Genomic DNA, 144,179 nt, shown 5'->3' with positions numbered 1-144,179 from the left:
TAATTCAATTTTTAAAAACATAACTACAGAGGCACCTGGGTGACTCAGCCAGTTGAGAGTCAACTCTTCGTTTCAGATTCAGCTCTAGTCATGATCTCACGGTTGTGGGATCGAGCCCTGCGTCGGGGCTCTGTGCTCAGCCCAGAGTCTTCTTCAGATTCTCTCTCCCCCTCCCTCTCCCTCCTGCCCACTCCCCCTCCCTCTTTCTCTCGCGCTCTCTAAAATAAATAAATAAAATGTGTAAAAAATAAAAAGTAAAAATATAACACAGAAACATAAATATGGTCACGTTTGTGTATCTTAAAACTTTTCAATGGAATACGACTATCCACGGCATGAAGTTCAGATTTTTAAACATGGCGTGCAACACCCTTTCTTGTTGGCTTCCACATGCTTCTCTAAAATTACCTCCTGTCATTCACTGACATCTATGCACATCTCCAAGCATTTCTACCCTCCTGTGCTATGACATCCATGGTTTCCATGCGCAACACCTAGTCTCTGTCTTCAGTTCCTCCTTAAATGCATATGAAGAGTCCCAAGTATCCATCTTATATCTAACTGGGTCTCACCTTTACTTCTAGACAGAGCTGAATTCTTTCCTGTCTCCCTTCTCATACCACCCTGTGGTCTGTGGAAGCATGTACCATTCCTTTGAATCTGTTAATCATTAGCTTTGGCAACTTAAGGGCAGAGATTTTATCATCTATTATTATTGTATGACCCCAGGGATAGGATAGAGAGGGTGCTAAATATATGTTTAATGAAGATTAGTCATTGAAGGTCTCACAGGCCCAAATTTCTTTAATCCTTGTTTGATCCAAATCAACTGAAATTATAAATGGTTTGGAAATATGGATAATCTGAGTGGGTGACTCTGGATACCTGTCATTCAACAAAGATATTATTCTACACACTCAAGGCTAGAAGTCATTTTCAGTTGGGGAATGCTAAGGTCATATAGGTATTTGGTGGTCAAGTTCAGAAGAATTATTGACAATAACAGAGAAAAGCAAAGTCCCATGTAACTATCATATAATATGGCCTATATATAATGCTGTGTAACTGTAGATACAAATTGAAAATGTTTATTACCATGTTTGGAAACTATCCTGTTTGTTTTTCTTTGTTGTCTTAGGTTCCTCAGATAGCAAAGTTGGCCTGTTGGATTTGATTGACTTGGATTGTTTCTGAAGAATGAGTTAGAAATGGCCAGGTGGGTGAAGGGGAAGTGCCCGTGTATGCAGCACAGGATGTTTGTAGAAGTAGAAGAGAGAAGACTGGAAGGGGAAACAGGAGCAGATCATAGGGGGGGGGTCTTAGAAACCCCATACATTTCAAAGACCACAGAAAGTCTCAGAAGCATTTTTTTTTTTCCAGGAGAGGGAAGTTATCAGATGTGCAAAAAGAAGACCTGAAAATAATTCTAGGGGCAGCCTAAATGCTGAAAGAGTGATAAGAACTAGGGGCACTCGGGGAGTCTTTATTCCTGCCAGCGTCTGTTCTAGACCCTTTACACTTGTTACCACATTTCACATTTTCACATCAACCCAGGAGCGGAGTACTAGGGCTTCCTCTTTTCCTAAGTCACATAAAGAATAAGTAGCAAAGCTGAGGTTGGAACCAAGGTCAGCAGGCAGGGAAGTCCATGTGTTTAATAATCACGTGGCCCTAGTGCTTCCCTTGGAAGCATGAGGGATGGGAAAGCAGAGGTCAAGAGCTTGGTGAAAAAGCAAAAGCAATAATCCTGGGACAGAAATAATAATCTACGCCAGCAATAAGGCAAATACAGAGGTAAATGCAAGAGACATTTAGGAGATAGAATTAGCTCGGAGAGCGCACAGATCGGGGGAGGGTGCTGTTGCATATCTGCTCTGGGCAGGTGGAGATGCTCTCGCACAGATGGGAATAGAGGATCCTGGGTTTGGGGCAGAGGGGGAAGTTTGAGCAAGGAGTGGGATTCAGCAGGTAAAGCTAGTGGTAGCGAACAGTTTTGCAAAGTGATGGACCCAGAGTTATGATCACGCAGAGGAGTGATCCTTCCTGCTTGAAACTGACTTGGAGAAATGGGCTGAGCTTTGAAGCTTTAAAGTCAGTTTTCCCCAGTTGCAAAAGGAAAGAAAAGTCACTGGAGGCATAGGGAACACAGCGTGTGAGAGTGGTGTCCGGAGAGCAGGGTGAGTTCCAGTACGCGGTGAGCCTTTGGTGGCTGTTGTCATCAGGATAGCATTTTACACACTGGAGTGATCCCGACCAAGAAGACGCACCTGTGGGGGATGGGTGGACAATGGTGGGCACTATTCCCCCCCAGGTACTGTGTCTCTCACAGAGCTGTGCACCCATGGGGCCTGCTACAGAGGACAGATCTCATTTACTGAGCAGCCTGTCCCTTGCAAGCCACCTTGTCCATTCAATGGCGTGTTCCCCCCTAGTCCTGCCCTTGGCCTTAGTCCCTCGAGTCTCATGTAGGAAATTTCCCTTTTGCTTTCATAGCAAGTGCCTTGTGTCAGCACCCCAGCATGTATCACACAAATTTAATCATCTGTTTGATGATTTGTCTCCTCCCCTGGAGTGTGGTCGCCTTGTCCTGCTCGCAGCCCCTTATCTCTGTATCAGCTGAGCCCAGAGCAGGGCTGAGCAGATAATAGACACTCATGGTAGTTCCTTATGGAGAGCAGTAGTATATACGAAAAAGGGAAGCTTATTTACTTACATAACATGTAACTTTCTCTCCCTGAAATTATTAACCAAACTCTTCTTCTTTCTCCCTTTTCCCCCTCAGAGTCACAACACCTCCCTGTAGGCTTTGGAAATGCAATCCTTACTGGGCGGGATGCTCTATTACCTTCAGAGAGGATCAAGACTCTAATCCTGTTCCCATATTTCCAATGATAATTTTTCTTGATTATGTGTGAAATGCGCTTATCTCTGGAAGCCTGGAGCCGCAACGAATGTTCTCCTGGTTCACATCTGCAGGAGGAAACCCTTTCCTAAGTAAGACACAGTGAAGTTCATAGGCTGTGAAATCATTTCAGCCCAAGTGAGCTTATGGTGTCTTTTGTTCAGGGAGACTGTGTGAAACAGGGCACAGATGTTTCAATAGTAACTGTAACCCCACCGAGAAAATGAGTTTTTGAGTTGTCTCCTTAAAAATCATTCTTGTATATGTGAGACAAGAAAAAGGGTAGAACAGAGTGCATTCATTCAAGAGATAAAAAAGGAGCACCTGAGTGGCTCAGTCAGTTAAGTGTCTGCCTTCAGCTCAGGTCATGATCCCAGGGTCCTGAGATCAAGCCCCAAATCAGGCCCCTTGCTCAGTGGAGAGTCTGCTTCTCCCTCTGTGCCTCGCCCCAGCTCATGCTCACTCTCTCTCTCTTTCCTCTTCCCTTTCTCTCTCTCTCTCTCAAATAAATAAATAAAATCTTTAAAAACAAACAAACGAAAAAGAAAGTAAAACTTCATTCTCTCGAAAAAGTGGAGGGCGTTTGCCCCTCTTTAATTTGGCCAAAAATACACGGTTTGCTTCCAATCCCAGTGTTCTTGATGAAAAAGGAACATTGGCCCCGGGGTCTATTCCAGAACATTCATGCCTGATCTGCTGCCTGTTATGGGCAGACAATGTAGGTTCTTTACCTAATGTATGGACACGAGGGAAGGAGATGCTGACCAGTCACCTTGGCGGTTCGTTATTAGAAGATGCACGTTTCGTCTTGAATGCCTTAATCATCTCAGAAGGAGAGAAACAGTGGGCCTCCCACAGGCATTACAGCCAAGTTGAATTTTGAAGCATGGGAAGGAATTAGCAAGCCAAGATTGTGTGTGTGTGTGTCGGGGAATGGTATTCTAAACACAGGGCACAGCCCAAGTAAATGCAGAGAAATGAGAGACCAGAGTGTCATGTTCTGGAAAGCAGGGGAAATGCTGCAACACTGAATGTAGTCCAGTAGAACTAAAATATATGGCAAAGGGGTGGGAGATGAGCTTGGAGAGGAGGGCGAAAGCCGGCTGAGATAAGGCAGGGCTCTGCGGAAGGCGCAAGACTATGCCCTTTATTTTGCAGTGAAGGAGGAGCCAGTTGAAGATTCTAAGCAGGAAAGTCACAAATTAGGTTTTTATTACAGAAAGATAACTTTGGAAATGGAGTGGGGCATATATATAATTGAAGCAAGAACCTGAGAAGATCCCTCCCATGTGGTCAAGAGACAGTGACAAAGAGCGTCTGCACAGCCTTCTTTGCAATAGCAAAGAATCAGAAACAATCTACATGTTCATTATTGGAGGACTGATATATCAAATGCTGCAGAGTCACAGTAATAAATGTATTAACACAATTAAATAGTATGAATTTGGTTTTTATATAGCAACATAGACTGGCCTTAAAAAACATTCTAAGAGGGGTGCCTGGATGGCTCAGTGGGTAAAAGCCTCTGCCTTCAGCTCGGGTCATGATCCAGGGTCCTGGGATCGAGCCCCGCATTGGGCTCTCTGCTCAGCAGGGAGCCTGCTTCCTCCTCTCTCTCTGCCTGCCTCTCTGCCTACTTGTGATCTCTCTCTCTCTATGTCAAATAAATAAATAAAATCTTAAAAAAAAACTCTAAGAAACACATACGGAACTGAATAACACATGACTACATGTATATGTGAGTAAAAATTTGAAAATGAACTGGAGAATTCATTTTATGATAATGTCATGATAATGGTTGCCTGAGGAGAAGGGGCAGGGAAGGAGACAGTGTTAAGAGTGGTGAATAAAGAAAGCTTTAGCTTTTTAAAAGAAATGCAGTATTTCCTTTTTTTTTTTTTTTTTTGGAAAGGAGAATATAGAGTATATTATTTATTTAATTTTTGTAAGGATAAAATTAGGGGGAAAAAGAGTCCAACAGCAAATATCACACCATGTTATAGATATTAATTCTGAGCTTTAATGGGTATGAATTCTGGGTATTTGCTAAATTGCATTATATTGTTCTGTACTTGAAAAATGAATTCTCTCCTTACACGTTAAAAAGTGTGTTTGTGTGTAAGAGCAGTGGCCAGAGGTGTGTGAGTGCCAGTGGAGTGCGATGGCTGCAAAACCAAGAGATATGAAGGTTCCAGAAGAATTGTTCATAGGGTCAAGTTGGGAACTAACAGAGTTGAATCATCTCGTGATTCAGCAGGTCACCAGGGGCCTCCACAGGGATGATTTCAGCACAATGCTATGAGCAGTAGTCATACGGGAGTTGGTTGAGAAAATGAGTGGAAGATGAAGAAGAGGTGACAGCGAATTCCATCTGCTTCCAGAAGCTTGACCATAAAAGGGAAGAAGTAGATGGCTAGAACCTAGAGGATGATAGAGGTTTAAGGAAGGTGGTTGTTTTCTTTAAGAGGAGGGGAACTTGATAGTGCTTATCTGAAAGGGGAAAAATATATCAAAGAGGAGAGGTTGAAGAGACATGGGTGAGAGGAGAAGACACCAAGGGGCCTGGAGTCAGGAGAGGGAAGGAGGGAACAAATCTTTGGTGTGACGGTGAGAGCCTTTCCTGAAGAGTGGAAGTTGAGGGGAGTAAGTAGAAACTCAGGATTGTGGGGAGGGAGAGAGGAATGGAATGATTTTGAGGAAGTTCAGATCAATAGCTTCAGATTTTTTTCAATCAAAATGCCCTTTCTGAGTATCATCACTTGCATATAAAAGTATTTTATTTATTTATTTATTTATTTTTAAAAGATTTTATTTATTTATTTGACAGACAGAGATCACAAGTAGGCAGAGAGCAGGCAGAGAGCAGGCAGAGAGAGAGGGGGAAGCAGGATCCCTGCTGAGCAGAGAGCCCGACGTGAGGCTCAATCCCAGGACCCTGGGATCATGACCTGAGCCGAAGGCAGCCGCTTAACCAGCTGAGCCACCCAGGCGCCCTATAAAAAGTATTTTTAAATATATACTTTATGTACATAGATAACTGTGCAACCATTTATCTTCTTAGCATTGTAAGAAATGATCAAAGGTAGTAAAAATATTCTTCTTCTGGCACTGAGATCAATTTTGGTTTCTGTAAGTATAGTGAATATTAGAAAGAAAAATAAACTACCAGGAAATAGATAGAAATGCACTTTTAAATGAAGCTCTTGCCCTTAGAGTGTGGAGGTTCGGTCTTCTCTACACTGATACATTATGTAGGAAGCAAACATACTTGCGAATCCTTGCCTACCAACTTCATTCGTTCGAGAACACTAATGGATTTGCTAATAGCAGAACCTCTTATAACTTGATTATACCTTAAAACTCATGGGATCATAGAATCCCAGCATCAGAAGAAGAATTAAATGGCTTTTAAATGGCTTTTACTGATCAACTTCAGCTTCCAATCCATAAAATGAGTCCTCACTGTCCAAAGAAAAGCTGGAGGGATATTTGGGACCACAGTGAGGCAGTAAGGAACCAGCAACATTTTCTTCTTTCTCTAGCTGAGCCAGTCATGGATGACTTCTTTTTAAATTTGAAATATCTTATTTATTTATTTGACAGAGATCACAGGTAGGCAGAGAGGCAGGCAGAGAGAGAGGAGGAAGCAGGCTCCCCGTGGAGCAGAGAGCCTGATGTGGGGCTCCATCAGAGGACCCCAGGATCATGACCTGCGCCGAAGGCAGAGGCTTCAACCCACTGAGCCACCCAGGCGCCCCTCATGGATGACTTCTCGCCCGCTGATGACTATACTAAGAACAGCAGGAAGCATTTATCTCTTTTCATTCAACCGATAGTGACTGAGCATGTTTGTTGAATAAAATAAAGTTATTAGAAAATGGTCCCCTTTTTTGCCAACCAAGAGCTTCCAGTAGAATAAGACAGGAAAACCCCCAGAAATCCAGTGAGACTCACGAATACTCAGTCCCTAATGTAGAGTGCAGCTAGTTTTATACACAGCCAGCCACAGTTATCCGTCCGCGGACACATACATTGCTCTAGAGATATATGCTTGACAGAGATCATCCCATTGGGGAAATCGGGGAATCTTTAATGAGCAAGTGGAATTTGAGTTGGATTTTGGAGGACGGATATGTTTGGACATGGAAACTGTGGGAAATGAGCATCCCAGGGAGATTGAAGAGAGGAACCAAGTCACCAGTCCACCCAGGCACAGGGCAGGTCTGGGAGCAGAGAGGGCTTTAGCTGCTTCTCGGTGAATCGAGAAAATGCAGGAGACCCGTCGGGGTCAGACTGCAGAAGGCATTATTCAGGAACCTGAAGCAATACCTATACCCTTTATTTTGTCTAGATACTTTCTGTTTCATATGCTTTATTCTTTCTCAACAAAAAAAGGAGGTGAATTTCCTTACTCAAATTTTCTTACTTCCTCCTTATTTGTTAGATCACCATTAAGGAAGTGAGCACCGAATTCACTACACTTTTTGTTGAGGGAGGAGAGGGTGTAAATCACAGTTGTCTAGGAGCAAGGTTAAATGATAAAACTGCTCCTAGTGACCGTATGACTGCAAATAAGAGTGTTCATACCTTACCCACCTTCTTCACACTCGGACCCAACAGCGATACTTGCACAATAAAACTCTTTAAATAATTAAGAATTCATTCATCGAGCAGCTTATTTGTGCTAAATCTGACTATCCTATTACTGATTATTGCTCTGGATTTTCATTCACCAACTCTTCCTTTCTTAAAGAGAAAATTTCTTCTGATTGGTGTTACACATGTTTTCTGTTTCTTAAGTCTCAGAGGAAAGAACCACCTTGAATTAACAGATGTATTGACAATGTGCTATGACAGTACATTCAGATTGGAAATTTTAACAATTTGAGGATAACCTTAACAGAGATAGAAAATTTTTCTTTTAGCACAAGTAAAGGACAAAAGTCAAGATATTTTTTGGACACTAGCCTTCTCTCTATGAATGTCCTGTGGAGTTTTGTTGTTTGAGGGACTATTTCAGTTATCTTTCTACTGAAGAGGTGTCTTATTAATTAGCTCGTGAATGACTGAAAACTTTACAGAGACTCAGGGTGTTTGGAGTATCATTTTTGTCACTCAGATCATCTAATTTATATATTCTCAGAAAGCTTCCATGTGAAGAAAGCCACATGAATGGTGATGATAATGTGTTACAGTTGAGTATCAACCCCATTAGGGAATGGACTGTGCTTCAATTCTCCCTGACAACCTAACAGCTGTGTCCGTTTCCAATTAAAAAACTGTGTTGGTGATATTGCAAAGGTGGCAAGAGGAGGGTCAGGCGAGGTAGAACTTGTGAGAGCAGCAAAATCTTCTTTTAAGGGATGTTTAATCCTAGCCCAAAATTTCTTAAAATAGTTGGACCAAAAAAACAGTGCAAAAAGGAAGAGCAAATCAGTTAAATTTTCTGTTAAAAAGTTATATTGTAAGGTTAAGAACTGCATTTTTTGATACATTGGTTAACTTCAGCCAAGATCCTTACTAAATTGTTCTCCCCAACAAATTGCACTGTTTTTAGCAGATCTATTGGTTTAGAGAAGCAGAAGTTGATGGCAAATTACTCTTTTACTTGGGAAAATTTTCATGTTATATTATTATAGAGACAATTTGGGTAGATTGCATATTTGATAATGTATCTGATTTGACATATTTGATAAAAAGAATTTTATCATTTTTTCATTAGAGGTTATTAAAGTTAAAGGCTAATTAGTTAAGAAGGTGGAGGCGTATCTTGAATTTCCAATCACTTCTTGGGGAGGAAAGGAGCAAAGGTTGCAAAGCCAGGAGTTCTTGTGCACAAAAGCACCATCTAGTGACCAGAGTGAGTAACTGCATGGACACAATAATAAAGGCAGAACCCATTACAGCGCTGGGCACAGTAATTGGCTCCCTTATGTTTGCTCTTCTACCAGTGTCAGTGTTACTATCAAATGAAAATAAATTAGCAGCTAATCTGTAATTAGTTTCAAGCCTTATATTTATCTCCTTTCAGTAAATTCTTATGGTTTAATGTTTTCGTGCATTTTTCAGCCTTTCAGTATTGGCTGTTTCAAACATGACCTGATAATCATATTAAGTTGCAAATGACTAATAACTTATATCTCAAGTCTTCTCATCCCAAGATGTATTTAAATTTTGAAAGAAAACTCTCTATGAACAATAGAGGGATCTTGGGTATTAACTAGACTTACAGTAGTGGTCATATCCCAATATGGACATATATAAAATCATTATGTTGTACACCTGCAACTAACTTATATAATTATATCTCAGTAAAAAGAGAGATCTTATGGGTTAGTAGGTCTTTAGGTATTTTTAATAAAGGAAAACTCCTCAACCTTTTAAAATAATTGACCAATTTTTTTTTTAAGATTTTATTTATTTGTCAGAGAGAGAGAGAGAGAGCAAGAGTGAGCACAGGCAGATGCAGAGGGAGAAGCAGGCTCCCTGCTGAGCAAGGAGCCCGATGTGAGACTCGATCCCAGGACTCTGGGATCATGACCTGAGCCGAAAGCAGCCACTTAACCAACTGAGACACCCAGGCGTCCCTGACCAACTATTAACAGCATAAATTTTTTCCCAATTGGATGGCATGGCCATTAGAAAACCACTTGGAAACATCACCAAGGCATTAAAATTGCTAGCTAGTCATGCCTTCCTATTGTTTAGGAGGGCAGTATGTGTAAATAAAACACTACAGAGTTAAGCTGATACACAGAGATGTCATGTGTTATTTTTTTTCTTATGAGATGTCATGATTTTTCGTTGTCACTTTATAGCCAAAATATAGCTTACTAAAAGCAAAGAGAGGGGCGCCTGGGTGGCTCAGTGGGTTAAGGCCTCTGCCTTCAGCTCAGGTCATGATCCCAGAGTCCTGGGATCGAGCCCCGAGTCGGGCTCTCTGCTCAGCAGGGAGCCTGCTTCCTCCTCTCTCTCTGCCTGCCTCTCTGTCTACTTGTGATCTCTGTCTGTCAAATAAATAAATAAAATCTTAAAAAAAAAAAAAAAGCAAAGAGATGGCTGCTGACTTTTACAAAGAAACAGATTTCCTGAAAGTACAACCACATAAAAGTTTTACAATTTTTTTTTCAGGCCTGGATTTTCACTCTCTACCCACCGTGCAACCTGCCTTTTCAGAATGTCCCTATGTGCTTCTATGGCACAAAGTGTCATTTTTATCATCAGGGGGCAAACCTACTACTTGTTAAGAAAATAGTGTCCACAAACTAAATGCCCAACAAGAGTAAAATGATTAAAAATATATAGCATATCTCTGTGCTCGACTAATATGTAGACAGCAAAAACAAATTGTCTAAGAATATTTAATGACATCAAAAGATGCTTTGGACATACTTTGATCAGATTTTTTTAAGCCTCCATAACTATATTTAAGTTTGCTCTCAAGTTTGAAAAAAGTCAAAGAATTTTTTTACATCCCTAGAAAAAATAATGGAACACTAATGTCATTATTAGTCATGGTCCTCTGGGGATGTTGGGATGAGGGGATAAGTTTTCACTTCCTATTTACTCGTTTGTCTTTTTAAAAAAATTTCAACTCCTGTTTTTGCCAGATTGTATTAATGTCCTCAATTATTTGTCCATCCATTAGTCTCACACTTCATGTAATTTTGTAGCTCCCCCAATAAAAAGGGATATTCTCACCACCCCTTGTATTTGAGTTCACACTTGTGACTTGCTTTGGTCAACAGAATGTTAGCAAGTGTGCCATGAGCAAAGGCCTGAAAAGTGATTTTGTGGTTGGGGCTTGCCCTCTGGCACCTCTGCCAGCTCCATGAGAAAACTGGCCTAAGCTAGCCTGCTGGTCCCAGGAGGAGGATAAAGCAGTCACCCAGCAGAGTCAAGCAAAGCTGAGCCCAGCTGAGCCCTGCCTTCATGCTCATCTTCCTCTGAGATGTTTGTGGTTGATGGTAATGCAACATTGTTGTAGCAATAGCTCTGTAATTCACTAGTATTCCAAGGAAAAATCTACACATGAGGTTCAAACAAGTAGTGTCTAGGATAACTGCGGAGTAGAAAAGAGAGACCCAAGGATGGGACAGATGTCTCCTCACTGTGAAACAGGTGCAATAATGCTCATTCTCATGCCTTCCTTCTTTATGTTGTCTTCTTAGATAATGAGATCTTAAATGGAATCTGTAGTCCAGGTAAAGAGATTGCCAAGAATCTGGGTCAGCTCTACTCATTTATGTGCTTTTCCTGGGATTTTCCCTTTGCTTTTCCTTTTAGTCATGAGTAAGGAAATTTGTCAATAATATAATCCTTGTCAGAGAAGTCGCCGTGTTATTTTTCAGGTTTTCATGCTCCAATTTATCTCCCTTCTTTCTCTCTCTGTTCTTCCCTTCTTTTCCTCATCTATAGTTTTCTTGATCACAATAGTGAAACAACACAAAGGAGCAGCAATTCTAGTGGTTTTTGTTTTGTTTTGTTTTGTTTTGTTTTGTTTTCCCTAGGGACCACTGCCCTGGATCAGCTTGATTTGATACAGGACTGTCTCATTACATGTTTACCCCTGCAGGTATTCCTCTTGTGTGCCATCCAGCCTCTGGTTTTCAGAGACTCCAGTGCTTTTGTAGACAGTACTTGACTACATTGACCAGCCAGACTGAGACCAGCAAATTCAGTCACTGTTCCCCTGTCTCAAGCCAAAGCAAGTAGGGTTTTAGTGGAGGTGGAGGACTCAGGACTAAGTTCCTCCAGAGTGGGCTCCGAGCCACTTCTCTCTAAGACCTGAGGTGTTGGGACAGGTCCGAGATCATCAGCAAGGCTGAGGAACCAGCAGTGTGCCTTCACGCCCTGAACTAATCAGCAGGGGACACCCGATACCCAGAAGGAACGATGAGCCACTCAGGGCTGCGGAGAAGGCATGAATAAGATGGCAACTCATCATGGGTCTTCAAGCAGGGTGACACCATCTGGTCTCCTTTGTCCTCCTCGCCATTCAGCAGCAAAGGAGTAGATGTAAGGAAGAAGGAGCCCCATCCCACCTCCACTCCAGGCCCCTCCCGCCTATGCTGGCTTGGGGAAGAGAAAAGCTTGAATACATATGAGGTTCAAGTTTAAAAGAAAAAATGGAAAAAAAAACTGGAGTACATTTGAAGAACTAAAATAAAACATTTGATAAATTGAAGTGACTTAAAAAGATGGGCGCTCAGTCTGGTATCATTAAGGAAACGTGAAAGCCAGCTGGAATGCACAGTTAGTACACAGTTGAGAGCAGATACTGGAAAACTAAAACTACTTAATGCCTAAGCTCCCAGCCAGCTGAAACTGCTTACTCAACCAGCTTCCTCTACTTAACCAAACAAGAGATTTGGGATGAGGAGGAAGAAGAGAAAAACAGATGACTCTTTCATTGACTGATCATGAGAGAATGGGCTTCCCCTACACTCCCTGCCACCTATGCCTTTCTCACCCCTCTCCACCCACCCCACCGCATCCCACCTCCCAAGGACTTTGCTCCTTTTGTGGACCAGTGACTTCCAGGTAAGAGATGATCTCACCAGGCATCCTTCAATCTTGTAGGAAGAGAAGCCAGGTGTCTGCGTCCATTTAGGAAGAGATAATTAATGCTATACACACTTTGTTCCTCATAAGGCTTCTTTCCCTAGACTGAGTCCTCCATGTGCGTGTGTGCACGCACACATGCCCGCGCTCACAGACAAGCTGGTGCGTGTGGTGGGGGAAAGGGGTTGCTTGTTTCAATTCTCCTAAAAGGTGCCTCGGAAATCTTTACACCTGGAATGGGAGGGCCTAAGTGTCTCAGGTCCTCATCACTAGGCTGTAGTAGCTCATTCCAGGCAAACAGGAAGCACTTGCCTCTCACACTGGCCTGTTGGAAACATGGGACTCATGTGAGTGTAGCTCACGCCCACCGCTCATGGGCCCAGCCAGCCGCTCGGCTTGACCCCCACAGCTGGACTCACCTTGTATTCCTACTGCTGCAGCCACTCCTGAGAATGGCTGTTGACAAATGACCGCTAGGATGGCCACTCCGTGTGGCACGTGCTTTACCCGCTCTCGGTCATGGCCAGCTCCCCGCAGCGCAGTCTCCTCAGCCCCACTGATGGACATGGAGGCCCTGGCTTTGACCACCTCTCTTCCATCCAGTGTCCGAGCTCTATTATATCCTTTCCTAACTTGGGATCCTTGGGGCCCAGCGAGGGGGCCTCCCAGCCACACCCTGCCTGGGAAGCCAGGGCCATCTTTCCCAGCAGCAGGGTCAGAGAGGAAGGTAGTTCTCCAGAACCAGGTACGGTGGTTCACAAAGACAAGCTGTTCTGATGACAACAGCAAGCAGATGATTTCTTCAAAGTCAGGCAAGACTGATTCCCTACTGCGTGGGCAACAGGTCTCCCATTTTGGTGGCTTTTTGCTCCCTGCCTCTACAAATCTAGGACCCCTTTGATGAGGTCCCTTCTTCACGCCTTTCACTGTGCACTGCCTCACTTCTCCCCAGTGGCTTGCCTTCCTGGTTGGTCCCCACTTCAGGTGACACAGATGCTATATTATATCATCTGAACTATCCATATTTCTAAGTCTTAGAGTCAAATACCCACGCTATGTGTGTATGCTTTAAACTCGCCCCTCATGCTTAATCAAACACAATCCAGGTGTAGCAGAGACTTTCTGTTGCATGAAGTCAACTCCTGTATGTTTTATCAGAACTTGCGTTAGATTTAATATTCTGGGATGCCTGAGTGGCTCAGTCGGTTAAGTGTCTGCCTTAGGCTTAGGTCATGATCCCAGGGTCCTTGGATCAAGTCCTGCATCAGGCTCCGTGCTCAGCAAGGAGCCTGGTTCTCCCTCTGCCTGCTGCTCCCCCTGCTTATGTGCTCTGTCTCTATCTCAGACAAATATGTAAAATCTTTTTTAAAAATTGGAAGATTTAATATTTTAATTACACAGTGAAAATCTTTTTATGACTTCACATTTCCTTTTATCACACAAGTACCGTGGCCCAGCTCGGTCCTGCCACACAGGTGTTTATTGTCTTGTTTTGGCTAAATCAAGCACGGCGGTGACCGTTTAGCGGAGTTGATGGTCCTATAACATTCATGTGTCCTATAGGTAAACGTTCCTATAGCACATTCAGTTTGATTGCTTGTCAAGTTGAAACATCAATAAAAAGAACACTATTAAGCTGTCTTAAGTAAATGCTAAACCCAGAGAAGCTAAGTCAAAAAAGTATTTCCTGGACTTGTTTATTTGAAACAGACTTATCACCACTATCTGAAAAGAGTGACTTTTTTGTCACCTCAGGTGTTCTCAATTCAGAGAAATTAGTGTTCTAAGTGAGAGAGAATAGAGTGTAGCCTTTCAGAGAAAACGAGGTCTCCGGAGCCGGCTGGTTCGCTTTAAATGTGCGGCAGCGTCAGATTCCGAGGGCGCCAGAGCGCGCTCCAAAGCTGCTCAGCCCTCTTGGATTCTAACTGGGAGCATTTAGAAAGGCCTTCTTTCTGGTTGTTCAAGTCACACATCCTAAAATCCTGCAGCTGTTCCCACAAGATTGCCAGCAAGATAACAGCTATAAAACTCAAACCGTAAGATGCAAATTTTTGCACATTTTCTCCGTTCTGCCCTAGCAAAAATATGCTGCCTCCTTCCCTGCTTCCGAAGAGCTCTTGCTCTGGGGCGGGGGAGGGGGGCTCTTTATGACTGTCCACAGGGAAAGGAAGAAGATCCTGTGACCAGTCGAGCTTACTACGTGTCTTGGGTTTTTTTTTTTTTATTTGACAGACAGAAATCACAAGTAGGCAGAGAGTCAGGCGGGGCGGGGGGAGCAGGCTCCCCGCTGAGCAGAGATCCCGACTCGGGACTCGATCCCAGGACCCTGAGATCATGACCCGAGCTGAAGGCAGAGGCTTTAACCCACTGAGCCACCCAGGCGCCCCCATGTCTTGGTTTCTTGAAGGCCTATAATTTACCCACGAATGACTTAGTTTAGAAATGCTGCGTTTGTTTCCAAGGACACCTAGCAAAAGGAAGGGCCACCTTTGAAGGGAGTGGGCACGGACCGCCCTTCTGTTTTTTGCCAGTGAACAAAAGCCCAGCCTTTCTAGTTCTAACGGTTTGGACTAATACAGTGTGAAAAACTAAATATAGAATACTTTCTTTAAAATCAGATTAGGCTAATTCTATATGAAGTGCTTTAATGAAAAATGTTTAATGGTTGAAAGACTAGAAGGCTGGAGGTAAAGCGCAGGTGCAGGAATGATACTCTACCCTCCCCGGAGAGCCCGCTGCTACATACTGTGAAATGTCAATTAAAGTTTAGAGTTGCCTGGCTTGGCTAAATGTCTTTTTCATGGGAAATTTTCATTCTCTTATGAAATAATCATTTGGGGTTAAAATATGTGCTGAATTATGCGGGCATTCCAAGTTACGAAGAAATGGCTTTCTTTTACAAGCGAGCTGTAAGCATTCTTTGCTGTTTTTATGAGGTCACCGACATGACTTTTAAATGGGGCTCTAGGCCAACTCCGATTCTCACATCAGTTCATTAATTCACACAGCTGTCTCTGAAAACTACAAGAATAATATATACCGCAGACAGAGGGCCGGAGAGGGGTGGGGTGAGATTTCAAGGCTGTATTTCAGTCGGGAGATCCTGCTGACATCATAAACTATGAGAAGACAGCCTAAGCTGTTTGGGGAACAGCAGTAGCCCCCCTGATGGAAATACGGCTGGTTTAATTGATTCTTTTTCGTTTCAGAACATACAGAGAGGGGGACGCCCAGCCATTTTTATTCTGATCGAAGTCAGAACATGAAAGGCAGGCACTGCAGGAATGCATTCACAGGGAAACCCAAGCAGCACCCTGGGGTGGGAGGCATGGGCCATGGTGGTGTGGATGATACCGCGGGCAGCTGCACTGACATGGGAAGGGCAGGGGAAGAGTTGACCGCACGCTGAGTCTGTGGTGTGGGCCATTGCAAACTCACCGTCTCCATCAAGAGTCTTCCCACATGAGATGTGACACAGATGATGTGATGGCAGCAGGGCTGAGGCGTTGGGAGAACCAAATCCTCTGACAAAGTTTCCTTTCCCTCTGCTCCAAGGTGTGTGGCAAACACAGAGCATGGCGGATCACATGTGCTGTGATGGGACTTTTGACCACTTTGCCCACTTGGTCCCCGAGAGGAGAGGCGTTGCTAACATCTGCGCCACCAATTCAGTCTGCTAGGAGCCCAGACCAGAAGGGTTTCACACCCAACTGAATTTAGAGGCAGTAAAAGAAATGTTTGTGAGGCTGTGCTGGTTTCCAATGCCGCCTTCAGCATTACAATGGTATTTTTAAAAAGAATATCTGTGGTTTCATAGCCTTTCCATTTCCAGATTTGTTTTGGTTGCCATGGGAAGGTGAGGTAAGCCTCTTGGAGAGCAATTTTAGTTTCACAAATACATCCAGCCAAATTTCTATGTCTTTGGATGGGAGAAAGTTCTACGAAATGTGACATTTTAAGTGTGCTCTTCAGTGCACACATGGATATTAGAGGTTTGGGTGTTCTTACCTCTGTACACACAAATGACCTTTTGTACATGCAAATTAAAGCTTTGCATGAGAAACATAGGTGTCCTTGAAGAGTATAAGATGGCTAATGCATAAAAAAAAGGTGGAAAAAATTAAGTTCACTGAAGAGATCAGAAATGAATCTCTCGTAAGATTTCCGGAAACTACACACTTTTTTTTTTTTTTAAAGATTTTATTTATTTATTTGACAGAGAGAGATCACAAGTAGATGGAGAGGCAGGCAGAGAGAGAGAGAGAGGGAAGCAGGCTTCTTGCTGAGCAGAGAGCCCGATGTGGGACTCGATCCCAGGACCCTGAGATCATGACCTGAGCCGAAGGCAGCAGCCCAACCCACTGAGCCACCCAGGCGCCCCCGGAAACTACACACTTTTCATTCTCCTTCTATACTTAATTCTGGGCACAAAAGCTGTGGCTCTTTCACCTAGAATCTTGAAAATATGTAAAAACCTAGCAAATTGAGCAGGATTGTCTTAGTGTGCTCAGGTTGCTACAAAAAATTACTATAGACAGTGACTTATAAACAGCAAACATTTATTTCTAACAGTTCTGGAAGCTAGATAGTCCAAAATCGTGGTGCCCACAGATTCTGTGTCAAGTGAGAGTCTAAGCCTGCTTCTTGTAGTAACCTCACAAAGTGGAAGGGGTAAAAGGGAGCTCTCTGGGGTCCCTTTCATAATGGTACTAATCACATTCATAAAGTCTCCACTCCCATAACCTAATCGCTTCCCAAAGGCCCCACCTCCAAATACCATCACATTGGAGATTAGGATTTCAACATGAATTTGGGAGGAACACAGATATTTATATCATAGTTGGATTCCCAAGGCATAGGCAGCAATCCCCAAGCTTTACCTGAGAGGCCTTCAATTTGGCAACCACGGCTCTGCTCCTAACACCCCAGGCCCTGTCCTACTTCATAGCCTCTCCTGCAATTCTGTGGGCTCTGACCAGATGTTAGACCAGATGGAAGTGCCTCTTCATCAAGGAAAGTTTGAGCAGTCCTCATGGAGATCATGTGCAATCTTAGCAAGGCAGGTTCACCTTTTGGTTTTTTGTTTTTTGTTTTGTTTTGTTTTTTAAAGATTTTATTTATTTTATGACAGAGAGAGATCACAAGTAGGCAGAGAGGCAGGCAGAGAGAGAGCGAGAGGGAAGCAGGCTCACCGCTGAGCAGAGAGCCCGATGTGGGACTCGATCCCAGGACCCCAAGATCATGACCTGAGCTGAAGGCAGAGGCTTAACCCACTGAGCCACACAGGTGCCCCACGTTCACCTTTTGATAGACTTGTGGTGAGAAATCCAAGTTTAGTTAAATATGTTGTGATTTGTTTAAAAAAAAAAAAAAGATGTTTCATGTACATTTCTGTAAAGAAAGCATGACTATAGCCTGCTCATGGGTTTTCATTTGTTAAGAGAGAATGACTCAATTTTGCATGCTAACAGTAGTAAATGGGTGAAAAATAAATGACAGCTCTCGTTAGGCAAAATTGCATAATTTTAATTAAGAAATAGTAAGTTTATAAATTAGGGAAGCAGGAACAGAGGGAGAAAACTTAGTGTAAGAATTTTAAATGTTAGCAGCCAACATTCAGAGAGATGTTTGAAATCGGAAACTAATCTTGCTAGCTTTTTAAGGGGTAAGAGCTCCAGAGTGAAGAGTTAGGAGATATTATGGACTGATATTTGTGTTCCCACAGAATTCATAGGTTGAAGCCCTGACCACTAATATGATGGTATTGGGAGGTAGGACCTTTGGAAGGTTAATTAGGTTTAGATAAGGTCATGGGGGTAAAGCATCATAATGGGATTAGTGACCCTATAAGAAGAGGAAGGGACATCAGAGCTTTCTCTCTCTCTCTCTCTCTGCCTTGTGAGCACACATGAAGTTTCTCACGAGGAACGGTATCAGCCAGCATCATCGGTATCAGCCAGCATCATCGTCTTAGACTTCCCAGCCTCCATAACTATGAGAAATAAATATGTGTCATTTAAACCAGCTGGTCTATTATGTTTTGTTATAGCAGCCCAAGCCAAGACAGCAGCAGAATTCTGAATTTTATTATTTTAGTCCAGTGAATGAGTCCTTTTTTAAATAGTTACTGAATTTTCTCTTTTGTTATTAAGATTTGTTTTATTTATTGATTATAGACTTATCAACTGTTTCACTGTAGTTGAATCTTCTCAGTTATACGCTTCAGGTCCTCGTACTGTATAGCTGACAGCTTACCAGCCATGGGTAGCCTCAAAACTGGAATGTCCAGGTGACAAGGAAGACATCAAAAGAATTTCTGTAAAATGTGGAATTTTTAGAACTTGTGGGTCTTTTATGTTTACCTAATAAATCTAGTCTTTTCCTTGGTGAATAAAAATTTAAGGTATTAAAAAGTGCTCTGGTGATCTCGATAGGATACAGATTCAATGACTCAAGTCCTGTCTTTGCTCCTTGGTTATTCTTTCTTGTTTTCAAATAGAAAACTGACCTGGGAGAGAGACTCTAAGTATTAAACAGATTCATATTGTGAATGATTTCTGTTTATCTCTTTCAAATATAGCCAAGTGCTTCAAGTCTGATTTCAAATAATTGTCATATAAGCAATAACATTCTTTTGGGACTAGTAATATTGTCTAATGGCCACCCATTCCTTCTGAAAGTAGTTTTCATTTTTATCTATTTATTGATTTATTAGTGACCTATCCCTCTGATTCCTTTTAGAAAGAAAGGAGGCCACTTTAGATAATCCCATTGTTTTTTTAAAAGGATTTTTATTACTGATTATATTTATCCTCAGGAGCACTAGGAAACTCTTCAGCCCTTAAAGATGGGATCTGCAGATAGCTGTCTGGAACTTTGGTCCTTTGTGGGACTAGCGGTTGGGTCAATGATCCAACCATCAGGATCAGCTGGATTTCTGCCTCCCTTCCCCTACACAGGTCTCCATGCCCTTAGTGGCCTAGTGTTCCCGTGACTTCCCCTCATTGCTTCCTAAGCCTTCAGGAACAGTGTTAGGTAATGGTTAAAAGCATGGCCTCTGGTTTCAGACCTCAGTTTAAATCTTCGTCCTATTTAAATATTATATGACATAGGAAACAACTCTATTTCTTCATCTGTAAAATGGGCATCATAATGATCATACTATCTTACGAAATGATTTGGGGGTTAAAATGAAACAATGTGTTTGAATTACCTAGAAATACTTGCATGACCTAGGAACTCAGTAAACATCCGTTCCTCTGTGTTCACCGTATCTGGACCCATTTCTTCTGTTTGATTTTCCCTGGTTCAACTCAAAGCTGAACTCTGGTGGTTATCCCATTGGAAGAAATATAACAAAGATCTACACATAGATATCAGCAACTAATGAAACGGAGTTTCAGGAAAGTTAGGCAACTTTCCTAAGATGAAAGAATTAATGGCAGAGTCCAGTGTCAAGCTCAGGGTGGTCTAACATCAAAGTCCATGCCCTTGACCACTATACTGACAGACTCGCAGGAGTTGCTGTGAGGACTCCATACAATGGGGAATTCTCCTCTAAGACCGTTCTAGGTGTAGATGGTAAAAAGAGCAAAGTGGACACTAAACAGCTAAAAATAAGCAAATGTTCTTTATCAAAGATTTACCGTGGAAGTAATTCTCTCAACAGTGGAAGCACACCTCTTTCTCGACATATTAGCTAATTCTGAATATTAATGACCTTTGTTATTTTTAACTCTAATGAATGAGAACTGTCACTTTGGAGGGGGTCAGTGACCAGTAAGGAAGCATTGCATTAATCCGGGAATAGATGATAAGAAGCTGAACTGGGAGATGGTGCTAGGAATTGAAAAGATAGAAACATATTCCAGAAACTTCCCACCTGCTGAGTCAACCTCTCTGCCTTCTGCCCTCTGTGGCTGATAATCTCGTACCAGTCCACTACCTCTGCCCCACCAAGGACAACCTCATTCTCAATTGCTTTACTCTCCTCTCAGTCTCTCCAGACTCCAGGCCATTATGGACAAGCTAGCCTTTGAAACCACTGCCTAATTCACAGCCTTCTTGGCCTCTCTTGAGTTCGACCTCTGTGTCCAAAAACTATCATCTTGCTCTTCTGGAAAATAACTACTGAATTTTCTCATATGCATACCAAGGAAGCAAAGTTGGCCCTTTGATTTACTGTGTCTTTGCTTGTTTGAACACTCTGTGCTCTAGCTTCAGAATTCCAACGCTTCCATAAAGTAAGCACAATCACAATGATTATAGTCATCACTTTTCTAAGAGTTAATAACCTGTGACCAAGCAAACACACTTTGGGATATAAAATGACTTTGCAAGTGTCTTTTTTCAGTATTTTGGAAGAATTTGAAAAATATTGGTACTAATTGTTGTTTAAATGTTTAGCACGCCTTATTTTTAAAAATAGTACCTCCATTTACCAGCTATGATGTTGAGAGAGTAACAGCTATCTCCTAATTTAAAGGTTAGATGACAAAATAGATACAAAGTCCTATCACAGAGTCTGGAATGTAAAAGAAGCTCAATTAAAAGTAGTTAAAAGTAATTTTTCATCCCCTCTATCTCAGTGGACAGGGCAGGAAACCTCAACGTTCACAGAGTTTTTAAAGTTTATTTACACATACACACACATACGTAATTTATACATTACTGTAAGAATGAAACCTCATGGGGCGTCTGGGTGGCTCAGTGGGTTAAGCCGCTGCCTTTGGCTCAGGTCATGATCCCAGGTCCTGGGTTCGAGCCCCACATCGGGCTTTCTGCTCAGCGGGGAGCCTGCTTCCTCCTCTCTCTCTGCCTGCCTCTCTGCTTACTTGTGATTTCTCTCTGTCAAATAAATAAATAAAATCTTTAAAAAAAAAAAAAAGAATGAAACCTCATTACACATTGATACCTAACAGTGAATGGCACCTGATATTAGCTTCTAACTTTTTATACAATAAGCAGCACAATTAAGTCTTATTATATAAAAAGTGACACTTTAAATATATTTGATGAGTGATTTGCTAAGACATTTACAAAATTAGGGTAGTAGGTTTTTATCCTTTATTAATACATTAACACATTTTCAAGATTAACCTTAAAATCTTTAATATCACTTTTATAAAAGTATATTATTGTAAGTTGTTCAGTAAATCCTGAAAACATGTTAAAGTATTAGTCTAAACTGTTACAAACAAATAAAAATGAAAGCTCTTTCTCTAAAAGCCTTTAAATCCTTCCCAAATATATTTTTCTCCAATGATTTGCTTTTATTCTGTCTACTTTTTGCACAAATTTTATGAGTGAAATTTCAAGATTTCTAAGGGGTATATGAAAAGCTTTCATTTTATTTGCATTCTACACTTAACTATTGTTCCTTGTCATTTACAAGGTGAACTCAGGAATGCTTGTAGTAATGAAATTGAATGTTTATTTAGATGTATTGACGTCCTAAAAATTGAAGCTTAGTTTCCAACCATCCTTGTTGTGTTAGCTTGGAATTTTGCTAGTTACTCTTTTCCTTTCACTATGTTATTTGTAGGTAAAAATAGTACATAACTGGAAATTGGGGACAAAATTTCAAATCCATTTACAAATGTCCACATATTCTGACTTTAACTTAGCAGTTTATAATTAAATGTTGATATTTAGGAAACAACTTAACATTTAATTTATTAATGACTACAAACAGTATGATTTAACGTTTTAAATTTACCATTTCTTTCACAATAGGAAAGATTTAGCACATTATTTTAAGGAATTTGCTAACTTTTATATTATTCAGGTTGATTTTTTTTTTTTTTTTTTTTTTTTTTTTTTTTAAGCAGAGAGCCCAATGTGGGGCTTGATCCCAGGACCCTGAGATCATGACCTGAGCCGAAGGCAGAGGCTTTAACCCACTGAGCCACCCAGGTGCCCTCAGGTTGATTTTTTAAAGTCAAAGAATGCAAATGCTCTTATTTGGTTATTTTCACTACTAGAATTTTCCCCAATATTATTTTACCCTCGAATGGGATTATTTGTAGCATAGCTCACACAAGTAAATGCATTTAAATTAGTTTACATCAACAAGTAAATGCATTTAAATTAGTTTACATCAACATCAACCTTTTGGTTCATTTATGGTTTTATGTAATACTACTAACCCCTCTTCTCCCCACTTTTAAAATGAGATGCTTACAATAGAAAGGTTATTAAGATATAACAAAAAAGGATATTAAGATATAAAATAATTACATGTAATTTGCCTCCTGCCTTATAATATTAACAACTTGTAGGTTTATGATGCTGGTGATGTATCAGGTGTTGGCTGTGAAAGTGACTGGGGGTTTTCACAGGTAGACCCATGCGCACAATAAGCGTAACTTGATCTGGATGGAATTTCATATTGAAATAAGTAACTTATTGCATATTTGACCCTTTCAATCTCATGAAAGTATTTCAGGAAAAATTGTAGCACCTTGTATAAAGAATTTCTTAGATGGATGTTTTGTACTATTTTGACTTTGACTAGGCTGTTTTTCTTAGGTCCTTATCAAATAAAATAATTCTCCATCAGACTGAAATGAAATTGCATATTTTAAAGTGTAATTGAAGATGAACTTACATTGTGTCAAAGATTGAAGCTTATATTGGGATTGAAATGCAATTATATAACTGAATGTGGAGAATAGTGTGTGACTATTATTAAAATTCTCTTTAAGATTAACTCAGCATGTGGAATTTGACACAAATTCTCCTTTTCCATATTGATGGACTGGCTTCTTGAATTGGTGCAGTCATTAATTTGAAAGGAAACTTTGAAAAGGTCTCAAGAGAGACTTTCTGCCCCCAATCTGCCTCGGATTCAAGTTGCCACTGCATTTGGTATCTCCCTTTCCAGATCTTTCCCATTACTTTAAGCAGACTTTGTTCAACAGGGTGACTCACTATGTGGCCTGTCTAGCTAGTAACATGGGTCTCCTTACCCCTCTTTCTCACTAACAGCCCCCGCACTCAATTGATCAGAAATACCTCCTGGATTCTGTCCTTCTCTGCTCTTCTAGCCATTTCCTGGAGCCTCTGAGCATCCTGTCTTCACTCCCTGACCATTAGAAGCCTGTTCCTAGGCTCACTTTCTCCCAGAGCTCCTTGGCTACTGATCACACGTCTTTGCTCAGGCACACTGAAGTCTTGACTTTCCTGGAACATTTCTGGCCCTTTCACAATTCCGTGACTTTCTCTTCCCCACTGTGCTTTTCTTCTGCTTGGCCAAGGAAAAAACTACTTACCAGTCCATAGTCCTCAAAATATGTTTGGTGAGTAACTGGCTGAACGAAACTCCAACACTGGAGAGTAAAACATCAACCTACCACCTCCAGGTAGGCTCATTAAGTGCATTTCTCTGGGTTTGGAGATGCTGAGTAGTAAGAGGACACAGGGCCTTGGGGACAGTGATGGAGCAGATGAGAGATCAGCAGGGACCCAGGAGGCCACCTGCCATACTTCACCTACCTCACTGTGGGCCAGGGACAGGTCTGGTCAATGTGGCCAGACTTGGAGGCTTAGAATACAACCCAAAGAAAGAGGAGGGGAGAACGGAAGGTGGAGTCCAATATTGTTAAACCCTTAGATCATTTAGGGGATTGCTTTGTGGATAATTTTGAAAAAATAATGTATTGAGGTGAAATTAACATAACATGAAAGTAACCACTTTAAAGTGAAAAACTGTGGCATTTAGTAACTTCCCGATAGTCTGCCGCCAGCAGTGATGGAAATGGTTTGGAACCAGATAAATACACATTTTCCATCCTTCCCTCCTACTACCATTGCACACAATATTCCTTCAGCACATGAATACACTCTGTAGTTCTCCTTCCTCTCAACCTTGAAGGTAATGTCCAGCTTAAGTACGAGAAATGTGTCTGAACGCCTGGGAGATGTGAATCCCACTTCTTACAATTCTGGTGTAACTGCGTGATACTGAGCGAGGAGCTGGAAATGCAGATCGGGTGGATGATGCTGGACCCAGACTCAAGCCCACATTTCTGCTTTGGAGTTTGGGACAAGAAATATGCTTCTTGTGGCTTTTCTATGTCCGATTGCAGATCAGAGGTAACAAGGAAATTCCCCAATTAAGAGAAGAGCAGTGAGCGCACAAACATGAGAGTAGTAGAAGATGGTACGAGATGGAGCTTCTCCTGGGCTCCTGGGGAGGGTGTGTGTGTGTGCACGTGTGTGTAGACCTATATCACTTACTCTCTTCATAAGGGTGGTAGATGTTGGTAAATCTTGAGATTTGTAAATATGTAGTTGTGAGTCTTTCTTATTTTCATTTTCTCACCATTAAAAGACCCCATGCAGTGCTATGTAGAGGCCAGTTTTGGCCAGAGTGAATACAAGCATTTAACTTCATTCTTGAAGGGCACCTGGGTGGCTCAGTGAGTTAAAGGCTCTGCCTTCAGCTGAGGTCATGATCTCAGGGTCTTGGGATCGAGCCTTGAACTGGGGGGTCTCTGCTCCACAGGGAGCCTGCTTCCTCTTCTCTATCTCTGCCTGCCTCTCTGCCTACTTGTGATCTCTGTCTATCAAATAAATAAATAAATCTTTAAACTTCATTCTTGAAATATGTCTAAGTATCTGAAATGTGATTGGCATTGAGATCATGTGTCTGTGGATCTGTTAGCTGACAAATTTATATGTATATATATTTATATGATGAATGTATATGTCTACAGTGAATCGTATGAGAGCATTACCTACATTTCTTCTAAATTATTTTATTTTATTTTTAGAATTAACCACACACATTCTTTCTAAATCATGGAAATACCTCTCAAGCTACTATGACCATCCCATCACCAAGGTAAGCCTGTCCTCACATTATCCACAAATGCTTGGTCCAGAATAATTTCAAGTGACGAAATTTTGAGAACAGGCTGCCACCGCCTGCATAAGACAACGTCCCACTGTAACAGAATGGACAGACTGTTAGGAGATTCGCCCTGATCCACTGTATGTGGTTTCCTTCCTGTAACGTTGGCTGCTGCATGCTGGTTTTAAGGCATGGGCTTAATCGATGCTATGAACCCAAACCACATTCTGTAGCTCCTGTAAGAAGTCCGTGCTTCTGAGTATGAGCTTTGTTTTCTTAGTGACATCAGTTTGTTTTAATATTCTCATCAGGGACTCTATTGTGAGAGGAGAGGTAAATTAGGCTTTACTCTGTTCATTCTGAGTTTCTCACAAGCAGAAATTTTGGTGAATAATCTTTGGAAATCCAAAAACCTTATGCAGTATGATAGCATAATTCAGTTTCTCCCTCACATCTCATCTGACATCCTTCTGGGGGAATAAATGAGTATTTGAGGCAGGAGACAAACACAAGTGAAAGAAGAAGGGGCTGTGGGGGTGAAATGGGGGACAGCTGAGAACAGCAGAGTTTGGTGAAATATATCTGCTCACTCGGGGTGCGGATTCTCAATCGTCCAGCTCCCTCCACGCTTCCACCCGTCCGACTTCCCCACCTGCAAGGGCAGCAGCTCCAAGGAGCAATTTATAAAGTTGCAGTTCATATTGTGGTTGCAGTTCTAGGACTGACATGAAATTAAATCAAGCTTGAGTGCTGTAGGATACAAAGTTACCTTCCAGGTTGCAGAGCCATCTACGACTCCTAATAAATCTTAGAAAGGTAGCATTCCACCAGTATTTCCTCCTCAGGAGAGGACACTGAAATGGAAGCAATGAGTTTTCTTTGCTGCTGGATTTCATACTATGGAGATGTACATTGGAACCACATTCCTAAGCACCCCTTTCCAACTATGGGGTACATGCTTTCTGAGACTGTTAATGAGCCCTTAACTTACTCTTCTGTGTTCTAAATTGCTGGGGCCACATGGTAGGAAATCATCCATGAGAAGATGACTGTATCCACAAAGTTTCTCTGTTTTTCAAGTCCAGAAGGTAAGTCTTTAAAAAAAAGTCTAGGAGCCTATAAACATGCCTTTGCTCAGGTGTCATCCTCCAGCTTCCAAGGACAGCAACCGAAGCTGACCGCCAAGGAGTCCTCTGTGCGGCTGAAGCAGGTACCATCAGAGGGTAATGCTGAATTACATCTAGTGCTAACTCAGGTTTTCTACTGTTTTAAAATTTAACCTTCAATTATTAGTCAATCTGCCTTAAATCTTGGGACACAAATGGTCAGTTGAGGCCCACACCAAGTGTTTGTCGGCATTGGCACTCAATTTTCCTCAAACCTACCTGAGTGAAGCATTACCGTGGTGCCCTGTGATGGTGGTTGATTTTATGTGTCAACATGGCTAGGTCATGGTACCCAAGGTTCCCAGTTTTTGGTCCAACACCAATTTAGATGTAGCTGTGTAAGGTAAGTTTCAGATGAAATTAACATTTAAATCAGTAGCCTTTGGGATGCCTGGGTGGGGCAGTTGCTTAAGCATCTGCATTCAGCTCAAGTCATGATCCTGGGGTCCTGGCAATGGAGTCCCCTGTCAGTTCCTTGCTCAGCAGGGAGTTTGCTTCTTCTTCTCCCTCTGCCCCTTCCCCTGCTCATGTACTTGCTTGCTCTCAAAAATAAATAAATAAAATCTTTAAAAATAAATCGGGAGCCTTTGAGTAAAGCATATTATCATCTGTAACAGGTATGTACCATCTATAACCCAGTCTGTTGAAGGCCGTAAGAACAAAGGTTGGATTCCCTGCCCCTCCCCCCCCCCCCCAGGAGTAGGGAAGTCTGCCTCAAGAATGCTTGTGGACCCAAGCCACATGGGCTCTTGCCTGGGTATCCGCTGCAGATTTTCCTTGTCTGCGCTCACAATCCTATGTCCCAATTCCTTAAAATACAGCTCTGTCTTTCTCATTGTGTGTGTGTGTGTGTGTGTGTGTGTGTGTGTGTATTTTAACTCTGGAGAACCCTAACGCATCTCTTTTGCAAATGATGAAACAAGAGTTAGAAATTAATTGACCATAGGCCATGCAGGTGGTTAGCGGCAGGGTAGAGGGTGGGCTGCCCTTTCCTGCAAGGCCATCCTCCTTCTAGTCAACCTAGAGAGCCTGTGCCCTCCCTGCCTGTGGCCCACAGCCACATGAGGGGCACATGAGGAGCTGCTTGTCTTGAGTCCTGTCAGCAGTTTATTGGAAAGCTTTTCGCTGCAGCTTGCGTGAGGGAAAACGATTTGCTTGGGATGAATGTGGCCACCGATGTGCTTATTTCCCTTAATCTAAACAGGGCCTCAGGCACACTTCATTGATCATGGCTCTTAGCTGAGAGGTGGCCTTAAAGCTGGCCAGCAAATATTATGTTTCTCAGGCAGCCCTACACTGTCAGCCACATTTCCTGATCTACTCTGATTAGATATATAAACAGCTTCAGTAAAACAGAGTCCAAGCTTTGCTATTAAAAATATAAGATAAGACTTCCATAAAGATTCATCAACAGCAGAGATACTGTCAAAGTCAGGCCTGAGCCCTCAGAACTCACAGCTTTTTTTTTTTTTTTTTTTTGGGTGGTGTAAGTAAGGTCAGTGGGCGAATAACCATGATTTATAATCCTGTTTTAATAGTGGCTAGTGCTTTGGTTAAGGGACACCTTGGGGAGAAGAAAGGGTTAAAATAATTGAGCAGGGTCCCAGAGTGTTCTCATATTAAGAACCCAGCAAGGGACTGACATTACCAAAAGTTACTTAGTCATTTTTGTACCTGCTAAGAAGTATCGCGCAGCCCCAGCGAAGGACGGGCAAGAAGTAGGCTGCTGCCAGCAAGGGGCAGAAAGCTTATGAAGAAGACCAAGAACTCCCCCGAAACTCAGCTGGGGAAATGCAGCAACTAAAACGGAACATGTGTTTTTAATTTTATTTTTATTTATTTGTCAGAGAGAGAGAGGAGCGAGAGTGAGCACAAGCAGACAGAGTGGCAGGCAGAGGCAGAGGGAGAAGCAGCCTCCCTGCTGAGCAAGGAGCCCGATGTGGGACTCGATCCCAGGACGCTGGGATCATGACCTGAGCCGAAGGCAGCCGCTTAACCAGCTGAGCCACCCAGGCGTCCCTAAAACCGAACATTTTATACCTTCAAACCATCATGGCTGTTTCAGATACATTTTGTATGATAATAAAGTACAAGGTAGGAGAAGTTTGTGGAATTTTCTCATAAATGTGGGTTTAATTAGTGTGTGTTACAATATACCCTTTGAGTGTTGGTCCCAAGGATCAATGAGAGGACTTAAAGGGCGTATCCACCTCCAATTTCTTGGAAGGAGAACATATCCCTTTTCTATGTAAATTTTAGTATTTGTTTTTCAGAAAGAAGGGGATTGATATCAGTTGTAAAGAGGAAGAAGTAAGGCAAGAGTAAGAAGAGGTCTCTCCAATATTGCTTGGTGGGAAAATCTAAGAAGTTAACATGTCCGTGGTTTTAATGTGTTTTGGTATTTATATATAATTTCTAAAAGGCATTTTGCTCACATAAAGAGCTGATCATTCTCCGCTTTAATGATCACTTACAGTTTTCCTAGGCGAACCAACACAGTTTCTATGCAATACTAAAAATAATTGTTAACATTTATTGAGCATTTACCATATACCCAGTACTGGTTATGCCCTTTACACAGATTAGCTGAGGAAATCCTGCCAGCAATCAATGGCTTCCTGCTTTTTTTCCCTCTTAATCTCTGCCTATAAAATTACACATGCTAAATTTAAGCCTTTCTTTTTTTTTTTTTTTTTTTTTAAAGATTTTATTTATTTATTTGACAGAGAGAGATCACAAGCAGGCAGAGAGGCAGGCAGAGAGACAGGAGGAAGCAGGCTCCCTGCTGAGCAGAGAGCCCGATGCGGGACTCGATCCCAGGACTCCGAGATCATGACCTGAGCCGAAGGCAGCGGCTTAACCCACTGAGCCACCCAGGTGCCCAATTTAAGCCTTTCTTGATATAGGATACCTATCCTCCCAGATTCATGCCTGGTTTGGGTGAACATGAAAGGTCAATATGCCTTTTGTTTTTCCCAAAATAATAGTTTTATTGTCTTGGAATTATTGTAATCAAAGTTTCCTGTGTCTGGCTATACAGCAGAATGGCAGGAGGACCTTCCCAAAAATGATGGTTCCTGGGCCCCCCAATTGCCGAATCTTTAAGAGCGGAACTCAGGAATCTGCATTTCCAGCAAGGAAGGTGATATCTTTCTCCCTTTCACTGAAGAGTTAGCAGAGTCTCATAACACTTAACAGCCAGAAATTTACACTGGTAGCAAGTAGGTAGATAGTGAAATTGAAATGCAGGTAGTTTTAGGACTGTTTGTGTTTCTATAAGAAACAATGTATTTTCTTTCTACAAAGTACTCCACTGCTTAAAGCTAAAGTGATATTGGGCTGCCCTGAAGGGTACATTTGAGGCACTTGGGCCACTTCTCTGACGTTTCTAGAAAACTGAGTACATACAGACTTTCTTTTTTGTTTTGTTTTTAAGATTTTATTTATCTATTTGAGAGAGAAAGTGAGCGGAGTATGAGAGGGTCAGAGGGAGAAGCAGATTCCCAGCCGAGTGGGGAGCCTGGCATGGGACTCGATCCCTGGACTCCGGGATCATGACCTGAGCTGCAGGCAGTTGCTTAATGAACTGAGCCACCCAGGCACCCCTGGACTTTCATTCTTTAGATCAAATATCCTTAGGTTTGGTTTATACATGCAAATGGATTTCGATTATTAGATTGCCTGGAGAGAACCTTTCAGGCTGGTGTGGGTCTGTGCATGGATGTAAGGATGTCTGGGGCCATCAGCATTTCGGGAGCAGACCTAACCCTGCACCCAGAATCAGAAGCCCAGGCTGTCCCAGTCAATTCCTATCTGCTCAGCTCCAAGCAAACCTTCCGATGTCTTTGGGAGCTCTTCTAGCTCACTCTTGTCTCTGGCATTTCAGTGAAGGACCGTGAAGGACCATACCCAAGCATTCTGTCCTGTGGAGGGCTACTGCTTCCCTGAACAAAGATTCAGAACAGAGGTGCAGGCAGTCATTTGATGCGGTAAATCCTTCGTGAGAGATAAAAAAACGAATCTCTGATAAAATCCAGGCATGGAGAGCCTGACTGAGAGAAGGGTCTCATCTTCGGTTCGTACCAATTTGCTTGACATTGGTGTTGGGGAAGGACAGGGTGCGCTTAGCTTTTCATCAGCAAAATGAGCATTCTGTTCTGTATGTTATTTTAAAAAGTTTCTGCAACAGAGTTTCCCGCATTTTTTAAGGGAGGGGATTTTGTGTCCTAAATATTGCACTCAGGGCTTTTAACAGTAACAGTAAATTATTTCCTTAATTTTTTCTTAATCCCCAAGTATACAGTGCGGACACAAACAGATCTAGCCTTTTACTATTTCAAGCTCTGAAATATTTCTATATCAATCCAGGAGCCCTGCAAAGCTTAGTGTGCAGGGTGATTCAGAGCAGGTTACTCCGATTACAGGGCGGTCTCTAGTTGTCATTTCCTGTTTACCCGAGGTAACAGAGCATCTTGCTACCACAGAGTGGAATCAGATGGACCCTGTTTGCACCCATGAGAGCTGAAGTTACAAGGACCATTTCTGTTTTTTAAACAAGCCGTGTTTACTCTCCACGGAGCTTAGCCCTGCCCATTTCCTCCTCATGTTTATGTCCCATTGCTCTATTTACATATTTCTTCCAAAACCCTATCATGGCAGTTGCACAATTGTGATTTCCTTCCCCTATAATGGAAACATATATCGTAAAGAATTCTATATAACAATTACACGAATAGGAGCGTCTGGGTGGCTCAGTGGGTTAAAAAAAGCCTCTGCCTTCAGCTCAGGTCATGATCTCAGGGTCCTGGGATCGAGCCCCACATCAGGCTCTCTGCTCAGCAGGGAGTTGACTTCCTCCTCTCTCTCTGCCTGCCTCTCTGCCTACTTGTGATCTCTGTCTGTCATAAATAAATAAAATCTTTTTTAAAATTACATGAATAATATTGAAATATGCTATAAATATACGACATATAATTATATATAATATATACTTATCACTCTAATATAAATTTCCCTCCTGTATTACATGCTTCAGCTGCTACCTGACAACCCTGCCAAACCCATTCTCTTCTGCCGCTCGCTTGTCCATTGCCGAATAACCTTGGGGAAAAAAATGTGAAGTTGACAACGATTCAAGAAAGAGGACAGTTCTCTGAAGCCCCAACCTTATGAAATGCTATTCATCCCGCCGTACCTGTTTAGTTAAACTGAAAGAAGTATCCGTCTTGCCAGTCGAAGCGTGAGCAACCTGACCAGTGAGGCCGAGCCTTGCACGCCCTTGGCGCGGCACCATCACCAGCGTGGTGAGGGCCACTACCTGCGAGTGCATTCGTGCCCTACTTTGTGCTACAATGTCTTTCGGCATGCAGCTGTGATTGGTGGTTGAGGCCTTTGCCCTTGAAGCAAACACCAAGAAAATGTACTTCTTGGGGGGTTTTGACTAATCTTCCTATTTTCAGATGCAGTGCTGACTAATCTGACCATTTTCAGATATGACGCAGAGTGGAGTTGCAGAAATGCAAAGTAAGGAGCTGGTTTAAGAATTAGCAAAAGTCTCTTAATGAGAAATTGAGCTAGCATCAAGGGACATCCATGCGGGGAGCAAGAACCCATTTGGAGAGTATCTTAAAATTTTATAACTCCATCTGTGAATGAATCCAGGCACGGTGACAGGGGGTAAATAGAGCAAGTCTTCTGGAAACTCTAGAGAACAACCGGTTAAGTGATGGCCCTTCTCAGTTTCTGTTCTGATTGTTTGAACTCGCGTAGGGTATTATAGACTTCATGTTACAGCATCCCAAATATTGCTCCTCTAATCCTGTGTTTGGCAACCTCGGGCTACGGACGTTAGGGGAATAAGTGTTTGCTCTGGGAACTGGCCTGTACGTTGTAGAACATTTAGCATCGTACTCATTAGACACAAACAGCATTTCCTGCACCCCAATTGTGACAACCAAAATGACCCTGTGCCGCATTATTCAAACTGAATGAAAACAACACCCATTTCGCATTTCCATTTCCATTAGGAAATGGACCAGATGTTCAAGAGGAAAATAAAATGCACTAAAGAAGAAAAATACTGGCTTCTGTTCACAGGTGGCCTGAAGGTCATCCCAACTCCACCCTGTTTTGGCTTCCCCTCTTGTAAATGGTCGACTTTCCTGGGTATTATGTTCTTGCTTCTTAGTTTCTTTTAATGTCTGTATCCTGTATCTCATAGAGATGAAATACTTTTCTGCCCACTCTCCTCTAGATGTGGTGGGGGACTTGCCTCAAAGATCTGGCTGCACCCAAGTCTTTTAAAAGGCACATTAGTAAATGGGACTGTAATCATAGGAAGACAGCAAAGGGGTGGAGAGATCTAGATTGACTATTTAATTAAAAATGCTGGGAGAAATGAGCTTGTATAGAGAGAGAAGGGAAAGAATGAAATAATAGAATATACACTAACAGTCTTTCAATTTATTAAATTATAAGGGAAAACTTCTGTGCTAATCAGCCAGACTAGCTAGGGCTAGCAGGTCTGAAGTTAAAATATGGACTATCAGGGCACCTGGGTGGCTCAGTGGGTTGGGCCTCTGCCTTCGGCTTGGGTCATGGTCTCAGGGTCCTGGGATCAAGCCCCGCATAGGGCTCTCTGCTCGGCAGGGAGCCTGCTTCCCCCTCTCTCTCTGCCTGCCTCTCTACCTACTTGTGATCTCTCCCTCTGTCAAATAAATAAATAAAATCTTAAAAAAATATATGGATTATCTTTCTAAGGCTTAAGTGTATTTAAGTTTAGGGTGTTGATTTGATATAATTATAAATTGCAAAAATGGTTACTGCTATACTCTTAGCTATATTAGCTACCTTCTCCTAACTCTTCACATAGTTATGATTTCTTTTTTGTGGTGAGAACATTTAAGTTCTACTCTGTTAGCAGTAGCCAAGTATATGATACATCAGTATTAACTATAATCACCATGCTGCACTTTTGTTTTTTAATTTATCATTCCCTTTTGGAAGTCTCCTCTCTCAATCATGCACTTTCAGCCCCTGGCTCTCCTCTGCTCTTAAGTAAACTCTTTCCAATAACTGATGACATCAACATGATCATTCTTGTGTCCACATCCTGAGAGAGATGATGACTTCTGGGACTCTGGCTGTACCATCAGCCAGGGAAGCTAATCTTCTTTGTCCCCCTGCCGTTCCTTGTAAGAGGAACTCAATAACTATCTGTTGAATGAATCACTCAGTCAATCAAGAAAGCTTAATTTGGGGCACCTGGGTAGCTCAGTTGGTTAAGCAACTGCCTTTGGCTCAGGTCATGATCCTGGAGTCCTGGGATCGAGTCCTGCATTGGGCTTCCAGTTCCAGGGGTAGTCTGCTTCGCCCTCTGACCTTCTCCCCTCTCATGCTCTCTCTCTCTCTTTCAAATAAATAAATAAAATCTTTTTTTTAAAAAAAAGCTTAATTTTATTTTTCATTCTAGGAAATTAATTTTTTCTGCACTTATAACAATGACAACATGAAAGCCTGTTTTAAAGTCCACCAGTTAATTAGAAGGATTAATGTTGTGCTCATTAGACGATAACTATCACAGTAGTGAATTGTGTTTGCCTTTAGGTACTGGAGAAATAGAATCAGCTGAAGCACTACAGGTAGAAAAAGACCAAAGCGGAATCACGACAGAACTGGCAGAGACTGAATAAAGGAGGGTTCCATTAATATCCAACCCCCATAGAAGAGTGGAGTCACTTCCAAGGGCGCCTGGCGCACATCAGGCACTCAGTAAATGTCAGTATGATATGACATCATCATCATCATCATCCTTGTGGTAACGAGGTAATTTTAAGTAATGTTCAGGTAAGACGTGATAATGTCAAATCACACATTGATGAAGTTATTTCATTTTTTATTTCTCTGATGACCCGCAGAAGAAGGTGGCCAGGTGGCACCACTGTGTCTCATACACAGATTGCCGTTTAATCTCTGAGCCGACCTCAAGCTCAGAGCTGGAACTGACTACCATTGTTTTGTTATCATTGCACTTTATTTAATGATTACTTTATTACAAACAATATCGATTTATGAATGGTGGTGACTATGGTGTCCTTTAAGATATGTGTTTTGGGGGATAAAGCAAGCCAATTTAAAGAAAATGTGAAGTTATTGATAGGAGAGGAGGAATACAGCTCAGTCAAAACCTTTTTTCTTTTTTAAAGATTTTATTTACTTGAGAGAGCAAACAGAGGGAGAGGGAGTGGAGGAAGCAGGATCCCTGCTGAGCAGAAAACCTGACATGGGACTGACACAGGGCTGTGACCTCCAGGGCGGGGCTCGATCCAGGATCCTGAGATCATGACCTGAGTCAAAGGCAGATGCTTAACCCACTGAGCCACCCAGGTATCCCCAGATCAGGCAAAATCTTGATGGGGGAAGGCTTGTGTCTAAACTCTGGGAGAGGGTTTGGGGGGGCATTTACTTGACTTCATCAAACCTCCATAATCCAAATGTTTCTGCCCACGAAGGAAGCTATCTTTAGGTGCCCCATCTACACTACTTGGCCACTTGATTGGCACAGGTGGCCTAGAAAGTAATCCTTCCTCCTCAGTCTACTAATGGAGAGAAGGAAACAATACTACCCTCAAGTCAGATGCCTTGGCCCCCTGCCCAGTTACCCTCACAGGAGCAAGTAGTTGGAAATACTCACTGGATCCTGGTTAGTAGCAAGGAGGAGCCCTCACAAGAGACATGAACTTCCTCCAATGCTGGGCAGGTCAGCGGCTAACAGCAGGGGCTCTGGGGGAAGGACCAGTTTGTGACATTTACTGATTTCAGTGGTCTCAGTTCTCCTACCTCAGCTCATCCCATTCATGGCCATGTTTAACAACTGGCTGACAACATCGCTGAATATTGAACAGTTGCCTCTGGGGAGCCAGTAGCAGTGGGGTTCAACACACAGGTGTCAGTCATCCCCAGTGTAAGCGTGTGAGCATATAACTACTTATTTCCTCCATGCCAGTCTTTTCCTATAAACTTCACACTCCAGGAGAGAAGAAATGACATCTGCCTTATTCACCATGGGAACTCCCATGCCTAGCACAGTCTTGACACCTAGCAGATGTCCCACAAGAACTTATTGGCTAATACTTACTGGCAGACGATCTGAGGTTATAAGGAGTTTCCACATGGGTCCAGTCTCTTCAGTTGTGCAGTTTTCTTAAGCTCAGTCAAGTTTGAGGGCTTTTTGTTTTGTTTTGTTTGTATTCTTTTTCTTTGAGCAGCAGACCAGCATGGCTCCACCATTTCAAAGAGCAAGTGTATATTTATGTAAGCCCCAGAGGAAATGGAGCTGGAAGGAAGGAGAGCTGGGCTGCTTCAAGTGCTCCTGCCTCCCGCCACCTGCCCCACCGCCCCAGAGAGCAACCCCAAGCCTGCCACCCCTCCTGCCAGTGGCCTGTGGACCCTGCAGCCTTACAAGTTAACCTCTGGGAATCAGAAGAGTCAGGAGAGCCAGTACTGGCCACCCTGCCCCACCAACCCCTGGGGAGCATTCATGCCTGCCCCACCACCCTGCAGTAGGAGGTGAGGCCGGCATCTGGCTTGGAAAGGACTGCTGTGTGGGTGTCATGCAGGGACCAGGAGGTGGTGACAGTGGAGGCGCTGTGGCCAGTGGGGCACTGGCCAAGGTTCCCTGCACGGTGTCCGGGTCAGCTGCATGGCCACTGGTTGTCCCAGACTACACAGCTTCACAGACAGAGCCGTGGCTGCCATCCTCCTTTAAATGTAGGATTGGTGACACTCCTTTCCTCCTGAAGGCAGGGGGATTGCTTCAGTGTCTTAAAGGGAGCCTGTCCTTTGTATCCCACCTGTTTGACTGTCCTGCCCCTAACTGATGTTACAGAGCATGCATGGGACTTCTGGCCTGCCTGGCTGGGCTTCAAGGTCATAGAAGCTAGCTGAAAGGAAATGACTACAGGTGGGACATCACCCCAACCTGGTACCTCAGCTTGGAGAGAACCTACTTCTTCCATTCACAGCCTTTGGCCTGGGAGCTTCAAAAGTAATGAAAAAACTATGCAGGCCAAGATACCTTGGTTCTATTTTTAACTTCATCACTGATGGGCTGTGTGACCTCAGGCAAGCTACGAAACTTCTCTGAACCTTAGTTATTTCATTTGAAAACTTGGACCACATGATTGTTAAGGTCCCTTTTAGCTCTGATGGTCCAAGATGCAAAAATTCTACATAACTTCTTCCTTTAAGAATGAAGTATGCTTACTGTCTCTAAAGAGTCTATATATGTTTAAAAAAAAAAAGAAAAACAAACTATGAGGCGCCTTGCTGGCTCAGTCAGTTAAGCGTCTGCCTTGGGCTCAGGTCATGATCTCAGGGTCCTGGGATGGAGCTCCGCCTCACGCTCAGTGGGGAGTGCATTTTTCCCTCTCTCTACCCCTCCCCACCCCACTCGTGCTCGCTCACTGTCTGTCTCAAATAAAACAAAAAAAAAAAAGAAATTTACATTAAGGCACATAAATGTGAAAGATCACCACACTGAAACAAAGAATAGAGAAATTGAATGTAACACAGAACATTGAGACAAAACTATAGCTACCTTTAGGGAAGGCAAAAACTAATGCATTTAATATTTCACTTGGATTATAGCAAAACAGTGAACCAAGGCAGAAGTGATCAGGTGATTTTTATTGTGGTGTTGTTCTATGTCAAGCCCCAATATAGTCTAAATATGCCCATGGTGTCATTATTAATGACAACCAATTCCTATTTCCTAATAAATACTATCATTCACTGCCATCTAGTGTTAACCAGATAAATGAAATTTTTTCATGTTGTCTCCCTAAATTCTTTTCCCAGCCAGCCCTCTGTTCAGAGTAAAGTAGAGCTTGCAGACCATCTCTTCCGAACATCTAGTCTTGTGCTGTGCTGTGTCCTGAAAAACTGTGTTTCCTGTCTCCCCAGATGTACCCTGGGACTCGGTCTCTGCTTACTCTGTTTCTCCTCCCCAGACCTCCGTCACTGGTACCAGCCCTCCTTGCGTGGACTTTTCCTTCAGGTTTCATAACCTCATAGGACTAGATGCATTCGTTGCTGGGAGAGAAAGTTTGTAACAGAAAGAGAAAGTCTGCAACTCATCAGTGAATCAGGGAGATAATCAAGAAAAGGATTTCTCCACTTTTCTAAGTGAGCTTCAATGTTCACTTGAATAAAACTCCAAGAGAAGCCTCTGAACTTTATATTAAACACTTGAGTTCCAAAGGCTCTGAAATAGTTTCTAAAAACCAACTAAGTTATTCAGGTAAACATTAAGTTCTATAGTAATTACATCCATGGGCACGTATGGACATGGCCTTTGTTTCAGATGTCTCTAATTCGCGCAAGTGTCTTCAGTTTGTCTCACACGTCTCCAATTGCTGATATAAAATTCCTGTCCTATTTTTGTGAACTTGTTAAAAAACAAAATACTAAACTTAAACTATTTAGAATGGGAATAAAAAGAATATAACTTATTCATATATTCAAATTTAAATCATCTAAATTTTTGAAACACTATCTTTAAGAATTAGAACTCTATCAAGATTCATTTTAAGCCATTTGCACAATCCTTTACAGCAGTGAAGCCAAAATATAAAAAATTAAAAATCACAATTTATGAGAGAGAAAAATTATTGCTGTTCTTCCTAGATCTTCAGAAGTAAGCTTATCTGAAGGTTGAATTCGCCTCTGCTCTCAGGATATAGGGATATGGGAACAAGTTCAGTGTTTATGGCAGAGTCCTTTCACTATGCCAACAGGTGTGTCAGAGAGGAAAATCTCTGTTCTGTTCACTCAGTTCGTTCACTCTTTTCCTTCCTATTGCAGTTTCCTGATAAAGCAGGTTTATGCTTTCCTAAAGATGGAGATTTTTCATCCAAACCCTCTTTTATGGCTGCCTCCACACCTGAATGCCTGAAGCTAGTCTTCATTCTTCAGATGTATTTGTAAGGCTGCTCTGGCTCCAGCTGCCTATGTCTGGATTTTGAGGCAATTCCTCGATTCTGAGGTAAATCCTTCTTGTTACGTCCTAGCCAATTAAAGTCCAGCTATATTAAAATCTGGATTAAACTTAGCTTAATCCAGAGCAGTATTCTTACCATTCAGTTAACAGGAACTATACACATACCACGTGCCTACCTGAACTTCTTTCAAAATTTCTCACGCCAATCCCTGATCAGCTGTTTGGGCCATATCTTGGTTCATCTGGAAAGCCCAAGCAAGGAAATCTTCTGGCTGTCCTGTGATAGTGTGTTTCTATCACACAAGACTATACCAGCCACATCTAAATGTTGACTTATTTTAGTCCCCACTAGAAGATTTTCACTCCAGTGAAGCAGCTGCATCTCAGCCATAGTGTATCCCCATCACTGGCTACTCCTGGAGTGTTACTGAATAAATGAATGAATGAGGGGGATTTGGCTGACACTAACCTAAGGAATTACATCAGAGCTTTCCACAAAGTACTGGGCGCAGTACTTTCCACAAAGTGTCTAGAGGTAGGGCCTCTGCAATCATGTGTCTCTACATTCAAATCCCAACTTACCATTTACTAGTTGCATGATCTTGGAAATTCTGTAATCTTTTCTATGCCTCCATTTCCTCATCTGTAAAATGGGGAATATAATAGTTACTTTCTTATGAGGTAGTTATGATTTATTTTATGCATGATCTGCATTATGATGGGCTGAAGCTGGTTTGTGGTGGCTCACAAGGACTGATAGTGTGTATAACTTTTCTGATTCTCCAAATCCTCCCATCCCCCAATCCAGTAACCTCTTATTAGTAGCTTGAAATGAATTGGTCTTGTGAGAGGATATATACCATGGAAATTGTCAAACATTACACATCAAGGTCTGACTTGGCTTGGCTATATGCCATAAATTCCCTATAAATGTTAAATCATTACAATCAACCTCAGTAGGTACTCCAACTCCTTTGTGGTTTTTGAGAAACCATTCTGCTAATTAAATAAATTCTGAGTTGAAATAACACTGATGGGATTGTCTATAGATCTTAATCCTTAATTCACTTGAACTGATTTTTGGCTCCATGAAAATAGGAAACATTTCTGCTTTTCTCATTGCTGTAACCCCCATACCCAGCACAGACCTAGGACAGAGTAGAAACTCATAAATATTTGCTTGGTGGACAAATAAATGAATGAAATTTTTCTCACCACTCATATTTTCAAGGGCTTTGAGATGTATTTCATCTTTTTCTCCAAACTACCCTTTGACATTAGTAGGTCTGTTTTATCCCTATTGAGTAGTTGAGGAAACAGAAACCCAGAGATGTGCCTAATTAGTGATTTATTTTCATTCATCGTATTATGTCCATTAGTCCAGCATTTCTCAAAATGTGTTCCATAGATTGTGAATTCTGGAAGATGATAATAGTTATCATGGGACAGGGGGATCCATGGAAGAATAAGTTGCTACAAAAATACTAAAGTTAAAAAAAATTGGTTTATTCAATACAGTTCTAGCAGAGACTTTATTAAGTCAATGGACATTGAGAACCTGGAGTAGAGGATGGTTCAACACATTATTGGATGTATCCGGCAGTATTTGCGGGAAAGAATCACTAAAGCAGTGCTTTTCAGACTGTCGCATGCACGTGAATCACCAGGTAGTCTTGTTAAAATGCAGGTTCTGATTGTGTGGGTTTAAGATAGGGTCTGAGAGTCTGTGTTTCTAATGAGCTCCCAGGAGGTGCTCCTGCTGCTGGCCCACAAGCCACACTTGGAGGAGGAAGGTGCTAGAACATATGAAGGGTCAAGAAAAAATATTTGGTATTGCAGAGAAAGAGCTAATAACACCACTAAAGCATACCCTACTCACCATAGCGACCAACTGTTTAAACAAGAATGCCGTTGAGCAGGGATGAGGGAAGAGGGGATAAACCCATATGCAGAGCAATTCTGGAGGAAGCAGCAAGCAAGACTAAATTTAGGTAGCTTAAGTGGGCAGTTTCGTTCAGCTAATATCTGGGGGGTGAATTAATTGGGGGAAGGGGCATAAGGATGGTTAAATAGCCCCTTAAAGCGCATATGGACTAATACAGGTTCATTTTGTCATTAAAACCCAGGTAAGGAGGGAAGAAAGTCAGACCCAGTATGGGTTCATTATCATTTTCTTTATCTATAAACTCAAGTTCTATGGGTTGTGAATTTTTAAAAACTAATTCATTACTCAAAATGGAGTATTAATGGCAGAAATTGGAGGGGAGAAAATGGACTGAGGTGAAAAGTGAGGAGGTAACACTACAAAATGAGTCAGATGGCTAAGGGGTTCAGAGACCCTCTTATCTCCAAAGACCCACCTTTCTGCTGAGGCCCTGGTCTTGTCTGGGAACCTGGTTTTGGCACCTGTGTTACTCTAGCAACTGCTAGTCTCTGCTGGCGGCCTTGGCCGGCAGCCTCTTCTCTCCTGGTCCCTTGACAACTGTGTTTTAATAACCTTTGTGGGTCACACAGTTCATAAATGTAGAGCTAGGGATTAGTCTAATGGAGGTGTGATAAGGTTCTCCCATAATATTTCTACGAGTGTTTCATTTCTACCAGTTACGGCTTGACATATTTGGTAACTTATTTGAAACAAAAAAGGCTAATAACTCATGACTTCCTGATGGATCAAAACCTTTATCAGTGTAAAGCACTATTTTCGCTTAATTTCATAATTCCTCCCTTCAGCTCTTTGTGTTAAATTCATTTGATCCCTAATGTTGTTTACATTTTAAGATTTCTCTTTATCTTTCTGTAATGCCAGTTACATCATTCTCCAGTAATTACATTTCTGGGCTCAAATGGAGACTATTTGCTTTTTGCTGATGTTTGTATTTATTTGTCAGAGTTGATGGGTGTTATTTTATTTGGGTAGTCTTTTTTATATTTTAGGATTTTTGTGTGTTTTGATTTTTCTGTCTTTTAAAGAAAGCTTTTCGGATACTGCTTCTTTCATTTTCTTCTACCTTTAGTGCATTCGTAGGTGTTTATTCTGTTTAAAGTATGTTTGTAGTTCCTTAATTTTTAAAAGAAATTGTCAAACCTCTCTTTCTTAAGTTGCAAGGATCAGGTATGAAGCAGTACCTTTACTTGATTTGAATAGAACTCCTTGCTAAGAAAAATGATTAAGCACATTAACCATCCCTCGTTCACCACCCATAATTGTGAAATGCAGTATGATTTTTTTTTATAGTTGTCAGAACCGTCATTGATCAATACTGAAGGCATAATCTACAGTTACATGGCATTGGCGGTCTTTGAAATGTATACAGTGGAAATTTACAAATGGGTTAGCCACTTCCCCACAAACATCTGTGCCCTGTGCCATAGGCATCCATGCTCTGATGTGTCTGATCTCCTGGAACATTTGTTGATTAGTGAGAATTCCTAGGTATTTCTGTTCCAAAGTTTGGACTCAGGCAAGGTCAGTTAAAACTAAGCTTCAAATTATCATAAAACAATGATCTAGTGCCCAAGAGGACCTTAGGAAACATTCTTTTTTTCATGTTTTAGCCCTGTGTTTTATTGCTCTTCTCTTATCTAGTGAATTGGAGCACATGTCAAATGGTGTCCCTCATTATGGTGAAAAATGAAACAAAAGGTGCTTTTCCCCCATTACCTTATATCCTGAAATAGCCAAAATATATACACATGGCACCAGAAGAACAGAGAGTTTGCCTTTTTCTAACTTGTTTTACAAGTGCAGTGCAGACAGGCTAAATCCATCTGGGATTGCTGTGGGTCACAAGTGTCATTAGCAGCGCAGAGTTGAAGCCCCTGTCTAGAGCGGACTCTAGAATATTCACATGGCAAGATTGTTTGTGCTGCCTCACATCTTCTCCTTTGAAGGTTATGAAGCCACTTAACGGTGGAGTGGTTATGTTTTATTAGTGATGCATTCTTTTGTATAATTCAAAAGCATCTGATCCTTCTTACCTTAATACAAATTCTTAAGTCCTACACACAATACTCTGTGTATTAATACAATAGCCCAGATGTATAGTCCTAATTTTCTATTTACCCCTGTGATTTGTGTCATTTGAAATATATTGTGGAAATCAAAGTTTACGTTTTAAAAGTTATCTTCAATGGTAACTCTCAATATATTCACTTGTAAATCGTTTTTAGGATGTCATTTTTCAGAACATGAAGATAGATGTGTATATCCTTGGGAACCTAAAGTTTCAGCTAATTACAGTTTTCTGAGATTTTATATATATGTGTGTGTGTGTGTGTGTGTGTGTGTGTATGTTTGTGTGTAATAGTTTTCTCTGATAATGATTTCTTAGAACATTTCTTTAAAAGCATTTACAATAAATGGAAACGTTTAAAATACTTACTTTTGCAACTGCCACTCTTTTTTTTTTTTAAGATTTTATTTATTTATTTGACAGAGAGAGATCACAAGTAGGCAGAGAGGCAGGCAGAGAGAGAGGGAGAAGCAGACTCCCCTTTGAGCAGAGAGCCCAATGCGGGGCTTGACCCCAGGACCCTGAGACCATGACCTGAGCCAAAGGCAGAGGCAAAACCCACTGAGCCACCCAGGCACCCCTGCAATTGCCATTCTAAATAGTTTAATCAAAACACTCATCCTGACTTTTTCTTTTTCATCCTTTCCAAGCAGGTGAGGACCTAAATCTTAAGAAACATTTTACCCAACCAGCAAAATTGTGCCCGGATTGAAAGACGTACCCCACGTTTCTGCTCCAGTACCTTCTCAAGGTAAACAACCTTAAAAACTAAAAAGAGGGAGCGCCTGGGTGGCTCAGTGGGTTAAAGCCTCTGCCTTCGGCTCAGGTCATGATCTCGGAGTCCTGGGATCGAGCCCCACATTGGGCTCTCTGCCCGCTTCCTCCTCTCTCTCTGCCTGCCTCTCTGCCTACTTGTGATTTCTGTCAAATAAATAAATAAAATCTTAAAAAAAAACAACAACAACTAAAAAGAGAACAGAATGACTACTTTAAGCAGCTCAGCACTTTTTTGGCTCTATTTTATTATGTTTTCAAAGTGGGTTATGGTAATTTCATACCAATCTTGGGGAAAACTAAAAGCAGCAGTTTGCTGAATCTCCACGTGCAAAGAACATCAGTAAAGCTAACATGGTATTGTGTTTTTGTTTTGTTTTTAAGATTTTATTTTTCTTAAGTAATCCCTACACCCAGGGTGGGGCTTGAACTCACAATCCCAAGATCAAGAGGCCCACTTTCTACCAACTGAGCCGGCGAGGTGCCCTCAACATGGTATTATCTTAATAACAAGGAAATCGCTGTATTTTGTTGATTCTTATTATAAATTCTAGGACTTAAAATGGCAGTATCAAACACCTCATTTTGAGGTATTCCATAGCATTTAGCTTTTTCTCTCACTGGCTTTTTTTCATAGCTAAAACACACACACACATACACACACACACACACACACACACACACACACACACCTACTTTAAAAACTTAACATTTTGAAAAATTTGATCTGCCACACAGGTGGCACACTTCACATTATGAAATTAATATAATCCACATTTCAAAGGTTATATCAATTCTGTGGACTGTCATTCACCAATTTATAGAAGCTTGGAAAATCCCTGATCTTCGGGCTGGTCGTTGGCTGGCCGTGTCTCTGTGACCAGCTTGGGTGGAATCCATTTCAAGTCAGGCAGTGGCCGCTTGGCTCTCGGAGAGTGGTAGTAGGTCTGTGGAGATTCAGATGAGGAAAAGCCGCTTGCTTGTCTTGCAAGTGGGGAGGGAATGGCGGAGCTGACCACTAGATGGCAGTGCTCTGACAGCCCCAAAGCTGCAGGGCTCTGCTTGACTGAGGACAGTTGGGCTTCACATTGCCCAGGCCATTTAAATTTGGGTGAACGCATTTTTAGCAAGTTTATAATGGGGAAAGGTTTCAAAGTGATACTGAATGGTGGTAATTGCATACATTCTTAAGGGAGTCCAATATTGAAGTTCTCTGGTACTTTTCTGGTTCTTGTAGAACACCCTGGACTTGAAAGGCAAAACTGAGTCACCATGGTGTTGGGGAGATGGCTCTCAGTCCCCTTTTGAAGACTACAGTGTGGCTTACTGGTTCCATTCCTTCACGGGACCTATCCCGTGTCTCCAGGGCTGGGGACACCTCCCAGCATCACTGTAAACTTGGGAGGTGTATCTGGTTGTGAAAGATTTTGTGTCTGCCTGAGGTATCTGAAAAGTAGAGATGTCTGTCCTCTCCATCCCCAGATCCTTTGGCTTCTTCAGAATCCGTGCTCTTTACAGTATGTGGTTCTCAATCAACCTGTAGTGTTTTGGCCTTTATTGAGTCACTTTGGAGACAGGAAAACAATTACCTTTGTTAAGCCACTTGATATCCAGCTCCCCCCCCCAACCATCCACCATGCACACATCCCTCTCTTTGTGGAAGTCCTTAAGCGGGGATTTAAACCGAGGGTCCTGCTTTGCCTGAAACCATACCTGCAGCAGGTGTTGATGAGAAATTCATGTTGGTTTTTTTTTTTTAAAAGATTTTATTTATCTATCTATCTATCTATCTATTTATTTATTTGGCAGAGAGAGATCACAAGCAGGCAAAAAGCCAGGCAGAGAGAGAGGGAGAAGCAGGCTCCCTACTGAGCAGGGAGTCTGATGCGGGGCTTGATCCCAGGACCCTGGGACCATGACCTGAGCTGAAAGCAGAAGCTTAACCCTCTGAGCCACCCAGGTGCCCCTGAGAAATTCACGTTTTGAGAGCAACTGTCTCTGCAGCTGGCTATGGAAGAGTTGGTTGTTACTCTAGCAGGTTCCCAAGCTTCGGTATTGCTTCAAAATTAGATTCTTGGAAGCTGGTTTGGAAGGTGCAAGTGAAACTGTCTTTCAGGTTTTGCTGGTACTACTGAGACCCTTTCTGTCCATGCACCATAATAACCCTCCTTCTCCCCGCTTTCCTTCTTTTTTCTCCATCAATTTTTAAAAACAACCAAATGGTTGAGGTTACCCCTGATAACTTTCTCATCTGAGACTGGTCCTCCCTTTTTTCAGATTTGGTTCTAGACAGGGACTAGATCTCCTTTAAGCCGCTAAATATTTCTGATTCACAAGGAAGTAGTGTTTCCTACACCTGCTTATTCTGTGTACTGCTTCTTGGCAGCCTCAGTAAGGCGGGTTTCAACAGCTGAAGCCTCTGTGAATCAGCACCACCATCCACCTCTCCCCTTGCAGGTGCCCAGTACATTTTAGCAGAAGAATGGGCAAAACCATATGTAATTGTCACTGTAGAGGTTCCTGAGATCAAAACCCTTCTGCACAAAACTGAGGTCTCTTTCAATGAGATCTTCCATTTGGGCTCAGTATCAATCACACCTCAAGGGGGCGCTAGTTTTACTGTTGACATTACTGGAATGGCAGCTGGGTTGTCTTAAGTCTGAGAAGCTGTAGAAATTTCTGAATGCTTTTCGAGGGTTTGGGGGTGGTTTCTAGCTGGAAATTGCAAGGGGTGGCCTGCAGCTTCCTGTCTTGTCTCCCACTGAAACTGCTCTTCCTTGAAAGCATGTTAGTGGCAAAGATGTTGGTGCTGGAGACGCTATAGTAGAAGGCTCAGTTGTAACAGTGAACTTTAACCCAGCATGAAGTTACACAGTGAACAGAACTGTTACCATCCCTAGAATCAGAGACAGGTCCTCTGTCATTGGGCTTTGACTGCTTTCTTGACACCATTTCTATAATGCTGTCAGGAGATGTTCTAGCTCCTGGTTCCTGCAATTTCCCAGCAACTGTACTTGGGATTGTGCAGCCAAGCAGGTGTTGTGGCCGGCACGACAAATTAACCAGGAACATGAGGGTAAGAGGATGGTGAAAAGAACTTAAGCGACAAAGAGATGGGGGCAGGAGGAGCACTGAGGAGGATGTCCAACAGTGCTAAGTTTATTCAAAGCACTAAGGCCATATATATAGTGATAATAGGAGAAGCAATACACCTGTGTCTAGTTAAACAACCACGAGTTCCTCGTGATGCCAAATGGCTGATGCCAGTACAAATACAGCAAACCTGAAAGTAATTTATGGGCTGTACTAGGGCAGCAAGGACCAGCCATGAACTTATGACCCCAACTGAATTGTTCTCATTTGTTTAGCAAGTGTGTGGGAAGTCACATAGGCGAACGCACAACACATAGCACAGTGCTACTTTCTCAGTGCTACTCAACTTTTCCCATCCTAAACCTTTTGTTAGGTTATTTGGACTTTTAAAGAGGCACAAGTCAGGGCCTGGTTTGGTCCTCATCTCAAGCCTTATTGCAGCCATCCACAAGCAGGTGCTGCTCTGGAAGTTTCTGTGGCGGTCTTGGCACCTGGGATCCCTGGATTACAGGGTTACTGGCCCCTCTGTCAGACCCTAGGTCTACAGATGCTGCACACACCAAGGAATGTCTAAAGTTAAACATTTCTTAGATGTACTTGATAGGTTTGTAAAAAATCACTCTCTACTGATTATTTCTTTTGGAAGGATTCAGGCCATTTCCAGACTGCCTTTTAAAATCGCATTGCCCTTAAAAAACAGCCTTTAAAATTACTCTGTGGACTAAACACATTTGGCAGACAGAGAACCTGGACAATTCCTATATGCGCTCACATTCATATCTAATCTTCAAATGATATGTTTCATTTTCACCATCTTCTTATAAATCACCATTATTTGAAGCAGATATTAGACCCACAAAAGGGCTGTCTAGGTGCCTTGTGCCCCTCTATGTTAGTCATAGTAAAAAAACAAAAAACAAAACAAAAAACAAAACAAAAAAAAAACACCCGAATATGCCCATTTGAATTTTTACAACTTACAAAATGTTACTCATAATCTGGGAAGATAGTGAGGTCTTACATATCAAGCACATGGATGAAATTAGATTTGAAAGATTTGGGGATCAAACTGGGGGGAAAAGTCTGTACAAGGATATGACAGCTGAATTTGTAACATCGTCCTTGTACAGGTCTTATATTTTTCAGCTTGGATGAAAAGGAAAAAAAATGCTTTAAATAAATAGTTGTTCTTCCAGAGCTTTACAAATGATTCACTCTTCTGTAGTGGGTAGTATTTTTTGAGTGCTAATACTTAGAATAGTGCCAGTTCACTACTCCAGGCATTTTACTTGCATGAACTCACTGAATCGTCAGCACAACTCTGTGAGGTATGTACTCTTATTAGCCCCCCTAACTGAGAGGTTAAGTGTGTTGTTCAAAGTCACACAGCTAGAAAGTTACTTGACATGGAGAGACTCAGGCAGCCTGACTTTAGAGGTTGCACACCCAATTTCACTCAGTCTGCCATGCCCCACGTCTCCTAACCTTCAAATCCCCGTACCTGTGAATGTGACATTGCCAATATCCACTCAGTGACCTTTCAGGTATAGTGTCCCCAGGGGGAAAAAAAATTACCTTTTTCCTGATTTTTATTCAAGAGTTTGGAAGGCTTCAATGTAAGATCACAGCATGCACAAGTAGACCTCTGATGTCACATCTCAGCACTGTGACTTTGGACAAGCTACTCTGCCTAAAAGTGTCATGATTTCTTTCGTAAAGCAAGGATGATGAATAATAGGACCGACCTCATGTGGTTGTTTTGAGAATCAAGTGAGTTAACAGTGCTTGGAGCAGTACCTGAAACATAGTAAATATTTCAGAAGCCACCTTCTTGTTACTGTCTTTTTATTTTTTTTAAGATTTTATTTATTTGACAGAGACACAGAGAGAAAGGGAACACAAGCAGGGGGGTGGGAGAGGGAGAAGAAGGCTTCCTGCTGATCAGGGAGCCTGATGCGGGGCTTGATCCCAGGACTCTGGGATCATGACCTGAGGCGAAGGCAGAGGCTTAACGACTGAGCCACCCAGGTGACCCTTGTTACTGTCTTTTTTTTTTTTTTTTAATTTCTTTTCAGCGTAACAGTATTCATTGTTTTTGCACCACACCCAGTGCTCCAGGCAATCCGTGCCCTCTCCAATACACACCACCTGGTTCCCCCAACCTCCCACCCCCCCCCCCCGCCCCTTCAAAACCCTCAGATTGTTTTTCAGAGTCCATAGTCTCTCATGGTTCACCTCCCCTTCCAATTTCCCTCAACTCCCTTCTCCTCTCCATCTCCCCTTGTCCTCCATGCTATTTGTTATGCTCCACAAATAAGTGAAACCATGTGATACTTGACTCTCTCCGCTTGACTTATTTCACTCAGCATAATCTCTTCCAGTCCCGTCCATGTTGCTACAAAAGTTGGGTATTCATCCTTTCTGATGGAGGCATAATACTCCATAGTCTTATTACTGTCTTTTAATGTGCTCATATCAAAATGTTGAAAATGGTTTAGAAATACACAGTGGCGATGGCTTATCCTGACCAGCAGAGAGTTGGTGCTCTGTTGATGTTTGGTGATTTGAATCTGGGGCAAAAACAAAAATAAGAAAAAGTGCTGTAATACATATTTTAATTAGTTTTCTCTAAATGTGAGGTTTTTTGGTGGTACACACTCCAAGATTTGTTTGGCTGATATGACCCAGAAGTACCTGGGAGTACCAGCTTGTATCTGAGGAAATTCCCTGTGTAATCACTAGGATATAATCCCCTTTACCTCAGCTAAGTCAGTTCTCCCAAATACACTGCAATAGCATTTATTGAGGTAGGCACTTTGCATGCATGATATTTTCCAATCCTACCAACACCATAGCAATTTATACTCAGATTACCATTTTAGAAATGTGGGAACATACCTAGAATCATTCAGTCAACAGGAATTAGGGTTAGTATTAAGGTTCAGTTGTGTTATTGCAAAGTACAGACGTCATCCACACAAACCATAGTCAAAAACCATACTCAACAACCACAGAAGACAGAAGCAGTAGAAAAGACAGAAAAGTGGCATTCGAATGTCTCTTCCACCAGTTAGAGGTGTGTTACTCAACTTTTGTAGGGCAAATGGTCAACAGAATTTGGGACACTAAACTTCTTTTCTGAGGCAGATTTAACTGGTTTTCACGCAGTATCTTTTAGGCCTATGATATTTGTTGTTTTCACTGATTTTTATTATTTACTTTATATGTGTGTATTCATTGACATCTGTTATGTGCAAGGGCCTGGGCCAGGAGCTACAAAGGATGAAAAAAGGAAACATAAAGAAATAAGGTGTAAGTCTTTGGATCACTTGGGACTGATAATGATAATCTCAAAGATGAACTTGAGATGGACTGACTCTCTTTCCCACTAGATGGACCCTAGTGGAACGAGAGTCATTGGTCAACCAAACAGGCACAAGTGGCAGAGGAGAAATGCAGTGTCACCAGTTCTGAGGATGCAGGGAGCATCATCAGTTGGGCCGTTAGGGAAGACTTCAAGATGCCAGTTCCACTTATACTGAGCTTGAGAAGAGCCGGAGGAAGGACATCTGGGGTGGAAGAGAGCCTAGTAAGAGGCAGAAAGTGGGAGGCCATGGTGTGTTTGGATGAAATAGTGTTCTGGTTTGGATGAACTGCAGGTAAGACTAAATTGGACTCAAGAGTCAAGTTCCAAAGATAAGGTTGCTTATGAAAGAAAAGCAAAATCTTTAAAGCCTTACAGCATGGGTGTGAAGGCCAAGAGCTCTACTTCAGAAAGATTAAGCAATGCAGTAGTATATCTGTTTCAAGTCTAGGACCCTGAAAGAATGATACCATTGATAGGAAACCTGGAGGAACTGGTATGCACTCCCCTATTCGTATTCATGGGTATTCAGTTGGAAGAACTATGGAAAATGCAGAGCTAGAATTTGTGGGGAGGGGCAGGAGAGATTGTATCAAGTAGTCGGTTACAAATCTAAGCAAAGTTGTGATATGGCAAGATGGCCAGCAAAGAGATGAGTATGCAAGAGAAAAGGGTAAATGACAGACCTCAGGGGTGTAAATATTAGCTAGTAGGCCATAGAGAGAAGTCGATGGGATGTAGAGGAGGATCAGTAAGAAAAATAGTGGAAAAAACAGAATTCAGGTTTGGGGGTAAAAGGAAGGGAGAATTTCAGAAATCTAAGTGATTTATTCAACTGTCATCTCCTCGAGAGCAGGTTGGATAGCCTATTTCCATACCCCCCCCATAACAGGTGTAGTACAATATGGCACATATTCTTACATTCTTGGTGTTCAATTAATACTAAATGAATGGTGTCAATGCTCCGCAAAGTTTGAGGAGTGGGAAGACTGTGAGAAGACCATTTGTTTTCATGATTAGGGATCCTATACTATGAATTTTAGCCTTTATGTTTTAAGGAAAATAAAGGACAAAGATCTTGTCTGAATCAAAGACTAAGGAACATACAATATTGTCTCTAGGGCATGTATTCTGTTGGACCATAAATGAAAACATGTCTGGTTTCCTCATATTATATATTGTCACTTAGCACTCTGCCTGATTGTGTGTGTGGCTGAGAATGCATATGACAGCAGGAGATGGAGGCCACCAAGATGTCCATCTGTGGAAAAGAGAGGAGTCCATGCAATGGGGTCGACAAAATTACAGTAACATCTGTCAGAACCCTTGTGCTAGATGGACAGAGGGTTCCATAGTTCTATCTCATCGATACATTAAATGGAAAGAAGTAAGGAGAACAAGAACCTTGGCATCATAGCACCTATGTAAATAAAAACACACATGAACCAACACTGGTCAGTGTAATACAAGGGTACACATATAGCCAAAGACATTCAATAGAGCGGGCATGTCCTGGGAAAGTGAGGGAATAAACATGAGAATTACGGTGAAGAGGAAAATAAAAACAAGGACCTTGAAAAGATCAACAATGATGTATGTGACCGATGCATACTTTGTGGTGGACATCAAAAGAAAAAAAGGGCATATGTGATGGAAGCATTTTTTTCATAAGTGTACTCTTTATTCCCCACCCCGTATTTCACCCATCCTCCCACCCACCTCCCCACTGGTTTTTCTCTATAGTTAAGAGTCTGCTTCTTGGTTTGTCTTTTTCCTTTACTCATTTGTTTCTTAAATTCCACACATGAGTGAGATCATATATTTGTCTTTCTGTGGCTTATTTTGCTTAGTATTATACTTAACACTATCCGTGTTGTTGCAAATGGCAAGATTTCTTTCTTTTTTATGGCTGAATAATAGTCCATTGCAGGTATGTATGTGTGTGTGTGTGTGTGTGTGTGTGTGTGTGTGTGTATACACATTTTCTTTATCCATTCTATTGATGGACACCTGGGCTTCCTCTACAGTTTGGCTATTATAAATAATGCTGCAATAAATATACAGTGCATATATCTTTTTGAATGAGTGTTTTCGTATTCTTTGGGTAAATACCCAGTTGTGAAATTACTGGATCATATGGTATTTCTATTTTTAATCTTCGGAGGAATCTCCATACTGCTTTTCACAGTGTTTGCGCTGATTTACATTCCCACCAGTAGTGCTAAGGGTTCTGTTTTCTCCAAATCCTTGCCAACACTTACTGTTTATTTTGTTTTTGATTTTAGTCATTCTGACAGGTGTAAGGTATATCTCATTGCGGTTTTGATTTGCATTTCCCTGATGATTTGTGATGTTGAGCATCTTTGCATGTGTCTGTTGACCATTTGTATGTCTGAGAAATATCTGTTCATATCTTCAGACTATTTTTAAACTGGATTATTTCCTTTTTGGGTGTTGAGTTGTATCAGTTCTTTATATATTTTGGACACTAACAATTTATTGGATATGTCATTTGCAAATATCTTCTCCCATACTGTAGGTTGCCTTTTAGTTTTCTTGTTTCCTTCATTGTGCAGAAACCTCATTATTTTGATGAAGTTCCAACAGTTTATTTTTGCTGTATTTGCTTGCCTCAGGAGATAGAGCTCAGAAAATGTTGCTATGCCCGATGTCAGAGAAATTACTGCCTGTGCTCTCATCTAGGATTTTTATGGCTTCAGGTCTCACATTTAAATTTTTAATCCATTTTGAGTTTATTTTTGTGTATGATGGAAGAAAGGGGTCCAGTTTTCCCAATACCAGTTTTCCCAATATATTCATTTCTCCTGTGTTGAAGATTGACTAGATGGTTGTGGGTTTGTTTTTGGGTTTTCAATTCTAGCCCACTGATCTATTTTTGTGACCATAACATACTGCTGTAATTACTACTGCTTTGAAATATAACTTGAAATCTGGAATTATGATACTTCATTTTGTTTTTCAAGATTGCTTTGACTATCTGAGGTCTTTTGTGATTCCTGACAAATTTTAGAATTGTATGTTCTAGTTCTATGAAAAATACTCTTGGTATTTTGATAGGGATTGCATTAAATCTGTAAATTGCTTTGGATAGTATGGACATTTTACAATATTTGTTCTTCCAACCCATGAGCATTGAGATGTCTTTTTTTTTGTTTGTTTTTTGGGTTTTTTTTGCATCATCTTGAATTTCTTTCATCAATGTTTTATAGTCCTCAGAGTATAGGTCTTTCACCTCTTTCATTAAATTTATTCCTAGAAAATTTGTTTTAGGTGCAATTGTAAATGAGATTGTTTTCTTAATTTCATTTTCTGTTGCTTCATTATTAATGTATAGGATTGCAACAGATTTCTGTACACTGATTTTGTACCATGCGACTTCACTGAATTCATTTATCAGTTCTAGTAATTTTTTTGTGGGTTCTTAGGGTTTTCTATATAGAGCATCATATAATCTGCAAATAAAGTTATATTTCTTCCGTACCAATTTGGATGCCTTTTATTTCTCTATGTAGTCTAATTGCTGTGGCTAGAACTTCCAGTACTACATTGAATACAAGTGGTAAGAGTGGATATCTTTGTGTTCTTCCTGATCCTCGGGGGGAAAGCTCTCAGTTTTTTACCGTGGACTCTGATGTTGTCTGTGGATTTTTCATATAAGGCCTTTATTATGCTGAGGTATGTTCCCTCTAGAGCTACGTTGCAGAGGGTTTTTATTATGAATGGATGTTGTACTTGGTGAAATGCTTTCTTGGCACCTACTGAAATGATCATACGGCTTTTATTCTTTCTCTTACTGATGTGACTTATCATGCTGATGGTTTGACAAATATTGGACCACCCTTGCATCCTGGCAATGGATTCCACTTGACTGCGGTGTATGATTTTTTAAAATGTATTATTAGATTCAGTTTGCTAATATTTTGCTGAGGACCTAGGTCATTAGAAATGCTGGCTTGTAGTTCTCTTTTTTTGTAGTGTCTTTCTCTAGTTCCATGTGTGATGGAAGCATTTTTACAATCTCAAAAAAACTAAGTGTAGTAAAAAGCTCACACAATAATCAGTGGGGTGACTATATAGATTTTACATTTATTATGATTATTAGCAAACCAAAAATATAGAAACAGCACATATTATCTATATCTATAGTAAAATTCATGCATATAATGTCTATTAATTTGGATCTCAACTCAAAGTGACATCAGGTGTGTTAGGAGCAGCAAGAAGGGTATAGTAGTTTATTATAGTTGGAACAGAGTACACAGTGTTCCACCCACAGGTTCTTACAACACACACAAAAAAAGCATACCCAATGGTATAACCTAATATAATACTTTATTGTCTAATACATTACATATTACATAATTATCAAGCAGGAATCCAGTATTGATATTTGTATTCTAGCTTAAGAGTTACATTTACTAGTCCTTATCATTAAAATGTGTGTTCTAACAAGTTTCTACCCAAATAATGAGAAGTGAAGTACAACTTGAACTCATTAGCAAGGATATTCTCTATATATACTAACTGGCATAAAATATGCAGAGAGAGAAGGTTTATTTTACAAAGAATACAGGAACCATCCTTTCATATGTAGTGAAATCAGAGTCCTAGTTCTGCTTTTTCCTCACTTTTGCTAACCTGGAAATTGGACCCAACAGGGTCATGCAAACTTCCCCTGACAGGAAGACCCACTGCAGCCTACGGCAAAGGGTTGTGGGTCTTTGTCTTTACAGCTTTCAACACAGAATTCCACTTGCTATTCCTTTGTTCTAACAGTTCTTTTTTAAACCTGTCTTGAAAAGAACTATGGTTATCTTCATCCTCTGTCTCAGAGATGATTTCCATCTTCTGAATGATGAGTTTGATAAGCTCATGCTGTTTTTCCAAAAGAGAAGTGAGATCCTTCAGCCTAAAAGGATATACATGTCTCATGAATTTACTGTCAATGATCCTTTCAGTCCTTGAGTGTAGAGAAGCCTAGGTTACGAGAGGTGTTCTATATCCAATGGGCTGTGTCAGGTCATAGCTTTGTGGTAGTCCTAACCCTTCTAAGCAATACACAGTTGTTTTTTTTTTCTTTTTTAAAGATTTTTATTTATATGACAGACAGATCACAAGTAGGCAGAGAGGCAGGCAGAGAGAGAGAGGAGGAGGAGGCAGGCTCCCCGCTGAGCAGAGAGCCCGACGTGAGGCTTGATCCCAGGACCCTGGGATCATGACCCGAGCCGAAGGCAGAGGCTTTAACCACTGAGCCACCCAGGCGCCCCGCAATACACAGTTTTTAAGGTTAGGTATTCTTCTTAAGGTTGTGCTGTTAGTTCTTGGCCAGTTTATTTTTGTTCCCATTTTAAAGATTAAAATGCTGTTGCACAGAAAGAATAAGCAGCTTACCCAAGGTCATAGTAAGCAGTTGATAGGGCTTTAAACTCAGGTGAATAAATGCTAATGCCCTAATGCTTAGCCACTGTACACTATATTGCTTCTCTAGGAATCCTCAAAATCTTTCAAAACTTTGATGTATGAAAATGGGAATGCAGTTTAAGAGACTGACTGGAAAACTATTGAACTGCAGCAAATAAATTGTTGGGTCTCAAAAATTTCTCATGATTCTCAAAATACTATGACATCAGTCAACTAAAGTATGACTTAATATATGAGATAAACACAAATATACAACATAACCTTATACTGTACATTATTATTTAAAAGTTTTAAGTTTCTCAAATACAGATATAAAGAAAAACACATACCGATACTTCTGCTTCAATATTTCTATTTCTAGAGATGTGTCAACATTTGGAATTTCCTGTCTTGTTTCTTTGGTGTGAAAAAGAAAATGAAATATACGCTGTGGGATAAATGATGAATAGTTACTCAGGTTGAACTCAATTCAGGAACTATTTCTTTTCTTTCTTTTCATTTTTTTAAAATTTATTTTCAGCATAACAGTATTCATTGTTTTTGTACCACACCCAGTGCTCCATGCAATCCATGCCCTCTCTAATACCCACCACCTGGATCCCCCAACCTCCCACCCCCCACCTCTTCAAACCCTTCAGATTGTTTTTCAGAGTCCATAGTCACTCATTGTTCACCTCCCCTTCCAATTTCCCCCAACTCCCTTCTCCTAACTCCCCATGTCCTCCATGCTATTTGTTATGCTCCACAAATAAGTGAAACCATATGATAATTGACTCTCTCTGCCTGACTTATTTCTCTCAACATAATCTTTTCTTGAACGTGTGCCATGATTCAGCTACTGCATCAGGTACGCTAGCAAGACAAATAGCTAAGACATGGCTATGGACTTAAGCAGCTCACAGTTTGTTAAGAGAAACTGGGAGAGATTATGCTGAGGGAAATAAGTCAAGCAGGGGCTCCTGGGTGGCTCAGTGGATTAAAGCCTCTGCCTTCGGCTCAGGTCATGATCCCAGCATCCTGGGATCGAGTCCCGCATCAGGCTCTCTACTCTGCGGAGAGCATGCTTCCTCCTCTCTCTGCCTGCCTCCCTGCCTGCTTGTGATCTCTGTCTGTCAAATAAATAAATAAAATCTTTAAAAAAAAAAAAAAGAAATAAGTCAAGCAGAGAGAGTCAATTATCACATGGGTTCACTTATTTGTGGAGCATAAGAAATAACATGGAGGACATGGGGAGATGGGGGGGAGAAGGGAGTTGGGGGAAATTGGGAGACAAACCATGAGAGACTATGGAATCTGAAAAACAATCTGAGAGTTTTGGAGGGGTAGGGGTGGGAGGCTGGATGAGCCTGGTGGTGGGTATTATGGAGGGCACATATTGCATGGAGCACTGGGTGTGGTGCATAAACAATTCTGGTACACTGAAAAGAAATTTAAAAAATAAAATGAAACAGGCATATAAAAAGCTATAAAACAGATCATGCATATTATAATAAAGTATAAGCTGTATAGATAAGATAGAAGGAGAAAATTAGAGTGGAAGACTGCTTATGAAAAAGTATAACCAAATCATCTTATATTTTCTTATGAAAAATGCTCATCATATGTGGTGGTATTCCATACAAGATTAATTGTTCTCTAAAACCACACCATTATCCAACACAACTGAATTTCCCATAAGGATGTTTCTGAAATGCTATTTTAATATATATTTTTAAAATTTAGTGTCTTTTAAACCATTGATAGACTGGAATGGGTCAAGGGCAGAAATGAAATGACCAGAAATGAGGCCATTCTAGGAGTCCCGGCAAGACAAGAGGACAGTGCACACAGGTCATCCAGGAAGCCTAATAATCCAAACATGGGAGTCACTGGGTGTGAGGGGTCAGCAGGGGGGAAAAGAAACATCAAGGATGACATCTTGCACAAGCAAGTGAATGGTGTTGACATGAATTGAAAGAAACTTTGGAGAGAAAAGAGACTTTTTCATTTTTTCCCTGCAGGGGGAATAAACACGGGAGAAGTAAAAATTGTGAGTTTCGTTTGCATGAGTTTGTTCTGAATATGCAGAATTGAGGTACCTTGAGACATACCAGTAAAGAGTCATGGGAGACAGGAGGAGTCAAGATGGCGGAGAAGTAGCAGCTGAGACTACTTCGGGTAGCGGGAGATCAGCTAAATAGCTTATCTAAAGATTGCAAACACCTACAAATCCAACGGGAGATTGAAGAGAAGAAGAACAGCAATTCTAGAAACAGAAAATCAACCACTATCTGAAAGGTAGGACTGGCAGAGAAGTGAATCCAAAGCGACGGGAAGATAGACCGCGGGGGGAGGGGCCGGCTCCCGGCGAGTGGCGGAGCAACGGAGCAAAATCAGGACTTTTAAAAGTCTGTTCCGCTGAGGGATATCGCTCCAGAGGCTTAACTGGGGTGAAGCCCAGGCGGGGTCAGCGCGGCCTCAGGTCCCGCAGGGTCGCAGAAGGATCGGGGGTGTCTGAGTGTCGCAGAGCTTACCGGTATTGGAGCGGGGAAGCCGGCTACAGAGACAGAGCCGAGGAGTGACTCTCAGCTCGGGGTTGCCTTGAACCGGTCGCAGGCTCGGTCACCTCGGAGCACGGCCGGAGGCCAGGGTGACGGGAGTCATTGGGCGCTGTTCTCTGAGGGCGCACTGAGGAGTGGGGCCCCGGGCTCTCGGCTCCTCCAGGCCGGAGACCGGGAGGCCGCCATCTTCACTCCCATCCTCCGGAAATCTACGGAAAGCGCTCAGGGAACAAAAGCTCCCGAAAGCAAACCCGAGCGGATTACTTAGCGCGGCCCCGGGTAAGGGCGGTGCAACTCCGCCTGGGGCAAAGACGCTTGAGAATCACTACAACAGGCCCCTCCCCCAGAAGATCAACAGGAAACCCAGCCAGGACCAAGTTCACCTACCGAGGAGTGTAGTTTCAACACCAAGGAGCGCGGCGGAATTCCAGAGGAGAAGAAAGCAAAGCACGGAACTCATGGCTTTCTCCCCATGATTTTTTAGCCTTGCAGTTAATTTTTTTTTCTTTTTCAATTTTTTTTCTCTTTTTCTTTTTCTCTTCTTCTGCTAAATTTTTTTAACTTTTACGTTTTCTTTTTTAACGTTTTTTAAATAGTTTATCTAATATATATATTTTTTTTCCTCTTTTTATATTTTTTCTTTATCGGCTTTCTTTTTTTAAATAGTTTTTTTTTTTCTTCTTTTTGAACCCCTTTTTATCCCCTTTCTCCCCCCTCACAATTTGGGATCTCTTCTGATTTGGCTAAAGCATATTTTCCTGGGGTTGTTGCCACCCTTTTAGTATTTTACTTGCTCCCTCATAAACTCTTACCTGGACAAAATGACAAGGCGGAAAAATTCACAACAAAAAAAAGAACAAGAGGCAGTACCAAAGGCTAGGGACCTCATCAATACAGACATTGGTAATATGTCAGATATAGAGTTCAGAATGATGATTCTCAAGGTTCTAGCCGGGCTTGAAAAAGGCATGGAAGATATTAAAGCAACCCTCTCGGGAGATATAAAAGCCCTTTCTGGAGAAATAAAAGAACTAAAATCTAACCAAGTTGAAATCAAAACAACTATTAATGAGGTGCAATCAAAAATGGAGGCTCTCACTGCTAGGATAAATGAGGCAGAAGAAAGAATTAGCGATATAGAAGACCAAATGACAGAGAATAAAGAAGCTGAGCAAAAGAGGGACAAACAGCTACTGGACCACGAGGGGAGAATTCGAGAGATAAGTGACACCATAAGACGAAACAACATTAGAATAATTGGGATTCCAGAAGAAGAGGAAACAGAGAGGGGAGCAGAAGGTATATTGGAGAGAATTATTGGAGAGAATTTCCCCAATATGGCAAAGGGAACAAGCATCAAAATTCAAGAGGTTCAGAGAACCCCCCTCAAAATTAATAAGAATAGGTCCACACCCCGTCACCTAATAGTAAAATTGACAAGTCTTAGTGACAAAGAAAAGATCCTGAAAGCAGCCCGGGAAAAGAAGTCTGTAATGTACAATGGTAAAAATATTAGATTGGCAGCAGACTTATCCACAGAGACCTGGCAGGCCAGAAAGAGCTGGCATGATATATTCAGAGTACTAAATGAGAAAAACATGCAGCCAAGAATACTATATCCAGCTAGGCTATCATTGAAAATAGAAGGAGAGATTAAAAGCTTCCAGGACAAACAAAAACTGAAAGAATTTGCAAACACCAAACCAGCTCTACAGGAAATATTGAAAGGGGTCCTCTAAGCAAAGAGAGACCCTAAAAGTAGTAGATCAGAAAGGAACAGAGACAATATATATTAAGAGTCACCTTACAGGCAATACAATGGCACTAAATTCATATCTCTCAATACTTACCCTGAATGTTAATGGGCTAAATGCCCCAATCAAAAGACACAGGGTATCAGAATGGATAAAAAAAACAAAACCCATCTATATGTTGCCTACAAGAAACTCATCTTAAACCCGAAGACACCTCCAGGTTTAAAGTGAGGGGTGGAAAAGAATTTACCATGCTAATGGACATCAGAAGAAAGCTGGGGTGGCTATCCTTATATCAGATCAAGTAGATTTTAAGCCAAAGACTATAATAAGAGATGAGGAAGGACACTATATCATACTCAAAGGAACTGTCCAACAAGAAGATCTAACAATTTTAAATATCTATGCCCCTAACGTGGGAGCAGCCAACTATATAAACCAATTAATAACAAAATCAAAGAAACACATCGACAATAATACAATAATAGTAGGGGACTTTAACACTCCCCTCACTGAAATGGACAGATCATCCAAGCAAAAGATCAACAAGGAAATCAAGGCCTTAAATGACACACTGGACCAGATGGACATCACAGATATATTCAGAACATTTCATCCGAAAGCAACAGGATACACATTCTTCTCTAGTGCACATGGAACATTCTCCAGAATAGATCACATTCTTGGTCCTAAATCAAGTCTCAACCGGTATCAAAAGATTGGGATCATTCCCTGCATATTTTCAGACCACAATGCTCTAAAGCTAGAACTCAATCACAAGAGGAAATTTGGAAAGAACCCAAATACATGGAGACTAAACAGCATCCTTCTAAAGAATGAATGGGTCAACCAGGAAATTAAAGAAGAATTGAAAAAATTCATGGAAACAAATGATAATGAAAACACAACGGTTCAGAATCTGTGGGACACAACAAAGGCAGTCCTGAGAGGAAAATATATAGCGGTACAAGCCTTTCTCAAGAAACAAGAAAGGTCTCATGTACACAACCTAACCCTACACCTAAAGGAGCTGGAGAAAGAACAAGAAAGAAACCCTAAACCCAGCAGGAGAAGAGAAATCATAAAGACTAGAGCAGAAATCAATGAAATAGAAACCAAAAAAACAATAGAACAAATCAACGAAACTAGGAGCTGGTTCTTTGAAAGAATTAATAAGATTGATAAATCCCTGGCCAGACTTATCAAAAAGAAAAGAGAAAGGACCCAAATAAATAAAATCATGAATGAAAGAGGAGAGATCACAACGAACACCAAAGAAATACAGACAATTATAAGAACATACTATGAGCAACTCTACGCCAACAAATTTGACAATCTGGAAGAAATGGATGCATTCCTAGAGACATATAAACTACCACAACTGAACCAGGAAGAAATAGAAAGCCTGAACAGACCCATAACCAGTAAGGAGATTGAAACAGTCATCAAAAATCTCCAAACAAACAAAAGCCCAGGGCCAGACGGCTTCCCGGGGGAATTCTACCAAACATTTAAAGAAGAACTAATTCCTATTCTCCTCAAACTGTTCCAAAAAATAGCAATAGAAGGAAAACTTCCAAACTCATTTTATGAGGCCAGCATCACCTTGATCCCAAAACCAGACAAGGATCCCAACAAAAAAGAGAACTCCAGACCAATATCCTTGATGAACACAGATGCAAAAATTCTCGCCAAAATACTAGCAAATAGGATTCAACAGTACATTAAAAGGATTATTCACCACGACCAAGTGGGATTTATTCCAGGCTGCAAGGCTGGTTCAACATCCGCAAATCAATCAATGTGATACAACACATTAATAAAAGAAAGAACAAGAACCATATGATACTCTCCATAGATGCTGAAAAAGCATTTGACAAAGTACAGCATCCCTTCCTGATCAAAACTCTTCAAAGTGTAGGGATAGACGGCACATACCTCAATATTATCAAAGCCATCTATGAAAAACCCACCGCAAATATCATTCTCAATGGAGAAAAACTGAAAGCTTTTCCGCTAAGGTCAGGAACACGGCAGGGATGTCCGTTATCACCACTGCTATTCAACATAGTACTAGAAGTCCTAGCCTCAGCAATCAGACAACAAAAGGAAATTAAAGGCATCCAAATTGGCAAAGAAGAAGTCAAACTATCACTCTTCGCAGATGATATGATACTCTATGTGGAAAACCCAAAAGACTCCACTCCAAAACTGCTAGAACTTGTACAGGAATTCAGTAAAGTGTCAGGATATAAAATCAATGCACAGAAATCAGTTGCATTTCTCTACACCAACAACAAGACAGAAGAAAGAGAAATTAAGGAGTCCATCCCATTTACAATTGCACCCAAAACTATAAGATACCTAGGAATAAACCTAACCAAAGAGACTAAGAATCTATACTCAGAAAACTATAAAGTACTCATGAAAGAAATTGAGGAAGACACAAAGAAATGGAAAAATGTTCCATGCTCCTGGATTGGAAGAATAAATATTGTGAAAATGTCTATGCTACCTAAAGCAATCTACACATTTAATGCAATTCCTATCAAAATACCATCCATTTTTTTCAAAGAAATGGAACAAATAATCCTAAAATTTATATGGAACCAGAAAAGACCTCGAATAGCCAAAGGAATATTGAAAAAGAAAGCCAAAGTTGGTGGCATCACAATTCCGGACTTCAAGCTCTATTACAAAGCTGTCATCATCAAGACAGCATGGTACTGGCACAAAAACAGACACATAGATCAATGGAACAGAATAGAGAGCCCAGAAATGGACCCTCAACTCTATGGTCAACTCATCTTCGACAAAGCAGGAAAGAATGTCCAATGGAAAAAAGACAGCCTCTTCAATAAATGGTGTTGGGAAAATTGGACAGCCACATGCAGAAAAATGAAATTGGATCATTTCCTTACACCACACACGAAAATAGACTCAAAATGGATGAAGGATCTCAATGTGAGAAAGGAATCCTTCAAAATCCTTGAGGAGAACACAGGCAGCAACCTCTTCGACCTCAGCCGCAGCAACATCTTCCTAGGAACATCGCCAAAGGCAAGGGAAGCAAGGGCAAAAATGAGCTATTGGGATTTCCTCAAGATCAAAAGCTTTTGCACAGCAAAGGAAACAGTTAACAAAACCAAAAGACAACTGACAGAATGGGAGAAGATATTTGCAAATGACATATCAGATAAAGGGCTAGTGTCCAAAATCTATAAAGAACTTAGCAAACTCAACACCCAAAGAACAAAGAATCCAATCAAGAAATGGGCAGAGGACATGAACAGACATTTCTGCAAAGAAGACATCCAGATGGCCAACAGACACATGAAAAAGTGCTCCACATCACTCGGCATCAGGGAAATACAAATCAAAACCACCATGAGATATCACCTCACACCAGTCAGAATGGCTAAAATTAACAAGTCGGGAAATGACAGATGCTGGCGAGGATGCGGAGAAAGAGGAACCCTCCTACACTGTTGGTGGGAATGCAAGCTGGTGCAACCACTCTGGAAAACAGCATGGAGGTTCCTCAAAATGTTGAAAATAGAACTACCCTATGACCCAGCAATTGCACTGCTGGGTATTTACCCTAAATGTACAAACGTAGTGATCCGACGGGGCACGTGCACCCAAATGTTTATAGTGGCAATGTCTACAATAGCCAAACTATGGAAAGAACCTAGATGTCCATCTACAGACGAATGGATAAAGAAGATGTGGTATATATACACAATGGAATACTATGCAGCCATCAAAAGAAATGAAATCTTGCCATTTGCGACGACGTGGATGGAACTAGAGGGTATCATGCTTAGCGAAATAAGTCAATCGGAGAAAGACAACTATCATATGATCTCCCTGATATGAGGGAGAGGAGATGCAACATGGGGTGTTGAGGGGGTAGGAGAAGAGTAAATGAAACAAGATGGGATTGGGAGGGAGACAAACCATAAGTGACTCTTAATCTCACAAAACAAACTGAGGGTTGATGGGGGGAAGGGGTTGGGAGAGGGGGGTGGGGTTATGGATATTGGGGAGGGTATGTGCTATGGTGAGTGCTGTGAAGTGTGTAACCCTGGCGATTCGCAGACCTGTACCCCTGGGGATAAAATATATATGTTTATAAAGCTGTAAAAAAAAAAAAAAAGAAAAAGAAAAAAGAAAGGATGAATACCCAAGTTTTGTAGCAACAGTGACGGGACTGGAAGAGATTATGCTGAGTGAAATAAGTCAAGCAGAGAGAGTCAATTATCATATGGTTTCACTTATTTGTGGAGCATAACAAATAGCATGGAGGACAAGGGGAGATGGAGAGGAGAAGGGAGTTGAGGGAAATTGGAAGGGGAGGTGAACCATGAGAGACTATGGACTCTGAAAATCGATCTGAGAATTTTGAAGGGGTTGGGGGTGGGAGGTTGGGGGCACCAGGTGGTGGGTATTGCAGAGGGCATGGGTTGCATGGAGCACTGGGTGTGGCGCAAAAATAATGAATACTGTTATGCTGAAAGAAAAAAAAAAAAAAAAAAAAAAAAGAGTCATGGGAGACAGCTGAACATAGGAGCCTGGAACTCAAAAAGAGTTTTAGGCTAGGGAATCGATTGCTGAGAGCCTTCTATGCTTTAGGAGTAGTCACAACCATGGATATGAATGTAATTAAACAGGGAAATAGTGTACATAGAATAAAGCCTAGGCCAATACTCAAATTGACTTTATCATTTCATGACCACACAATGGAAAAATAATAAGCAAAGAACTGAGAAAAAAAATATTCATAGAAGAGGAACCCCAGGCATGGCCAGGATTAGCATCTAGTACTTCTGATTCTTAATACAGTCCTTTTCCATTATAATGCAGTGGCTTGCTTAGTCTTGGACACTTAGTATATTGTCTATAATGTACACTCCCCATGCACATGCGTGTGTGTGTGTATATATCTGAGCATAGGTACCTATGTGCTCTATATTTGCACATAGACCTATTCTTTGCCCGTATTATGTAAGTGGCATGTGACTAAGAAAAACGAAGCGTACACTGTAGGAAAGATACAGGGCACAGCCAATCACCCACCCAAGCATCTGCCCTCACAGGGATGTGGTACACATTTAACACAGATGTTGTGAATGAGCCAGCAGGACAAATGCCTCCCTCCCACTGCCCTTTACTTTCTCACTGTGGGTTAATCAGGCACTTAATTTTTTTTTTAAATCACAATTACTTCTTTTCCTAAGGGTACCCTTAAGGATAACACCATGAATGAATGTCAAACAGTATCATGTTACTTATGCTGACATTTTTCACATGTACTCACCAATAACCCTGAACATCTGGGTCTGTTGGGATACACAATGATGGATTTCTGGTCTACTCTGCGTAGGAACCAGAGGGGCAGCTTCTTCTCTAAGCTGGTATGAAGTTCCACCTAAAGTGCAGTTTGGATTGATTGAGAGGAATCATTAATAAGCATCTGGAATTTTTACACCACAGGAAAGCAACCATTAGTTTTCTGACTGACTCCGGTGCCCTGCTTAACGCACAAGCAGCCAGGCTGGCCAGGTTCACCCCCTCTCCACTCATCCACTGACAAGATGGGGGCCGCAGTCTGCAGCTGAGGCAAACTGCTTAAAGAAGGAATTCAATGGAAGTGAGCGGATGTTCACTCTTCAGGGACGGTGACGGACACCACCCACAGAAGAAGACAACTTGGCCCGTCCTCTGGGGCGTCGTCCAAGATTCACACCTGTGACAGGGGAGGAACTCGTGCTTAGATGGAGGACTGCGACCAGAGCCAGAGGAAGGAATATAGCTGGTGCATCGAAGACTAGTACTCCACTGACTTTTCACGCTGTGCTATCGGGTGCAAAATGGCTTATCCGTGACCCATCTTGAGTCTAATTTCTATTTTCAGAGATACAATCATTTGTGTCATTTAATGGGTTTACCTTGAGTTGACATTTTACTTTTTGTTTGCCAAATTTATCTTCTCATTTTTTGTAGTCCTTTGTGTCTATTTAGATATGTTTATTGTAATTACCATGTAGGTGAGAGTTTGCTCTCTAAGCTAAGACCACTGGCTTTTTTATATATGGGCATTTCAGGCTCACATCCACACATGGTGAGATGCTAAGAACTTCCCTGGCCACCTGTTTAAAACACTGGCCCCTCTCCCACATAACACACTCTATCTTGCTTCCCATTTTTATAGCACTTACCACCACTTAACATGCTCTATATTGGTTCTAGTTTCAAGAACAGCTATGTTTTCTTGTATTTTATTCACAACACCAATTAAAAATTTTCTTTGGGTTTCTATAATAACTAGTTTCCAAGGTTCCTTTTTCCCTTGGGTCTTAAGAGCAATATTCCTTTTCTCTTACAATATACATTTTTTTAGAGGTCACATGTTATCATTCACTTACTTGATTGAAAAAGATTTATTCGAGTCTAGGGCCTGCCAACAGACAAAGCACGTGATGTGTCTTAACCCTGTGCATTTTCAACATAGGACCTGCCAGATTTCCTTCCTTAAATATGGTCCTAGGGAGGATGGCAAGCAGAGCTTCAAGTCCAACCTTGGTGGGTCTGGTGGCACCCACAGAGGATGGCTCCTGTGGGCTCAGGACTGATCTGCACCTCCTCCACCTGGTGGCTTTCCCACGCTGGAGGTAAGTGAGTTCCATGGCTCTCCCTCTGTGATGTGCCTGTCCATGTGCAGTGTTGACAGCTGCCAGCCTGTACTGGAAACGGGATACTAACGTGGAAAACTACAGAGCTCCAAGCTCCTCACGATACAACTCCTGTCTTTGAGTAACTGTTCCATCTCCCAGCATGCACTGCCCCAGGGGCCTCTCTGTCCCCACTTAGGTCTGAGAGGACTCTGTGAAAAGACCAAATGTCTCTCTGTGAGAGGGCTGTTGCCATCCCCTTATACTCTGGTTCTGATGTGGCCTCACACTCAGGTTGTACCTGACAGAGTTGTACATGGATTAAAGAAATTTGCTTAAAAAAACAACTTAGGGGAAATAAGAGAATGGCTTCCTGGTTTTCTAGCCAATGCTCTTTGTGATCCAAAACAAGGCAGATAACATAGGAGCATTTGCTGTGCCCGTTTCCTTTACAAGCCCTTTTGTTGCTGTGTTTCAGGGAAGAGGTCAAACCTAATATAGAATTGTGCTTTTCCTCTTAACCGTATGAACTGGTTAACTGTATTAACCGTGTAGTTTAGTGGGCCTCCCGCAGACATCTTATGTAGTGCTATTGCTTGTACTGTTCTTTTTATTGACTTTCCTTGACCTTTTCAAGAGTTGTTAGTTATGAGGTACGGCTGGCATGCCTGCGAGGAGGTTTCTGCATCTCTTTTCCTTTTCTTCCCTACTTCCCTCAAGTCCCACACCCCATCTTTGTTACAGTAGGAACTGGTCAGTTAGCTCTTCCTTTAATCTTTCTCCACTAAATCGAGATAATAACTAATCATCTTAAACGCCACTTTCATTTGGTTCTCATTCTTTGGAAGAGCTAATGGCGTCCCACGCACTAACGAAATAACTTGAAGCACTTCCATCATTTACTGCCCTTTCTTTCAAAGCTAAGGTTTTCTGAGGTCCCTGGCTGGCTTGGTCAGTAGAGCAAGACTCTAGATCTCAGGACTGTGAGTTAAAACCCCAGGTTGGTGGTGAGATATTACTCAAAAATAAAATCTTAAAAAAAAAAAGCTGAGGTTTTCTTTTGTTATTTTTTAATAAAGCCCTCTATAATCTTGAACAGCCTTAGTGCCCTCTAAGGAGTCATCCTTCTAGGCCAGGCGGCCCTTCACCCTCCTTAGCCACTTCTCATTCTGCCTTCAGCCCTTTGCTCCTGCTGGATCCTGCCCTTCTGGACCGGCCTCACTGCTCTTCTGAATCCTATCTTTCAAGGTCTGGCTCAATGCCAACTCTTCCATGTAGCATTTCCTTAACTGTGTTTGCATTCATGTTCTGGACCTAACACTTTAATCAGTTAATTTATATATTTTGGTTCTTTAAATGTGCCAAGCCCTCTGTATAACGTACAGCTTAGTCACAGAACAGAGACTCTAAGGACAGTTCTAAGTTGACTTCGACGTTTTACACTCTGAATGTTCTGTTGATGTGCTCTCTAATTAGACTTCTTCTACGTATTAAAGTTAGCAAATAACTGGATGACTTTGTGCTGGGGTTCTGTGTTCACTCATGCTAAATTGTACTGTGCTCCACACGTGTCATGTACTGGAACACTGTTCAGAAATAAACATGTGCTAATGGATAGCTGAGTGAGTGACACAGAAGAAAGCAGTGTGACAAAGAAAAGTGAAGAGAATAAAGTTAAATCTTACCATGAATTTGTCTTTCTCTTGAACTGGCCTAAGTTTCTGAATGTGTATGTTCAACTGGTCATCAGATATTTTTGAAGCATCAAATATTCCCATTCAAATTTGAAATTTAAAGACAAGGCAAATAAGAGCATAAAAATAGTTTTGCATTGTGTAACAGGAGACCACCTCACAGGATTCAGCGCCAAGGACCTACCCAGAAGCCTCTGACTTGAGCAGATTTTACATTGAATTATTTAGAAAGATGTCAAGGATGTGACAAAGGAACAAAATCTCATGGATGCAGTGAACTTCACTTCAAAATAACGTGTGATGTGGGAACCTTGCAAGACTGTGGCCAGAATACCAGGATCCTTGGAACAGTGGGGCTGTGACAAGACAGAACACCTCACACCTGCCACATCCTTATTTAGCAGCTAGCTACCTGGTTGGCCACATGCTGACATTAAAAGAGGCCCAGATAATTTCTCAGTTTCTCTGCTGAATTTTTTCTGAAAAATTTTTCCTCATTTCTGAGTCTTTGACTACAGCGGGTACTACAAAGAATGGGCCCAACAAGCACTATATGGTGTGGTACTTCTCAGCACTAACAAAATACCTGTTTTAAATAACTGTTTGCAGAAATCAGCTATGCTCATACATGAATAATTAAGATGGTGTTAATTTCAAGAAGTTTTAAATAAATGCAGTACCTACCTGCATAGCAATCCTCTTCAACAACGCATGCTTCTGGACCTCCGCAATGTCGCCAACAGCCAAACCAATCTACAGTACAACACAGCACTGAGTCATCTCCAGTTTAGTGACACCTAAAAATGCACTAAGATCTCTCTGGCTGCAGTGGGGGAGTGAGCATGTAACTGCCTAGTTGTGGCCCCAACACACAGGGCTAACACCTCTTGCAGCACACCGTAAAGCCTATACAGCTTGGTCACAATGGTAGCCACATGGGTTCAGTGATTTTAAGTGTTATCATAAAACACTAGGACACCCATCTGAAATTCATTTTAATTTAAAATAAAAATCTGTTATTTTTGGAGAGGACGGGGTGCTAGAATATCAAATGCCACTGGGGTAACCATGCAACACGGTTGCAAACTCCAGGAGTTGGGCCTCTCTAAGGTAAACAAGTGTGACTTGACAAATGGAAAAGTTAAATAGCAAACCGAGGTGATGCAGAAATATCTCACATAGGTTTGGCAGGAAGAGGTACACTTCAAGGGTGGGTGTGGCTTTGGTAACAAACCAAAACAACAGGAACTCCGTCTAGAAATCCGTGGCTTCATAGAATTAGGTGAGGGGAACATGTCAGTTTAGTTGTACTAAATCCCAATTAAATCCACTTACTTACATGAGCTGATATGTATCTGTTAGACAATCAGTACCCACCTATGCTGAACCAGCCTCCTGGATGCTGATGTTCTCAGAAAGTCAAGTAAACTGCATAAGGGAAGGGCTCAGTCTGTCCAGGTCACCACTGTATGCCCAGTGCTTAGAACCACAGCGGGGACAGAGCAGGAACACAAGACAGCTACTGAGTGAATGAGCAATGAGAGTATACTCCAGAGCGCGCAGACTAGCACTGGAATCACGTGTAGTCAGCAAGTGGGCTTTATTTGGCAGGATTTTTTCTTTTTTTTTTATTTGTTTGAGAGACAGAGAGAGAGCATGAGAGGGGAGGTCAGAGGGAGAAGCAGACTCCCCATGGAGCTGGGAGCCCGATGTGGGACTTGATCCCAGGACTCCGGGATCATGACCTGAGCCGAAGGCAGTTGCTTAACCAACTGAGCCACCCAGGCGCCCCGGCAGGATGTTTTTTATTTTTAATTTGGAAGCCTTTCAGTGGGCATTCTCTCTAGTTTATATCAGCCTCCATCAAAAACCAGCTGTCTCATACCGGCGGCTTCACACACTGAAGATACTTGCCTAGGATCTGAAGACATCTGATCTTGTAAGTCAGAGAGTAGATAAATTACTATTTAATTGTAGCTAACATTTATTTAATGCTTATCATGTGCCAAGCACCATTTCAAGTGCTTTGTATTAGTTCATTTTCTCTACATAAGCTAGAAAGTAGGTTTTATGATATTTTTCTGATTTGTGTCCCCAAAACTATGAAAACGCAAGGAAGGGGCATCTGATTCAGACCAGGGTGATGGCAGGGAGGTGTTGGTTAAGAAGATCTATCTAGGAGAGATGATGCTTGAGCTGAGTGTTGAGAGCTTAGAAAGAGTTAACCCAAAGTGAGGGGCCTTCCAGGAAAAGGAGCAGCTTGAACAGAGCCCAGGAAGCCCACAGAAAAGTCTGGTACACTCAGTGAACATTCACGGTACATGTCTTGGTAAATCCTGCCAACAGCGGGGAGCTGGGTGAGATCTGGGTAAGAATCAGATCATGAGGACCCTTGTGTGGCATGCTGATGGATTTAGACTGAATTGAAGAATCCTAGGGATTAAAAAAGATAAAAAATGATGAAGAAAGCAATTTCAGCTTTTCCTTAGAACATCTCTGTGATGACAACTGGCAGGAAGGATTAGACAGAGAAGTGAGACAAGAGAGCCTCTTTGGGCTACTGCAACTTTATGGAGGAGGAACCAAAAAGGTGTAAGCCAACTGAAAGTAGGCATTAGAGGCAAGTATTTACTGGGAGAAGTGAGGGAAGGGCAGAGCGGAATCTAGAGTATCTTCCAATGATCTGAGTCAGATAACCAGGAAGGTTCTACTGAGAGGAACAGAAGAGCTTGAAGGAAAGAAAACATTGACAGTCTTGGCTCTGTTGGGTTTGATTTTCTTCTGGGATGTGCAGGTAGAGATGGCACCCATGTGTACTACTGCTAGGCCAAATCCTCTTCAAGATGATTATCTTCTAAAACATAAGTGATTCCAAGGGAAGAACGTGGGCTTTATGTCATTCTTTATTATTCTTAGTGCTATCCTTTATTTTTCTAGGTCATCAACATAAAACACTGGAGTTGTATCAAGTAAGTGAATCAAAATATTAAGTAGTTGATATTTTCTTTTCTTCCCGGAAACACTGTATAGCACAATCTCTGGTGTATAGTCAGACTCAGCAAGTGTACTGAATGTATGCATAAATGGATAAGGAAAAAAATGCACGGCAACGTCAGCTCAGGCATTTCATGGACCTGGGATGTACTTCCGCCTGCACTGGCTAAGACACTCATGGCTGGAGCAGGTTTTCTGTGAAGGGCACGTTTGTGTCTGCTGAGGACGTTCAGCCTGTAACTGGTTTAGAGAGGACACCTGGATGCCACAGATGCCCTCAGGCCTGAGAGGCTCTTCCCTACTTGAATCTCTGGTCAACGAGAAATTTAAAGGCAGAGATGAGGTTTTAATCCTTCATTCCACCAAGATCTCTGTCGATGCTCTGACCTCCCACCCAAACCCAGAGCAGCACAAACACCATTCATCTTTATTTCCTTATTCTGCTTTGTAGTTCCTCATAGCATTTTTTCATCCCCATGACATTATGTCACATATTTATTTATTTACTATTTAACTTCATGACTAGATTATAATGTAAGGCCTGGGTATTGGTCTATTCACCATGGTTTCCCAGCACCTGGATCAGCATCTAGATTCTTCATAAGTATCTGCCACGTGAATGCATCTTGGCTGGCATCCTCTGGGCCTCATGCTGTGCCTGGTGCACCCAGGCACTAAATGAAAGTTGAATGAATAGATTTTATAATAGTCCCTTTTTCCTTTCATGAAGGCAGATGAAGCAGGCAAAGAATAATGATCATTGCTAAATGCCCCCACTTGATCAACAAACAAGAAATATAAGGAAAAATTACTTACAAGTAAATTCATGAGCACAATTGGAACAAACATGGTAAAGGCAATAATCTGTATAAAGGACAGAACTGGATATGCCAATTCGTTTCTCAAAAACGGTTCTAGGAAGGCATCACGGTAATTAATATCTCCTAGCATCATGCTGAAGGTCTGGATTATAGAAAGCAATGGAGAGCTGAAGGCATCCTGAGAAAAGATGGTAAAAGTGAAATGCAAAATGCATATAAGGAAAAAACACTTCCCGAAGAGTAAAATGATAAAAATCATATTTAGAATATGTTTTTAAGTCACAGGACTATAACTACTGAAAGTGACAAGAACTACTAATAAGCTGACAAGTTATCAAAAAGATCTTTTCTGCATCTATAACAAATCATCATGCATTATATATAAACATTTTTTTAATGTTTTAAATAAATTTTTATTTATTTAAATTTAGATCACAAGTAGGCAGAGAGAGAGGGGGAAGCAGGCTCGCCATCGAGCAGAGACCCCAATGCAGGGCTCGATCCCAGGACCCTGAGACCATGACCCGAGCCAAAGGCAGAGGCTTAACCCACTGAGCCACCCAGGTGCCCCTATATAAACATTTTGACAGTGGGAAAAAGTCATTGAGTTAGATGACATTTTTTCCTGTGATAAAAATCATTTGAAGGCAATTTTATCAGATAAAAAAAAACTGTTACATTACTATTAATTTTCTAGGCTGTTCAGATTTAAGTATAAATATATATATTCATAACATTCGCATCAACAAAATCAACTAAGGTAGCTGCCTCACCTGCAAGCTCAGGAGGACGTAAAAGCTGAGACCAAAAGCCAGAAGAAGGAAGACAAACACGACCGTAGACCTTAACAAAGTTTTCACAATTACCTCCAACATAACAATGAAAATTCCACAATTTTCAAACCTAGAAAAATGTAAAAATTAAAATATGTATTTACTTTTCTGGTCAAATTGTATTTCACTCAGCGTCAATATTTATCATGCATTAGTAATTGCATTCCATAGATGAGTAACGGAGACCAGTTACTTTCAAAAAGGAGACATGAGAAATCAGGCATAGTTGTCTCATTTTCAAACTGTCAAAGGGTTTTATTTTTCCTTCTTGTTCATGTTTATCTTTGTTTTACTACTTGACCACTAGGAATCACTTCAAACAAAGCAGGAGAGAAAAATCTCCTCAGGATCATAGAAAGTGCTAGCAAAGCTTGATAAAGGGATTCTAGAGCTGAGTTAGAATAGAAGATGCATCCAGTGGGGACTCTAAATGAGCTCACACACCTGAAGGGTGCACCCACATGATTTACAGGACCTCCTGTCCTCCTGAGGTTTCCTTTCTCTCCTACAAACCAAAATTGTGAAATGTTTAGAGAGATGATGGATGTGTCCTCTAGCCACCAATCTGGACATTTCCTTTGGCAAAGACAACTTGTTAAAGGGGGAGTCATGAGACTTTAATGATGAAAGGGACTTTAGAGGCCTCAGAAACTAAGTTCCCAAAGCTGTCCAGGAACTCTCTAAGGTCACTGTTAATGGCAAAGCCAAGGGAGTGGCAGCACCCAGACTTGCCTTGAAGCCTCTTGACTTCCAGACCACACTGTTCTTCCCACCATACCATGTCCTTTCCAAGGGGCTGGGCTCAGCCCCACAGCATTGTGCCTGTGAACAGTGATGCAGATGATATAGTAGGAAAAGCATGGTCCCTGGGGTTAGAAAGGTGTAGGCAAAAATGTCCACTTACTGGCTGAGATCCTGGGAAAGTTACTTAACTCACACCTTCATTTTCTTCTTTTATATACTGTGAGTAATAACATTTACCCTCTGTTATTGTAAAGATTATATGACGTAACACTATCTGGAGGTAAGGGAGCTTAGTCCTTTTCCCCCTTCTGTAATTAGTTTTTTTCTAACTTATTTTTTCTTGTATATCACTATTATTCCCCATACCTATCACTTCATTTTGATTGTTTTAATCTAAAGCAAATTCTTACCAAATAATATCAAGTAAAGCCAAGAATAGCTAATACTTTCATTTCCATTTACTCCCCACATTTAACCTAGATTTGTCTAGACGAGTGTTTCTCGACCCCAGGTGATTTTGCCACTCAGAAGAACTGGAAAATATCTGCATACTTTTTGTTGTCACATGGTAGGGGTGTTGCTACTGTTTATCTAGCGGGTAGAGGCCAGAGATGCTGCTAAACATTCTTCAATGCACAGGGCACCCCCCACCACATCAAAAAATTATCTAGCCACAAATTTCAGTAGTGCCAAGGTTAAGAAATCTTGGTCTACACGCTGAGCTCCAAACCTCCCTCACTTTTTCCTTAATAGTATATAAAAGGTATCTTCATAGTCTAAAACAATTGGAAAAGGAATAAGGCAATTATAAATCTATGGTACTTCAAAGAGTTCTTCCTTTAATATTAAAAATACCTAAGGGATATAGAAATCATTCAAGCTGGCTTTACCTCTGAAGATACAATAAGAAGTTCATCCAGTAGAAGTATATAGCAATTGCCCCACATTGCCACTGCACAGAAGCTGGTATATCAACGAATAAGGGGGACACAAAAATGATGCTTGTTGTGTAGATAATCCATTCAACTGCATTGGCATTATCCAAAATATAGTTCCTTTTCTAGGGTTGAAAAGAATTCAGAATTACCACATGTAGAGTCCAAGACCTGGCATCTTACTCACACACACACGTTGACCAGCAGCCACATTTTTGTGACACTGCAGTTGGGAGAGGTTTAGGACCAAGGACCCAGCTCCTGCCACCCTTGACTGAACTCAGAGCCCGGGTATGGACCAGTACTGGAGATGGCCCAGCTTCTTCTGTTGACCTGGCACACTTTGGAAATCTGATACCTAAGGAAATTCAACAAGTTTCTGACTTTCTCTGTAAGGTTCATTCCTTTTTAAGGAAATTCCTTGGGAGCTGCAAGTTGGTTTAGATAATTCTTTTCTCCCTGTGTAAGGACATACGTATGGATTTCTCAGGATACAAATAAACTGAAGCTGCTTCTAAGGGGGTTGAGACCTGTGCTAAGACTTAATGACCACGACAAATTGAAGTCATTTCCTACTCTTAAAGATTTGTGTTTTGGACATCGAATTTCCGTAGAGGCAATGATTTTACTATCAATAAAAAAATGTGGAGACCAACTCTGTTAGAGAAATCATGTAACTTGATAGTTTACTTTAGACTACAATCTGTAAAAAATGAAAATTATGACAAGATTAAATAATATGCTCACAATAATTAAAGTTACAATGAAACAATATACTCTAATTCTCCGAATTGTGACAATTTACTACAACTATGGATAGATATACACACACACCTACATACACACACATATACACACATATATAAGTTTTTGCAATGTATAGTGTATCAAACAAATGTGAAGCACTGTAACTATCATTAACATTCTTTAATGCAGATATCAGTGCTTATATAACAAGGTAAATTTTCACATAAAATGAGGTATTGTATAAAGGAGATGTATCTTATAAAAAGGTGCACAGAAAACCCCAAAATGAATGAAAGACTTTAAACCTCCACACTGAGAAATAAAAGATTGATGCCATTTATTAGCCAAAGTAAGGACCTGTAGATAATTTACATAATTCTTGAATCTGATCTGAATTTGGTTCACCCATTTAAAAAAAAGGTATGAAGTAAAAATTATGCTATAAAGAGCTCCAAATTTTATTATAACTTGAAATTTTATCCAATAAAGAAAAGCATTCTTTTTTTTTTTTTTTTAATTTTATTTATTTATTTGACAGAGAGCACAAGCCAGCAGAGCAACAAGCAGAGGGAGAGGAAGAAGCAGGCTCCTGCTGAGCAAGGAGCCCAACACAGGGCTCGATCGCAGGACCCTGGGCTCCATCCCAGGGCCCTGGGATCAGGACCTGAGCCAAAGGCAGTCGCCCATCAGCTGAGCCACCCAGGCGCACCTGAAAAGCATTCTTATTAAGAAAGGAATTCAAAGAAAAACCCATTTGAAATAGAGTCATGGACCAAGTAAGTTCTTTATAAATTGCTACATTCAAAAGTATCAAATTCAAAATCTATGATGTCAGCAAAATATCTAACTGATCTGAGAGAAAATACAGAAAAGGCATTCATAAGTTCCTTTGTAGCCAAGCAGACCCATATGGACTAATTAGTACAACTAAAACATTTTTACTTCAATTTTGTCAAATAGGCACCATTTGATGCAGGAGTCTTATCTAAAATCATGTGATTTCTATGGTTTGAAAAGTTTATGATTGGTATTTCCAATCTACACGTTTGTCAAGATATGCAATTTTATTCTGACATATATTGCTCCAACAATAGTTTAAAAAATAATAGTTTAGCAATTTATGTTCTGTGTATTAAAATATTTGCAACTTTAGAGATATAAAATGTATTGTGTACCTGTTGGAAAATTTGGACCACTTCTTTGCAATATCCAAATATACTTGACAAAAAAACTAAAATCATACAAACTTTTATAAAATATGAATTCTGAAAAGAAAAGTACAAAAGTTATGAAGGATATCAAATAAAACAACACTTAAACATCTTCATAATTTCTACTACTGAATATGTTTTTCTTCTGCTTTATTCATATACATTGTTCATATTTGCTTTATTTAAACAAAAAATTACTGATACGAATATAAAGATAACTCATCCTCACTTTGTAATGTCCTTTTTAAGAGAGATTCAAAAATCACCAAATTCTAAAAGAATACGAATCTGTAGACCTATGTAAAAATTTTTTTTACTATGGTAAAATACACATAAACATAAAATTTACCATTTTCAAATTTTATATTTTACAGGGACATTTATATTTCAAAATGTATAATTCTGTGACATTAAGGCAACCACTACCATCCATCAGCATTTAGCTCCATAACGTTTCATCACTTTCAAACACAAACCCTGTATCCACTAAGAACCACTCCCTCTCCCCCAAAATCCCTGACAGCCACACATCTACGTTCTTGTAGACCTATTTTAAAGTTTTATACTTCAGCATTAAAGTTAGCATCTCATACATGTCAATTCTTTTTAATTTACAAACTCATTTATTGATCTATTTATTTATAGTCCCTCTCATTCCACAAAAGATTTTAGGAGAAACTGTTCATATATTAATTCTGCAGTCTACTATTAATAAAGTCCTGATATTTCAGATATACTATGAGATTAGTATTTCTAAGAAAAAACAATACTTTTGATAATATTTTATTTTAAAAAGTTGAAATATGAAGACCAATCGAAAATACCTTAGTGTCTAATATTTCTGAATGATCACGAGTTTCATTGATGATTCCAGTTGAGTTGAAAGCCATACCTGGCTTTATACTGGTAACAAGAAATGTCATAGGTAGGAGACCAATACAGTAAGATCCTAAGTTCATAACATGGGCTCTAAACCCATAAGCCAGCCTACAAAAATAAAAAAATCATAATTTTAACAAAAATATATAAGATAACCCGTGGAAAAAGTAGTTATAATCCCTCTCAGAAATCTATTTGGTAAATTCATTGAACTTTACAAACAAGGTCTTCAAATTCACCTTTTTTCATTTTCAGAAAAGGAATCTCAATCTCAACTTCCCAGAAAATCCTGAGTTATTTAAAATCTCTCACCAATTAATGGAAAAACAGAGACTTTAGCTCATATTTTCTGACTTCCACACTGATTGCTCTTCCCAGGTACCCCTCTCACTTCACTGTCCATTAAAATGCAAGGCCCAGGAGTGCTTCTTTATGTCTTCTATAAGGATTTCCACCCCTAAAATACCTCATTTAATGTCAAAGATAAACATTTTTTATAATTTTTTAATTTTTTTTTATAAACATATAATGTATTATTAGCCCCAGGGGTACAGGTCTGTGAGTCGCCAGGTTTACAGACTTCACAGCACTCACCATAACACATACCCTCCCCAATGTCCATAACCTCACCACTCTCTCCCTACCCCCCTCCCCACAGCAACCCTCAGTTTTTTTTGTAAAATTGAGTATCTTATGGTTTGTCTCCCTCCCGATACGATCTTGTTTCATTTATTCTTTTCCTACCCCCAAACCCCCCACGTTGCATCTCCACTTCCTCATATCAGGGAGATCATATGATAATTGTCTTTCTCTGATTGACTTATTTCACTCAGCATAATACCCTCTACTTCCATCCACATCGTCGCAAATGGCAAGATTTCATTTCTTTTGATGGCTGTATAGTATTCCATTGTATATCTTCTTTATCCATTCGTCTGTAGATGGACATCTAGGTTCTTTCCATAGTTTGGCTATTGTGAACATTGCTACTATAAACATTCGGGTGCATGTGCTCCTTTGGATCACTACGTTTGTATCTTTAGGGTAAATACCCAGTAGTGCAATTGCTGGTCATAGAATAGCTCTATTTTCAACTTTTTGAGGAACCTCCATGCTGTTTTCCAGAGTGGCTGCACCAGCTTGCGTTCCCACCAAAAATGTAGGAGGGTTCCCCTTTCTCTGCATCCTCGCCAGGATCTGTAATTTCCTGACTTAATTTTAGCCATTCTGACTGGTGTGAGGTGGTATCTCATTGTGGTTTTGATTTGTATTTCCCTGATGCTGAGTGATGTGGAGCACTTTTTCATGTGTCTGTTGGCCATCTGGATGTCTTCCTTGCTGAAATGTCTGTTCATGTCCTCTGCCCATTTCTTGATTGGATTCTTTGTTCTTTGGGTGTTGAGTTTGATAAGCTCTTTATAGATTTTGGGTACTAGCCCTTTATCTACTATGTTGTTTGCAAATATCTTCTCCCATTCTGTCAGTTGTCTTTTGGTTTTGTTAACTGTTTCCTTTGCTGTACAAAAGCTTTTGATCTTGATGAAGTCCCAATAATTCATTTTTGCCCTTGCTTCCCTTGCCTTTGGTGATGTTCCTAGGAAGAAGTTGCTGCAGCTGAGGTCTAAGAGGTTGCTGCCTGTGTTCTCAAGAATTCTGATGGATTCCTTTCTCACATTGAGGTCCTTTATCCATTTTGAGTCTATTTTTGTATGTGGTGTAAGGAAATGGTCCAATTTCATTATTCTGCATGTAGGTGTCCAATTTTCCCAACACCAATGGTTGAAGAGGCTGTCTTTTTTCCATTGGGCATTCTTTCCTGCTTTGTCGAAGATTAGTTGACCATAGAGTTGAGGGTCTATTTCTGGGCTCTCGATTCTGTTCCATTGATCTATGTGTCTGTTTTTGTGCCGTACCATACTGTCTTGATGATGACAGCTTTGTAATAGAGCTTGAAGTCTGGAATTTTGATGCCACCAACTTTGGCTTTCTTTTTCAATATTCCTTTGGCTATTCGAGGTCTTTTCCGGTTCCATATAAATTTTAGGATTATTCCATTTCTTTGAAAAAATGGACATTATTTTGATAGGGATTGCATTAAATGTGTAGATTGTTTTAGGTAACAGACATTTTCACAATATTTCTTCTTCCAATCCATGAGCATGGAACATTTTTCCATTTGTGTCTTCCTCAATTTCTTTCATGAGCACTTTATAGTTTTCTGAGTATAGATTCCTTGCCTCTTTGATTAGTTTTATTCCTAGGTATCTTATGGTTTGGGGTGCACTTGTAAATGGGATTGACTCCTTAATTTCTCTTTCTTCTGTCTTGTTGTTGGTGTAGAGAAATGCAACTGATTTCTGTGCAATGATTTTATATCCTGACACCTTACTGAATTCCTGTATGAGTTCTAGCAGATTTGGAGTGGAGTCTTTTGGGTTTTCCACATATAGTATCACATCATCTGCAAAGAGTGATAGTTTGACTTCTTCTTTGCTGATTTGGATGCCTTTAATTTATTTTTGTTGTATGATTGCTGAGACTAGGACTTATAGTACTATGTTGAACAGCAGTGGTGATAATGGACATCCCTGCCATGTTCCTGACCTTAGTGGAAAAGCTCTCTGTTTTTCTCCATTGAGAATGATATTTGTGGTGGGTTTTTCATAGATGCTTTTGATAATATTGTGGTATGTGCCCTCTATCCCTACACATTGAAGAGTTTTGATCAGGAAGGGATGCTGTACTTTGTCAAATGCTTTTTCAGCGTCTACTGAGAGTATCACATGGTTCTTGTTCTTTCTTTTATTAATGTATTGTATCACATTGATTGATTTGTGGATGTTGAACCAAACTTGCAGCCCTGGAATAAATCCCACTTGGTCATGCTGAATAATCCTTTTAATGTACTGTTGGAGGCTATTGGCTAGTATTTTGGTGAGAATTTTTGCATCTGTGTTCATCAAGGATATTGGTCTATAATTCTTTTTTGATGGGATCCTTGTCTGGTTTTGGGATCAAGGTAATGCTGGCCTTATAAAACGAGTTTGGAAGTTTTCCCTCCATTTCTATTTTTTGGAACAGTTTCAGTAGAATAGGAAATAATTCTTCTTTAAATGTTTGGTAGAATTCCCCTGGGAAGCCATCTGGCCCTGGGCTCTTTTTGTTGGGAGATTTTTGATGACTGCTTTAATCTCCTTACTGGTTATTGGTCTGGTTTTCTATTTCTTCCTGGCTCAGTTGTGGTAGTTTATATGTCTCTAGGAATGCATCCATTTCTTCCAGATTGTCAAATTTGTTGGCATAGAGTTGCTCATAATATGTTCTTATAATTGTTTGTATTTCTTTGGAGTTGGTTGTGATCTCTCCTCTTTCATTCATGATTTTATTAATTTGGGTCCTTTCTCTTTTCTTTTTGATAACTCTGGCCAGGGGTTTATCAATCTAATTAATTCTTTCAAAGAACCAGATCCTAGTTTCGTTGATTTGTTCTATTGTGGTTTTGTTGTTGTTGTTGTTGTTGTTGGTTTCCATTTAATTGATTTCTGCTCTGATCTTTATTATTTCTCTTCTCCTGCTGGGTTTAGGCTTTCTTTGTTGTTCTTTCTCCAGCTCCTTTAGGTGTAGGGTTGGGTTGTGTATTTGAGACCTTTCTTGTTTCTTGAGAAAGCCTTCAACTGCTATATATTTTCCTCTCAGGACTGCCTTTGCTGTGTCCCACAGATTTTGAACCGTTGTGTTTTTTCATTATCGTTTGTTTCCATGAATTTTTTCAATTCTTCTTTAATTTCCTGGTTGACCCACTCATTCTTGAGAAGGATGCTCTTTAGTCTCCATGTATTTGGGTTCTTTCCAAATTTCCTCTTGTGATTGAGTTCTAGCTTTAGAGCATTGTGGTCTAAAAATATGCAGGGAATGATCCCAATCTTTTGGTACTGTTTGAGACCTGATTTATGACCCAGGATGTGATCTATTCTGGAGAATGTTCCATGTGCACTAGAGAAGAATGTGTATTCTGTTGTTTGGGGATGGAATGTTCTGAATATATCTGTGATATCCATCTGGTCCAGTGTGTCATTTAAGGCCTTTATTTCCTTGTTGATCTTTTGCTTGGATGATCTGTCCATTTCAGTGAGGGGAGTGTTAAAGTCCCCTACTATTTTTGTATTATTGTCAATGTGTTTCTTTGATTTTGTTATTAATTGGTTTATATAGTTGGCTGCTCCCATGTTAGGGGCATAGATAATTAAAATGGTTAGAACTTCTTGTTGGACAGACCCTTTGAGCATGATATAGTGTCCTTCCTCAGCTCTTATTATAGTATTTGGCATAAAATCTAATTGATCTGATATAAGGATAGCCACCCCAGCTTTCTTTTGATGTCTACTAGCATGGTAAATTGTTTTCCACCCCCTCATTTTAAATCTGGAGGTGTCTTTGGGTCTAAAATGAGTTTCTTGTAGACAGCATATTGATGGGTTTTGTTTTTTTATCCATTCTGATACCCTGTGTCTTTTGATTGGGGCATTTAGCCCATTTACATTCAGGGTAACTATTGAGAGATATGAATTTAGTGCCATTGTATTGCCTGTAAGGTGACTCTTAATATATATTGTCTCTGTTCCTTTCTGATCTACTACTTTTAGGGTTTCTATTAGCTTAGAGGACCCCTTTCAATATTTCCTGTAGAGCTGGTGGTGTTTGCATATTCTTTCAGTTTTTGTTTGTCCTGGAAGCTTTTTATCTCTTCTTCTATTTTCAATGATAGCCTAGCTGGATATAGTATTCTTGGTTGCATGTTTTTCTCATTTAGTGCTCTGAATATATCATTCCAGTTCCTTCTGGCCTGCCAGGTCTCTGTGGATAAGTCCACTGCCAATCTAATATTTTTCTGTTGTATGTTACAGACTTCTTATCTTGGGCTGCTTTCAGGATTTTCTCTTTGTTGCGAAGACCTGTAAATTTTACTATTAGATGATGGGGTGTGGACGTATTCTTATTGATTTTGAGGGGGATTTTCCACACCTCCTGAATTTTGATGCTTGTTCCCTTTGCCATATTAGGGAAATTCTCTACAATAATTCTCTCCAATATACTTTCTGCTCCCCTTTCTCTTTCTTCTTCTTCTGGAATCCCAATTATTCTAATGTTGTTTCATCTTATGGTATCACTTATCTCTTGAATTCTCCTCTCATGGTCCAGTAGTTGTTTGTCTCTCTTTTGCTCAGCTTCTTTATTCTCTGTCATTTGGTCTTATATATCACTAATTCTTTCTTCTGCCTCATTTATCCTAGCAGTAAGAGCCTCCATTTTTTAATTGTACCTCTTTAGTTTCTTTTTTTATTTCAACTTGGTTAGATTTTAGTTCTTTTATTTCTCCAGAAAGGGCTTTTATTTCTCTGGACAGAGTTTCTCTAATATATTCCATGCCTTTTCTGAGCCTGGCTAGCACCTTGAGAATCATCATTCTGAACTCTAGATCTGACATTTATCCATGTCTGTATTGATTAGATCCCTAGTCTTTGGTACTGCCTCTTGTTCTTTCTTTTGTGGTGAGTTTTTCTGCCTTGTCATTTTATCCAGATAAGAATATATAAAGGAGAGAATAAAATACTAAAATGGTGGCAAAGACCCTAAGAAAATGTGGTTTAACCAAATCAGAAAAGACCCCAAATTGTATGTGGGGTGGGGTGAGGGGGTAAAAAGAAGTTCAGAAAAAATTTACAAAAAGAAACCAAATAAAGAAAAAAAAAAAATATATATATATATATATATATATATATATATATTAGACTGGTGAATAGAACAGGGTCACCCACTTAATTTGGGGAGTATTTTGGTCTCTTAGAAGAAACTACCTCCCAGAATTTTAAAGAATGAAAAACATATATAAGGGTAAACACAATGAAGGGATGGAATATGACTATAAAGATGAAAAAAAATTTTTTTAATTTCTAAAAAAGGAGTTGATAAGTTGGTTGGGAAAATAAAGAATAAAAAAGTGGAGAGAGGGGCACCTGGGTGGCTCAGTGGGTTAAGCCGCTGCCTTCGGCTCAGGTCATGATCTCAGAGTCCTGGGATCGAGCCCCGCATTGGGCTCTCTGCTCAGCAGGGAGCCTGCTTCCTCCTCTCTCTCTGCCTGCCTCTCTGCCTGCTTGTGATCTCTCTGTCAAATAAATAAATAAAATCTTTAAAAAAAAAAAATAGAAGTGGAGAGAATTTGCTCGGGCTGCAGACTAGAACAAGCCCAGTGTTAGATTTAGGGTGTATTTTGATCTCTTAGAAGTTGTACCCCAAATTTTTTAGAAGAAAAAAACCCTATGTGTATACAAAAAATAAAGTTAGATCCAACGAAGGATAACATACGACTATAATAATGAAGCTTCAAAAAAAAATTTTTTATGAAAGGTATTAAGATAAACTAGTTAAAAAACATTAAAAGAGGAAAGGGTAAAAGTTTAAAAAAACTTAGCAGCAGAAAAAAAAATTTTTTAAATTAATTAACTTCGCAAGACTAAAGATTCATGGGGAGAAAGCCATGAATTCCATTCTTTGCTTCCTTCTCCTCTGGAATTGCACTGTTCTCTTTGTTAAGTGAACTTGGTCTTGGCTGGATTTCTTGTTGATCTTCTGCAGGAGGGGCCTGTTGTAGTGATTCTCAAGTGTCTTTGCCCCAGGCACAATTGCACCGCCCTTACCAGGGGCCGGGCTGAGTAATCCACTCCAGTTTGGCTTTCGGGAGATTTTGTTCCCTAAACGCTTTCCATAGAGTTCCGGAGGACAGGAATGAAGATGGCAGCCTCCCAATCTCCGGCCCGGAGTAGCTGAGAGCTCCGGGCCCCACTTCTCAGTGCGCCCTCAGAGAAAAGTGCTCAAGCACTCCTGTCTCCCTGGCCTCTGGTTGCGCTTCAAGCTCACCCAGCCTGTGACCAAGCGTCTCTGTCTCTGGCACACAGTTCCACCTGGAGTCTCCAAACCTCACAGATCCCTGAGCTCTTCCAGGGGGGTCTCCCTGGATCTTGTGGTGACCCCACTCACAGAGCAGTGGCCTGTGCCACGGATTACAGTTCAAGGTAACCCTGAGCTGAGAGCTCACTCCTCGGCTCTGTCTCTGTAGCCAGCTTCCCCGCTCTAATACCTGCGAGCTCTGCGACACTCAGACACCCCCGATCCTTCTATGACCCCACAGGACCTGAGGCCAGTCTGTCCCCGTGTGGGCTTCACTCCGGGATGACCTCTGGAATGATGGTCCTCAGTGGAGCAGACTTTTAAAAGTCCTGATTTACTGCTCCATTGCTCTGCCGCTTGCCAGGAGCTGGCCCCTCCTGCCACAATCTATCTTCCTGTCGCTTTGGATTCACTTCTCCGCTGGTCCTACCTTTCAGAAAGTGGTCGAATTTCTGTTTCTGGAATTGTTGGTCTTCTTCTCTTCGATCTCCCGTTGGATTTGTAGGTATTCAGAATGGTTTGATAAGCTATCTAGCTGATCTTCTGCTCTGCTACCTGATGTCGTCTCAGCCTACTACTTCTCCGCCATCTTGACTCCTCCCCCAAACAACATTTTTAATGCCAAAATTTGCCTTCAACACATTTCTTTTTCAAAGTATAAAGCATTAAGATAATAAAATCTAAACAATTAGTAAGAAGATTTTAAACAAACAATGGGGCATTATTAAAAAGAAATACTACTTACTACCCACCATTTCATAAGTAAGTATTCTTTACACACAGGATGGTTGAGAAGTTCTATGCGGTTATGTTGTACCATTACCTGAGAAATAAGATCAAACAAAATAAATCCTATTAAACTATTAAGCACAAGTTAAGCTTTTTCTTTGCTTGTTTTATAATTTTATTTTAATATTGTAAAAGTAATACTTTTTTATGAAAGTCTGAAAAATAAAAAATTATAGCAAGAATGTATATTTTGAAAAACAAACTAGAGAGAACCATTTTGTACATGCGGTTATTTGATTCAGTTTGTCTCTTTCAATTTCTCACTAGTTGAGATAGAATAAGCATTTTAATCTCATACAAAATTACAACTGGAAAGGATATTAAAGATAAAGAAGGAAGCTCTACACCCTTTTTCTTACTTGAAGAAACTCGGGTTTATCTTTCTAGAAGAATTTTAAATAGTATAGTACACATAGTCATTAAATTAGCTTATAGATTATTAAGTTTTCATGAATTATTGGGAACTACTAGTATCTATTTCAAATTTTTTTTTCTTAGTTGGGGTGGGGAGGAAGAAGAGGGAAAGAAATAATCTTAAGCGGGCTCCACGTCCAGTGTGGAGCCTGATGTGGGGTCTGATCTCACAACCCTGAGATCATCACCTGGGCCCAAATCAAGAGCAGACAGTTAACTGATAGAACCAGCCGGGTGCCTCCAAATTAATTTTTAATTATTCAAGAAATATATAGAAGAAGTGATGTCAGCAAGATGGAACAGAAATCCCAGACCCTCCTACACCCATGGAGAGGAGAGACATCAACTTAATAGCAATACCCAGAAAACTATCTTTGTGAGAAATACCAGTTAAGAGGTTTGGGCACCCTGAGTGAGCCTGTAGCCAAGAAGAACCACAATCAAAAACAGCAGGAAATTCATGGCATTTATCACCACAGTCCCTCTCCCAGCATGGAGCAGTGAGATCAAGAGAAAATTCCCAACTCCTAGATTCTCCCTGAGGAGGAAAGAGAGGAATGTTCTAACTTTGTGGGGAACTGACCAAGGGACAGGTTTCTGTCTTGCCTGAATCTAAGCACTGATAGGTCCATCTAGACTTTCAGACTTCTGTGCACAGTACTTTCCTATGATGGATCAGCTATCCTTCCAGAAGAACCCCTCTTGGCTCAGGTATAATAAGGAGAGGTTTGTCGTGGTTTTAAGGCACTATTCAATCTTGCCAAAAGTCCACTAAGTGCAGTATATTTATTCAAGCAAGCTGGGTTCATAGAAATTATTCCTAGTCCGTATCTTATTAAGCATATTACTTTTTAGAACCTACAAAGATTTTATTTCCTTCTATTCTCACTCTGGTGGTGAAAACAATACACTCTGATAGAGGTATTGCCTATTCTTTAAATTACAACTTAAAAACCTCCACATACATACACAAAAATTCTCCTAAGAATAGCTGTTAAGTATAGTTACTTTTAGGTCATTTGGCTATTGAGTCTGAACTATAGTAACAACTGCAAAACATAACATACTCCAGCAGAGCTAAAATTCTTTGCATAAAGCCAGTATGAGAGTCAGTTTCCACTGCCAGCCTTGTGGGCATAAAGTCCATGTGACTCTGAATCCTTCCTCCTCCAAATACTCACTAAGCCTTCTAGATAACCACTTAGGTGATGGTTGATATCATGGTCTGTACCAAAGTCTTTCATGCAGAAACATTAATTCATTTAAAGTGAATGAAAATTCCCAACTGGTCTAGATCAGGGCTGTCCCATAGAACTTACTGTAATGATGGAAATTTCCTATATTTGTGCTGTTCAATAGAGAGCCCCAAGACACATAGTCTACTGAGCACTTGAAATGTGGCTACTGCAAATGAAGAAATGAACTTTTAACTTTACTTAATTTTAATTAGTTTTAAGTAGTTACATGTGGTCAGTAGTTACCTATTAGCGCAGATCTAGACCCTAGACCACATTTGGAAATCTAACCCTCAAATAGGTTTTCTTTTGCTAATACACAGTGTTAATTTGTTGCCAGTGTTTATAAGCTGGGCTGCCCTTCCCACGTGGCACTAATTTGTTGATGCCAATAGCAGATCTCCTTTTAAACCATCTAGTAAACTGTTTCCTCTATAGTTGAGTTTGAGACCCCTGATTTAGATGCAGTGGATCATATTGGCATGGTTTTTATTGTCCCATCTGCTGGAAATATAAAAGTCCTCTTTGGAATAAGAGCTGGTTTGGTCTTAGGTCTCTTGGGCAATTTGGGTCTATACTGTGTATGCTGGGCCTGCTTTCAGATTGGGATCACTCCTCCAAAATGATCTAAGTGGTTCTGAAAGGTCAGAGTTTACCGTGGACCCCAGTGGTTAGCTGACTTGGAAGCTATGACTGTAAGCTATCAACCTTGAATTTTCCCATGATTTTGCATTGAGGAAAGTCTTAAATATATATGTTTATATTTAGGTGGGCAGAGGCCGGGAGCAAGTGCCAACTGTCAGCCTATATTGTCCGTGGCTTATTGGACTGTAGGTTGGGGCAGGTTTATAATATGACCATTAGGATTAAAGTGATCAGAATGTGGAACTTTAAGGCAGATCAAATTATAGCTACCTTAGAAAATGACTACTTTCTTTCCTAAAAAATAAGGGGTTAGGACACATGAAGGACAGAGATCTAAAATTATTAATGTTAAATTCTTTCCAGCCCCCTTCCTGAAACTATTGTACCAAAACATTATAGAAGCCATGCAGAAACTACCTGGATAATGAAGACAGCAGACTTACATTGAGGGTTGTAAGAGGCTCATATGTAACATCCTGTGCAGGTGTTACCTTCTTGGTAAATTCTAATGGACACTGAAGATACGTGAAATTATACTCCATCTGTATAAGATAAAGTTTTGAAAAAATTAACAGTCTATACCTCCAAATAGGTCTTGACAAATCAAATATGCAAGGCTATCATTCTGCTGAAAATTAAGTAGTTCAAATAAAATTGAGTCATTTTGTCTGAAGAAATGTAGATTAAGTTATTTCAAAAAATAGGTATCTTAGAGGCACCTGGGTGGCTCAGTTGGTTAAGCCTCTGCCTTGGACTCAGGTCATGGTCTCAGGGTCCTGGGATCAAGCCCTGAGGCGAGGCTCTCTGCTCAGCAGGAAGTCCGCTACTTCCTTACCCTCTGCCCCTCCCTGCCCCACTCATGCTCTCAAGTTCTCTCTCTATCTCAAATAAATAAATAAAATCTTTTACACATTTAAAAAAAAAATCCTAGAAGCCTGTTACTTAACCTTCTGTAACCCATAGTCATGGAAGAAGATGAATTCTCAAAAGATCACTTAGAACTTTGGAACTTCATTCTTCAGGGGGTACTACTGAAGAAAATATGAAGACTAGAAACAACCCTAAATAATGCTGTTAGAAACAATTAAAATATTGGGAGAAAATGGAGGAAAAATTCTCTCACAAGTAGATGATACAATAATATGACAAATGAAGATAATAATTACCAACTTCTGAGATTGTGGAACTCTAGTAACATTTTTAATATTCATTAAAGAATTAGAATAAACTTTAAATTATCATGATAAAATAAACTTACATGGTAGTCTTTGCAAGACTTGTCTCCTGTGGAGGGTATTATGCAACAATCTAAAAGGACCTTTAAGAAAGAAAAAATGGCTAAGAGATTAGTCAGAAGACTTACATAAGAGACAGGATTTGATTCCCCTTCTAAAATTATACCAAGATATTCCTTTCCCTTCCCTTCATTTCTGATGCCTCAACATAAACTATAATCCATGTCATCAAGGAACAAAGTTTAAAATGTAAAGTGTTTCAACTATCATTGTATGCTTCAGAAACACCAAATGATTCAGAAAATGTACCACGTGGTTAAGAATGAAATTACATTTACTAAAATTTGGAGTAAAAAATATTTCATTAGTTTCGCCTGATTTGATGTCCTGGGCTTCTAGAGAATATATGAAGGATTCCTTTGCTCAGCATCTTATAGTGATAGTTTATTGTTTCTAATTGTGATCTCACAGCTGGGCACTAGGGTCTTTCTTTGGTCTCAGTGTCATCTTCCATATTGCTCAAGCATGGAGTACTGGGTTGGTTTCTGTACCTCACTTGCTGAGCAACACTGACAAAGTATTCATCCAGAGCTGCGTGATAGCACAGCAGGGAATAAATGTTATACACAGCAATACTGAAGGCCCTCTAGATGCTTAAGAAAAGGAGAGAATGTTTAAGGGATTATTAGAGCCATACCTCTAGGGTGTGTAGGAACAAATATTTTTATGGGGTGTCTATTAACATAAACAATTTCAGTCACCCCCCAATCTGTGTGTTGGCACCTTTTTGGTGCCCCAAATTCATCATCCTGAGAAAAAAAAAATACTGCCCAGTTTGCCCTCCTGGAATAGAGTCTGGACACAAAGCCCCAGATGACCCCACCAGTGTGTCCCCCAAAACTCATGGGACGTCTGGTCAACCCCACTTGCAACTGCCGGGGAGAAACAGGGACCCAGGCCCCACTGGGAGGGCACTGCTGTCCTGGCTGGTCTGAAGCACCAGAGGGACTTAAAAAAGTTCAATCTCTGTTGGTGACCCAGCAGTGATACTAAGGGTCATAAAAGGCATCATAAAAAAAAAATAATAATAATGAGGGGCACCTGGGTGGCTCAGTGGGTTAGGCTACTGCCTTCGGCTCGGGTCATGATCTCAGGATCCTGGGATGGAGTCCCACATCGGGCTCTCTGCTCAGCCGGGAACCTGCTTCCCTCTCTCTCTCTCTCTGCCTGCCTCTCTACTTGTGATCTCTCTTGGTCGAATAAATAAATAAAAAAAAAAATAATGAAGACAAAGCTAGTCAGTAGTGCTGTGTAAAGCAAAACCAAAGAAGCAGATCTGAGACTGAGAATTTTATAAACATCAGCACAGACAAAATAAAGATAGACTGAGGTGGGTGGGGGGGCTGTGGATAAATGGGGGAGGGATTATGGAAATTATTCAAATGTGTCACCTGAGGCTAAATTGAAAGACCTTCAAGTTTCCCTATTTAAGGAAAAATTCACAATACTAAAATACAAGGAAATTATAGAAAACTAACTAGAAAATATACAGTAGTGTAAAAAAGAAAAAACTAATCATAATCTACAATTGTGATAATTCTTAACATTTTAGTATAATTTCTTCAGTTCTATGTTTTCCACATGTGACTATTTATTTTTTTTACTATTATTAATAATGTAGCAGAAAACATTACTGTACATAAATCTGTCTGTATGTATGATTATTCATTAGGACAGACTGCAACTACTGGAATTACTAAGTAAGAAATTCCAAGACCATTTTCAATTCTGAATGTTTATGTTCCCTTTGATGAAATTTAAGCACCTGAAATGATAATTTATGGACTGGACTGGCTCCAGTTTCTTATTAGGTATTGTAAAGAAAAAAATGCATCTGAAGCACTTAGCACATACCAAATGCTTACTGAGTATATAAAAACAGTAAGTGTGAGTAGCTGTAGTGCTAACAACCACAGAAGCAGTATAAAAATAGTAGGATAGTAGAATATATGCCAAGCACCATTCTGAATACTTCATATGTTTTAACTCTAATTTTTTAAATCACTTTGCAAGATCAGTATCAGCAACACTTTTTTAGAGGTAAAGAAAGCAGAAAACGGGGGTGCCTGGTGGCTCAGTCAGTTAAGCAACTGCCTTCAGCTCAGGTCAGGATCCAGGGCTCCTGGCTCTGCATCATCGGGCTCTCTGTTCAACGGGGAGTTGGCTTCTCCCTCTCCGTTTGCCTCTCAGCCTGCTCCTACTCTGTCTCTGTCTCTCAGATAAATAAATAAAATATTTTAAAAATTAAAAAAAAAAGAAAGAAAGAAAGCAAAAATGAAGTTCAGAGAGGTGAAATGACTTGCCTAAAGCAGCACAGCAAGAGGCAGAGCCAGGACTAAATCCCAGGACCATCAGTCTCTGAACCGGGCCCTATGTCCCCTGTGTCTCAATGTCTCATTGCCTCCTCCAGTATTTGAATATATTTTTCCCTATGAATGACACTCGACATCCTTCCTCTTCTTTTGATTATTCTATATCTATCCCGATCTTCGACCCTCTACCTTCCCAAGGAGGTCTCCCATCTAGTTCCTTAAACACTCACATCCTCAACAGTTCATGAGTGTTTGTCTTGTTGTAGGAGTCCAGTCACATGCTGGGTATATGTTTAATCCTGCAGAGAAGCACACATTTGGAGGTCCTTAGAGACCAGGCAGGTAGTGTAAATGAATAAACTGTACCAGCCTTAAGAGCTCTTTCCGACTGTTTCTGAAATGCTGGCTCTCCCTGAGCTGGCTTCTGTCTTCACAGTTTGGGTAGAGGCAAATACAGAGAAATATCTCTCTACTACTAGGAGAGCAGTTGTACCAGAATGACAACACATGGCAACAAACAGGAGGCATTAGACAGAGTATACAAAAGGAAAAGTGTTCACAATGGGAGCAGTGTTTGCCCCATCTAAAGGAAGCAGCTGCTACTAGCCCAGCAGTTCCTTCCTCATGAGGAGGAGGCCCAGTCACCAGACCTTCTGATTTTTACAGGAAGCCAGATATCTGGATCCTTAAGTAGCCTGGTTTTAAATGTTACCAACTAATATAGCTTTGAGACAATAACATGCATGCCCCCAGAAAAACCAGCTAGAGACTTTACTCAGCCAGCAACTACCATTAGCGGTCTTTGTTCTAGATTTGGATTATTTGAATAAAAAAATCTCCTAACTATATTTTCCTAGATTCCACACAACTAATAGCATCCTTTAATCTAGGTCCTTATTAAATAATTGTTGGCTAACTTCCCTGATTGATAGCCTATGGGAAACAACAAACTACTTTAAAAATGAAAATTACTATTATTTACATTGTGATTACAACAATAATCACAATAATAAATCCTTATATTAAATTGTTACATTATATTATATTATATTATATTATATTATATTATATTATATTATATGCTAAGCATCTACCCAGAAGTAGTTCTGTCTAGAGGGCTTACTTTCATGCATTCAGGAAGGTATTCTACCATTTCCATAACTGGACATTTATTGCTTGGAGAATAATGACTAAAAACCTTAAGGCATTCTTCCCATCTGTAAAAAATAACAGTGGTGATAATAATAGCACAAACACAAGTCTTAATCTTTCTGTTCAATACAGCAAAGCTACCAGCCGAAATTCAAGATTATAACTTTAGAAGAAACCGGAATTTGTCCCAGTGGAACCAATACGTGAATCAAGATCAATCCGTTAATAGGATCTCTGTCCATTAATGGAAATTAGAAATGTGGACAAATTCCAGGATGGCTGTTATAATCACTGTTCTCGTTCTCTAAATGCCTTCTACAGAAGGTAAGCTTTTATCTTCTTCTCATCCTGAAATCATCCTCGTCATGTTGGGTAGAGAAATTCATAGTCGTATAAATACAATAACAACACAGTGGACACATGATAGTTAACATTCAATCCATGTACACATCATGCGTTGCATTAAACTACAAAACGTGTCAAGTACATTAATAAGCATGGATTCTGCCAAGAGATGGCATAGCCTGCTCCTTTCTCCAACACCATCCAGTTGGACAGAATAAGAAGATACTTATGATCACAAGGGGGAAATAAATCCCCAATAGGAAGTAAAGAAGAGACATTTTCCTCTGAGATCTGATCTAGGTCATAAGAGACTACTTTTAAAAAGTACCCAAATTTTCTGTTAACCTTATCAGTAAAATCCATCTAGAATATCTACATAATCAGTAGAAAACTTCCAGTTTCACATTTGCAGTGACTAGTGTTTCAAAGAAGTGATCGGCAGGGGAAACTTGAGATCAAAACACAGGCTTGATCTGTCTTGAATAGGACAAGGTTCATCTCTGTGTCCGTGACTGGCTGATACTGGGTCCTTGAGCATACCTGTGATTATACAAAAAGTTTATGTATGAAAAGTAGAACAAACGACCCTCCAACTTCATCATTAAAACTCCATAGAGTATGGTTTAAAAATCCACAACCACAAAAGATCCTGTGTTAAGGGAAATTCCAATAGATGGCCTTGTAACAGCATGGGTATGCCCTGGAGATTATTATTTTAATTTTTATTTATTTTTTTAATTTCTTTTCAGTGTTCCATGTAAAACGTGCCCTCCATAATACCCACCACCAGGCTCACCCAACCTCTCACCCCCATCCCCTCCAAAACTCTCAGATTGTTTTTCAGAGTCCATAGTCTCTCATGGTTCGTCTCCCCCACCAATTTCCCCCAACTCTCTTCTCTCCATCTCCCCAAGTCTTCCATGTTATTTCTTATGCTCCACAAATAAGTGAAACCATATGATAATTGCCCTGGAGATTATTTTCACCAACATCCAGTTTCGACATTTCTTTTGGTAAAAGAGTGTTAGGCAGATTCATGGAGATCAGGGCAGAGTGTGGTAGACAAAGACAAGACTACACATGCCTGAACCCCATGTGTCTTACATGGGTGTTATGAAGGTGATCTATGCTCCCAGAATTTACAAATGGAAACCAAAAGCCAGAGAGCTTAAGTAACATGTCTGTTGCTACCCAAAGAGTTAATTAAAAATTTTATGTAAACAATTGCTGTTTAAGGAATGTTAACAGCTGAAACTTATTCTTTTCCTATTTCCTCTCAGGTTGTGTATCATCCTATGTGCCCAGAGGACACTAAATGACAATGGGATAGGAAGACAGCATACCTTTTGTTCTTGATGGTCGTAAGAACTACCTCCTTCCTCTTATTGTGAATTGCAACATGCAAAAAGGAGGCCTGCTGCTTGTTCAGGACGATGTCAGCATCGTAGCTCAGAAGAAGTGCAACGGCTTTGGCATGGCCTTCCCTTGCAGCAAAGTGAAGCGCAGTGTTCTTTTAGGAAAAACAGAACACAGTTGGGGCGCCTGGGTGGCTCAGTTGTTAAGCATCTGCCTTCAGTTCAGTTCATGATCCCAGGGTCCTGAGATCGAGTCCTGCATCAGGCTTCCTTCTCCCTCTCCCACTCCCATGCTTATAATCCCTCTCTCGCTCTCTCTGTCAAATAAATAAATAAAATCTTAAAAAAAGAAAAAAATAGAACAAAGAAAATCCAGTAAAAATGGCTGGTCACCCTCTGGCTATTTTTCTGCTTTCATTGTTGAACTGCTTAAAATAAATTATTAAAAAACTTAACTATTTAATACCAAAATACATAAAATTTAAAGCCAGTGTTCAGAATCAGGCTTCGCATAATGAGTTTATAGTTTGAACATAGTGTGTGAGTGTGTGCGTTGTGTGAGTGTGTGTGTGTGGTAGGGAAGGGGTGCTACGTGTGTGTATATATGGAATTCCATACTCTCTTTTTGCAGTGGGATGATTCCACAAGGATAAATGACAAATTTTCAGGGTAAGGATACTGGAGTGACCACAGTATACTTCCAAGAGATTTATTATCTTAGAGCAATAATTTCCAGATTTGGGGTTTTCACAGGCTTGTGAAATTTAAAAAAAAAAAAAAAAAGAGAGAGAGAGAGATAGCTAGAAGGTTGCCAGTCTTTAATTTTGCCCCATAGAGACATTTTAAAAAGCAGTGAAAACTCTCTATCATTTCATGAAAGAATGTGTACTTATTTAATACACTCCATAAAAAGAGGGAGAACTTCATAGCAGAATAAAGGATAGTCCTTCAAATCCAATACACTTAGTTTTATGAAGACCTATCCCTGACTTCATTTTCCTTGGTTCACTGGGGAGTAGCGAAAATTTTTTCATCGATCTACATGGGCCTGTGGAGTCTCCGTGAGACTTAAGAGGTGTTCTCAACATGCATCCACCCTGTTGGCATTCTTATTCTTTTCCCCCTGCAGAGTAAGAACCCACAAAAGAGTATGAATGCAGCAAGGAAAGAAAGAGAGTGGCTAAGAAGGCAGCTTTCTTGTAATTTTGGAAGTTTCTCCTATGCCAAGATATTGGGCAGGTATGAGGAGCACAGTACCTACCCCTTCTTCATCTAGCTGATCTGTGCACTTCAAGTTAGTGTCAAGAATGACCTTCATGGTCTGAGTGTACCCGCCTAAGGAAGCATGATGCAAAGCAGTCCAGCCATTGTGGTCACTGTGAAAGAGTTAAGAAAAGACTGTGCATTCACTTCACAGGTGAATCGTGGGAAAGGAGGCTACCCATTGGAAAGGTGAGTCAGATAACAACAACAACAAAAAAAGCCTGAGTTCTAGCATCTAAATATTACATATTTCTAACAAATGAGCTAATTTCAAGCTTAATGGTCTTAAATAACCTTTCTAGAATGTGATTCATACACACTTTTTAATTTAGCAGATTAAAATATAAAAGTACATAAACATCTGGAGGTGGGTAAAACTAGAGTTAGCATGTCTGTGCTGTACATATTTTTTTTCAAGGCTGTAATGTACTTATACACACTATTTTGAATCTTGTTTTATTCTTTCATCAAATATCACATCAAAAATTTTCCATGGTGGGGATGATTGGTACCTGGCTGGCTCAGTCAGTAGAGCACATGTCTCCTGATTTCGGGGTTGTGAATTCAAGCCCCATGGTGGGTGTAGAGATTACTTAAAAATAAAATCTTTAAAAAAATTCCATGATGGTCGTATTAGTCTTCATGGCCACTAGATATTGCTAATAATCATAATAATAATATCACCTTAAGATGCTTAGCTTAATGCTCCTTATTCTTCTAAGTGTTCAGGTCTGAAGAGAGTATTCCTCTTGTGCTCTCAAAGATGCTTTCTTAACCTTTAGAAAATGTTTGTTGTTTCTAACAGAAGTTCAAGATATAAATACAATGAAGGCCTGTCATTTTTCCAAATTAGAGATAGAAAAAAAAAAAATGAGATCCTGACATAATTTAATTTCAGTGCTGGTGAGCAATTATTTTAAGGTACAAAGTCCACATTGCCATTTCAGTTATTATGATGTCATTAAGCAACAAATCTCTGGCCTGGATCCATTTGGTATCCTCTTTGCATGTCCACTGCCTGGTGGCCCCTTGGAGGTAGGGGGGAACTGAGCAGAGCATTCCTTTTGCAGCTGCAACCCTACTTTGCATGACTGGTGCTCTGATTAAAAAAATAATAATAAATGTGCTTTTGAACTTAGCCTAATAAGCTCTTTGCCTCCCTGCTGATAAAATTAGAAAATAGCTCACCAAACCTCTATAAAACTTTTCTTTTTACCAAGATGTCATTTAATTATACTACATTTTTTAATGCTTAATTATTTTATCTTTGCTCTTTTTGTTAGACTTCCTATAAGTATAATGAAATTTAAGAATTCTTCACGTCTGGTGTTGCAACACAAAAGGAGCTTTTCACATTCATCATCTGTTGGAGGCCACGATAAGGCTTGAGACGAGGACCAAACCAGGCCCTGACTTGTGTCTCCCTTTAAGTCCAAATACCTTAATAAAGGGTTACGGACAGGAAAGGTTGAGTGGCACTGAGAAAGGATCTGTGCTATGTGTCGTGCGCTTGCCTACATGACTTCCCACACGCACTCCCTGGTTGACTGTATTAGTTGGTTCTTGTTGTTCCTGTACCTCCCATAATCCACTCCCTGGTTGATTGTAACTTCTTGTATCAATAGTAGCTAATGGCATTAGCCATGACTACCTGGCATCACGAGATTTGTTTGTAGTTAATGTAAAACTTGCGGTTACTCCTTCTATTGTGATCTGCCTTATAAATGCTTGTAAGATGTGGAATAAAATTGGCACTGTTGGACATCCTCCTCAGTGTCCCTCCTGCCCCCATCTCTTTGTCTCTTAATTTCTTTTCACCATCCTCTTACCCTCACGTTTCCTGGTTGATTTGTCGCGCCGGCCGCAACGATCATTCATCAGACTGAATGAAAAAGTCTGAATCTGTATAGGATGTGTGTGCACATGTATCTGCTTAAAGGGATGGTAGCATGATGAAGCCAAATATCAAGAATATTTCAAAGGTTCTGAGAACTACTTTCCACAAAGCCACTTATTCTGTGACCTCGAATGAAGTCTTCAACTTTATAAATTATGATATCTTTGTCTGTCAATCAGAAATAATACTGATGTGCCTTTCAATATTTGAGAAGTCATGTATGTTTTGAGGATTAAGTAAGATGGATAAAAGTACTTAGTGAGAAAGTTAGCTATCATAATTAAAAATAATATAGAAAAATAGCCAGAATATGGCCAATTAAAAAGAATATATAAATATTTTGATGACATATCCTTACCTGAGAAATAATGCACCTTTTTTCAGAAGAAGTTGAACTACTTTATCATGCCCATTTTTTGCGGCTAGGTGCAGAGGTGTCATTCCATGGAGGTCACCTTCATTCAAAAGCCTCGTGTCACTCATGTCTTGCAGAAGCCTCTGACAGGTGTTGATTCGCCCATAACTTGAAAAAATTAGGTTTCATGTTTTCAAAGCAAATATTAAACAGAGAGAAAACATGCTCATATATTGTATAAACTGACCCTTACCTGGCTGCAAAATGTAAGGGTGATTTCTTATCTTTACTTTTGGAATGAATGGACACATTAAAGTCAAGTAGGTTATTTACAGAGACAGGAATCCCATGTCTACACGCATAATGTAGAGGGGTACACCCGTCATCATCTTCATCCATTACTAGTTGTTTAATATGCTGCATCTATGGGAAAAAAAATATTCTAAATATAGTTTTGTTTTCATGCTAATATATTATTTTTCAAATTATTCTGTAGGACAGTATTTCCCAATAAGGATCAATAGGTGTACCTTGAGGACAAAAATATAATAACTTAAAGGTACTAGAGTAAAATAAATATGGATAATGGTATATGCTCTGCTTCCCTAAAATGTTTATTACTGTATTAAGGGCTCTGAAAAATTCTAAGGATAAGAAATATACTTAACTGTTCAACTGAGTGTTTTCTAAATGTGTTTGCTAAAGGCCACCCCTTTCAGCCCTCCTTTTACATTCGTCCCCTAGATAACACTTAAGAGCTTAATGTTAATGTGTTCTGTTAGGCAAAAGGGATGAGATGCTGAAACTAGATTTACTTTATTTTTATATGACTATGAAATAAAAAGTGAATACCAAATGAGCACTTCATCCAATCAATAAATTATTTTTGTTTAAAATGTTCAAAAAGGGGGTGCCTGGGTGGCTCAGTGGGTTAAGCTGCTGCCTTCGGCTCAGGTCATGATCTCAGAGTCCTGGGATCGAGCCCCGCATCGGGCTCTCTGCTCGGCAGGGAGCCTGCTTCCTCCTCTCTCTCTGCCTGCCTCTCTGCCTACTTGTGATCTCTCTGTCAAATAAATAAATAAAATCTTTAAAAAAATAAAATGTTCAAAAAGAAGTATTTTTATTCTTTGTTAAAGACTTTGACAATATGAAAATCTACTTATTACAAAAATATGATGAACTTCAGATATACCTCATAGTCACTCAGTATGTGCTGGTGAATATAAATATGGAGATAATATTTCAATCTGTCAAATCAAATACACATAAATTTTTCTTAACTGATGATGAAATACTGCTAATTGACTCATGCACCTGGCTTTTCCACTGATAAGCAATTCATAATGGTTAAAAGAATGATGGACAGCTGACTCATTATAGACGGGGATATATGGGAACCGTTTGTAACTTGGAAAATTCAACACCAATGAAATGTATTATCGTAATCATCATGTGTTCAAATATGGCATCTTTATTTTAAAATAATTTTTAAATTCCAGAGTCAGACTTCATAATAATAAAAATAATAAGCAAAATTATTGTATTCTCCATCAAACCCAACTCAGTTATGGAAATTCATTTATACATATATTACCTGCATAAACTCAGGTTGCAGATTTTTTAATCCATGAGGCTGCTGTACCGTCAAATGCAAAAAATTACGTCCAAAATGATCTTTTATGTCTACACGGGCACCTAAAAAAACACAATATAAATATAATTTCTACTTATTTATTTAAAGCATGACCTATGGTAGATTTTCAATTTAAGAAAATAAAAGCTTTTTTTACTTAAAACTTTGTCAAACATTAACTTATAGGAAACTTTATTTAGACAACAAAACTGGATTTAAAATTGGTTTACCTTGGTGTTTGTGTGTGTGAGTGTGTGTGTGTGTGTAGGGGTAATAAAGACTAGATGATTTGTTATGTCAATTAATATATGATAGCTTAGCTTTTAAAGCATAAAATATAAAGATGGAGAGATTAGATATCAAGAAAAAAGGACAGTAGCTCTCCTCTCTGTAATCTTCATATCGGGTTAGTACCTACAATGGGGACAGTTATAGCACCCACACCACAGGATTAATAATTGAGAGAATGTAGTTAAAATGTTCATGAGTGTGCCTGCGATAAAATTCTCACTTTATAAATGTTGTCTATTGTTATTCCGAAATTATCTTTTTAAATATCACATCTTTACTGGACTGAAAATTCTTCCAGACAGGGAAAGTATTCTATTTATCTTTGTATTCACAGCACCTGGCCCAAAGCATGGTGCACAATAAATGACCAATAAATATTTAATATTAAATTGAGTAGTAGTTCTAAAAGCTTGGCTTGGCCCCTCATGGTACCTTTAGAGAGTAGCAAATTTACAATATTCCAAGATGCAGAGGCAGTTGCTAATATAAGTGGAGAACGTCCTTCTGAATCAGTGCTATTAATATCTGCTCCCTAAAATAAAACAAGTTATTCAACAAAGAGTTTATGAACAAATTAGCTTACACTGAAATCAGTAAGTGACGTTAATTCATTAAAATAGAGTAACCATTATAGGGCTAGCACTCAAGTACATGACTAACTACAGAACTACTTAGAATTTCCCTCTAATTCTTATGTTGTAACATCAGAAATCAAGACATTCTTTTACAGTTTTAACAACAAAAATTATCCTCACATGTTAACCTTTTGATTGACATCTGGCAACAGATCAATGTTAATGTATGTAACATCAATGTTAATGTTAGTAAAAATGTTACTAAATCATAAAAATAAAATCCTCCGACCTATAGCACCAGTTTAGTTCTCAATGTAAGAAAATACTTTTAAATATCCATGGTACAAAAATCTTCCAAATTTATTGCATATGTGATTTTTAAAACATTCATAAGAAGTTGTTCACTTTTAAAAAAAAATCCATTTCATCTGAAATAGATGAACTGAAACAACTGAACTGAACTAATTCAGATCCTACAGTGAAATTTTAGCCAAATATTTGAGAAAATTTGTATTTAAAAGTCACAGATATTTTAAATGACTAAGTCAGTATTTACCATGATGTGTTAATTGTAATACTTTACATAACCAGAAACAGGGCTTAAAAAAGTTCATGGAAAGAATTCTATCTTTTGGACACAATAATAAAAATAACTTAAACTCCAGCTGTGGATAGTTCCCTGTTTGGGGGGGTACCCAGCAAGTACAGACGAATGATAGCACCAGCAGCCCCTTTGAAAATCTCATGTTGGTTAAGTGAGGTTGCCAGGTGACATGGCTGCATTTGTAGGAAACCATGCATGACAAAACTACGGCATATAATGAATCTTTCCAGGATTCCTCTATGTAAATATCACAATTTCAATAGTAGCTATTCACAACAAACCCACAATAAACACTACAAATAGAATTACACTTTTGCTGATACAGTGGGCCTTAAATAAATACATCATATATTCATTTGTGTAAACAACTTGTTAAAATTTAACTCAAAAGCCAACTGAGTAAGTACCCTTCTCAGAATGAAAAAGACTGTGTGCTTTCACTTGTAACAGACTTTAGACAGTATTTTTAATTTCTCAGTTTTTCCTTGTTTGAAAGATGGCACCGAGGCAGCTGGGGTAGAAGCTTACAGTGAATGGTGGAGGCGACTCGTGCTACCTATCCTGCTTCCACCTGGAAGCTTGTTGTGCATGGAAGAGTCATCAGAGTTGCGAAGCCTAACCCTCTTCTAGGATTGGTTCACAGAACTGCCCTTGCCATGTACTCACCAACCCCCAACACTAAAAACATGGATCTAGGTATCAAAAGTACACTTTGGTACTTCTGACCAACTACATGGCAATGACATCTGGCCAGGAATGTATTCATACACAATATAGCCTATTTGTAACTGTGTCAGTCATCTTTTTGTAAACTTTTTTGCTGAGAAGCAACAAATTAAAGTTTGGCTTATTTGAACATTTGTATTATTTAATTATATGATTGTTCAACTGGAAATAGTAATAAAATAAAAAACTGTCCATGGAATAGTTACCACTGAAATTAAGTAGCCTGCCAGTTCATGGTGATCAAATAGTGAGGCTCTGCAAAGAGAGTGACACGCATATTAAGGGACTACTGATATAGAAAATAAAGCTACTATACTGCACTTAAAAGGTCAATTAAAATGATCATTCAACAACATAATGAACTGCTAGGCAATCAATAACCTTCCAAAATGTATAACTGACTGTGATGAGGATAATATTTTCAAAGTCAAAGAACAGAGAAAGTTCAAATACATCACAAGATTTCCCTCCTCATCTTTTAGTAAAATGATTTTCTCCTTGTAAAATCACCATGAAGATGTGAAGTGAATAGTAACAGCTGTCCTAAGAGCTGAAAACAAAAGACAGAGGAACTGGTTGTTATCACCATGATCATGGGGAATAAAAACAGTTGCATGCAAGGTGCACCTAAAATTCACTGGCAGTGTTCAAAATGCCCTCTTTGCCAAAAGTTAAAAGGCAGCATTACTTTCCTAAGGTTTTATGAAGCCAAAAACAAATTGTCGGGAACACTGAAGTCACTTTGGTATTATTATCTCACAACTAGTCATAAGGATAATATTAATAAAGCAAGTAAAAACTTTCAATCTACATTACAGCATCTCTGTAATAAATATTAATACTAATGACTGAAAATTTTGTTTCCTATTGCAAATCTTCTTTCTTTGTTCCTATTTAAGATGATCTCAGCTATTTAGCCTTTGTATATAAATTTTAGAACTGGCTTATCAATTTTCACCCCAAATTCACAAGAGGTTATATTACATTTAAATTACATTAAATATGTTTAGCAACTGTAGGAAATGAATAACAACATTAAGGCCCCATTTGACTTGTTCTTCTATCTCCCCAGTCTAGAGTTTTGCTACTCAAAGTGTGGACAGCAGACCAGCACTGGCACCACCTGGGAGAGGTCCATTAAAAATGCAGATTCTCAGTAGATCTTAACATTGAGGCTGGGAGAGGTTAATGACTTGCCAAATATTACACAGCCAGGTAGGGCTGGCACCCTATTCCCCTTCCTCCAAAGTTCACTGTTTCAGTCAAAACAATGAACTGGGGTCTTTGCGCTATGGTAACTAAAAGAATTCTAGCCCAAAGAGCAAACTTCACTTTGAAGCTCAACATAAACTCCAAATGTCACTGGCTATTACAAGGACATTCCAGGATTATAGATCAGTATTAGGTTAATCAGAATTGGACTGAATGGATGCAAGAAATCTACAGCCAATCCAAGTTGAGTATGTCCAGCTAGAGTAGTCACCAGGTTGAGGACACTTACAGGTCAGGTGAAATGATTTATTTTTCTAAAACAATTCCTTCTTATGCATACTTGTACATTAAAGCTGTGATCCAAATGGACACATTTTAGTTACATCCTGATCACAGGTTTCTAAATTGGCTTAAACCTGGAAATAGTCTATAGCATTTTTAAAAAGTTCCCGAGACCATCCCAAAGAAGCTGGGAGTTTATATACTGCCCTGATACTAATACACGGGTGTTTGAGAATCTCCAGTCTGGAGGTTAGTCAATTGTTTTTGTTCTGATTTAATAGCCATTTTCATATCACCAACCTTTTATTCACAAATGCCAGTTTGTGTGTGTGAGAGAGAGAGGGAAGGCTCATCTCAGCTACTTCTTTCACTCACACAGGAAGTATTTACTCCTTGTTTTCCCTTCTCAGTCCACACTGGCCTGCTTTCTGCCTTTGCATCTAGCAAGCCTACAGTTTCAGATGTTTTTTTACTCTGATGTGTATTTCTGTTAAACTCTCATCTTATTTGGAGCTTGGCCACCATCTCCTAAAAACTGTTTTGAAAATATTTATAATTATGACGGTGAGTAGAAAGGGTTGGGAACAGTGGAATATCCAGATGTATCTGCTCCATTATCTCCACTAAAAATAAGGAAAAGACACACATAAGGAATTGAAGCAAATAAGAAAAGGCTTAGAAAAGCATGTATGTTGATATCCGGAGCATATAAAAGATTAATCTTGAGCCTATATCCACTGACCTAAGAAACAATCCAGAACATGCCACTGGAGACTTTATTCTTAGAAAATCTATTTAACACTCCAACCCCAGAGGAACATAGAGATTCCATTTGAAACATAGGATCTTTATCTCTGTTCTTTTCTTTTAAACGATAGAATTTCCACTACTATGAGTGCTAACTTTCTCCTGGAGGGTACACTTTAACACATGCAGACTAAAAATGTGTACACCCAATGATAGACAGGAAACTTGCCTGTGAAGGAGTGTCTCATTATTTCCATCCACTGCGTTGACAATATCGCTGCTACCAGAATAAGAGGATAGCATCAGTTTAACAATCTCAGTGGCTCCCTGGGTGGCAGCAAAATGAAGGGGTGTGCACTTCCCGTTCTGCAAAGAGTTTTAATATCAGAACCAATATTTAAGTCCAAATTTAAGGATATAACCTAAATTCAGCTGTTTTTTCTTCTTAGATCAACAAAATCAAGCATTAATATAAGATTCACAGTGAACAATTCTGCTTCCTTGAAATCTGAGGGCTTTTGACAGCTCTGACAGTACCTCTACTATCATTATCAGTATCATTATCTGCCCATATTTGTGTTTGAAAGTGTTGTGGGTAGCTCTCAGAATTCTTTGGCTAGGTTGAAATGTGATATTCTCTTGTTCTGCTTCTATCTGAACAGCAAAAAATGATGCCTGCTGCAACCTAAGTTAACTGTAAAAGAGCAATAAAGCATTTTGGAGACTAATTTACGACAACCCTAAATAAAAGCAGCATGTAGAACATGAGCAATTACTTCCATCAGTTCCAACTGTGCACCGTTGTCCAAGCACATTTTAATCATCTCCAAGTCACCACTTTGAACAGCCATGTGCAGGGGGCTAGATTTCCCATTATTCACAAAGTTAATGTGAGACTGTCTACTATATCCATGTTCTTCACCTTCAGAGGAAAATAGAATTCAAGAGAACAAATATTATAAATAAAAGGAATTTTTTAAAAAAAGGATATTTAGACTTATATAAAAGCCTCTATGTAAACTCTATTAAATATTTTTTCAAATTAATAGCATCGAGTACAACAGGCTTCTTTATAGTACATAATGTATGAAAACTTCTACTCACCAAACTTTAATATTATTTCCATGCATTTTTTGGCACCTGAGAACGCAGCCTGGTGAATAGGGAAACATCCCCATTTATTTGATTTACATGGCTTAGCTCCTTTATTTAACTAGAAGAAAAGAAAGGAGAAAGAAAAAAAAGTCAACTGGTCCAAGCGAAACCCCAAATCACAAGGATAAACAAGAATTAATTGCCACTCTTAGGTCATTTCATTATTCTGTGCCTAGGTAACACTATATAGAAAGGGTTCATAGGATAGGAAATCTAGGGAAGAAGGTAATTGTGGAAGGATGCTAGGATTATGAACTAGAGATACTTTGTATTTTCCAAAGATGAAGTAACAATGTAGACACAAAAATATCAATCTTGATTCTCCAACTAAAGTCAACACATTTTTCAACGAAATTAATGAAGTGTTTTAAAACATTACCATGACCTCTCCTATATCTATGTTCAATACATAAAGTGATATTTCCCAAATTCCTTTCCTCTCATTTATATAAAATTAATAAATGTTAAGACCAGCACTCTTGTTAAACTATGAAAATCAGGTATTTTTATTAATGGAAATTCTCTACTAAAAGAATGAAATTCAGGTATTTTCATTAATAGAAATTCTCTACTAAAACAATGTTACCTTGATCTCTGAGTCCATTATTTTCAACTATCATTTTTTATACAAGCAGGAAGCTGTGAAGAAGCAAATATTACCTACACTCTCACTTCTGAGGAACAGTGTTGGTTTACATTTTAGGAAACAACTGTTTTTGTCTTATTTCTTTTCAAAAGTAATTTTGTGTACACTGTGTGATCATTTTGTTCAAAAAGTTCTACATTCTTTAAAAATATGATTTTTTAAAGTACATATTGCATTTTTGGATACACAAAACTTTATACAATAAATCCCTATTACTGAACTTCTGCTTTTTTTCAAGTTTTCTCCCTCTGATACATGTACCACTAGCATTAATATCAATAATAAGTTTAATTATCTCCTTGGAATGTATTCCAAGAATTGAAATTGGTGAATCAAAAAGTATTCACACCCACAGTGAATGAAATTCTTTGATTCATCAAAATTTCTCTAACCCTGAATCTCAAATCAACAAGTTTGTTTCATCCAATTTAAGAGATTAAAAAAAAATCTCATTATTTCAATAGGTTTCTCTGTATTAGAGAAACTAATTAAACTTCATGTGTTCCTGGACAATTTTCTGTAGCCTTTTCCTTACAGATTTGTAAGAATACCTTAAAGATAAATTTTTATCCATTTAAAGATAAAGAAATGGATATAATCATATGCTTAGTCTGTTCACATCAACTGATGTGCTATAATCAGATACTAAACTATTTGTACATTCCCTGGATAAAGCCAATGTAGTACTGTGTGTTACTCTTTTAATGATTAAAATCAATTTTGCTAGTATTTTTAAGATTTTTGCATCTATATGTTTATATGTAAAATTGGTCTAAATTTTTCTTTTGAGGAAAACTGGCAAATTTTAGAACTGTTACATTTGCTTCTTAATATTAATCTGGATATATTCACTCTTTTCTTGTGCTATAAAATAGTTACCTGAAATGAAAACCTTTTCCTTACAAGTTTGAAAGAACTTATAAAGTCTATAAAAGCTTGTAAAATTAGCTGACTACAGAGCTTAATAATGCATTTTTAATATTTTTTATAGTTCTCTATATAAATTAGAATTAACTTTTGGTTAATTACTAAATTTCAATTACTTTTAACTATTTACACATTTAAAAATGAATTTCTAATTTTTTAGAATAGGATTATTCATACTGATCTTTTGTCATCTTAATATTTCCTATCGTATCCAGATAAAGTCCTCCATGATTTGCAATTCATCTTTTTCTCTTTTATTTAGACTTGCCCCATACCAGCTCTATTGTATCATCTTTTTCAAAGAAACAAATCAACTAAAAAAAAGAAACAAATCAACTTGTCAAATAATTCCAAAAATCATTAATATTTGTTTTCAAATTTGCTGTTCCTTTATTACAATTTTCTTTTTGAGGCTCTCTTTCTAAATTCTTGGTTTAAGTGTTAATTCATTTACTTTTTGTCCTCTTTTTGGTCCAATCATGACAGTTTATAGGAATATGTATTTTTTTCTCCAAAACATGTAATTAAGTTGTTAGAACCTATTTGTAAATTTAAATATTCAGGAAGATGTTCTAAAATTATTATTATCTTATGCTCTGGGATAGTGAAGAGGAAAAAAATCAAGCGGCAAAAATATATACCCTCGTCTGAATAGCATACAAGTCCTTAAGCGATAGTTGAAAGCTTTTTCTGGAATTCTAATACCACACTCAGAAGGGACACTATGTAGGGTAGGAGTCAGTCATTTCAGATGGGCATCTCCAGAGTTTCAGTGGACCACCCCAGGAAATCCCACCAGAGAGAGGACTGGCCCTACTTTTAGGGCTGTGGCCAAGGACCTCAGTCATTATGTCAGATAGGGCTCCCTTTCTGAGAATCCATGGCGGCAACTTCTAGTCCTAGGAACATGAAAGTCCGTGTCTCTTGGCTTTTATTTCATGAGCCCAACAGGAAGTTTGCAGCTAACTATGTTTATCTCTCCTCACACTATTCAGAAGCTCAGAGTCAAAACTATGGTCCACGTTTACTAACATCCAATCTACTATACTTCGTATTTTGCAGTCTAGCCTGACCAACAGCTTCATCTTCATTTTTGCTGTCTATACTTTCTTGTCACTTGGTTCTCCTCACATTTTCTCCAATGTTTTCTTGTGAACCTTCTGTAAACAATCTCAGATTGATTTAAGGAGTGTACACAAATACAGAAACACACAGAACTATTTTTCCTGACATTTTCTGCATTTTATATTTCTCTGAGAAGATCTTCTATAAATAACAACAAATCTGCTATAAATAACAATTCATGTTACCCTAGTGAAAGGAAAGAAAATGGGGGAAAATGGTTAAAACACAAACCAAGATTTGCAGTGCTTCACTGTTGTCTTTGGAACATGCAATTATCACAGCTGTGTTTCCATTTTCTCCTTCCAAATTAATATCTGTACTGCTGTGCTCAGTCAAGACCTACACAAGAGGGGGATAATGGTCAAACAGTTAGCTTTCAAGTTGCCAATGAGAATATTTGCCTTCCATTAGATTATAAGCTCCTGGATGTTAGGGACCATGTCTTTACTCATCTTTTTCATCCCTCTCCCATGGAATCAGGCATAAACATCTACTTAGTAGGTACTATATATATTTCTCAAAAAAGATTAAATAATAGTGATTTTGGGGCACCTGGGTGGCTCAGTTGGTTAAGCAATCAACTCTTGATTTTGGTTCAGGTCATGATCTCAGGGTCATGAGATCAAGCACTGTGTTAAGCTTCACAGTGGGCATAGAGCCTACTTAAGATTCTCTCCCAGGGCGCCTGGATGGCTCAGTGGGTTAAAGCCTCTGCCTTCGGCTCATGGGATGGAGCCCTCCGTTGGGCTCTCTGCTCAGCAGGAAGTCAGCTTCCTCCTCTCTCTCTGCCTGCCTCTCTGCCTACTTGTGTTCTCTGTCTGTCAAATAAATAAATAAAATCTTAAAAAAAAAAAAAAAGATTCTCTCTCTCCCTCTGCCCTTCCCCACCCTTCATGTACCCATGCATGTTCTCTCTCAAGGAAGAAGGGAAGGGAGAGGGGGAGGTTTCTGTATCACATCAATTAAGGCAATATGGAGTGATGAAACAAGAAGAAATACAGATACTAATAAACAGCTCACTTAATACTTCTCACTTGTATTAAATGAACTATGTTAATTAACAAATTAACAGCTTCAAGAAAATAAATTTGTGGAGCCATTCAGAATGTGTGAGTGTGGAGGAAGAAGGAAGGGGGAGAAGGGAGAGACAAAGAAGGAAGGTGGGAAAGGAGAGAGGGAAAAGGGGTAGATGGGGAAGGGCTGCTTTCTCCCCTTCAGTCATTTTTCTTGTACCTCTATTCTAAGTATTCTGGGAAATGTCAGTTAAAAACTCCATTCTCTTCAGCAGAGAAAAGAGAGTTCATGTAACACTGGTATGGCTTAACTCAATTAATTTAGACTTAGTCCAGAATAGAAATTTTTCTGTGATGTAATAACTTACCGTTCCTGATAAAATGGTTAAGCAGTTTTTCTGATGGAATTTAACTGAAGAACTGTTCCCTTGTAGAGAACACAATGCAGTCTCTCCTGTCAAGCAGTGACACAAGCAGTTAAGGTACTGCAGTTAGAAGATCTTGCTGGGACCAGCATCAGCTAGCTGACACCCCAGAACTGTTAACAAACAACCATCGGAGGTCTGCAGGGACCCAGGACCGATTCAATCCTTTCAAAAGGGGAGGATTTGGGCAGCAAACTGTCAGACTCTTCAGATGTGACCCCTCTGTGTCTGACCGATTAAAACAAGTAGCTGCCTCAGAAGGCTCTGATTGATCTGCAGCAGTGAGGGCCGAGAGCAGACCCTGACTAGACCTATCTCAACTGGGCACCCACAGACTGACTTCGCGTTTGGTTCCTTCATGTCCTGCACCCTTTGTTATCTTGTTTGTTGTGTGGCTTGTCTTCTGTCCTGCTCTGTGTGCCGTGTAAGAAGCCAAGTTTAATCACATGGTGAACTGTCATGGAGTTTGGGATCCTGAACCTGTTTTATAATTGTGATTAACTTGGCTTTATGACTGACTAAAGCGGACATTGTGAAAAGACACAACTCCTGTATGTGCCTTCATAGCATGCCCATGACATCCCCTCACCTGGTGGCTTCCAGCTGATTATGGGCCAAGAATCTATAGATCTGGGGCACCTGGGTGGCTCAGTCATTAAGTGTCTGCCTTTAGCTCAGGTCATGGTCCCAGGGTCCTGAGATCAAGCCCCATATCGGGCTCCCTGTTCAGTGGGAAGCCTGCTTCTCCCTCTCCCACTCCCCCCGCTGCTTGTGTTCCCTCTCTCACTCTCTCTCTGTCAAATAAATAAATAAAATCTTTAAATTAAAAAAAAAAGAATCGGGGCGCCTGGGTGGCTCAGTGGGTTAAAGCCTCTGCCTTCAGCTCAGGTCATGATCCCAGGGTCCTGGGATCGAGCCCCGAGTCGGGCTCTCTGCTCAGCGGGGAGCCCGCTTCCTCCTCTCTCTCTCTGCCTGCCTCACTGCCTACCTGTGATCTCTGTCAAATTAAAAAAAAAAAAGAAAGAATCTAACCAGTCTTTATTTTATATCAAATCTAATAATTAGCTCCTATAAATGTGTCCCCCAAGAGAGAATCTTTGAATTGGCCTACTAGAGGCCTTTTCTCTTAAAGCAAAACTATGATAAAACTATAATATGTACTTAAAATTAAATTCCTTAAGAATTTATTAAATGAGCTATTTCCTAAAAACGTTGACTTAAAAAAAAAAAAGTGCACAGATCCCCTTTGTTAATAGAATATGCCCTGATAGGGGAAACAAACCATGAGAGACTGTGGACTCTGAGAAACAAACTGAGAGTTTTGGAGGGGAGGGGGGTGGGGCGTTGGGTGAGCCTGGTGGTGGGTATTATGGAGGGAACATATCGCATGGAACACTGGGTGTGGTGCATAAACAATGAATGCTGGAACACTGAAAAGAAATAAAATAAAATAAAATTTTTAAAAAAAGCCCAGATAAGCAAATGAATTAGGCTTACTAATTAGCTCTGGTTATAAAACAAAATTAAATGGAGATTTTAGCATGTAAGAACACATAGGAGATTATTGATGGATGAAAGAGAGAGCACAAGTTCATTCTGAACGTCAGGCACTTTCACTTTCTATTCTCAGCAAACTCTGCATTCCTACTGAGTCTGTAAGAGATTTTTCTCTCTTTGCCCTCTTAGAATCAGAGATCACAGAGTTACAGCACTTATGAGGGTGTTACTGCTTACTACCATAAGTACAATTTTTCCTAAAGCTGTGTAAAATTGTATGTGGCAGAGATCCCAAAGAGAGCAACTAAATTGTGCCCACTTCAGATTCACACATAAGCAGGCAAGCCTGGAAGTTTGTAGGTGTGGCCTCCAGAGGTCCCTTTGATAGAAATCCAGGAAGCCTCACTAGAGGGTCAAACCACTGGATGCTAAAGGGGTAAGCCCTAAGTAGTAAAGCTTAGGGGCTATTGAGAAATGAGCCCACCCACTAACTTCTAGGCCACTGTGTCCCAGGAAACACAGCTGATAGCTGCACAAGAACTTGAGGGGACACTGAAGTTGTTTACTTTGCAAGCATATACGCAGGGGTAGAAGGTTTGGGGGAGGCTGGCCAAACAGACAAATGGAGAAGCATTCCACATTCAGCAAAGGCTGGTGGGGTACAGGCTGGACCCATGGGTGTAACTGGGAGAGGCAGCCCTAACGGAGCTTACAAGCACACAGAGAAATACCCCCAAATTCCTCCTCCTTCCACTTACATCATCTCTGGTGAAGTAGAGGGTTTGGAAATATTTTTAGATGAAGATATGGCTGGTAAAATCAAGCCCAGGAGAGACAACTAATTTCAGTTCTTTTAAAATCCTGCTTTTTTCTTTCTTTCTTTCTTTTTTTTTTCTTGTTCTGGTGTCACCAGGAAATTCTTTGTTATACCCAAGTCCCCCCGACCCCCCAGCCGCCTCCCCCTTCTAGTTTATAAATCAGCTAAGGGCTTATTTCTAAACTTTCTTTTCTATTTCTATGTGGTATCTTTCTGTATTTGTGACTTTTTTTTTTTTTTTTTTTCAGCATAACAGTATTCATTATTTTTGCACCACACCCAGTGCTCCATGCAATCCGTGCCCTCTACAATACCCACCACCTGGTGCCCCCAACCTCCCACCCCCCACCCCTTCAAAATTCTCAGATCGTTTTTCAGAGTCCATAGTCTCTCATGGTTCACCTCCCCTTCCAATTTCCCTCAACTTCCTTCTCCTCTCCATCTCCCCTTGTCCTCCATGCTATTTGTTATGCTCCACAAATAAGTGAAACCATATGATAATTGACTCTCTCTGCTTGACTTATTTCACTCAGCATAATCTCTTCCAGTCCCGTCCATGTTGCTACAAAACTTGGGGATTCATCCTTTCTTTCTTTCTTTTTTTTTTTTTTTACAGCTTTATAAACATATATTTTTATCCCCAGGGGTACAGGTCTGCGAATCGCCAGGTTTACACACTTCACAACACTCACCATAGCACATACCCTCCCCAATATCCATAACCCCACCCCCTCTCCCAACCCCCTCCCCCCATCAACCCTCAGTTTGTTTTGTGAGATTAAGAGTCACTTATGGTTTGTCTCCCTCCCAATCCCATCTTGTTTCATTTACTCTTCTCCTACCCCCTCAACCCCCCATGTTGCATCTCCTCTCCCTCATATCAGGGAGATCATATGATAGTTGTCTTTCTCCGATTGACTTATTTCGCTAAGCATGATACCCTCTAGTTCCATCCACGTCGTCGCAAATGGCAAGATTTCATTTCTTTTGATGGCTGCATAGTATTCCATTGTGTATATATACCACATCTTCTTTATCCATTCGTCTGTTGATGGACATCTAGGTTCTTTCCATAGTTTGGCTATTGTAGACATTGCTGCTATAAACATTCGGGTGCATGTGCCCCTTCGGATCACTATGTATTTGTGAGTCTTAAGGTTTCTGATTCCTAATTAAAGATAGCCCTTCCACTGTTACCTGCCTTTGAATTCCCAAATCACACTTTCAGAGTCAAGGTTAATTAAGTCAATGGGCGTTTGTTTCTGAAGAGAGCCTTCAGAGGAAACACAAGAGTTCCTTGAGGAAATATGTGGCTTCTTTAGGTAGAGAGAGGTCCCCACAGTCACTAGGGGGTCCAGTGCAGAAGGCATAGAATAAAGCATCTGGCTCACAAACAATGCAGACATTTAAAAACAAATAGCCCCCTGCCAAAGGCCTTTTCAGTAACCTCATCAAAGGGCTGTCCTAAACCATCTTCCTAGGGGCTGAAACTTAAACTCATCCCTTCTCCTTCAGGCAAAAATGCCCATTTACTCATTCATTCATTTACTTATTCTGAAGCCATCCTGATGAGGACTGGAGACATTTAGATTAGCCGCACTCAGTCCTTTCTTCAAGGCTAACAAGCCAGAGCCAGAGAAACCACATGAACTTCTTTTTTTTTAAATAAGTCTTTTTATTTTAATATTTTTTCATTTTTTTATTATGTTCAGTTATCCAGCATATAGTGCAGCATCAGTCTTTGATGTAGTGTTCAACGATTCATTAGTTGCAGATAACACCCAGTGCTCATCACAACACACGCCCTCCTTAATGCCCACCAGCTGGCTACCCCATCCCACCCCTCCCCTCTAAAACCCTCAATTTGTTTCCCGGAACACATGAACTTTGATTACAATACCATGTGCCAAGTATTGTGATAGAGCTATACACACGTTACAGTGGGAAAGCAGAAACCAGGCTCCTCTCACACCCTCTATGCCCAGCTTCAAGGAACCAAGGACCCAGGGGGTGGAGAGGAAGGTGTCTGGGTTACAAGGAGCAGGGAGCTCAAGAACACCCCTGGGATTTTTGGGGTGATTTATACACAAAGTAGGTTTTGGGATGGTAGGATGGACCTGATATTTATGTAGAAACTTAATCCCCAATGTGATAGTATTGGGAGGTGGGGCCTTCAAAAGGTGATCAAGAATGACAGTTGTGCCCTTATAAAAGAAACCCCGTAAGCCCTTCTGCTTTATAAGGATGTAAGGACCTATTTATATTTTTATTTTAGCCAGAGGCTTCCATTGAGGTTAAACAATAACTTTGTTGTTTAACCCTTAAACTGTCCCTGCTCCCCTTCCCCCAGGGGATTCACTTAAAAACAAGTCCCAGAAACCAGCTCCAGGTAACAAAGCCCAGATACAAGGGTGGGTCAGGCCAGGTGGAGACCTCCAATCAGTGGGGGGTTGCATACTGTCTCCCTAGCTACCAAGGAATATGGGCCCCCCACCAGCCCTTTGGGAGCCTTTTTGGTACCAATCCTAATCAAGGTGTAATAGGCTGGTTCAAATGTCTACTAGGGTAAATTGTAGCATCACCTAGCATCACTGTGGAGTTTCCTGTGCGTGTTACAATCTCATTGGCCACCTGTGCGTGGCCAGGCCTGACCGCATGGCCTTTGCCCTTAAAAGCTAGTCTGTGAAACAGAGAAGGGTCACCCTCTCTTGTAAGAGGTGCGTCCCCGAACGTTCGGTTAGATTCTTGATGCTTGGTGCGAAATAAAGCTTTGCTAGACCTTCGCTTTGTATCAGTCTCGCTCCTTTAATCATGGACCCATTATTGGGGCATAACAAAGGACACAGAGAGACGACAGCCGTCTGTGAAAGACAAGCCTTAAGCAGGCCCCCACCAGACACCAAACTGGCTAGTGCCTTGATCTTGGACTTCCCAGCCTCCAGAACTGTGAAAAAGAAATGTTTCTGCTTAGGCCCACAGTCCATGGTATTTTGTTACAGCAACTAGAACTAATTAAGATAGGTGGCTTAGCCTAATATCCAAGTCATTATTTGCAATATAATCACCTCAGAAAAACTTATTATAAGTTCCAAATTGCCTCCTTAGAAATGAATATGCAAAACATGATCCCTTTGTAAATTTCATTGCTCTTTAAGTCAGTAACCACATGTGTCTTCTGGTGTGTCTGTGAGACTCTGCCATGCAGTTTAAAAGCCTTGGGCTAAACCTTACCCTTTTGGCATTTCCCAGAATTTCCTTTATTTGACAAAACTCACTCACTCTGAGGTCTTGGAAAAAGTAAGAAATCCCCCAACAGTGTCATTATGTCTTCTGCCAAGTCATGCCATCCACTAAGGCATGTTGTCTGCTGTAACAAAAATGGTCGCAATTATGTTTTCTGTCTTCCTGAGGCATTCATCACTGTCTTCCTCTTTATCATGTAATGAGTCAGGTAAAAAATAGCAAAGCATTAACTCACAAAGATGAGAACAAATTCCTAATTTTTGCTTTCAACCGGCTATATAACATTAGGCAAATTATTTCATTCTCTCTGTGCCTCAGTTCCCTCAGCTCTGATATAGGGATAATAATAGTCTTGGTATACAGTTCTGTTTCTTTGAATGAGGATTAAAAAGTTGAAACATATAAAGCTTTTTTTTTTTTTAAATGCTGATACAGGGGCGCCTGGGTGGCTCAGTGGGTTTGTAAGGGCCTGCTTAGCCAGAGCGAGCCATTTTGTTATTTATGTTATGTTGTTTAAACTTAGATTGACCCTGCCCTCCCAGAGGAACTTACTTAGAAACAAGTCTGGGAAACCAGAAAAATATGACTGACCAGCCCCTGATAAGAGAGCCCATATACCAGGACGTGTCAGGTCAGGGGGAGGTAACAGAGCCCAGAATACAAGGATGAGCCAAGCCAGGTGGAGACATCCAATCAGGAAAGCACCTCCCTAACCACCCAAGAATGTGGGCCCTGCCTTTTGGGCGCCAATTCTGACCAGAGTGATAGGCTAGTTCAAATAACTACTATAGGGTGAATTGTAATTCAATTGGCCACCTGTGCGTGGCCAGGCTCAACCACATGGCCTTTGCTCTATAAAAGTTTGTCTGTGAGGCTGGGAGGGGTCGCCTTTTTGCAAGAGAAGGCCCTGGCCGGTCAGTTTGATTCTCGATGCTTGGCGTGAAATAAAGCTTCGCTTGACCTTCGTTTTGTATCAGTCTCGCTCCTTTGACCATGGACCCAACAGGTTAAGCCTCTGCCTTTGGCTCAGGTCATGATCTCGGGGTTCTGGGATCGAGCCCCGCTTCAGGCTCTCTGCCTAGCAGGGAGCCTGCTTCCGCCCCTCTCTGCTTGCCTCTCTGCCTACTTGTGATCTCTGTCAAATAAATAAATAAAATCTTTTAAAAAAATGCTCATACATAAGAACCATTTGATAAAGACAAGATCATTATCAATTGGTCAAAAGCAAAACCAATGTTCTCATCACCATATTTCCTTCATCCTGGTTGGCTACGTTGACCACTCTGGCTCAGGCAGAGACCGCCAGACTGGGGTCCTGGCTCATGCTATGATGGGGTGTGGGCAGCAGCCTTACCTTCATCACCTCGTTGTGCAAGCTCTGCACAGCTATGTGAAGGGGCGCCATCATGCTGCTGTTCCGGAGGTTTGGGTTAGCTCCTTTGCTAAGAAGAAACTTCACACTTTCAACCTGGTTTTCTTCTGCAGCCCAGTGCAGAGGGGTATTTCCATAATCATCCATGATGTTCAGCACTAGAAAAATACACCGAAATAACAGTTAGATTTTGCTTAGACTATATTCAACACCTATTGCATGCATGTTGACTTCAAAGCCAAGCGCTGCTGACACAGGCTTTACCTTCTTTATAAAAACAATACAATATAGCTTCAGTTCTCAGGAAACATCTGACAGACACCTAGCAGGGATATGCTGAAGTACAGCACCAGCATTGTCAAATGAGTTAAATGTCCATCTATAGCATCCTCAAGAAACAGATTCTCCTGTTGCTGTATGTTTTTATCTTAAGTATGAATTTGAGGATAGTTATAAAATATTGAGTTTATATAAAAGTAGTAACTATATGTCAGAAACACAACGAAGTTCCATACAACCATTACCACATTCAACCCTCCAACACCCCACAAGGGACCATGGCCATTTTTACCAGAAAGATAAAGAAAGATGAGGCCAGAGGTTCAAAATCTTGCCAATGTTACACAACCAGTATGAGTTCTGTAAACTGCCTTACTCTTTGAACCTCAGTGTTATTATAGTCAAATTTGGTAGGAAGGGGTGGGGGAAAGGGAGGAAAGACGAAGTTTAAAATATATATATATACTTCACAATGTTTCAGGGGGGATAATACCAAATCATGTCTTCAAGATCTTAGTAGAATGGCCCATAGCAATGATTCAAAAAAATGTTAATGAGAAAAAGACACACCACACTAATAAACCAGAAAGCTATAACTAGAGCTTGTGCCCCTAATGCCACATGTGGTTTCCGCTTATTTCTACAATGCAACATATTATACTACTTACTTTGTAAGTAGTATAAGATAAGAGTATGACTTACCTTGTAAGTAGTATAACATAAGAGTATGACCTTTTATACAGCAGTATCTTATATCGATTCTAAAATAGACATGTCCGTCTGCTTTATCAGCCTTTTTAATTAGAGGTAGGATATTATTATGTCTGAGGAGATGGGAAAGTATTCAATCATGAAAATGATTTGGGACCATGTGCAACCACATTGCAGCCACAATGCCCATGTTTCTCCTTTTAAAAATTTATCTTTCCTCTCTTTCTTCATTCATCTAATACCTCATTCTCAGCAACACCCCCCCACACACACACACATACTCCTACTCTCTCATACTCACACACACACTCTCTCATACTCACACACATACTCACACACAAAGGATCAAATTACTCCTTTCACGATTTTCATTCAGCACCAAACTTAAACAGGGGCCTACAATGATAAATTCCCATTCACTAACTAACTAATGAATTTGACTTTTATCTCTATCAGTTTTCAGAAACCATTTTTATAAAGGTCATTGAGACCCTTTTGCACAAGGGTTATTGTGATCTTCTTCCTACTTTAGTTCTTGGGTGCAGTTACTCTTATTACACATCTATCTGAGAACTCTTCCCTGGGCTTTTGTACCATCCATCTCTCATCCACCATCCTTTTCACGATTCTCTTGCTAGTTTTTCCTCTGCCATCTGATCCTTATATCGGTACTCTACCCTTAAGCTACCTTTGCTGTCAATTTCACGGTCTCCTAAAGGATTTCCATGCACTTCCATAGCCTCTGATACTTTCTATGAACAATGGCCCTGTGGGGGCAGCTCCCTTCCTTCTAGACTTCTAGTCTACTGGATATTTCCAATAGTAGATGTCCTCTGGACCTTTCAGACTTAGTATGACCAAACCAAATTCATTATTCTTCACACCTCACTCTCACTTCTCTTCTGTTCTTTTTATATGCCTTCTTTTCTGGATAGCTTTACTATTAGCCTAATCTCCTAAATTAGGAAACTCAAAGTTGGTTCAACTGCTTGCTACTTACTCCTCACACTCAATCTCTTATCAAGCCTTGTCCATTCTACATGCAAAATAGCTCTTGATTCTCTCCCTCTCTCCCTATTGCAATCTCAAAACCCTCATGGACTCTCATCTTCTCTTTGCTACTAAAATAGCTTTTCCTTTGGGCTTCCTCCTCCAATCCATCTTCTACAATATTGATGGAATCATCTTAAGTAATAAAGGTCTTATCACAGTATCTCATGGCTTAAATCTGTAGCATCTCCCTTCCTTATGTGATTATAGTTGAGTTTATCAAACAAGATTGTGTGTGCATGAGGCTGGATAGGAGAGGAGGTTCCGTCTTCTTAGAGCCTTGATTTTATTCAATGATATGCAATTTAAGTGCAGAATGACCTCAATTAAAATAGTAAAGAACACATCAAATGTGTATAAAGAAAATCTCTGCATGTTGTGCAATGTCCCAGATCCCTGCACCACCCTTTGCAGTATTTTAGTGGAAACTAGCTCGAAGGGAAAACCACACTCCTGAGTGAGATATTCAGGCCCTTTATAATCTGGAACTCATCTGCCCTTCAAAATTACTTCATACCACTCTTCCCAATGAATCTAATGGGATGATGGACTTATATAGCACTCATTGTAACATCCCATGACCTTCAAAAGAGGAGTCATTGATGATCATCTCCATCAGCTCCACATGACCTTCTGCTGCAGCATGGTGCAAAGGGGATGCATTCATATCATCATATTTGCTTAATTTCTTTCGTTTCTTCAGAAGGTTTTTAAGTCTACATGTACTTCCTTCAAAAACCACCTGGAAGTATATAAAAAATTGTTACCTCCAACAAGCATACATAAAACTTATTAATACAAGTTAATTTTTTAAGGGAGGAGGGGCAGAGTGAGAAGGAGGGAGAGAATCTGCTGAAGGTGGAGCCCATGCAGGGCTCAATCTCACAATCCTGAGATCAGGACCTGAGCCAAAATCAAGAGTCAGATGCTTAAACCACTGAGCTGCCCAGGCACCTCACTACAAGCTGTTTGTTAAAAGGTTACTATCACCCAAAATTATTCATCATGCTTATGATAAGGTAAATATTTTTTTGAAGAACACAAAATGAGTACAGATATATAGAAGGTACAAGTAAATGCTTGAACATTAATAAGTGCATTAAATAAATGATCAGCTTTTTTGATCATAAACTTGTATATGCTGTAGAAATAAAGGCCTTGAGAAAACTTTTATTGAAGTAATTATAAGGGATGTGATCTAAAAAATAGCAAGTATAGTGAAAATAGAGAGAAAAAATTTTTTTTCTTTTTTTTTCTTTTTAATTTTTTTTATTTTTTTCAGCATAACAGTATTCATTATTTTTGCACCACACCCAGTGCTCCATGCAATCCGTGCCCTCTACAATACCCACCACCTGGTGCCCCCAACCTCCCACCCCCCACCCCTTCAAAATTCTCAGATCGTTTTTCAGAGTCCATAGTCTCTCATGGTTCACCTCCCCTTCCAATTTCCCTCAACTTCCTTCTCCTCTCCATCTCCCCTTGTCCTCCATGCTATTTGTTATGCTCCGCAAATAAGTGAAACCATATGATAATTGACTCTCTCTGCTTGACTTATTTCACTCAGCATAATCTCTTCCAGTCCCGTCACTGTTGCTACAAAACTTGGGTATTCATCCTTTCTTTTTTCTTTTTCTTTTTTTTTTTTACAGCTTTATAAACATATATTTTTATCCCCAGGGGTACAGGTCTGCGATTCGCCAGGGTTACACACTTCACAGCACTCACCATAGCACATACCCTCCCCAATATCCATAACCCCACCCCCCTCTCCCAACCCCCTCCCCCCATCAACCCTCAGTTTGTTTTGTGAGATTAAGAGTCACTTATGGTTTGTCTCCCTCCCAATCCCATCTTGTTTCATTTGAGAGAAAAATTTTTAAGAATTTCTTTGAGAAAGAGAGAATGTGAGCAGGGGGTGAGGGGAAGAGGGAGAGAGAGAAACAGACTCCCCGCTGAGCAAGGAGCCTATGTGGGACTTGATCCCAGGACCCTGAGATCATGACCTGAGCCAAAGGCAGGAGTTTAGCCAACTGAGCCACCCAGGTGCCCAGAAACATAGAGAAATTTTTTCAGATGAAAATGTACTTATATCAGAGCATGTGGGATTTTGGTTAAATAAAAAGATTTTCATGATACAAGGATTAAGTCCAGGAATCTAAATTATTGTCCCATCTTTGACCTTCCTGCTGACAGTCAATTCCCATCCAATGTTTCCTTAAGTAGCAGAGCTAGATTTATACCAAAACAGTGTTATGTAACTTACTTGGTTAGTAGTCTAGATGGCTATCCACTCATGCCCTAGGATTTCATTATTCCTCCTCTTTTGATTAGTGGGATCCTGCACCAGGCCAAGTCAGCCCAACCTCATTGTTCTCTGCACATTGGAAATCCTAGCTATATTGTGGACTTAGGTAGGGCTACACACAAGGACATGGAGAGGTTACGTAATTTGCCCAAAGGGACTCAGTAAATGGCAAAGTCACAACTTGAACAGGAGATGCATGGAATATGTATTTTGGCCGATTGGTCAATGATGGAAAAACCAACATACAAGAGAAACTGAAGCTGAGGTAAAAACCATCATCATAGAATGAGCTGTATGACAGCCAATATCATTCTCAATGGGGGAAAAGTGAGAGCTTTTCTGCTAAGATCAGGAACACGGCAGGGATGCCCACTTTCACCACTGCTATTCAACATAGTACTAGAAGTCCTAGTCTCAGCAATCAGACAACAAAAAGAAATAAAAGACATCCAAATTGGCAAAGAAGTCAAACTCTCACTCTTTGCAGATGATAATGTTACTTCATGTGGAAAACCCAAAAGACTCCAAATCTGCTAGAACTCATACAGGAATTCAGTAAAGTGTCAGGATACAAAATCAATGCTCAGAAATCAGTTGCATTTCTATACACCAACAACAAGACAGAATAAAGAGAAATTAAGGAGTCGATCCCATTTACAATTGCACCAAAAACCATAAGATATCTAGGAATAAACCTAACCAAAGACAAAGAAGCTGTACTCAAAAAACTATAAAGTACTCATGAAAGAAATTGAGGAAGACACAAAGAAATGGAAAAATGTTCCATGATCATGGATTGGAAGAACAAATATTGTGAAAATGTCTATGCTACCTGAAACATATCTACACATTTAATGCAATCCCTATCAAAACCCCATCCATTTTTTTCAAAGAAATTGAACAAATAACCCTAAAATTTATATGGAACCAGAAAAGACCCCAAATAGCCAGAGGAATGTTAAAAATAAAAAACCAAAGTTGGCAGCATCTCAATTCCAGACTTCAAGTTCTATTACAAAGCTGTCATCATCAAGACAGTATGGTACTGGCACAAAAACAGACACACAGATCAATGGAACAGTATAGGGAGCCCAGAATAGACCCTCAATTCTATGGTCAACTAATCTTTGACAAAGCAGGAAAGAATGTCCAATGGAAAAAAGACACTCTCTTCAAGGAATGGTGTTGGGAAAATTGGACAGCCACATGCAGAAGAATGAAATTGGACCATTTCCTTGGAATCCATCAAAATCCTTGAGGAGAGCACAGGCAGCAACCTCTTCGACCTCAGCCACAGCAACTTCTTCCTGGAACGTCGCCAAAAGCAAGGGAAGCAAGGCCAAAAATGAACTATTGGGATTTCATCAAGATCAAAAGCTTTTGCACAGCAAAGGAAACAGTCAACAAAACCAAAAGACAACCGACAGAATGGGAGAAGATATTTGCAAACAACATAGCAGATAAAGGGCTAATATCCAAATCTATAAAGAACTTATCAAACTCAACACCCAAAGAACAAATAATCCAGTCAAGAAATGGGGAGAAGACATGAACAGACATTTCTGCAAAGAAGACATCCAAACGGCCAAAAGACACATGAAAAAGTGCTCCACATCACTCAGCATCAGGGAAATACAAATCAAAACCACAGCGAGATACCCCCTCACACCAGTCAGAATGGCTAAAGTTAACAAGTCAGGAAATGACAGATGCTGGGGAGGCTGCGGGGAAAGGGGAACCCTCCTACACTGTTAGTGGGAATGCAAGCTGGCACAACCACTCTGGAAAACAGCATGGAGGTTCCTCAAAAAGTTGAAAATAGAGCTAACCCTACGACCCAGCAATCGTACTACTGGGTATTTACCCTGAAGATGCAAATGTAGTGATCCGAAGGGACACGTGCATGCCAACATTTAGGAGCAATGTCCACAATAGCCAAACTATGGAAAGAGCCTAAATGTCCATCAACAGATGAATAGATAAAGAAGATGTGATATATATATATATCTCCATCAAAAAAAACCCTCAAAATCTTCCCATTTGCCATGTGGATGGAACTTGAGGTTATTATGCTAACCAAAATAAGTCAATCAGAGAAAGACAACTATCATATGATCTCACTGATATGAGGAATTTGAGAAATAAGACAGAGGATCATAGGGGAAGGGAGGGAAAAATGAAAAAAAGATGAAAACAGAGGGGGAGACAAACCATAAGAGACTCATAATCTCAGGAAACAAACTGAGGGTTGCTGGAAGGGAGGGGGATGGGAGGGATGGGGTGGCTGGGATATGGACATCGGGGAGGGTATGTGCTATGGTGAGCGCTGTGAAATGTGTAAGACTGGTGTTACCCCTGAAACAAATAATACCTTATATGTTAATTTAAAAAAAAAAGAGAGAGAGATTTGGCTAGTAGTTAAAAAAAAAAAAAAGAAAAAAGAACGAGGTGTATGATAGACTGAAATATTTTGAACCATAAGAACAGATCTTGGAGAGCAAGTTCAGTAAGTTTTTGGCACAGTTGGCTGTTGTCACTGGCCTGTGAAACACATGCTCCAAACTCCAAACACATGCTCCTTTCCACTGATGTCAGGGGAAAAGTGAGAGCTTTTTTTGAATATCTTATTTTTCTCTAATACTCTTTTTTCTTCTTCTTGCTTTTTATATTCTTTATTATGACTGGACTGAGGATAATTTATCATAAATGACACTGTATCTCTTCCTTGTGAAATTTTGTGGTGACAATGTTGATATTCCGCTTTTGACTCATTCTCACAAGATATGAAAAATGCCCAAGCAGAACTTTTTCTAGAAAATCTCATAGCCTAAACAGAATAAACTTACTAAAAATTAAGTAAATCTTTAAAAATAATTTCATTTGATGTTATTAATGTTACTATAGCAAACAAAATTTTATAAAAACCTTAATGTGATGAACTTGCTTCTATTACCTTGCCTTGCATTATTTAAATTTTCATGAATACTTTAGATCAAAAGTATGTTGTTTTTTCAAAAATTAAGTAATGTATCCTTTTATGATATCTGTATTAACTGACAGTCTAGTTCCATATTCTAGTTCCCTACTTGAAAATTCTTACTACCTGTTTTATACAAAAAATTAAGAATTTTCAAGTTTGGGGCACCTGGGTGGCTCAGTCAATTAAGCATCTGCCTTTGGCTCAGGTCATGATTCCAGGTTCCAGGGATCGAGTCCCACATTGGACGCCTTGCTCACCCAACACTTGTGCTCTCTTGCACCTTCTCAAATGAATAAAATCTTTAAAAAGAAAAAAAAGGAATTCTCAAAATAATTTAATATAATCATGCTTATTAATTACACTTCAACTGACTGACAAGAGTGTTAGTCTAAGTTGCTTCTAGAATTCCTTATATTTGAAAGTGTTTAGGTATTAACAAATACGAACAACATGCCTTATTCTATTGCTAACATTTTTATAGTGTTTAGATATGATGGTATCACTGATAACACACCAGTCAGAAGACACCAGAAATGGCACTGAATTAGGTATTTTGATATTTGATTGCCAAAGCCAAAGCCAAATTGCAGAGTGTGGGCCAAAACTGAGGCTGCAGCCAAACTCTGACATGTCCCTGAACTGCACACAAGTGCTCTACTCCAGAAGCCAGCCTCTTCTAGCACCATGCTGTGCCGTGTCCATGTTGTACTTAGCTCAAACTATACCAGTCTGTCCACCTGAATGAAGTGTGCCCTGTTCTCTTTCCTTTCCAATCCACCTTCCAAATGCCCTCCTAAATTCTCCCTCCTCCTTGAGGCTTTCGGGAGAGCTACAAGATGCCATTCTCTAGCCTAGCCTTTCTTTCTGCCTCTCATGACTGCACAGTGAGACAGGCCACAGAAGGTATGGTGACATTATAGCACTGACAGTTACTAGAATGCATGCCATGGATTCCCATGTCTTAAGTGTTTTCTCCACTTTAATTTCTAATATGGTAACTATTGGTAGCTTTAACCCCATAAACAAGCATTCTTTGGAATCATCAATTTTAAGTTTAAAGGTGTTCTAAGACACAAAAAAAAGTTTGAGAAACATTCTCTAGTTCATTCCTCAGACTGTCTATGCTGAATGTGCACTACACATTTGGATACTTATTCTGCATGATAGTTTATATATGTAAATAGGTTTTCCAGAAAGACAAAGTGAAGGAAGGAGAGAAATAAGGCAGATCCAGAGCTCTTACAGAGCAGCAGGTGGGGTCATATGGACCCGTATACACCTCAGAATTTCCCCAGACTTCCTTTTTAAAAATCAATGGGAAAAATTAATGGAACCTCATTCCAATGCCATACTAATATATAGGCTAAAATTATTTCTCGATGTTCCTCCCAGCTTTGCAAATATGTGACCAAATAATAATCTGACTTTTTTCTGAAGGTATTTCTTATCAAATATTTCATCAAATGAAATGAAAACAAAACATTTTACAAGACAGTAGCTTTTCATAGAAATCACCATAAAATAACTACTTCCTGAAAATGCAGCAACATCCTCCAAATAAATAATCCAGATACTTGCTTTAATTCTACCTTTGGCTGTGACTGGTCATGTTTGACACACATTGAGATAAAATTGTTAAACTACTTAATGTTTTTTAATATAGTTAATAAACATGGAGCATATTAAGATTTACTCAACAACTCAAAGGATTCATTCAACAAATGCCAGGTTGAAATAAATAAAACGAAATCCCTTAAAAGTTTCAACTTTGGTTTTTTGCTCTGTTATCACAGAATAGTATCGAAGAAATCATTTTTCTATGACAGTCTTTTAAATACACATGTATCACTTTTCAACTTTTCAAAACTCTATGTAACAACCCATAATTTTGGTGAATGAATGATAGAACAAGGAGCATGCAACCATTTCTAAACTTAAACAGATTCAGTAATAAAGTTAAAAATGAGGTTCTTTCAGAAATATGCTGTTTCTCAATGTCTCACTCTACCAAAGAAAGTGTCTAATTACATTTGGAAGTATTTTAGCACTTGGATTTGATGTTCTCCCAGTAATAAAGGGATTACACTGCCCACCCTTCAGGGCCAGAGAGAACAGTCTACAGGTCTGATCAGTGATGCGCTGTCAACACAAACCCAATTACATACTCTACAGGACAAATACTAGGCTCAGATGCTCATAAGGTACTGCTGAATTCAACATGACAGAACAGCATCTAAGTACTTTATATAAGCTCATCAGATGTGCTAAACAGTCTGGATTTAGTATATCATATGTTAAGTCGAGTTTCGAAGAGACTTCTTAAAGTTCTGAAAGTAATCTGGGAATGTCATTTAGACAGAATTATTTTATATTCACTCAATATAGTTTTATTGTTTTGTTTTGTTTTTTGTCACAGGGTTACTTCAGATTCTTTTGGATTCCAAACTACATGACTAGATACAGAACATAATCACTTTTAAACAAACTTAATTCTAAGCACTTTAAACAGAGGTATCAAATGCACTTGTTCTAGGTTGCTTTAATGAAATACAAGCAGTAATGGGGTAAAAAAGAGGGAAGCAGGTAAAAGATTTTGACAGATGAAGGGTCAAATGCTTAGAGTGTCATAGAAAAAGGTAAAGGCCTCAATCAGATGTCCACATTTCTCTGCCCACATTTCTCATCTTGTAATGTTTCTTCCATCCTTTGATTTTTTTAGTATTCCTGAGATGGTGTGGAGATGCTGAAGAAAATACTATACACCACATCTTTTTAATCAGAAAATCTTAAGAGTCAGAACTCTCTACAGTATTATAAGTACTGATTTGTAATTAGTCTCACCGCTGACATTCCTACAGAATGATCTGGAACTACTTTAGGTAATAAAATACATAAACCCTTCAAACTACAAGCTCTCCTGTAGCTTCTAAAAGCCTTAAATCATATAAATGGCTCTACTTGACTTAGGCAATAAAACTACATGAAGTCAAACACAAATATGAAGTTTGAGACTCTGTGCTGCAGAAATCCTTTGGCAAGTATCTCTTGAAAACAAAACCACGTTGGTAAGTGAAGTATTTCTGAGATTTGTGAAATGTACAATTTTCTTCCAGTCTGTAATATTAATTCCAAAAACACTATCCTAGCGTTGGAACTCATGACCTCAATCCTTTGGATTAAGCCAAAAGACCCTAGTTAATATGTTTATATTAAGGAGGAGGGAGGGGGGAAAAAAAAGTCAGTGTTTAATCTGGATGCACAAATAGGGGAAGGCTGGTTTGTCAGTTTATGTGATTTACTACACGCACTTGACTCAGTAACAATCTGTGCAACCTATTTAGAGGTCAATCAGGTGATTTCTATCAAAATTAAAGCTGCACATACCTCTTGGTTCTGCTAAGACTTTGACATGCATGCATATTCACTAATATACTAACAGAATCAGCTGTATCCACACGCACTACACAAGCACATGTGTGATAGCAAAACACAACAAAAACAAACACAACCTGAGAGTCCACTCATGCTGAACTAGTGAAGTAAATCATGATACATTTATATAAGGGAATACTATAAAGCTGCAAAAACAGTGACGTACATCTCCAGGTGTACTCTAGAATATAATTTCGTAAGTCACTTGTGTGTATTTTTCCAAACTACCCCTCCCCCCGCGCTCTGGAAAACACGGTTCCAATTCAGGAAATGGATTTGAGGTAGGGGGTGGGGTCGGAAAGACCTGTAATTTTAACGTTTAAAAAAAAAAAAAAAAAAGACCCTTCCATCTGCTGACAACGTGCGGAAAGCCAGCGGCGGGTTTGTTGAGCCCTCAACAGCCTCAGTCCCCCGACCCCTGCAGCTAGTGCTGCCTCTCGGGACGGGCGCCAGGGTGTCCCGGGAACCGTGCAAGCGACACAGCCCATCCTAGCCTGAGCGCCTCGCGAAGACCACCTATCCCACGTCAAGAGGCTTCTTCTTCCACAGTCCTTCCTGATGCCCCCACTCCCCGGAGGAGCCCGCCAGTCCCGCCATTCCCCGTACTTTGGGGGTAAGCCTCCCCAGACTGCAGGTGCCCGCGCCGGGGTAAGGGCAGGTTGAGCAAAGCGGCAGGCAAACTGGACACAGCAGACGCTCCTGGGGCGCCTCGCAAACGCGGCCCCTTGCCCCCCGCCCCCATTCTCAGAAGGTCCCCAGTGCTCGGCGTCCTCCTGTCGCGGGGTTGCTGGCTGGGAAACCCCGAACGCAGGAGCGCAGATTTAAGCACTGCCGCCTCCGCCCGGCTCCGGACCCGTCCCGCCCGCCCATCGCCCGGGGTACCTTAAGCGAGTCCTCGGAGTCGTCCATGTCGTTCTCCACACCCTGGTAGACTGCGCCCTGGGGCTCCTCCTGCTTCCCAGGGCTCAGCATCTTCCTCAGGCTGCGCCTCATCGACCGCACCCCGGCGCCACCGGCGCCAGCTGCCCCCCACGTGCGCGGGCACCGGCGGCGAGGGAGCGCGGAGAGCTGTCGGCGTCTCGCTCTCCCCTAGGCCGAGAAAACTTCTGGAAGGGCTTTCGCGTCCCTGGCTGCTTGCAGCGCAGGAAACAAGAGGGGCACGGGGAGGAGGCAGGGACACAGACCTCGTGGCCGCGCTGAGACTGTCCTGAGCTCGCCACTTCGCGCCCAGAGCACGCGCGACTTGCCTGTTCCGGCTGCGCACGCTTAGAGTCAAGGTGTCAGGTCTGGGTGGATCCAAGGAACCTGGAATCTTTTATAATAAAAACAGTAAGAACCGCCCACCCGCTGGACTGGGGCGCGGGGGTGGGGGTGGAGGATGGCGGGGGATGGAAGTGGAGAATGAGAAGACAACCGAGTCCTTTGGGAAGATTTTTCTCTTTTAGGATTCCTTCCCCCCCTCCCCCAACGCTTCTGAGTTTGGGTGCCCATTTCGTTTTAGACTCTTTGAGTCGGAAATAAGATTTTTATGAACACTTCTCTTTCCAGAAGAATAGGGAGAGAGATTAAACCCTTACACCGATTTGAGTAACTAGATCAGGTCCCTTTGAAACTCAGGTCCCATTTCCTGTGGATGGCAATACTAATCTCACGATCTGGTGTTTCAGAATGGCTTAAAAAAAAAAAAAAAATGACTGTTAGGGTAAAGGTAAATCACATTGACTGCTCTCGGCTTGTATACCCTCAACTTGTTTGTGAAAGGCTTATCTTCACGGGCCTGCCCTGCATCTATTAATCGACAGCATGTGTGTAAGTTGAGAGGAAGGTGTTTTCCTCTCCGTTGACCAGGCTGCTTCTCTCTGTTCATGCAGTGGAGCTTTTGAAACTGTAGCAGTTATGTTTAGGCTACAAGATTAGAAAGGAAAAAACTTCTTTCAAAAAGTGACTATAGGTTATCCCTGTTTACCAGTTGATGGGCATTTGGATTATTTCTAATTTTAGTTTATCAAAAGTAATGCTGCTATGAAATTTTTCATACAAGTCTTTCCATGGACACCTGTCTTTATTTCTCTTGGTTACATACCAAGTAGCGAACTGTTTGATTATATGATAAGTATGTGCTTGGCTTTGTTGAAACTGCTGAACCATTTTCCAAAGTGTCTGGGTCATTTTACATGCCCACGAGCACTGTATGAGGCTTCCAAGTTTCTCCATATTCTCACAAAACTTGGTGTCAGCAATCTTTTTGATTATAATCACTCTGTTGTGTATATAGTTGTATCTCATTTGGGGTTTTTTTTTTTTTTTTAAGATTTTATTTATTTATTTGACAGAGAGAGATCACAAGTAGGCAGAGAGGCAGAGAGAGAGAGAGGAAGCAGGCTCCCTGCTGAGCAGAGAGCCCGATGCGGGACTCGATCCCAGGACCCTGAGATCATGACCTGAGCCGAAGGCAGCGGCTTAACCCACTGAGCCACCCAGGTGCCCTCATTTTGGTTTTAATTGGCATCTCCCTAATGGCTAATGATATTGTCCACGTTTTTCATTTATTAGCCATTCATACGTCTTAACAAAATGCTTATTAAATTATTTTGCTTTTTTTAAGTCGAGTTGTCTTCTTAATATTAGGTTGTAGGAGTTCTTTATTCTGGATACAGGTCTTGTATCAGATAAATGTTTCACAAATATTTTCGCAGAGTCCGGCATCTCTTTTTATTTTCTTAATGGTGTCTTTTGTTGTTGTTGTTGTTGTTTAAGATTTTATTTATTCATTTGACAGAGAGAGAGAACACAAGCAGGAAGAGTGGAAGAGGGAGAAGCAGGCTTCCTGCTGAGCAAGAAGCCCCATGTGGGGCTCCATCCTAGGACCCTAGGATCATGACCTGAGCTGAAGGCAGATGCTTAATGATTGAGCCACCCACATGCCCCTTAATGGTGTCTTTTGAAAGGTAAAACTTTTAATTTTGAAAAATGTCTAATTTATTATTTTTATGGATTGTGCTTTGAGTGTCGTATATAGCAATTTTTGCTTATGTTCACATTAAAAAGGCTTATTCTTTTAGATTCATTTTGAGTTAATTTTTATATAGGGTATGAGGTAGAGGTATAAGTTCATTTTTATTGCATATGGATATTCAGTTGTTACCATTTGTTAAATAGAGCTGTGCTTTCTTCATAGAATTGCCTTGGGACCATAGTCAAAAATCAAATGACCATAAATATATGGGTTTGTTCCTAGACTTCATACTCTATTCCATTGATTGATAAGTCTGTGCCTAAGTAAGTCAATACCACAGTCTTGATTTTGTACTTGATGGCAAATTTTGAAAACAGTTAAGTATAAATCCTCCAAACGTGTTCTTCTTTTTCCAAATTGGTTTGGCTCTTCTAAGTTCTTTGCACTATAAATTTTAGAATCAGTTTGTCAATTTCCACGGAAAAGCTTGCTGGGATTTGATGAATTGGCATTTAGTCTATAGATCAATTTGGCAGATGTGCCGTCTTAACAATATCAAGTCTCCTAATCCAGAAATGTGGCATTTTCTCCATCATATAGATACTTCTTGATTTCTAAGCAGTGTTTTACAATTTTCCGTGGACAGGCCATACACTTTGTTGTTGTTGTTAAATGTATTCCTAAGAATTTTATTAGTTTTAAGATATTTTGAACAGAATTATTTTCTTAATTTCACTTTCCGACTATCTGTTTTAAAGTATAAAAATAAAATTTGAATTTTTCTATTTCTTGTATGTTCTACAACCTTGTTAATCTTGCTCATTAACTTTAATAGTTTTTTTTTCCCCCCCTGGATTTCTTATAAACTAATAAGATTGTGTCTTTCGCTATAAGGACAGTTTGCTTCTTTCTTTCCCAACTCTACATCTTTAACTTTTTTCCCCCTCCATAATGCACTGGTTAGAAGCTCCAGGACATTGTTGAACAGACGTCCAGAGAGCTGACATCTTGCCTCTTTCTCAGTCTTTTGGAGTATGATGTTAATATTAGAATTTTCATAATTGCCTATTATCATGTTGAGGGACATAACTTCCATGATGACTTTATTAAGAGTTTTTAATCATGAGGAGGCATTAATTTTATCTGATGCTTTCTCTACAACTATTGAGGTGATTGTGTGCTTTTTCTCATTTATTCTATTATTTTACATTTATTGATTTTCTAATATTAAGTTAGCCTTTTATATGTTGCTGAATTCAATTTGTTAATATTAAGGATTTGGTGTTTATATTCATGAAGAATATTGGTCTGTGGCTTTTCTTTTGTGTAATGTCTCTGTATGGCTTTGCTGTCAGTGTAATAGTGGTCTCACTGATAGAGCTGAAAAATGTCCCCTTCTATTTCCTGAAGTAGAACATATAATATTGTTACTATTTCTTTCTAAAATTTCTGATACAAGTCAGCAGTGCAGCCTGGTGAATTGGGTTGTCTGGGTTTTTTGTTTTCTTTCTGGAAATATTTTTAATTACCAATTTCCTTTTCTTTTATAGGTCTTTTCTGAATTTATAATTTGCTTGAGTAAATTTTGGTAATTTGTATCTTTCAAGAAATATATCTATTCATCTAAGTCATCTATTTTTGGTATGAGTTTATTCATAAAATTCCCTTATAATCCTTTTAATTCTTATAGGATCTGCAGTATGCCAGCTCTTTCATTCCTGATTTTGATAATTTGTGTCATCTCTCTTTTTTAGCTTATTAGTTATTATAAACTATTGCTTATCAAATTTCTTGATCTTTGCAAAGATCCAGTTTTTAATGTTATTGGTTTTTCTCTAAAATCTACTTTAGGTTTCATTGTTTTTTTTTCTTCTTTGATTTTTCTTTCTTTCTAATTACTTTGGGTTTGATTTGTTCTTCTTTCTCTACTTCCTTGATATGTAACCTTAGGTTATTGATTTTAGATCTTTCATCTTTCTAGTGTAAGCGTTTAAAGCTATAAGATACTTTCTAAACATTGTGTTAGTGACATCCCATAAACTCTGATTTGCTGTTGTTTTCATTTATGGCTTCTTTTTTTATTCAGAAGTTGTTTTTTAGAAGTATAATGTTTAATTTCTATATATGTTGGGTTTCCCCAAATTTCTTTCAGTTGTTGAATTCTAATCCAGTCTGGTTGTGGTCAGGGAACATACTTTTAATTATTTTAGTCTGTCTACATTCAAATGTAGACTTGTTGAAACATGTTTTTATGGCTGGCATGTGGTCTATCCTGGAAATTGTTATTTGAAAGTGTATTATGCTGTGGTTTGGTCAAGTTTCTCAATATGTTATTAGGTCCAGTTGGTTAATAGTGCTGTTCAAGCCTTCTGTATTCTTAGTAACTTTTTGTCTATTCTTCTATCAACTACTGAGTGAGGAGTGTTAACTTTTCAGTTATAACTGTTAAATTGTCTAGTCTCTTCATTCTGTTCAAGATTTACTTCATTTTGGGGATTCTCTTTTCTTAGATGTATGCATATTTGTAATTGTTGGTTTTCTATTGCATTTTTCTTTATCATTATGAGATTTTTTTGTCTTTAGTAATATTTCCAGTTAAAGTCAATTTTGTCTGAGATAGCTATTCCACATATCCCATATTTATTGTTTCTTTGGTAATTCTTTTCCCATCCTTTTAACTTTTAACCTATTTGTATTTTTAAAGTGTGTTTCCTGTAAATAGCATAGAGTTAGATGTTGCTATTTTATCCAGCTTGATAGTCTCTGCTTTTTAATTAATGTTTAGTCATTGACATTTAATGTAATTGTTGCTATGATACTTCTATTTTGATATTTGTTTTCTATGTCTTATATCATTTTCTGCCATCTGTTCTTTCTTTACTGCCTTCTTTTGTGTCCAACAATTTTTTTAGAAAATAATTCTTATTTATTTGTAAGTTTTTAAAAATTTATTTTCTTAACGTTATGCACTCTAAAATACAGTGTTGTATTTACCATATCCACTACTCATTTCTTCCTGTAGATCTGAGTTACTTTCTGGTGTCCTCTCTTTTCAATCTGGAGGACTTTCTTTGGAATTTTTTGTAAGGCAGTTCTGCTTGAAAAATATGTTAAGGCATACTTCTGCTGGATGGAGAACTTCTGCTTAACAGGGTTTTTTGTTTGTTTGTTTTTTGTTTTTTGTTTTTTGAGCAACTCAAATGTTATTCTGTCCTCCATTGTTTCTAATGAGAAGTCATCAAAATATCATATCATATTGTTGTTACTTAAATTACTTAAGATTTTTGCTGACCTCAAAAGTTAATGATTGTTGGGGCGCCTGGGTGGATCAGTGGGTTAAGCCTCTGCCTTCAGCTCAGGTCATGATCCCAGGGTCCTGGGATCAAGCCCCACATTGTGCTCCCTGCTCAGCAGGGAGCCTGCTTCTCCCTCTCCCTCTGTTTGCTGCTCCCCCTACTTGCGCTCTCTCTCTCTGTCCAAAAAAATAAATAAAATCCTAAAAAAAAAAAAAAAGAAAGAAATTTCTCCACTTCTTTGAAGTTTCACCTACAGCAGCACCTGGCTGAAATCATCAAGTTTACATCTATGGGTGTGACCATTGAATTTTCTACTAGCTCTACAAAATTTCATGATGTACCGCTGGCTCTAATTGGCTTATAAATTCAATATCTTAATCGCCTCAGCCAGAAAAAGAGTGATCTGATTATTCAGATCTGAGTTACATGTCCTTTGTCAATGTCATACTTGATGTCAACTTTGCCTGAATTGCATGGACTGAGAATGGAGGAACTATCATTCTTCACTGGCAGAAGAAGGAGGAATTGACGCTAAGCGCCTTTTTCCAGCTGGTTGTGTAGATGTTTATATACCTTCTCTCTGTTTGATTTTTCTGGTTACATATTAACATTTCCTGATCCATCTTTCCTTGCATCTTAAGCTTCCTGTCACTCGTTTATACATAAGAATGCATACTCATATGTATGAGTGTGTGTGTGTGTGTGTGTATGCATATATGTGTAACTTATTTTTCTTTTTACACTGTGTCATGGGAAAATTCTTCAACTTGATCTTCCAATTCACTGTTTTGCTCTCCAGTTATTGTCATTCAAGTATTTTTTTTTAATTTCACGAAGAAATTTTTATTTCAAAATTTCTGCTTGAGTGTCCTTAAATGTAGTATATTCTCACATGGTTATTTTAAAGTCCTGATCTCCTTTGCTCTTTACAGTAGTGGTCATTTCCTTCAAATGCTCAGTAATTGCTGTTAGTTCATTTCTGTGTTTGGTATCTCTATGCATTTGCCTTTACTGTTCAGGCTCAGTCTCTGGGTATCGTGTGGGAGAGGCCAGATAGGCTGTTGGGAGACCATGCAGTGTGCATCACCTTCCCTTCTGAGTTCAGCAGTTTCTCTCTTCTCTGGAACATTGCTTTGCTTCCAGGCCCCCATTGCCCACACTCCACTTTAGGCTATGGGCAAACACTATTGCTGTCTACTGCTTACTACAAATTAGAGAGGAGAGAGGTATTGACTAGCCTTACTCTGACCATTTCTCATCCGTTAACAACTGTTCTGAGGAATGATTAAAGCCTACCTCTTTTATCCTTTGGCTCCTGGCTCTCTGTCATTTTCCCCAACACAGTATACTTTTGCTTATGCTTGTGTTTTCCTTTATTTATATCTCTACAGATGTGATCCCGCTCACCTTCCATCTTTCCAGAATTCTTTAACATTTCTACATGGTAGGTGGCATTGCTTGCTTTTTTGTTTTCCTACCTTTGTTTGTATTTACTCTTTATTAAAATTTTTTGACATTTCATAGGTTTTCAGATGGAAAGGAAAATAAATATGTGTACTCAGACACATAACTATCACATTAACTATCTTAATTTAATTGCTTTTTCTTATTTTTTATGTAACTCTCAAAAAATTCTACCTTGTTCCTGCCAAATTGTATGGAAAGGAGAAATTTTTCATATAGCATGTCTTGAGCATTGAAATTACATGAGAAAAGGATTGGGTCAGGGAGGAAGGGGGGAAACTATGTTCATGAGATTCTCCTATTCACAGGGTGTGTCATTAGTCTTGTGACCGTTGAGTCTCACATGGAAAATTCTGCTTCATCTTGATAAATAGTGAGATAAATTACACATACACACACACACACATGCTACTGTGGGGACTTACGAAATGCTCTTTTCTGCTAGGGAGTCAGAGCAACTCAGTGTACTTTGTTACAGAGAAACCTTAAGGAAATTCTGCTCTGTTTACTACTCAGAGGACTAATTGCTGTACATAGATTATCCAAACCAGCACCATTCCCAGGGCCCTTAGCAACCATAGTCTAGAGAAATTATTAGAGCAATTAATAAAAATGCAAATCTGATAAGATTATATAAAATGTGAGATATTTAGAAAGCTAATTAAGTTGGCCTTCTTTCTAGACAAGGAAAACCTTGCTAAAAGTTAATTATGTCATACCAAATAATATTTTGAAGTTTAGAATAAAGCTAGGTATAATAAATTGATTTGTATTCTTATAAACTTTTATTACATAACTTAATCAGATGATAGAATAAGTCTTTATGTTGTGAATTTTTATTCTGTTTAATCTAAAGTGATAGGCAAAATTTTATGATGGGATTAATCTTGACATTGTAAATTTTTATCTCTAACTATTTAACCAGAAGCAACAGACAAAATTTAAAATGTTGCCATGATATCTGCCAGTGAATGAGAGATAATGGCAGATTTCTCATAATAGTAGAATTCCTTTATAGGATTTGAAAGTATAATTGAAACTTCCTACTGATTATAAAACGCATGTAGGGTACAACTTTATTTGATATACACTAAACTAATTTATACATAGATCATTTTAGACTGGGGCAGTGAGAATACAAAAGAAAGCTCTTTTCTCTTTAGCACCTCTGTTATTTACCTATATGGAATGCTTTGGGTCCAAGGATATTTTATTTTATTTTTATTTTTTTATTTTTTTAAAAGATTTTATTTATTTGAGAGAGAGACAGCGAGAGAGAACATGAGCAAGGAGAAGGTCAGAGGGAGAAGCAGACCCCCCATGGAGCTGGGAGCCCCGATGTGGGACTCGATCCTGGGACCCTGGGATCCTGACCTGAGCCGAAGGCAGTCGTCCAACCAACTGAGCCACCCAGGCGTCCCAGGTCCAAGGATATTTTAAATTATTTAAATTTTAAAACATTTTAAAGTATTTAAAATATGAAAACACTTTATCAAATTTGTCCTAAGTAGCTCATACTAATAATGTCTGTAGTTCAAAATCTGTCTTTAGTATTTAGAGATACTGTTTACTGTTTCAAGGCTATATTAACTTATCTCAGTCTGTGAAGAGAAAAACTTTTTAGGATCCCAATTCTTAAGCTTCATAGTGAATTCTGGACAATAGCTTAAACAACTTGACTTGAATTAGTTGAAAATAAAGTTTTTATTTTATCCAATGCATTATGGTAAGGAGGTCAGGTTAAAACTAAATAATGTCAAATGTAAAATGAGAGTCTGCATTCCTTTCAGTTGAAACCCAAAATGGCATTTCAGGCATATAATTAGTATTAAAATTATACTAATTTCTTATATGAGAAAACTTTTCTAACATATAAATCTATGCATTATCCTTTAAAAATATGAAAGTTACTGGGGCGCCTGGGTGGCTCAGTGGGTTAAAGTCTCTGCCTTCAGCTCAGGTCATGATCCCAGAGTCCTGGGATCGAGCCCCACAGGGGGCTCTCTGCTCAGTGGGGATCCTGCTTCCTCCTCTCTCTGCCTGCCTCTCTGCCTACTTGTGATCTCTGTCTGTCAAATAAATAAATAAAATCTTTAAAAAAAAAGAAAGTTACAAGGTAATAAAAATTATGCTTACCTTCATTCATAAAAATTGACATCCTGTTTCTGATGTTACACAAGTATAAATGTCCAAGTAGAGAACTGTTATTTTCCTGACAGAGTCAATATGTTACATCTACTTTTATAGTTCCATATGATTATACAAGGAGTGGTTCATTCTAAGAGTCAATATTATGCCTTTTTATTAGACTATCTTACATAAAAGATGGGTAAACACTAAGATTGCATAATGCCAGCTTTAAAATTTGATTATTGGCAACTGAAAAAAAAAATCACCTAATGTAATTATTGCTTGCAGGTTTATCTCACCTGCCATGACCCCTTTATAATGCAGTACCAAAAATCAAAATAATTAACAATGGTAGGCTTAGGAGAATTATCTGGCTTTTTTGGAGAACTAATTATCATCTTTCTATTGAATAAAAGATTACTAAGAAAAGTAAATAAAGGACCATAGCATTATCATTTCTTAAAATCTGCTATATATCAGTATATTGGGGATAAAACTGGCCTATCCAAGGAGAATTAAATAAAATATGATAGATGCCTCATGCCAAAAACATATATCTATGTCTATCATGGATATGATTTAAAGAAAAATGTATTGCTAAAGTGGTTAACTATCAAGTTACCTTATGAAAGCTGTAGTATTTAAGAATTAACTTTGCACATCAACTATGACAACTTGATTAAAGATCTGGGGATGCCTGGGTGGCTCAGTCAGTTAAGCATCTGTCTTTGTCCCCATTCATAATCCCAGTGTCCTGGACTCGAGTCCCTCATCGGGCTCCTTGCTTGGTGGATAACCTGTTTCTCCCTCTGCCTGCCATTCCCCCTGCTTGTGCTTGCTCTCTCTCTCTCTCTTTCTGACAAATAAATAAATAAATAAAATATTAAAAAAAAACAAAAAAAAAGATGTCCCATCTGATATATTCTCTGTTTTCTTTCCCTAAAACATTTTTAATTCACTCATTTAATTATTATTTAGAAACACTGATTGAGTAGTCACTATAATAGATAGTGTATTGGGATCTCCCAGAGAGCTGCCAGCTTGATTAGACAAGAAAGTAGACATTTTTGCTAGAGTGTACAGAGTGTATTAGCATAAACTAATTGTGGTAATAAAAGTTGGTACTTTAATCATACAGAGTCCAAAATAAGTATTCCTAATCAGCCAGAAAAGTTTGTTCAAGTGATAGTTCAGAAACCAAGGATATGCCCATATAGTGACTCTGCCATCTTCCTCTCAGGGCTTCCCATGTTGCCTTGTTTATTTGTATCCAGCCATGAAAGACAAAAAAGCATGGAGCAGCTCCAGGGGCATCATTTTGGGCTAGGTCCTTGGTGGTGACATGACCGTAATAACAGCAAAGGAGGCTGGGAAAGGTGGTGCTGAGGAGGAAGAAGGGGAGTGTGTTTCTTGATAGTCCCTTCTGCACGTGCTCTGGGACTGCAGCTTGTGTGGGAGGTTGTTCAAAGATGGCTCTGTGAAGGAGGAAAACCCCATCTGATTTGATGAGTAGGAGCTAAACTGGAGTGGGGAAGGAAGAGGTATGTGAGCAACGTCTTCGTGTAGAAGGAGGAGCCATGTGCAAATCAAAGGAGTGAGAGACGATGGTAAAATTAAGGCATTTCAGGAACATGGGTTCCTGTGAAAGAATAGGAGGAAAACAGAGAATGAAGGGACATGGATGGGTTTTGTAATGGTTGTCCACTTTGCAGGGTATAAAACTCCATTTTTAGTATGTCTCTAACAATACTGTGGGAATGAAGTAAGCAGGATAAGAGTAGAGTCACTCAAATCAATAAGGAAGGCAGAGTGGCCATAAAGTTGAGAAGGAAGAAGTCTAGTCCTGAATCATGACAATGGAAACAAAGAGGGGGCAGGATTTATTAGATGTCTAGGACATAGACGTTACAGACATCAGAGGACAATCTGAAGGTGAGATGAGTGAAAGTAGAATGTAGAATGGCTGCAGGGTTTCTGGTTTCCTTGAGATGGAGAGGAGAGGAAGGAAAAAGTGAGAGGTATTCAGAGAAGAGGGAGGAAAAAATCCTGCCATCCAGAAGGCCATGAGATGAGAGATTTCAAAATGTTAGAAATATTTAATATTGTAAAACCTTCAGTTGGTAAAAAAATGAGAACCAAAAGGTAGTTTTTCAGTGTGGAAACTAGAGTCTCATTGGTGATCTTGCTAACAGCAGTATGAGCATTTAAATGTATTGGTTAATACTAAGCACGTAAATAGCATTGGAAATAATATCACATTTGTTATGATAAATAATGGTACAGCTTAGTTTAGTGTTTAAGTGATTCATTTGTAGATAGGAAGGGGCTATGTTTATCACAATGATATTGGGCAAATTTTAAAATTAATGATTATGTTTTGAATATAAAAAAGATGATTTCTATACAGAATTACTGGAGTTCCAATGCTGGCATGTCTCCATATGGAAGACTTTCATCTCTGCCTAAATTGTTGGGAAATTTGAGGATGATAATGCATATGATTATTATTACTAAAACATCATGCTGAGTATTGTAATTTATAATAATGTTTTTTAAAGTTTGGTATAAAAATGATATAAGATCATGCTATTTAGCAAGAATGATGACTTCTGGAATTTATGACAACAAAATTTCAAGGTATGAAGAATCAAAAATTATTTTTTTCAAATCCTTATACCCAATGATATGCTTTAGTTATTATTATAAAAGATAAACATTTTAATAACAGACATTTCAATGTAATTCCAGATCTCTGAAGGATAAAAAATAGCTTGTAAAAATTAGCAAAACCAGAATTGGTAGGATGGAAAATCTCTCAAAACTGAAACTGCGGGGGCACCTGGGCGGCTCAGTGGGTAAAGCCTCTGTCTTCGGCTCAGGTCATGTTCTCAGGGTCCTGGGATTGAGCCCCACATTGGGCTCTCTGCTCTACAGAGAACCTGCTTCCCCCTCTCTCTCTCTGCCTGCCTCTCTACCTACTTGTGATCTCTCTCTCTCTCTGTCAAATAAATAAATAAAATCTTTAAAAAAAACCTGAAAATGCAATACTGCATTATCTGGAATAAAAAATCTCAAAGAAATAAAAGTGACATGAAAATTGGCCTATAAAATACATTTGTTTATATAATCGCATACTCTTAAAAACTGAAATGGAGCAACTTTTTCTCTATATATTCTATGAGAAGCTCAAAAACTTAAGTGGTGAATGACCTGCATTTATTTTAAACTTATAATATGATGAATTCTTACAAAAACAAATAAATAAAAACTACCTTTTACATTTGGTTATGTTTAGTTTTATTTTTCTCACTCTCCAGGGATGAATAAATGCAATAATTCCATAGTAGAATGTAAAACATCTATGGACTAATATAGAGGACCACTAGAAATGTTGGTCTGTCATCCCAGTAGGAAGTCAGCAAACCCATGCCCAAAGTACCATCTACTCACAGAAGATTCTGCAAATGGTCTGCTAAACCAGTCTTCTCCAGGCCAAGAGACACAAGTTTGTGCAATGACATGGAATTTGAAGTAAAAGGACCAATGTTTGAGTCCCAACTTGCCATCTGGTAATTTTATGACCTTAGGTTGGTCTTGTAATTTCTCTGATTTTCTCATCTCTTATGTACAAAATGGAAATAGTACAACAAGCCTCCCTGGGGTTGTTACAAGCAAATTAGACAGTGCATGAGAAAATGTTGATTAAACTGTAAAGTGCAGCATAATCATCTGGGTTTTATGAGCACCATTACAAAATGCTTATTTATTATGCTGATGATCAGTGATAGGAGAATACATTAGGAACACAATATAAGACACAGCATTTATGAAACTTTCAGGTGGAAAGACATTTAATCTTGGACTTTTCTAAAGTCAAAGGTGCTTTATTGAGGTTCTTGGGAATAAGATGAGCCTTTGAGGCAATGACTATAGAGTAAGTTTTTAATTGAACCATTGTAATAAAAGAGAAATAATGCTTTCTGCTTCTTTATTCCAAAGTCACCAAGATACTTACAGTAATTACTAGACACTGTTTACTAAATTGATAGTAACATTTATTAATGAACACAGTGAGCCAGGTTTATACTTATTATCTCGTTTAAGTGCTTCACATTTATTACCTCAATGAATTCTCATGACAACTTATGAAGTAGGTCTTTTATTTTGTCCATTTTACAAATAAGCAAGTAGGGCATGGAATGGAATGGTGGAGTGACTTTCCTAAGTCAGTGTATGTGGCTTTTAAGAACTGCCACGGATAGGGATTCTGTAGCATCATTGGTTGTCAGTGCTAACATTTAATGATCTCTATGCATCAGCAAGTCTCAAATACTCCCTCTACTGCTCTACAAATGTAAGTTATTTTTATCTGTAAACACTGAAACCCAATAGTCTGATTCATCCAGACTGTGCTCAATAAGTATTTCCAGGCAGATCGCCTGCCCAAGAGGAAATCCTTCCAGGTATAAATTTCCTCCTGTGTTGTGTTTAAAGAAAAAGAAACAAATTACCATTGCTTACTTCCTCAGTAAGATACAAAATTAATACAGATTAGGGTCTACATTGGACCAATCATCTGTCACCCTCATCAGGATTCCAAGCACAGATCCAAGGAAGATAACTAATCTTTAATAAAGGCCAATAAAGGCCAATAAAGGCCTGGAGAGCCAGGGTGAAGATTGTGAGCCTCATTCTTTAAAAATTGCTTCCCTACTATTGAGAACATCAAGAGAAATAACAGTTTTGTTTTATATCTAACAACATTTAAAATAAAATCTTAGTGTATAAATTGAAATAGAATATTATAATATATTATCAAACATTAATCTACCATTTTAAATGATACATTTATTAACATTTACTGAAGACACTCTGGACTACATGCTGGACGTAAGAAAGAAAGGAAAGGAAAAGGGAAAGGGAAAGGAAAAGGAGATGAGACGTGGTTTCTGGCCTGAAGGCCTTCTCCTGGGAGCAAAAGCCCATAGGTGTGTTTGTAAGAGTCAAGAAGTGGTAGCAAAGGCATTTCAGGGAGAAGAAACAGCATGGACAAAGCTCGCGGGACTGGAAGTCTCCTGTAAGTTTTTCAGTGTTCTCAGAACATAAAATTAATAGGTGGGGGGCTGCATCAGAAGGTGGAAATAAGATTGCTAAGGGCTTTCTTATGCTATAGACTGTATGAAACACCAAAGGAAAAAAAAAGTGAGACAACATTCAGTTTGCTTTTTAGAAAAATCAGTCTGGGGGCGCCTGGGTGGCTCAGTGGGTTAAGCCTCTGCCTTCGGCTCAGGTCATGATCCCAGGGTCCTGGGATCGAGCCCCACATCGGGCTCTCTGCTCGGCGGGGAGCCAGCTCCCCCCACCCCTCCTGCCTGCATCTCTGCCTACTTGTGATCTCTGTCTGTCAAATAAATAAATAAATAAAATCTTTATAAAAAAAAATAAAGATAAGAAAAATCAGTCTGGTGCTGTCTGAAGAATAGGTTGAAGGCACAAAACCTAAAGACAGGGGGACAAGCTAAGAGGTCCTACCAGGCAGATAATAATAAGAGTCTGGTTGGGGGGCAGTAAAAATTCAAATAGAGATCCTAGTGGATAAGATTGATGGGAGAAAGAAACAGCAAAAATTCTAAGCAGTTGAACGTGGGTAGAGGAAAGGGGATTTTTTTTTTCTGGGGTTACTCAAATTTTTTTTTTTTTTTGGGTGGTGAGTGGTATCACTCATCAGAAGATCAAGGGAGACGTCTGAACTCGAGGACAACTGAGATCATCAGAGTATTTTCAGGTGAGGGGAAGTTCATTTTGGGTTCAGAGGGCCTATGATTAAGTATACATACACATAGGGGCGCCTGGGGGGGCTCAGTGGGTTAAAGCCTCTGCCTTCGGCTCAGGTCATGATCTCAGGGTCCTGGGATCAAGCCCCGCATCAGGCTCTCTGCTCAGAAGGGAGCCTGCTTCCCCCTCTCTCTCTGCTTGCCTCTCTGCCTACTTGTGATTTCTGTCAAATAAATAAATAAAATCTTAAAAAAAAATGAATAGGGAACAAAGATTGTAAGCCAGACCAGTATCATAAATGAATGAGGATTGGTGAAGGAAATAAAAGTACTATGAAAGTAACATAAATGAGAGTGGCAAATGTGGGTAACTACATCCTGTCTAAAGTCCTACAACTCAAAAATGTGGTTCATGGACTGTCAACATTGACGTTACCTGAAATCTTGTTAGAAATGCAGAATCCCAGGCCCAACCCCAGAGCTACTATAGCCAGATACTCATTTGAACAAGATTACCAAATGATACTCAGACACACGAAAGCCTGGGAAGCACTGATTTAAAAGGTCAAATTGGGATTTTTTGTTTTTTGTTTTTTGTTTCTAAATAATTGGTTTGATGTGAAAATATGGGCCTGGTATTGTTAAGTCTGATTTTTCAAGAGGTGATTTCCCAATTTTAGGAGACAGCAGCTGTGTGGTCAAGGTCCTAAATGGAAGCAGAATTATCCCAGATGATTCAAATGTAGAGAAATAAAAGGCCTTCTTACAGAGGTGGGTTAGGATGGAGAGAACCAACAATGGCTGGTGAGGCTTCCACTAGTTAGCAAGAATGCTCTGGGAAGCTGATAGGCTACTAAGGCAGAAGGAGAAGAAAAAAGAACTAGGGCTTCCAGAGCCCACTGGGACCCAGAGTGCTAGAGGAGGACCTGCTGGCAGGAACAAGGCCACTGCCAGAGAGATAGCACTGAAAGAGGGAGGAAGCAGAAAAGAACAACTTGACTTCTCTCTCTTGCTGTCCTTCAGTGTTCTGCTGGGGTCTTTTGTCCACACCCATCCCCAAGCCTTAAAGGAGCTGACAAGAATCACCTTCCAGGGCAACTGAGCAGGACGAAAACAGGTGGGGAGAGAAGAAAGACTATGCAAGTGAAAGCAAAAACTTTTGGGGCCATATCTAGAATAGAGAGGAGAGCCAAGACTAATGTCCTGGGGAATGCCACCTGCACCCCATCATGTGGGTGTGATGCATTGCCTCTGTAAGTGGTTCCACGGGGTTAGAGGACAGAATGTGGTACAAAGTCATAGCTTGGGCTCAGGAGGAGCCCCTAAAACTATCCAAGAATCTCCACAAGCAGGAGATCATTTCTCTGTCTTTTCTTATCATCCTCCTGTTGCTTCCCAGTGCTGTCTTCCTTCCGCTTTTTCCTCCTGCACTCTGCACTTCCAGAGTAATATTTTTTTTCTCTTGAGTGAGCATCCTTTAATAAGGATTCTAGTCCCATTCAGGGAAATAATCTGATGCAATTCCATCCATCTGTTCAAACAGTGAAAATCTGTTCTCCTCATAGAGCATGTTCCCACAAGATGCTGGCCCAGTTGGCCAACCAGAGATACAAAGGGTGCACTGCACACCACAGACTTTGATGCCATTTGAACAGCTAATTTTCCTTCTACACAGATGTTCATCTTCTGTTAGTTACATCATGTGTTTATTTTGCCAAACGTTGCCTGACTTTCTCTAAAGTTGCCACATCATAGCTTTACAATGCGGTTGCCTATCCACAAGGGTGTTTAGGCATATGAAAAATTTTAAAACATCAGGAAAACTGTCTTAACAAGTGAAATAAATATTTTGGGAGAAGATAAACTCAGATGTGTTTGTTCTGGAATAGTAACCACTATATAATCTCCATCTTCATTTGTTGATTTTTCCTCCAGTGGACTTTGTGATATCTTTTGGGGTTCTTGGATACATTTCCCAGTGTTCTTTTATTTTAATGGAAATAACTTGGTTATCTGGTGTAACAAGGTGAAATATCAGAGGTTCCTATGCTTGTGATAATTTTTGCGTGGTGGTGATGAACTTGCATTCATCTACTAGCATTTCTTTCTACTGGCTCTTGGTGGTGTTATTGTAGGATTGAAAGTATCTGTTCAAATATTTTTTTTAAAGATCTTATTTATTTATTGGACAGAGATCACAAGTAGGCAGAGAGGCAGACAGAGGGAGAGGAAGCAGAGGGCCTGATGCGGGGCTCCATCCCAGGACCCTGGGATCATGACCTGAGCCGAAGGCAGAGGCTTTAACCCAATGAGCCACCCAGGCACCCCTATCTGTTCAAATATTATCTTCGTTCCAATTTACTCATTTAGCTAGAGCAAGTTTGCCTTCCAGTGTGACCTGACTTATGAGCCTATCGTTAAAATATATATAGCTATTGTGTATATATAATATTAAGAAATAAATTATTTCTTGCTTTTGATATTGATTTCTAATGACCTATATTTGGCA

At 39.8% G+C, this 144,179-nt stretch overlaps 1 protein-coding gene across 2 annotated transcripts; it reads right to left on the bottom strand.

The window, feature by feature from the left end:
- Positions 1 to 53,888: 53,888 nt before the first annotated feature.
- TRPA1 (transient receptor potential cation channel subfamily A member 1) lies at positions 53,889 to 135,965 on the bottom strand. Of its 2 annotated transcripts, XM_047728437.1 has the most exons (28): positions 135,903 to 135,965; positions 126,933 to 127,362; positions 117,913 to 118,072; positions 115,273 to 115,448; positions 107,155 to 107,262; positions 104,175 to 104,283; positions 103,847 to 103,992; positions 103,300 to 103,436; positions 101,036 to 101,084; positions 99,357 to 99,456; positions 98,595 to 98,695; positions 97,254 to 97,423; positions 97,004 to 97,168; positions 94,747 to 94,861; positions 93,474 to 93,640; positions 91,757 to 91,850; positions 88,285 to 88,344; positions 87,470 to 87,568; positions 84,696 to 84,766; positions 76,944 to 77,106; positions 76,084 to 76,173; positions 74,117 to 74,286; positions 72,423 to 72,552; positions 71,645 to 71,827; positions 68,519 to 68,587; positions 64,787 to 64,897; positions 55,502 to 55,599; positions 53,889 to 54,660 (listed from the first exon to the last, which is right to left on the bottom strand). In XM_047728437.1, the coding sequence occupies exons 2-28, from the start codon at positions 127,041 to 127,043 to the stop codon at positions 54,450 to 54,452; spliced, it is 3,363 nt and encodes a 1,120-aa protein (XP_047584393.1). In that variant the 5' UTR covers positions 127,044 to 127,362; positions 135,903 to 135,965; the 3' UTR covers positions 53,889 to 54,449. The 2 variants fall into 2 exon arrangements, with proteins under 2 accessions (XP_047584393.1, XP_047584394.1); XM_047728438.1 differs by lacking the exon at positions 76,084 to 76,173.
- Between the last annotated feature and the right edge of the window lie 8,214 nt (positions 135,966 to 144,179).

This window comes from Lutra lutra, chromosome 4 (genome assembly GCF_902655055.1).
Source record: "Lutra lutra chromosome 4, mLutLut1.2, whole genome shotgun sequence".
NCBI classification, from domain to species: Eukaryota; Metazoa; Chordata; class Mammalia; order Carnivora; family Mustelidae; genus Lutra; species Lutra lutra.
This window is presented reverse-complemented; position numbering and strand designations above follow the sequence as displayed.

What these genes read in the sequence shown, in the direction of transcription:
- TRPA1 (XM_047728437.1), bottom strand. Translation starts at nt 127,043, where the DNA reads ATGAGGCGCAGCCTGAGGAAGATGCTGAGCCCTGGGAAGCAGGAGGAG. An exon ending in CAATGACTCCTCTTTTGAAG is followed by an intron (nt 115,449 to 117,912) that starts GTCATGGGATGT and finishes GTATTTTTCTAG; the next exon opens with TGCTGAACATCATGGATGAT. An exon ending in AAATTTGCTACTCTCTAAAG is followed by an intron (nt 98,696 to 99,356) that starts GTACCATGAGGG and finishes GTGTTTTTTTAG; the next exon opens with GTGCCCGTGTAGACATAAAA.